Source organism: Aquarana catesbeiana, linkage group LG09, assembly GCF_042186555.1.
Source record: "Aquarana catesbeiana isolate 2022-GZ linkage group LG09, ASM4218655v1, whole genome shotgun sequence".
In the NCBI taxonomy this organism is placed as follows: domain Eukaryota; kingdom Metazoa; phylum Chordata; class Amphibia; order Anura; family Ranidae; genus Aquarana; species Aquarana catesbeiana.
The window spans coordinates 79,188,411-79,329,031 of record NC_133332.1 but is presented as its reverse complement, the minus strand read 5'-3'; the positions used below and the strand labels follow the sequence as shown (position 1 = coordinate 79,329,031).

At 44.7% G+C, this 140,621-nt stretch overlaps 3 protein-coding genes across 20 annotated transcripts; all 3 read left to right on the top strand.

Moving 5' to 3' along the window:
• Positions 1-19,449: 19,449 nt before the first annotated feature.
• LOC141107833 (uncharacterized) lies at positions 19,450-55,999 on the top strand. 8 transcript variants are annotated; one of them, XM_073598843.1, is made up of 14 exons: positions 19,450-19,664; positions 22,032-22,168; positions 25,667-25,861; positions 26,055-26,157; positions 28,169-28,270; positions 35,834-35,979; positions 37,308-37,502; positions 37,705-37,798; positions 39,003-39,101; positions 42,128-42,223; positions 45,012-45,203; positions 45,355-45,543; positions 46,196-46,318; positions 55,240-55,999. In XM_073598843.1, exons 1-14 carry the CDS (start codon positions 19,658-19,660, stop codon positions 55,944-55,946), a joined length of 2,385 nt encoding a protein of 794 aa, XP_073454944.1. In that variant the 5' UTR covers positions 19,450-19,657; the 3' UTR covers positions 55,947-55,999. The 8 variants fall into 8 exon arrangements, with proteins under 8 accessions (XP_073454944.1, XP_073454948.1, XP_073454947.1 ...); XM_073598842.1 differs by having other exon boundaries at positions 19,451-19,705; positions 55,243-55,999; XM_073598841.1 differs by having other exon boundaries at positions 19,451-19,705.
• Positions 56,000-67,797: 11,798 nt separating this feature from the next.
• LOC141107831 (uncharacterized) lies at positions 67,798-97,344 on the top strand. Of its 8 annotated transcripts, none has more exons than XM_073598836.1 (9): positions 67,803-68,074; positions 73,183-73,367; positions 73,570-73,715; positions 77,801-77,995; positions 80,534-80,642; positions 83,238-83,336; positions 84,634-84,732; positions 91,315-91,437; positions 96,026-97,344. In XM_073598836.1, exons 3-9 carry the CDS (start codon positions 73,638-73,640, stop codon positions 96,757-96,759), a joined length of 1,437 nt encoding a protein of 478 aa, XP_073454937.1. In that variant the 5' UTR covers positions 67,803-68,074; positions 73,183-73,367; positions 73,570-73,637; the 3' UTR covers positions 96,760-97,344. The 8 variants fall into 8 exon arrangements, with proteins under 8 accessions (XP_073454935.1, XP_073454933.1, XP_073454938.1 ...); XM_073598835.1 differs by having other exon boundaries at positions 67,803-68,115; XM_073598834.1 differs by lacking the exon at positions 73,183-73,367 and having other exon boundaries at positions 67,798-68,074.
• Positions 97,345-108,455: 11,111 nt separating this feature from the next.
• On the top strand, positions 108,456-137,256 carry LOC141107830 (uncharacterized). 4 transcript variants are annotated; one of them, XM_073598829.1, is made up of 9 exons: positions 108,456-108,663; positions 115,540-115,681; positions 119,579-119,773; positions 123,252-123,360; positions 124,939-125,037; positions 127,767-127,865; positions 129,106-129,204; positions 133,866-134,051; positions 135,577-137,256. In XM_073598829.1, exons 2-9 carry the CDS (start codon positions 115,604-115,606, stop codon positions 136,158-136,160), a joined length of 1,449 nt encoding a protein of 482 aa, XP_073454930.1. In that variant the 5' UTR covers positions 108,456-108,663; positions 115,540-115,603; the 3' UTR covers positions 136,161-137,256. The 4 variants fall into 4 exon arrangements, with proteins under 4 accessions (XP_073454930.1, XP_073454932.1, XP_073454929.1 ...); XM_073598828.1 differs by having other exon boundaries at positions 108,457-108,704; XM_073598830.1 differs by lacking the exon at positions 108,456-108,663 and adding an exon at positions 112,321-112,759.
• Positions 137,257-140,621: the final 3,365 nt, after the last annotated feature.

The following is a 140,621-nucleotide window of genomic DNA, read 5'->3' as shown; positions in this document are numbered from 1 at the left end:
ATCCAACAGATAAAGTTGGAATCCCTGTTAAATCTACTTTTTCCATGGCAGGTGCCATAACTCAGCTTTCAGTCACTGCAATAGGCGTCTGTCAATCCCTAAAGGACCAATTTAACCACTTCAGCCCCGGAAGGATTTACCCCCTTCCTGACCAGAGCACTTTTTACAATTTGGCACTGCGTCACTTTAACTGCTAATTGCGCGATCATGCAGTGCTGCACCCAAACAAAATTTGCGTCCTTTTCTTCCCACAAATAGAGCTTTCTTTTGATGGCATTTGATCACCTCTGCGGTTTTTATTTTTTGCGCTATAAACGGAAAAAGACCGAAAGTTTTGAAAAAAAAATGATATTTTTTGTTATAAAAAAAATCCAATAAACTCAATTTTAGTCATACATTTAGGCCAAAATGTATTCGGCCACATGTCTTTGGTAAAAAGAAATGTCAATAAGCGTATATTTATTGGTTTGCGCAAAAGTTATAGCGTCTACAAGCTAGGGTACATTTTCTGGAATTTACACAGCTTTTAGTTTATGACTGCCTATGTCATTTCTTGAGGTGCTAAAATGGCAGGGCAGTACAAAACCCCCACAAATGACCCCATTTTGGAAAGTAGACACCCCAAGGAAATTGCTGAGAGGCATGTTGAGCCCATTGAATATTAATTTTTTTTGTCCCAAGTGATTGAATAATGACAAAAAAAAAAAAAAAATTACAAAAAGTTGTCACTAAATGATATATTGCTCACACAGGCCATGGGCATATGTGGAATTGCACCCCAAAATACATTCAGCTGCTTCTCCTGTGTACGGGGATACCACATGTGTGGGACTTTTTGGGAGCCTAGCTGTGTACGGGGCCCCGAAAACCAATCACCGCCTTCAGGATTTCTAAGGGCGTAAATTTTTGATTTCACTCCTCACTACCTATCATAGTTTTGAAGGCCATAAAATGCCCAGATGGCACAAAACCCCCCCAAATGACCTCATTTTGGAAAGTAGACACCCCAAGTTATTTGCTGAGAGGCATGTTGAGTCCATGGAATATTTTATATTTTGACACAAGTTGCGGGAAAGTGACAATTTTTTTTTTTTTTTTGCACAAAGTTGTCACTAAATGATATATTGCTCACACAGGCCATGGGCATATGTGGAAATGCACCCCAAAATACATTTAGCTGCTTCTCCTGAGTATGGGGATACCACATGTGTGGGACTTTTTGGGAGCCTAGCCGTGTACGGGGCCCCGAAAACCAATCACCGCTTTCAGGATTTCTAAGGGTGTAAATTTTTGATTTCACTCTTCACTGCCTATCACAGTTTCGGAGGCCATGGAATGCCCAGGTGGCACAAAACCCCCCCAAATGACCCCATTTTGGAAAGTAGACACCCCAAGCTATTTGCTGAGAGGCATGGTGAGTATTTTGCAGCTTTCATTTGTTTTTGAAAATGAAGAAAGACAAGAAAAAACATTTTTTTTTTCTTTTTTCAATTTTCAAAACTTTGTGACAAAAAGTGAGGTCTGCAAAATACTCACTATACCTCTCAGCAAATAGCTTGGGGTGTCTACTTTCCACAATAGGGTCATTTGGGGGGGGGGGGGGGGGTTGTGCCACCTGGGCATTCCATGGCCTCCGAAACTGTGATAGGCAGTGAAGAGTGAAATCAAAAATTTACGCCCTTAGAAAGCCTGAAGGCGGTGATTGGTTTTCGGGGTCCCGTACGCAGCTAGGCTCCCAAAAAGTCTCACACATGTGGTATCCCTGTACTCAGGAGAAGCAACAGAATGTATTTTGAGGTGTAATTTCACATATTCCCATGACATGTTTGAGCAATATATCATCTAGTGACAACTTTGTGCAAAAAAAAAAAGTGTCTCTTTCCCGCAACTTGTGTCACAATATAAAATATTCCATGGACTCGACATGCCTCTCAGCAAATAGCTTGGGGTGTCTACTTTCCAAAATGGGGTCATTTGGGGGGGGGGGTTGAACTGTCCTAGCATTTTATGCACAACATTTAGAAGCTTATGTCACACATCACCCACTCTTCTAACCACTTTGTTTACATGAAAAAATTATTTTTTTTTTGCAAGAAAATTACTTTGAACCCCCAAACATTATATATTTTTTTTAAAGCAAATGCCCTAAAGATTAAAATGGTGGGTGTTTTCATTTTTTTTTTTTCCACACAGTATTTGCGCAGCGATTTTTCAAACACATTTTTGGGGGGAAAAACACACTTTTTTAAATTTAATGCACTAAAACACACTATATTGCCCAAATGTTTGACGAAATTAAAAAGATGATCTTAGGCCGAGTACATGGATACCAAACATGACATGCTTTACAATTGCGCACAAACGTGCAGTGGCAACAAAATAAATACATTTTTAAAAGCCTTTAAAAGCCTTTACAGGTTACTACTTTAGATTTACAGAGGAGGTCTAGTGCTAAAATTACTGCCCTCGATCTGACCTTTGCGGTGATACCTCACATGCATGGTGTAATTGCTGTTTACATTTGACGACAGACCGATGCTTGCGTTCGCCTTAGCGTGAGAGCAGGGGGCGACAGGGGTGCTTTTTTTTTTTTTATTTTAATTTTCTTTCTTATTTTTAAACTGTTCCTTTCATTTTTTTTTTTTTAATCATTTTTATTGTTATCTCAGGGAATGTAAATATCCCCTATGATAGCAATAGGTAGTGACAGGTACTCTTTTTTTGAAAAAATTGGGGTCTATTAGACCCTAGATCTCTCCTCTGCCCTCAAAGCATCTGACCACACCAAGATCGGTGTGATAAAATGCTTTCCCAAATTCCCAATGGCGCTGTTTACATCCGGCGAAATCTAAGTCATGAAATGCTCGTAGCTTCCGGTTTCTTAGGCCATAGAGATGTTTGGAGCCACTCTGGTCTCTGATCAGCTCTATGGTCCAAGGAAGGGAATAATTATTGCGCTACCCTAAAAAATGAGGATGGACAGTGAGTGAGTAAGCTGCTACAAACCATGTGACAAGAATGAATACCATATATTAAATAAATGTAGCGCTAAATCAACTTGTATAAGTAATAAATGTGCACGTGCATATAATGTCCCAAATAATGCCGTGTGGCTGTCAACACAAAAGTCCACAATCAGGGTAAATGAACCATGGGGCAATACATGCAACTTCTCAACGATGTACTCAGAAGTCTTCAAGGTAAGTAGAAGGATGGAATACGCTTACCAGCTGTGTTGGATTCTATTGCCATAAGCATAGAATCAGTAAGACTTTGTGCCACCAATGGTCAGCTGGCTGAATCACCGGCTGCATTCTCAGGTTCCCTGTTGAGACAGGAGAGCCAGAGAAAAACACGGAAGACGGTGGGGGGTGGGGGTGGGGGACATTCCCTCCCACTGCTTGTAAAAGCAGTCTAGAGGCCAATTAGCCACTAGGATTGCTTTTACATGAAAGCCGACCGCTGGCTGAAAAGAATGATACCAAGATGCTACCTAAACCTGCAGGCATCATTCTGGTATAAGCACTCAAAGTCGTGAATGGCGTACCTGAAGACAAAAAAATGGTTAACAATAAAACACAGTAAACGGTAAAGTATAAAAAATTGCATACCTGAAAAGCAAACATGATAAAACATAATAACAATAAAACACTGCAGAATAGAATACAGTAAAAAAGAGCAGAACAATAGAGAGAACAATAAAACGACAACTATTTTTTTTTATTTTATATATATTTTTTTTTTTTACACTTTTTTTTGTAACTGTAACTTTTATAACTGTAACCGGTTCCAGATTCGGGTCTCTCAAAATGCGATGGCATCTTGGGAGACCCTGTGAAAGTGTGCCTAGTCTGTGCAATGCTGTACCCTACGCTAATAACTAGTGAATGGTAGCGTTCAAAACATTCACCAATGCAAAGACCAGGATTGTCAGGACAGGAGGGACAATAATAGCGGGTGTCACGCCTATATCCGCGCTTGCTGCAGACACAACATCTTTTTTGGGGGGGTTCGTTGGGTAGGGGTACTCGGGAGGACATAAAGAAAATGCCTCTCATGCAGCCGACTGTATTTGTTTGGGGATGTGAATGGGGGAAGTACGGGCGCTGCAGAAGTGGTGGGTTCCCAATGGCGAATGCAGCAGGAAGGGCATTATGGGGACGACGGGCCTGTGTTCGTCTTCTTGGTGGCAGCGGGACACTACTTGTGCTTGCCACCTCACCAGCTTGAACTGCACTTATGGGACTCGCCACGTCACCAAGTGTTACTGCAGTGCTGGTTTGACTATGACCGGGGTGTACTAGGCCGCTGGTGCTTGCCAGTTCACCAAAACGCTACCAAAAAAACTGTTAGTGATCGCAGGGATCAGGCCTGACTCTGCGAACGCTGCAGTTATGCGCTTAGTGTTTTGTAAGTGACAGTGATCGATCGATACTGCACTTGAGTGGGCTGGGCTGGGCCGGGCGGAGGGGCAAAACGCAGATGCTAGCAGGTATCTGGGCTGATTCCGCTAACACTGCGTTTCTGGGAACCCTAAACTGCTGGTGACGCTAGTATAGATCTGATTGGATCAGATATTGATCCGTTCAGATACTATACCACTAAGGGAGGCGTATGCTGCGTGCGTGGGTGTTAGCGGTACTGGCGCTAACCTGACGCTGCCTGGGGCGACGCATATCACCGCCAGGCAATCAGGGGGCTAAACCTTTATTCGGTAATAAATGGCGGGTGCCCTGACACTATAAAAGATAAACGAACTAACCAGCGTCACCTGTAACAGTTATACAGTGATCAGTGGTAAAAGGGTTAACTAGGGGGCAATCAAGGGGTTAAAACCTTTATTAGGTAGTATATAGGGGTCCCTGTCCCTATAAAACGCTGACGGCGAACCTAAATATTTACATCCCTAACTAGCGTCACCAGTGTCACTAATACAGCGATCAGAAAAATGATCGCTTAGCGACACTGGTGACAGGGGGTGATCAAGGGGTTAAAACTTTATTAGGGGGATTAGGGGGGTACCCTAGACCTAAAGGGGGCTACCACTAACTGCCCTACCACACTAACTGTCACAAACTGACACCAATGCAGTAATCAGAAAAAAAAAAAAAACTGGTTGGTGTCAGTGTGACGGGGGGGGGGGGGGGGGGGTTGATGGGGGGGAAATCGGGGGTGTTTTGTGTGCCTGGCATGTTCTACTGTGTGTGTGTTTTACATTCACATTGCAGTCTTCTCTCCTCGGCGCCGGAACGGAAAATACCGAGCCGAGGAGAGATGACATAATTTCCTTTGCTGCTGTTTAGCATACAGCAGCAGAGGAATGATTCTATTGGCCTCCCCCTCACCTCCGATCACCGCTGGACAAACGCCGACCGCCTCGGGCACCGGGACCCCCCCACCCGCGGGAGGCAGATCATGTACAGGTACGTGATTCTGCCTGCCCGTGCCATTCTGCTGACGTATATCAGCGTGAGGCGGTCGGCAAGTGGTTAAACAGGCCCTTAGAGCTTCCAGCACAACAAGCTCTGGATTTGACTGAACTACCAAAAGCATTATGCTTTGCCATAGATGTCATTAAAGATTCAATTCGCCAGGCGTCCTGCCTTACACTTATGCTTGTGCATATGCGTAGAATACTGTGGTTAAAAAATTGGTCAGCTGAAGCACCATATAAAAACCTCCTAACTGGGTTGGTGGTTCCCTTTTCATGGGGAGCGACTATTTGGAGAAGACTTGGACAAATATATCCAAACAATTTCTAGTGGGAAAAGTACTCTTTAGCCAGCCAAAAGAAAGTGTAAATGCCCTTCATTTAAATGGGCTCTTTCCCCTGCGCCAGGGGCTTCCGCCTCTAGGCAGTGGCGACGGCCTCCGCCGTCAGACTCTAGAGGAAAATCTCAGGGTTAGACTCAGGCTCAAAAGAAGTCCTGGGGTCGGAAATCTGCAAAACAGAATCCTAAAGCCTCATCATGAAGGGGCAACCCCCCTCACCAAGGTGGGGGGAAAGACTTCTGCAGTTTTCACAAGTCTGGAAAGAGGAAATTCAGGACAGATGGGTCATCTCCACAGTAACGCTGGGGTACAAGCTGAAATTTCGGGAATTTCCACCGTCTCGCTTCCTGAAGTCAAGCGTTCGCAAAGATCCAGAGAAAGGACAATCTCTGTTTCAGGCACTAAACCGATTAATATCTCAAGGGGTGATCATACAGATCCCCACAAAAGAGCAAGGTCTGGGGTTTTATTCAAATCTTTTTATGGTACCAAAACCAAATAGGGATATCAGACCCATTCTAGATCTAGAAAATCGAAATCAGTTCCTGAAGATCTGCTCCTTTCGCATGGAGACGATCAGGTCAGTAGTTTCTATCCTTCAGCAGAACTTCTGGCATCAATATACATCAGGGATGCATATCTGCATGTCCCTATATTTCCCGCTCACCAAAAGTTTCTGTGGTTCGAGTTAGAACAGCAGCATTTTCAGTTTGTAGCCCTGCCCTTCGGGCTAGCCACAGCACCCCGGGTGTTCACAAAAGTGCTGGCTCCACCTCTAGCCAGGTTAAGGGCACAGGGCATAACAGTCGTAGCATACCTAGACGTTCTTTTACTAATAGATCAGTCGGTGGCTCGTTTGGAGCAAAGTGTATGCACTACAACCAACTATCTGAAAAGTTTCGGTTGGATTCTCAACCTATAGAAATCTTCCTTAATACTGCTAAAAAGGCTGGAGTACTTGGGTCTGATCATAGACACAGCCCAGGAAAACGTGTTCTTGCCTCAGGCAAAGATCAACTCCATAAGAGAGCTGGTGCGGATGGTCAGGTCAAATGGCGATTCCTCCATTCGCCTTTGCATGAGGTTGCTAGGAACCATGGCTTCATTCGAAGCAGTTCCCTATGCCCAGTTTCATTCAAGACTGTTTCAAAACAGTATCCTGTCTGCTTGGAACAAAACAATCCAAGCTTTAGACTTGCCAATGCGGCTGTCCCCAAGAGTATCCCAAAGCCTCACTTGGTGGTTACTAACCCAGAATCTGTTGAAAGGAAAATCCTTCAGACCAGTCATCTGGAAAGTGGTAACGACGGATGCCAGCCTTTCAGGCTGGGGAGCAGTACTAGAAAAGACAACTATCCAGGGACAGTGGTCAAGAACCGAAAGAACCTTGCCCTTCAATATCCTAGAGATTCGGGCAGTGCGTCTGGCTCTAAAGGCCTGGACTTTCAGGTTACAGGATTGTCCTGTCAAGATCCAATCCGACAATGCCACAGCTGTGGCCTATATCAATCACCAAGGGGGCACCAAGATTCTCTCAGCGCAGAGAGAGGTGAATCATATTCTAACTTGGGCAGAAAGGAATGTTCCGTGCCTATTGGCAGTCTTCATTCCGGGAGTAGAGAATTGGCAGGCGGACCACTTGAGTTGCCAGCAGTTATTCCCAGGGGAATGGTCTCTTCACCCCGACATATTTCGGGCTGTTTGGCAAAGATGGGGGACTCCGGACGTGGATCTTCTAGCGTCCAGGTTCAACATGAAGTTAGTCAACTTTGTGGCCAGAACAAGGGATCCACTCACATGCGGAACAGATGCATTGGTGACCCCCAATGGGATCAGTTCTCACTGATCTATGCATTCCCCTATTCAGTTGCTGCTTTGACTTCTTTGCAGGATCAAGCTGGAAAGAAAGCCAGTAATCCTGGTGGCACCAGCATGGCCCAGAAGGTCATGGGATGCAGAAATCGTAAAGATGGCAGTGGAGAGCCCATGGTCCCTCCCACTACGGCCAGATCTGCTCTCACAGGGACCGATATTCCATCCTTCCTTACGGTCTCTAAATTTAACGGCTTGGCTATTGAAACCCACATTCTAAAGAAACGTGGGCTTTCCGGGTCAGTTATCTCTACCCTGATTAATGCAAGCTTCCAGAACTATATATTGTAGGGTCTGGAGGGCCTATGTTTCCTGGTGTGAATCCAAGGGTTGGCACCCTCTGAGATTACAATTAGGGGTAGAAATGAAATTGGCCTTGAGTACTATTAAAGGCCAAGCCTCTTTATCGGTCTTATTTCAAAGACCACTTACTACACACATTCTTTAGTCCAGGGATTTATACAAGGGGTAACGCGGCTTAATCCACCCGTCAAACCTCCCTTGAACCCTTGGGACTTGAACTTAGTTTTGTCTGTGTTACAAAAACAGCCATTTGAACCGATACAACATATTCCCTTAGTCCTTTTGACAAGGAAGTTGGCATTTTTGGTTGCTATATCATCAGCAAGGAGGGTTTCGGAATTGGCTGATCTTTCTTGTAAAGAGCCATATTTGATTTTTCATGAGGACAGAGTGGTGTTACGCCCTCGTCCAGACTTTTTGCCAAAAGTAGTTTCAGGTTTTCACCTGAACCAAGATATTGTCCTGCCATCGTTTTTTCCAAAACCATGTTCCAGGGAAGAAAAGTCACTACATTGTCTTGATGTGGTGAGAGCAGTGAAAATCTATTTAAAGGCAACTGCTCAGATTCGTAAGACTGATGTCTTATTTATTCTGCCAGAAGGTCCTAAGAAAGGACAGGCAGCGTTGAAATCCACTGTCGCTAAGTGGATTCGGCAAGTAATAATTCAAACTTATGATTTAAGGGGTAAGATTCCCCCTTTTCAAGTTAAGGCGAACTCTACCAGGGCAGTTAGTGCTTCTTGGGCAGTGCGTCATCAGGCCTCCATGGCTCAGATCTGTAAGGCCGCAACTTGGTCTTCAGTGCATACATTCACAAAATTTTATCAGCTGGATGTAAGGAGGTATGAGGATATCGCCTTCGGGCACAGTGTGCTGCAGGCAGCAGTATAGATCCTCAAGTTTGGGGGTACCCTCCGGGTTGTGTCTCTCTCCCCTCAAGTAGCATTGAGGGGCCGGACTGGCAAAAATATTACTTAGCCGGACAAATGGTTTTTGCTCGTAGGTGGCTAATAGCAGAGGATGGGGATGCAGCCACAGTGTTAGAAGCAGCACGACTGGGATCCTATGAAAGCCTCAGATATGCCCTATTCAGAGGAACTAGATCTGACCTCCCACTGACGACCACAATGAAGGCGACGATAAAGGCCTGGGAGATGGCGGTGAAGCTGGCAAGCCCAAGTTTTGGGGGAGTCTCCCCATCGGCTCCTTTATGGATGAACCCAGCTTTGCCCCATTTCTACAACTTCCAAGACCCCATGGTATGGGCAATAAAGGGTATAAAGACATTAAGAGACATTACACACCTCAGAGAATTACAAACATTCTCTCAACTAAAATCCAGACATGATCTCCCAAATTCATATCTGTTCAGGTTTCTGCAGCTCAGACATGCATTTCAGATGCAGTTTCGAGGGATGAGGGTGGAATCTCTGCCCTCGTCCCTTGAATCAATACTGTCAAGTGAGAATATGGTAAAGACTCTATCACTGACATATAAAGAATTTTTCAAATCCACTCCGAAAGGGATTTCTAGATGTCGGGAAAAATGGGAGGCGGAGATACATGATGTACAGGGGGAGGACTGGGACGATATGTGGACACAACCATTTAAACACCTCGTATCAGCAAGGGATCGTTTGATCCAGTTTAAATTTTTACACAGGTGTTATTACACTCCAGATAGACTAGCAAAGATTTTTCCGAATATCTCAGCGGAATGTTGGAGGTGCTCTCAGTCTCCGGCAGATGCTGATCATGTCTTTTGGTGCTGCTCACAGGTTCAGAGATTCTGGAAAGATATAACAACTTGCATAGCAGACTTACTCTCAACACCCATACCGGTAACAATCAGAGTTTGTCTGCTGGGACTGGTGGAGGAGGTGGTGCCCTCACATGCTATGAGAACCATGCTTAATATCCTATTATTCTATGGTAGAAAAGCCATTCTGTTACACTGGAAAAAACCCGGAGCTCCAACAGTGGAATTCTGGAAGGGTTTGGTTAATGCTATGTTACCATACTACAAACACACATATGAAGCAAGAGGTTGCTTAAAAAAATTTGATAAAGTCTGGCACACATGGTACAACTCTAGTGATACAGTGGGATAGAGTGGATAAGTACAGTCTGATATATGCCATACAGGAGACTCCTGATCATATAGGAAGAGAAAAGAAGGTGTTGCGTGATTTGTGTTAAAGATACAATAAATAAACATATAAATGTCATAGTTATTGCAGTGTACCTGTATTAAATACCAGCAGAATTTAAACCAAATAGATAAAGTAATATGGTGTAATCTACATAGATACAATATGTGGCTGTATAAGAGTAGCATAATGTCTGATTAAGGTTAGTACAATATCCAAAATCCGCTATGATGAGCTGTGACTCAAGTTGGGGTAGTGGGGAGGGAGGTGGGAGGGAAGGGGGATCTGGGGGTTAAATAGGATAGACAGTTGAACTATGTTAGTCAGAATAGGAAGGCCATGTTGGCCATACTTAGAGGGTGTCCATACCGGTCACCTTAAAATACAGTTTTGTTGTATTATTGTCTTGTACTAAATGGAAAATCAATAAAAAGAATTTAAAAAAAAAAAAAGTAGCATTGAGGGGAGGCCCTGTGTCCCATGATGTATGATAAAGAAAATAGGATTTTTATAACAGCTTACCTGTAAAATCCTTTTCTTGGAGTACATCATGGGACACAGAGGTCCCTCCCCTCTTTTTTGGGATTTAAGTATATTGCGTTGCTACAAAAACTGATGTGCTCCTGGAAGGAGGAGGGGTTATATAAGGAATGAACTTCCTGGATTGGGTATAACCAGTGTCCATCACCTGAAGGTGGCCTATAACCCATTAAGTAATTACTTCAGGCTCTGTGTCCCATGATGTACTCCAAGAAAAGGATTTTACAGGTAAGCTGTTATAAAAATCCTATTTTTTTAAACCGATAATTCAGTGGGTTTTGTTCCGCTTTAAAGAAAAACATTTAGGGCTTGTTTACACTTGCTTCAAAATGTGGCATTGGACACTTTTTTTGAAGTGCTCTGAATGCCAATCGAAGACCCTGTCACTAAATAAAATGGTAAGCTTACAGTGCTGTTTACATGTTGCGTTTGCTTTGCTTCAAAAATGATACCTCATGTTGCTTTATTGGTGCTTCATAGCGTTTCCAAAGCCTCCATAGAAGTCTATGACAAAGCTGGCTACCAGCACCTGCAGCTTTTGAGAGTGTTTTATTCAGCTTTAGCTTCGCTTTGTTTAGTAGTTATTGCAGGCATGAGATATCCCAGGATGCACTGGGAAACCAACAAGCGAACCAGAAAGACATCATCAGCAGTCACTTCCAGTTCTTGTGTGTATATATTCTGGAAGTGCCTGGTGCAGACAACACATGTAGTGTGCAGCGTGGAGCAGCAGGAGATTTAGGGAGGTCCGGACCTGAGGAACTAGCAGGTGGCACACACGGTGTGCAACATGGGATCGCTATAGCAGAAGGTGAGCGGGGACCGGAGAGAGAGGACTGAGCGGCAGAGGATCAGCATAGCTGGGGGACTGCAGCAGAAGAAACTAGCAATGTCGCATAGGGTGTGCAGCATGGGAGCAATATAGCAAGAGGTGAGCGGAGACTGGAGAAGGGGAGGATCAGCAAAACAGAGCTGTGAGTTACTACTGAGCAGGGGATCAGCTCAGTGAGGTTACTACTGAGCAGGGGATCAGCTGAGCGAGGTTACTACTGAGCAGGGGATCAGCTGAGCTGGGTGTTATTACTGAGTGGGGGATCAGCCATTGCTGGGGGTTACTACTGAGCCGGAACGCACAGCCTGCAATAGTGTGTACCGAGCCTAAATACAGAGCACAGCAACACTTGAAACCAATCTACAAATTATGTGCCATTTGGCAAACTGAAACTTCATTAGGTTTACCATGATCTAATTAATCTGTAATTTACTGCAGCAAGACTTCAGGGAGAACCTGACATGGTCTCTGGGAGTGTACTTCCTAAAGTCTTTTGTTGAGAAGCTTCTACTTATTAATCACATTCCAGATCCATTCCTAAATCTGGTGGCTTCCTGCATGTGTGTAGCAGCAAAGAGCATGCAGTGGGTGTGTTTTGGGACTTCTCCTTAGCAGTACAGATGGGGCTCTCAGCAGAGGCGTAACTAGAACCTTCTGGCCCCGGTGCAAGAAACCATGAAGGAACCCCGGGCTGAGGCCCTTCCCTCTTTGCCCGAGGCCTTTTACTCCTGACCCATAGCAGGACCCTTTATTGCGGTCCCATAGCAGGACCCTTTCACATGTTCTGCAGTGGGCCTCCTTCCTGCTATCTTGGGGCTGCCCCATGGTGGGTGAACGCCAGGGCCCAGTCGCAAGGATGAACTTTCCTACCCTGGCAGTTCCGCCACTGGGGCCAGTAGTTTTTATATTTTTGTTATTTTATCTAGGGGCAACAGGACCTAGGTCAGTCATAGTAGGTGGTCAGGTGTAATTAATACTTTGTTGACCCTCATGGGCTCCTCTGCCCATCCTCCCTCTTCTGGAACTTGTAGTTCGGCTTTTTCTGGATCCCCTTCCCCCATGACAGGTCCTCTGCCCCCTCCCACTGACTGGTGTATGACTCAGGAACAGGAAGGCAGGGCCGGCTCAGAGATGGGGTTTCCAATCTCTAATCCCTTTTCCAATGACAGGTCTTCTTTACCCCTCCCACTGGCCAGTGAAAAGTTCAGGGACAGGAGGGCGGATCAGACTCAGTGACAGGGGGGCGTGGTTACCAGTCTCTAATCCCCTACCCCATGGCAGCTTCTCTTTACCCCTCCCACTGATTGGTATAAGGCTCAGGGACAGAAGAGCGAATGGGTTCAGTGACAGGGGGCGGGGTTACCAGTCTCCTAATCCCCTTGCCCTCATGACAGGTCCTCTCCCCCCCCCGATTGGTATATGGCTCAGGGACATGGTACGGGGTTACAATTACCATACCAGTCTGGCTCATGTTCTTTCACTGTCCAGGGGGGACGCTGTCTGCTCCTTTCCCGCACTACCACACTGTCATATCTCACTCTCCACCTCCTGCCCCACCTCCTCCGATGCTCCCTTGCACCGTGCTGGGTGCTATGGATTTCGGCACAGGGGAGCTGCATGTGGTCCGGTCACAATTGAGACCCCTGAGACCCTTATAGCTACACCCTTGGTTCTCAGGACACAAGACTACCCACAAACATGACCACAGTGAACCTGGACAAACATCACAATCTTTAGACTCTTTACATTGCATGTATATTAAGGGTTGAAACTGCTGTGAGGTTAAGGCTGCTACCCGGCCAGTAAAAACTGGATTTATTTCCAATATTATTATTAGTAAAATCATCATCGTTATTTATTTTCAGAAAAGGTGGCAACCCTATATGAGGCGCACTAAATATGACTGGTAGGTACAATCAGATTAGGGTGTTTCCAGCAGACATTTCCTTTTGATATATTCAGTCTTGGCACCACCAGCTTGGAGCCTTTATTTCTTTTTTTGTGAAGCTCCCAGTATTGGGAGAACTGGTGTAGATACTGCAGTCACCCTAAACTTAAGTGCTTGTAAACGATCACCTTGTAAAACAACCCATTCATTTTAAAATCGATATATAAGGCAAAACATTTTTGTATATATATAAAAAAAACATTATAAATATCTATTTTCCCTTTTTTTTATAAATGATCCCATTCCCTCTGTTCCCAGCTGTATAAGAGCTGGGGGGGAGGAGAAACAGCAGCACACTGAGCTTCCCAGTAAATGGCTGTGCGGGGGGCCCTTGTCAGGACAAGTCTGATCATTGGAGGAGAGCATACTGAGTTCCCAGCATAGCTAGAGAACTGACCATGCTGTGTTCTCCTGTTTAGTGTGGTCAGTGTTTAATAGGAAAGCAGAGGGACATGCAGGAACACCAGGGATTTCACACAAAGGAAGCAATACAAAGAGAACAGGATACTTTCTCATACAAGTACATGGTACAGCAGCCACATATCAGGAATATGAAATGTTGGGGTAACAAATGCTTTAACTAAGTAAAAAGTACCCCCTAAACAAAAGCCCCCCCAATGAACACTTAATTACTCAACACTAAAGCAGACCATACACTGATCAAAATCAATCAACATGTAACCGTCCCTGCTCGAAAGAAGACGATTGTCTGACATGCCAGAAAACTTTTCATGATCAGCGACTGCAGCTGCTGACCAATATATTCTGACAGCTGAGGGAGCCGCTGTCACGATATAATGTCCTGATGGGAGAGATGCACAGGCAGCCACTAAATGCAAAACCAGCTAGATTCACACCTTGTGTGTTTTCAGAAGCTCAGGAACGCATGACGAAAACACTTTAACATTATTGCCTATGGGCCCCGTTCAAATCTCTGCAGTGTGTTTTTGGAAGAGGTGCAGGGACTTTTTTTGTCTTTACGTGGAATGGTGCGTTTTTGGGCCCATAGAGTTCAATACTGTACATTTTCCTTAAAAAATACATGCGTTTTGGTTTAATGACCAGTCTCCTACAAAAAAATAAAAAGCATGAAGAATGAAAATGCATCAAAAACATGTTGCAAAAATGCACCAATAAAAATGCATGAACGCACATGCACGGGTGTGAACCTGTTGTTACAGAGAGTCCAACTTTTTTAAAGGGCCTTGATATAGGTGGGCTGTGCCCCACTGCCACGAAAACAGAAAAGGTGAACTCCAAATATCCTAACCCCCAGTCCGCCCCATGCTGCTGATGTAGCAACCTATACTCTGCAATACACAGCCCCAAAGTGAGCTTCCATCATTATGCTCCCAATGGCAAGCACTCATTGGTCAGCGTGACCACGTGACTGTGCTGACCAATGAGAAGCTCTTTTCTTCTGGGACACATTACTGGAAAAAGAAGTCTCAGATGTGCTTCTCATCAGTCTGCACAGCCAGGTGACCATGCTGACCAATGAGAAGCACATTGCCATTGTGAGCATTATAATAGATACTCGCTCTGGGGTTGTGGTGTAAGGACCGCTGCGCAGCAGGGGGCATCACGGTCACTATATGCAGAGGGGTCTGGAGGTCACAATTAAATTTTTTTGTGAAAAGATGTGCTTACCCTTTAAAGCGGAGTTCTGCTTAAAAAAAAAAAAAAAAAAAACTCAGCAGCTACAAATACTGCAGCTGCTGACTTTTAATAATCTAATACTTACCTGTCCCAGGATCCAGCAATGCGGGGGAAAGAAGCCCCGATCCTCTCCCCCTCCTCTCCTTGGCGCCGGCATTGTCACTGTGGGCACCCGGCTGCCCATGCGCGAGCTGCACGGCGCGCTGTGACTGGCCAGGCAATCATCTATGACCTGTGACGTGTCCCAGATGATTGCCGAGAGGGAGGGGGGAGAGGTGATCTCCCTTCCGGCTCCGCTGAGCCCTGGGATTAAGTGGGAGCTGGGACCCTCTTTTTAGAGGGTTTCCGCCCCCCCCCCCCCAAAAAAATGACATGCCAAATGTGGCATGTCAGGGGGTCACCTTCCCTTAAAGCGGAAGTTCCATTTTTGGGTGGAACTCCGCTTTAAGTTCTGTGTTTGTCTCTTTTATCAGAGGCATCTACAGTATAGAGCAATATGGGACAAACAGACACAGCAGGAGATAAGGTGATCTACAGACCAAATACTGCAATGAATGTCCACAATGTGAAAAGAAACAAAATTTAGGAGGGTGGACAGCACCAGGAGTAAAAAGCTTTATCTACGTATATAAGCAGGTGTGTCCCCAAAGACACCACCAAAAATTTTTTTTATATATATACACACAGTAATACCTCCGCTTGTGAGTAACATGGTTCACAAGCGCTTCGCAATACAAGCTTTTATTTTTTAAAAATCCTGACTCGGTTTGCGAGCGTTGTTTAGCAAAACTAGCAGGATTCAAGCCCCTGAGGTTCGCAGTACCGCATTTGGCCAGAGGTGCGCGGATGCCGGTGACACTCAGAGCCGCTCGGAAACACTCCGTTCCCCAGTGTCTCCGAGCCTCTCCGAGTGCATCCAAGCGGCTCAGAGTGTTTCCGAATGTCTCTGGCGCCCCCCCCCACCTCTGGTTACATGCGGTACTGCATACACTAGCAGTGCCACTGGAACGGATTATCTGAGTTTCCATTATTTCCTATGGGGAAACTCGCTTTGATATGCGAGTGCTTTGGTTTACAAGCATTACAAGCATTCTTCTGGAACGAATTATGCTCGCAATCCAAGGTACCACTGTGTGTATGTATATATATATATATATATATATATATATATATATATATACACACATACACACACACACACACACACACACACACTAATATATATATATATATATATACATATATACACACACATACACTCACTGGCCACTTTATTAGGTACACCTGTTTAACCACTTCAATACAGGACACTTATACACCTTCCTGCCCAGACAAATTTTCAGCTTTCAGCGCTGTCGCACTAAATTTTTCTAATTTTGTTCCCACAAATAGAGCTTTCTTTTGGTGGTATTTGATTACCTCTTGGATTTTTTTTTTTTGCTAAACAAATAAAAAAAAAAGACCAAAAGTTTTGAAAAAAAAAAATTTTTTTTTTTGTTTCGGTTACAAAACTTTGTAAATAAGTACATTTTCTCCTTCACTAATGGGCACTGATGGGGCTGCACTGACAAGGCGGCACTGATGGGCACCGATAGGCAGCACTGATGGGGCACTAATATGCAGCACTGATGTGTACACATAGGTGGCACTGATGGGCAATGATAGGCAGCATGGATGGGCACTGATAGGTGACACAGATGGGCATGGATGGGCACTGATAGGTGGCACTGATGTACTGTAATGTATGATACTGATGGATGCCAATCAGTACCAAACAATAATGCCTGCCAATCAGTGATGTGATGTGCATTGTGGGCACTGATTGGAATCCATTGTGGGCACTGATTGGCATCCCTGGTGGTGACATCCCTGGTGGTCCAGTGTGGGCATCCATGGGAGGGCTGCACTGATAATTAATCAGCACAGACCCCCCCCCCCCGTCAGAGGAGCAGCCGATCGGCTCTCCTCTACTCGTGTCTGTCAGACGCGAGTGAGGAAAAGCCGATCAATGGCTCTTCCTGTTTACATTGTGATCAGCCGTGATTGGTCACGGCTGTTTACGTGGTAAAGAGTCTCGGTCAGAGACTCTTTACCTAGATCGTAGTTGTGGTGTGTCGGACTGACACACCGCAACAGCGATCGCCGCGATGGGCACCCCCGGGGGCACGCAGCAGCTTAATATCCTGGCGACCTCATATGACGTCTGGTCAGGATATTGAAACCACTTTGCCGCCGTCATTTTGCTACATGGCGGGCGGCAAGTGGTTAACTACTTGGTAACACAAATTGCTAATCAGCCAATCACATGGCAGCAACTCAACGCATTTAGGTATCTAGATGTATTGAAGACGACTTGCTGAAGTTCAAACCGAGCATCAGTATGGGAAAGAAGGGGGATTTAAGTGACTTTGAACGTGGGATGGTTGTTGGTGTCAGACGGGCTGGTCTGAGTATTTAAAAAACTGCTGATCTACTGGGATTTTCACGCACAACCATCTCTAGGGTTTAGAGAGAATGGTGCCAAAAAGAGAAAATGTCCAGTGAGCGGCAGTTGTGTGGACGAAAATGCCTTGTTGATGTCCGAGATCAGAGGAGAATGGGCAGACTGGTATGAGATGATAGAATGATTACATACCCACTTGTTACAACCAAAGTATGCAAAATACCATCTCTAAACACACAACACATTGAAACTTCAAGCAGATGGGCTACAGCAGCAGAAGACCACACCGTGTGCCACTCCTATCAGGTAAGAACAGGAAACTGAGGCTGCAATTTGCACAGGCTCACCAAAATTGGACAATAAAAGTTTGGAAAAATGTTGCCTGGTCTGATGAGTCTCAATTTCAGCTGCGACATTCAGATGGTAGGTCAAAATTTGGCATAAACAACATGAAAGTATGGATCCATCCTGCCTTGTATCAACGGTTCAGGCTGGTGGTGTAATAGTGTGGGAGATATCTTCTTGGCACACTTTGTTGCTCACAATGTCCATCCCTTTATGACTACAGTGTCCCCATCTTCTGATGGCTCCTTCCAGGAGGATAATGCACCATGTCACAAAGATCAAATCATCTCACCACTGGTTTCTTGAACATGACAATGAGATCACTGTACTCCAATGGCCTCCACAGTCACCAGATCTCATCCAATAGATCAGGGGTCTCCAAACTCTTTAAACAAAGGGCCAGTTTACTGTCCTTCAGACTTTAGGGGGGCCAGATGTTAGTGCCAGTGGGAGGAATAGTACGCCATCATTGGTGTCAGTGGAAAGAATAGTGTCCCATCCTTGGTATCAGTAGGAAAAATAGTACCCCATCATTGGAGACCGTAGGAGGTGCGTCCAAGCATGTGCGCTTTTTTGTATGTTCCCAGACGCTGTTTTACAACCCATTTATTAAAAGAAAAACATTATTTTTTTTAAATCCCGTCACACCATAATACATGATACGCCAGATGTGCCATTAGCAAATAACAGCAATAGGGCAGGGTGTTTTTTGTGCGGTGTGAGAAACTTTGGGATTCTGCACATGTTCCCGCACTGCACCGCCCTCCATGTTCTCGTTCTTTCTCAAACCAGTGTAAAATAGATCTGATTAAACTAACTGGAGGGAAGTTCAAAACTAATTTTAGAAAGTGTTATTTTATTGAAAGAGTACTTGATGCTTGGAATAAACTACCAGCAGAGGCAGTGAGACAGTTAAAAGTAAATGGCTTCAAACATGCTTGGGACAAACAGATCTATACTCTAATAAAGTTACTGAAAAAAACAAAACAAAAAAAGAAAGAAAACAAAACAAAAAAGAAAGAAAACAAAACAAAAAATAAATAAATAAAAGAAAATATGGACTATTCTGCCTTTTTCTGCAGTCACTTTTCTATGTTTCTCTATACCAGTGATGGTGAACCTTGGCACCCCACATGTTTTGGAACTACATTTCCCATTATGCTCATGCACTCTGCAGTGTAGTTGAGCATCATGAGAAATGTAAAAAAAAAAAAAAGGGAAATGGGAAAGGTTCGTCTTCACAGCTCTATACTGACTACCAAATAATCCTGAGCTGTCATAAGTCACATCTGTCTGATCATCTATTGTTCTCATAAATAAGATCTGTAATAGAAATAGATGGAGAAATCACCCAATCCCATCACTGTGTGATCATCATAGAGAAGACATAAGATCATCACCAACATCAGCAGAATGATTTCTATTGTCAGGAATGAGGACATTTCATGGAATAATGATGACAGATCCTCTTTCTATCTCCAATGTAATCCTGCACAGATCTCTCACCTTACATGTCACCCCCATCCCCCACTCTCCTCTATGCTCATTGGCTGCTGCACACACAAGGGACCCGCCCCCTAGCCTGTGGGGCTGATGGGAGTTGTAGTCCCAGGATCTCCTCCCTGCAAAGCCAAGCTATCCCAGCATGCCCTGCAATCCATTCGGTGACAAACATCCAATCAGAGCTGGGACTCGGCATTGAGCTGTCTGGACTTGTAGCCAGTAAGAGATTTCTGCTTTGTAAGCACTACAAGTCCCACAATGCCTTTGAGGGGAGCTGAAGAGGTGAGCCAATGAGAGGTGAGAGTCAGCAGCCCCGCCCACTCACATGGTAGAAGCAGGTAAGATCTTTGTTGGGGTAAAAGTTGTGTGTTTGGTGTGTATAGAATCATCCATGTGTGCTGGGGGTGGGGGAGATCCATTTCTATGGAGAGGAGAAGAGATTTCTTCCTGGATCCCCCTTTATCACATCATAGGATGGATGGATGGGGGGGATAGGAAGTGTTACTTTGTGTAGACTTTTCTCATCTCCTATCAGTGGAGGACACAGGTCGTACATATCTGCAGATTTTACATGTTACAAGTCCTTAGAAGAATTGTCTCTGCCTCTCTCCTAGGTAGCCAGTGACAATGGAGACATTACTGGCCATTAAAGGGTTAACATGAGCTCAAAGCTTCATAAGCTTTGGCTTTCCCTGAAGGTAATGATGATGTAACCTCAGCCACACTGATATCACATGAGAAGGTAAAGTCAGCATTGCCTTCAGGGAAATCCCATACCTAAACTGCAAGATCTCACAGTGTTGTCCTACTGCGCACAACGCCATGCACTTCATCTCATGCATGCACTGTACAATACAACAGCCATCTGAAAGTGTTACTAAACCCAGGACTCTGCATTCACTATATCTGCTCTCCCACAGTAGACAGAACATGGAAATGCAATTATTTTAGTAGATATAAACTGCTAAAAAACATTTCTCATCAGCAGTCTTGTGAATTCTATCAGTGTCTGGTTAAAGCTTGTAGGAGGAGTTTTAATTCTCCTCGATTGCCCTATGAGGCTACATGACCCCTGACCCTCAGTCTGGACAGTGCTGATTGGCCCTGTGCTGATCACATACACCCTCCCAAGAAAAAAAAAAAAAACTCTGTCAATACACACCAAACTGAGCATGTGCAGAGTGCCCCCAATGCTCTGTTCTATCAGCAGATAGATTGGGGACAGTGGAAGAAGGCGAGAATCAGAGAAGACAGGATCAAACAGCCTTTTTACACAATGCGGAGGATTAACCCTTTAGGTTCCACAGTTAGTATAACAAGCATGTTTTACTGCATATACAGACTGATTTTACTGTTGTGAGTTTAGTAACACTTTAAGTGCTGTTAAAGTGGAGCTTTATGTAAATGATTAAAATGGGTGAACCGGCGGGATTTTTAATGCAGAAGAGGCGTGCTTTGTCTCTCCTGTGTTAAACTTATCTACCTGCCTACTTCTGTATAGTGATCTGTGCCAAAGTTAACCGAACTTCCACACATATGTGGGAGTGATGTCATATCTGCCCGGCCAATGAAAGTGACTGATGCTCGATACATGGAAGCTGGCTCAAAGATGCCAGGAGCTGGCGGGGAACTCCTGGACATCGCATTGCTGGAGCCAAGGTGCGTATAGTTCCCCTTTAAGCCACCAGCAATTTTGACACCGAGATTCCCAGAAATGCTCCAGAAGAGGTAAATATGGATGTTTAAAGTGTAACTAAAGGCAAAACTTTTTTTTTTATTAGTTTTGGATAGCGTGGAGAGGGATTGGAACATCTGTCAGTTTTTATTGCTGCCTGCATCCCCGTTAGGGAGAGTCACCCTCTGTGTTTGTCCTGATTACCAGTATCATTGAAAGTCCCCAGAAAAGTAACAAAATGTTATAATGGGGACACTAGTTCTGGGGACCTGGGGGTCCCCAATGAATTTCCTTTCACTTCCTGTTTTGGCTATAGGACAGGAAGTGAAGGGGCATCTCCACATTGGGACAAAGAGGGCAACAATAAACCTTACAGGGGTTATAACCTTCCCTTACTATATCCAAAATGAAAAACATTTTTTTGCCTATAGTTCAAAAAAAGTTTATATTGAATTATACCAGTTCTTAGAGGTGGGGGATGCATTAAGTTTCCTAATTCAGGCTTTCCCCCCATCATTTTCACCTGGTGATCCTGCTGGTAGCACAATTCTTTTCTTGGAGTGACAACACTCGCTCCTGCACTGTAATTATGGAGGTGCAGAGTTGTTACCCTAGGCTGCCTCCGTGATTTGGACCACAAATTCCTCTCCTCCTCCACATCCCCATTACGTAGGGAGGATGTGTTCTGCAGTTCACAGATGTTGGCTGACACATTGAGGATTAAGGACACTGGGTTTTTGGCAGGATCCACGGGTATCAACTAACGCAGCCACCGTATCTAAGGACTGGAAAGCTGCAATCTATTACATTTTTGTTGTTGGGTTTAGATATCATTAGACGATGGAAGTAGTTGTCAAGAGATGACTTGCACCTTGTTTAGTACACCATGTCACCAACATAGTTAAAGTCTATAGTTTGGTACAGAGAAGACGTGTGAGTGAATTTTGGAGGAAAGACATTCTAGATAATGGTCTTCTGCCTCATTTTAGGGTGCTATGAAGCTTGTGAGAAATATACATTACCTGTCCAGAGAAAGAACTTATCTAATATGGTGAAGGAGAGAGAACAGTTGGCAGAAGCCATATTAAATCATGCCCTGGAGATCATCTGCTTGTTGACGGTGGAGGTAAGGAGGGTTGGCTGAAGGAGTAACATGGGGAACCAGCACCGGAACTAGACGTCCTCTTTAAGGGCAATATATTGGATACAAATAGAACTACATAGGATGTATCTTGTGTATTAATGGAACTAAGGAAATTTAGTTAGTCTCCTCTGATCTGTACTGCCCCCAACAGCCAATTTAGTTGCAATTTAGCTTAAAAGAGAAGTATGGGAAAACATTTTTTTTTCCCCCCGATTATCATACTTACCTCGGTGGATGCAACATCTGTCCCCCACCGTCTCTGCACTGAGAACCGAGCCACCGAATATTGCCGATGGCTCGTTTCTCTCGGCTCCCACGAGCAGAGAGCTGCTGCCTGTCAATCAGCATCCCTCCTGCTCTGCTCCTCCACGCTCATTGGAGCGCTGAGCTGTGGAAGGTTGGGGAGCGGCCGTCTCAGCGTTTCATTGGGTCGCTGAGATGGCCATCAGTCCAGGCACCTGGCGGATCCAGACTCAGAGTTGGGATGACGCGATGCCTGGACTGATCTGTGTGACGTCAGCAGAGAGCGGACTTCAGACCGCTCTCTGCTAAAAACGGGTCACAGGAGTGCAAAACGGATTGCACTCCTGTGACCCTTAGGAGAAGCCCAGGCTGAACTTCTCTTTTAACCACTTGCCAACCACAATACATATACAGTATATACATTGCAGTTTGGAGGTGGTCTACCAGGATTATGGCTGAAGCTATTGGCCATAACCCCCGGTACTGTATTTTGCACAAGAAACAATCCAACGGTGCGGCCGGCTTTGATACTCTTTGAATGCCTCTATGGCCTTGGAGGACTGGACCGACATTGTGACGTCCCTTCTGGTCCAGGCTGGAAGCAATTTTTTTTTTTTTCCCGATCTTTAGCTTTTAAAGGTAAATGAGAGATTTGGGGTATTTTTAACCCCAGATCTCTCCATAAGGCTGGGTTCGCCCTTTTGTGAGTTAGATTCAGGTTTCCCCGCATCCAATTCGCATGACAGGAGAGTGTGCCCAGGGCTGGTTCACACACTTCCAGGACGGCCACGGACCGCATTTGGAAAGGGTCCTGTGTCCGTCTTTGGTTCCGATTCAGGTGCAAATTCAGGCAAGAAAATGGGACCTGATTTGCACCAGAATCGGTGAACAGGGATGCAGCGGACCCCCTGCTGTGAGCTGTGGCCGCAGCATGTGTGAAACCCAGCTTAAAGAGGACCTTTCATCCTTATTTTTATTACAAGGAATGTTTACATTCCTTGTAATTAGAATAAAAGTGAAAAAAATAAATTAAGGGACAGTGTAAAAAAAAAAAAAAAAAAGTAAAATATATAAGAAAAAGGAAAAAAAAAAGTAAAGCGCTCCCATCCCTCCGTGCTTGCACGCAGAAGCGAATGCATACGAAAGTTGTGCACACACATGTGTAAGCGGTATTTGCACCACACATGTGAGGTATTGCCGTGAACATTAGTGTGAGAGCAATAATTCTAGTGCTAGACTTCCTCTGTAACTCTAAACAGGTAACCTGTAAAGGCTTTTAAAGCGCTGCCTATAGAGATTTTTAAGTACCGTAGTTTGTCGACATTTCATGAGCACGCGCAATTTGAAAGCGTGACTTGTTAGGTATCTATTTACTTGGCGTAACATCATCTTTCACATTATACAAAAAAGTTGGGGTAAATATTGTGTGTTTTTTGTTTTTGTTTTGTTTATTAAAGAAAGTGTATTTTTTTTTTCCCCAGAAAATTGCGTTTGCAAAATGGCTGCGCAAATATCATGTGACATAAAAATATGCAATGATTGCCATTTTCTTCCCTGGGTCTCTGCAAAGGAAAAAATGTATAATGTTTGGGGGTTATTATTCCCTAGGGTCTCTGCTAAGAAAAAAACGTATAAATGTATTTCTAGCAAAAAATAGCAGCGCAGGAAGTGAGGGGAAATCTGTCTAAAAAAAAGCCTCCAGGTGCCAGTAAAAACTTGACGGGTTTTAACCCGCCCCCAATTTTTTTGTACAAAATCCTAAGAAAAAAGTTTTGGCTGAACACGTTTATTGTAGAGGCCAATGTAGACGCACCTTCATTGCATTTTAAGATGACAATGGAACATGCCAGAGGTTTGTCAGACTGGCTCAAACAAAGTATTTACTGCACTAAGAGGGGCACTTGCTGGGCATGCTGTATGAACTGTATATAACCCCTGCTATATACACTATATAGTGCTGTGTTCCAGCAGTGACTTCCCATTCTCCTGGAACAAAATTAAGTTGGGTTGAGCATGGCTCAGCCATTCATGGAAAGCTTTGCATTCTATAAGTGAATACAAAGCTTCCTCTGACTGGCTGAGGCAGAGATTGTGACCTCATCCCCCCTCAGCCAATCAGAGGAAGCTTTGTATTCATTCAAAGAATACATAGCTTCCCATGAATGGCTGAGCGGCACTCAGCCTGACTCTACATTGTTTCGGTAGTGTGACGGGAAGTTTTGGTCCCACTGCCGAACACAGCGCTGTATACTATACCTAGCAGAGGCTACATACAGCTAATACACCTTGCCTGTCAAGCACGCGTTAGTACAGTAAATAGTTTGCTTGAGCCAGCTTGGCCCAAACTATTTAAAGGAACATTAAATGTGGAGTTAAGCCTTAAAACAGAAGACTGTCTGCAGCCAGGTCCATGTCTGCACAGAACATTTGGTCATGTCTAAGGATGAGCTCAGGCGTATTTGCAAGCTGCACATGCCGAGCCCGCCAGGAAGTTGACACTGCACAGCGCTAATCACAGTCAGTGAGACATTGTCCCGATGTATGGCTGCAGAGATCAGGAAATGTCTCGCTGCTTGTGATTAGCGCTGTGCAGTGCCGACTTCCTGGCAGGCTCGGCATGTGCGGCTTGCGAACACGCCTGAGCTCATCCTTAGTTATGTCTCAGTAGATGTCCACATACCTGCTCTTTGGCAGAGGTGTTTAGTAGAATATATTTTTAAGTTATCTGCTTAAAATTAAACTAAGGGATAACATTTTTGCTGGGTTAAAATAAAAAAGATTGTATACTTACGTGTTCTGTGCAACCATATTGCGCAGAAAGGTCCCTTTCCTCCTCTTTTGGCAGTCCCCCCTCTGGTACTTTCTGCTACTCCCCTCCTTTGCAATTCTGCCCACGATTGGCGTAGCAATCAGTGCAAAATGTGCAAAGCATTAAAATGAATGGCACCCCAAACGCGGTGCGAGTTTACCGCAATTGTCGCACAACATAATCATGTTGCCATTTGCGGGAAAACGCGACTTTAAAATCACGTGAAGCTTGTCGTCCAAAGAGCAGGAGCCTCTTCTGGCCAACAAACACATAAAGTGAATGGGCTGCCCCATGCATGACATGCAGAATCATGTTAAAATTCCCCACACAAAATTATGAATAGCAATGCGAGTTCCTGCTACGTAAAGAGTAAATGGGGCCTTAGAAGTGAAGTTACTTTCATAAAGGGTCTCTTTCTCTTTGTGCAGGATTATATTATTGTGAAGAGACCTGATGGGACCCGATGTGCATTCAGCATTCGTGCCGCAGAGGTCAAAAGTAATACGTGTGACTCCACTTCAGGATGTCCGGAGCTCTCGTTTACTCTCCTGGGAATGGAGGACAAGACTCAAAGGATGATTGCGCAGCTAGCCAACAAAATCATTCAGCTGTGGACTAGGAAGGTAGGAAATTCATTAATAATAAAAAATATATATTTTTTTTTTCCTCTGTACCAGACCCTGGTAGAGTGCTTGTAATTATCTGTACAGCTTTGGGTCTTTGCTTCTTCCACGTTTTGTAGCAGTTACCAGATCATTTTTCTCCTTGTACCTGTTCTTCCTATATAAAATGTTTTGTGCTCCCCTTTTATTGTAGGTAACATGTGAGGCTGTTGCTGTTCATTTCGCTAAGGATGAATGTGAATATCTTCAAGGACATGGAGCTCAATCTAAAAACAGCCAGGACACCTTTACCATCGGTGAGAAAACTGATAAAGGGGAAGACACACTATTCGATTTTCTGCAGATTTTTGTCTTCAGATTTACTAAAACCATGTAGGGCAAGGGCCTGCCTGATTGCATACAAATTGAAACTCTTAAGGTTTGACCTCACATTGTATGGTTTTGGTAAATATGAAGACAAAAATCTGCAGAAAATCTAAGTGTGTATGGGGGTCAAAATGTCAAAAATCTCAGGAAAAACATACAGCATCTTTTGTAGTTTATTATCAAGCAGGCTGCCGGCATCTAGAAATGGTAATTGTACCTAACCAGCATCCTGAAAAATTTTACATTTTTGTTTTGATTTCCTCCCCCAAAAAAGTAGCAGTGCCCTTCTTGTACCTAGACACTCCTGTGCCTTCAGTCTCCTAGCTGCATATCTGCATTGCTTGCTTTGCCTGCTAATCAAACCATATTTAGAGTGAGATTTGGTAATTTGCTGTGCTGATCACTATTCTCCTTGCTGTAGAGGAAGCTGTACCTGAGGACCTGCAGAGGAAGTATTTCCCTGCTTCTGCTTCATTCATTCTGTGAACCCGAGCTTCCTCCATTTCTTTTGCTGCTTCCTAATAATTACCCTACCAGTCATCAGGAGGGAAGCTCTAATATGAGAAAGCTAAGCCCTTTCAGTGTTCTGAAATACAAAAATCTGTTTTTGGGGATAAATATAGTGTGACAGCAGGCAGGTAAAATCCTGGTTGGATCCAGGATGGCAAATATGTGTGTCCCAGATTCAGGCTCTATGCCGATTTGTACCATTAGGGGGAAGTGCCGAGAGTCCTGCAGATGAAGAGTTAATGAGCTCAGCTGAATTAAGTTGGCTCATTAAGGCCTCTACAAAAACTCCCATCATGCAAAGGGAGTTTCTCCATCCTGGAACCAGTTTTACCTGTTTAGACTGGGGAGCGTGATACCTGTCTGTGCAGTGAGACAACGCCTGTGTGGCAAGACTCCCAAAAAAAAAAAAAAAAAGCAGTGTATTTCTTGTACAGGGAGATAGGTGCTGGGGACAGCACAAGGCTGCACCTAGCTGATAGCCATGGAACCTGTGTGTGGTAAGTGGCCAAGGATTTATTCATGTTTCTTTTTGTTTTGCTGTTTTTGGACCATTGTAAATAGGGTAATTAAACCGCACCATTTTTGTTTTTTCACCTTCACTGTGCCTAATTTTTGTGTAGTGAACCCATCCAGAGGGTCACACACACCCGCTGCCGAGCCAACCCCCTCCCAATAGTAAAAATAAAAAAAAAAAAAAAATATATATATATATATATATATATATATATATATATATATATATATATATATATATATATATATATATATATATATATATATATATATATATATATATATTTTATTTATTTTTTTTCTTTTATGTTTTGTATTTATGATTTTCCCGTTGTCCTCTTAAGCCTTAAAATCTTTCTATCCAGTTAAAAGTCTGTCGCACTGATTTATTGTTCACCTGCCATTCGAGAAAAATACATGAAGACCACTGAAACTGCTAGTTGTCTGGCCATGTCTGTCTTCAATCAGACCCAACAAGCATGCGAAAGTTAAAAAAAAAAAAAAGTCAAAATGCTTTCTCTCTATAATTGTTATGGGTCAGTGACTTGAAAGATACTGAAGCCAGGCAACTATGATTTTCAAAAGGAGAGGTCAGTGTATGTAGACCCCAACAATCTACTTCTCATATTTGCTTAAATATACCTGTTGAAAGTGTCCTATCTGTTTGAGTGCAAAAAATGGCTGTTGATCCTGCATAAAATCTTGTGAGCAGGTACCTTCCTATGCTTTTTGTCTGTGTTGAGTGATAGGTTAGCATTGTTCCCTGTTGTCTCTTTTTCCTATGAGGGAAGAGGAGAGGGGGATGATCTGTACAGTAGTTGTCAATGCACTCCACTGATTTATTTTTTGGGGGAAAATGGTGTAGAATGTTTATTGAAAATACAACTTAATGTGAAGTTTTATTTGAATCTGTTCTAGAACAGCCAACAGCCCCAGTTCAGCGAAGTACAGAACAAAGTTACCCCATCAGATGTTACATTAAGGAGGAGCCAGAAGAAGAACAACCTCATTCTTCCACTGGTAAGTATTCAATGCAAGGTTTAGAAAGAATTTTGATTAGTAATATACATGGCTTTGTACTTTGGTGATGTGTTGGATTATCTTGAAGCACATTAACATGCTAATGACCTTTTTAATTCAACAGAGTGTATACTGGGAATGTCTTGAGCATGTTTAGGGAGCCCGTACTGGTAACCTTTGGTCAAGCTGATACCGGTGGTTGCAAGGCACAAGCACACTGTAAAATATTATCCTTAAGTGAAGGAGAGAGATTAGCAAATTGAGCTTCCTCCTGGATGCTTTGGTAAGAGATCAGGGCTCACAGACCCCTGACATCTCCCCTTTGAGACAGGGAAAGGGACTGAGGACACAGACTCAGCAGCCTCAGCTGCACTGAAGATGAATGGACAGACAGAGGTTCCTGTTCATTCATACACTGAAGCATCGGAAACATAGTTTCCGATGCTCAGTTATGAATGGACAGAGTCTGTGTGCATTCTGAAAAGAAAAGAGCCGGTAAATGACATTTACCGGTTCCTTTCTCCGCTCTCCATCCTGAGAGATCTGGGATGCGTTGGGGGGGGGGGGGGGGGGACTGGAGGAGGAGGAGCCAGAGAGAGGGAGGACACCCGAAGCCAGAGGAAGACCCAGGGGGCTGGAGCACAGAGGGGACAGTCGGGGGTGATCGGTGCGGTGGTGGGGGCAGTTACAAGCACCAGTCCCCATGTATAGCCTTTCAATAAAGCAAATGACAGCCGCAGGTGGAAGAGGAGGAGACGTGGCTGTCATCTGCTTTATTGAAAGGCTATACAGGGGGATCGGTGCTTGTAACTGCCGCACCAATCACCTATGAGGCTCCACTCCCAGTACAAAGTCATACTGGGGGGTTCACCCTCCCCCATCTGTGCTGATTACCTCTGAGGGGTATAGACTTGGCAATGTGGAAACTAACTGAATTTTTGCACATGCATGAGGGTGATGTCATATCTGCCCAGCCAATGAAAGTCCATTGCATCGCTGGAACCAAGGTGAGTATAATTCCGCTTTAAGCCGCCAGCAATTTTGGCAGAGAGAGATTCCTAGAAACACTCCAGAAGACGTAAACATGAATAGTTGGTGGACTATTCATATCCCATTTGTATTTGAAAGCATATTTTTTCCCCATTCATCTTTCAGGACAGCACCATAGAGAGACACCGGCTCCTCCCCTCTTAGCAAACACCGCCTTCCAATTCAATATTTAAATCTCATCCTCCCACCGGCCCCTCAGTTCAGGTGTTTCCTCCGGTGGGGAGACACTGCTAGGAGCCGTGGCGGATCAGTCGGGGAGGCTGAAGCCAAAAGAATTTTTCTGAGGAAGAGGGGGAGTCGGGTCTCTCTAAACTCTGTTCCTCTACTATCTTTTTATTCAGTCAGGTAAAGGCTGGGGAAGCCATACTTACCTGCTTTTAAAACTGAATTGGCGCGCCTCAGCCTCTCTTGGGGAAAGAGACAGCTGAGAAGGTCTGCGTTTCTTCTGCCCAGGGGGGCGCTGTGGGAAGTGCCTGAGTCTCTCCTGTTTATTAACAGCCAGCGTTTGAAGCTCTATGGCCGGGTCGGATGATGGGTGACGTCAGTTCCGGCGAGGGCGGGCACTTCCGACGATTCCGCGTCTACCGGTTCCGGACGCGGAGAGAGAAAAACGGACCGAGCGTTCGGCTGGTGCGTCCCTCTTGTTCTGCTGTAGAGTCAGCTGTCGGGGGAAGCGTTCGACCACCATCCTCAGTGGACATGTCGGAGACAGAGGTCTCTAGAACTGCTCCAGGAGACAGTAGCACCAGCCATGCTAAGGTAAGTGGAACCCTGGGGTGGTGTTCCTCTACCTAATCCCGATAGCTTCACGGGTGTTCTCCCCTCACTGGTGGTCGGGGGGAAGAGGAGTGTGTCTGGGACCCTGGTGGTGGTTGGTCCTGGGGGGGGCACTCCTGGTGGTCCTCTGTTAGAGCACTGGTAGGATTGGGCATCTCTCTCTCTCTCTCTCTCTCGATCTCTCTCTCGATCTCTCTCTCTCTCTCTCTCTCTCTCTCTCTCGATCTCTCTCTCGATCTCTCTCTCGATCTCTCTCTCGATGAATTAGTCAGGGAACAGGCAGCAGAACAGGGTACAGATCTTGCTGCATCCGTCAAGGAGCTTTCTAGCACCTTTCAGTCCTTTAAAGCACTCTTTTCTAGCTTCCAGTTGCCGCAGTCCTTGCCCAGTGGATACTCCCTCTGTTAATGGAGAGAGACCAGGGGGCTCCAGAGTGGAAATTGAGGAGGAGCCAGATAGCACCGCTTCAGATTCTCAAAAGGAATCGGATGTGGAGGAGGTGGATGGGGAATCCACAAAAACCTCTCGCTATAAGCTTTCCCTGGACGAAGTGGAGGAGCTCTTGGGAGCTATTCACACCACTTTGGGAATTCAGGAAGAAAAGAAGGTGTTATCGCTCCATGACCAAATGTACAAAGGTCTTGGGGAACAAAAAAGGAAGGATTTCCCAGTCCATGATGTATTGGTTGAGGCCATAAAGAATGAATGGAAAGATCCCGAGAGAAAACCTTTCTTTTCAAGGGCTTTGAAGCGAAGGTTTCCTTTATCAGAAGGGGAGTCTCTAGTCTGGAATAAGACCCCTAGGCTGGATGCTGCTTTTTCTCAAGTTTCCAGGCAAACAGATCTGGCCTTCGAGGACATGGGGGTTCTTGCAGACCCCATGGACAGAAGGATGGACTCTCTCTTGAAGAAGTCCTGGGATTCATCACAGGGAAACCTTAAGCCTGCCATGGCGGTCACAGTAGTGGCCCGCAACATGGAATATTGGCTTACTCAGATAAAGGCGCACATTGAGGCAGCAACGCCAAAAGAGACTATTTTGGCTTCCTTCCCCATGCTACTTAAGGGTGTAGCGTATATTGCGGACGCTTCCGCCGAATCAGTGCGCATGTCCGCAAGGTCTTCAGCCTTCACTAATTCGACTCGAAGGGCCCTATGGCTTAAGACGTGGCAAGGAGACAGCGCGTCTAAAGTTAAACTCTGTGGAATTCCTCTCACAGGGGATCTCTTGTTTGGCCCAGGGTTAGAGACCGTTTTGGACCGGACGGCCGATAAGAAAAAGGCCTTTCCCATTAAAAAGAAATTTGGGGAGCAGGCTAAAAAAGTTTCATCCTCAGAGAAAGTTCGAAGCCCCAAAAGGAGAGCGGCAGAAAAAAGCTTGGGGGCAGAAGGGCAAGGGGCGGGGAGGGGCGATTTTTCGCCCTCCTGAACAGCCCAAGAAGACCCAATGACGGGGTAACCATGGTGGGAGGAATATTGGGGGCCTTCCTCCCACAGTGGGAGATGATCACCTCCAACCAGTTTGTGTTAGGGATCATAAGAAGAGGTTACCAGCTAGAGTTCTCGGAACCTCCTCAGCACAGACTTCTGGTCACCGAGCTGCCAAAGTGTGCAGAGAAATCGTCAGCTCTTCTATCCTCCCTACAGGAGTTAGAGGAACAAGAGGTGATAGTGAGGGTTCCTGTAGAGGAGACAGGCAGAGGCTTTTACTCCCACATTTTTGTGGTCCGCAAGCCTTCGGGAAAATTCAGGCTTATCATGAATCTGAAGCCTCTGAATGTCTCAATTACCTACAGGAAATTCCGGATGGATTCTATCTATTCGGTGAAAGCGCTTCTTCCCCCAAATTGCTTCATGGCGTCAATAGACTTAAAGGACGCTTATCTGCACATTCCAGTCGCAGAAAGTTACCAGAGGTTTCTCAGACTGGCGGTGAAAACTGGGGAAGGAACGTTTCATCTACAGTTCAAAGCACTCCCCTTTGGACTATCCTCTTCCCCCCGCATCTTCACCAAAGTGATGGTGGAGGTCCTGGCTTTCTTGCGGCTCAGAGGCATCTCTGTAGTCGCGTACCTGGACGACCTACTCCTGTTTGCTCCTTCCCCGGAGCAGTTGTACCAGGATCTTCAGGTAGCAACAGACAGCTTAGAGAACCTGGGGTGGCTCTTAAACCTGGAAAAATCCAGTTTGGTTCCGGCCCAAAAGGTCACCTTCCTGGGCTATGTATTGGATTCGACAAAACAAAGTGTTCCTTCCAGCAGAAAAAATCCAGAAGGTGGACAGAGCAATATTACTGCTCCAGGGCAGCAGTCAGATCTCAGTAAGGAAAGCAATGTCAGCACTGGGCTTACTGACTTCCACGCTTCCGGCAGTTCAGTGGGCAGGGCTGCACTTTCGCCCCTTACAGCTGTTTATTCTGAGTGTCTGGGACCACAGTCCAGCATCTCTGGACTCCCTTATATCTGTGCCAAGTCAGGTCAAGAGGTCCCTCTGGTGGTGGAGGAAAGGGTCCAATCTCTCACAGGGCCTAGAGTGGGTTCTTCCAGTGTCCAGAACGGTTACGACCGATGCGAGCGGCACAGGGTGGGGAGCACACATAGATTCCAAGATGATGCAAGGCACCTGGGAAAAAGAAGACGCAAAGAAGTCCTCGAACTGGAGGGAACTGAGAGCAATAGAGTTGGCTCTCAGAGCTTTTCAGAGAGAACTCCTGGGGCAGCATGTGAGGGTCCGTTCGGACAACTCATCAGCAGTGGCCTACATCAACAGGCAAGGGGGAACCAGGAGCAGCTCCTTGTGGGGTCTGGCAGAATCCATCCTCAGGTGGGCCGAAGGGAGCATTCTCTCTCTTTCTGCAATACATCTGAAGGGGGAGCAGAACCAGGTGGCAGATTTTCTGAGCAGAAAAATGCTGAAGGAAGGCGACTGGGTCTTGAACCAGGACATCTTCGAGATGATTACTCGGAAGTGGGGGGTCCCCTCTGTAGATCTCTTTGCCTCAAAGGCGAATACAAAAGCTTGTCTGTTCTTTTCCCTAAACAGATGGGATGGAGCAGCCGGGGTGGATGCACTAGCTCAGAGCTGGCGTTTCCCAAAGTGTTATGCCTCCCCCCCCCCCCCCCCCCTCCCGTAATGATTCCAGCAGTTCTGAGAAAATTTCGGTCAGAAGACACAACCCTCATTCTGATAGCACCACACTGGCCAAGGAGGCCGTGGTTCTCCCTCTTGAAGAGTCTGACAGTGGAACCTCCCTGGATTCTGCCTATCCGGGAGGATCTTCTCTCTCAGGGTCCAATCTGTTGCCCTCAGGTGGAGCGATGGAACCTCGCAGCGTGGCTACTGAGGAAGAATTGCTGAAGGGCAAAGGTTTCTCGGATCGGCTAGTGACAACTCTCCTAAATTGCAGGAAAAGAGAGACGCAAGCCATTTACCTAAAGGTGTGGAAACGCTTTAATAGTTGGTGCACAGAAAGCTCCTTCGATGTACGAAGTTCTGTAGCAGTGTTAGAGTTTCTGCAGGCAGGAGCGGACAAAGGATTAGCCCTTAGCACCTTGAAAGGACAGGTATCGGCACTAAGCGTATTCCTGGAAAAGCCGCTAGCTATAGATCCTTGGGTAGCTAGGTTTTTTAGAGCTTTAGGCAGACAGAGGCCAGTTAAAATTTCCCCATTCCCAGTGTGGGATCTTTCCTTAGTTTTACAGTCTCTTACAGGGGATCCTTTTGAGCCATTGGAATCCTGTACCTTGAAGTTGATCACCCTCAAAACAGTGTTTTTGGTGGCGATCACCACAGCAAGGAGAGTAAGTGAACTCGAAGCCCTTTCTATTAGGGCGCCTTTTTTTTCAGGTTTTTCCGGACCGTTTGATTTTTAAAACGGATCCGGCCTTTTTGCCAAAAGTGGCCTCTAGTTTTCATAGGGGGCAAGAAATTATTTTACCTACCTTTTTGTTCGAATCCTGTGAGGGAACAGGAGCATGTTTTTCACAAACTGGACGTTAGAAGGTGCGTCCTTCAGTACTTAGATAGTACAAAACAGTTTAGAAATCCGATTCTTTTTTTGTATTCTTTTCAGGGGCTAGGAAAGGGTCCAAAGCCTCTAAAAGATCAATAGCCAGATGGTTAAGGTTGGCCATTAGCCAGGCCTATGTAATCGGGGGTTTGGAACCCCCGGAGGGTATTAAAGCACATTCCACCAGGGCAGTGGCAACTTCTCAAGCAGAGTGGGCTGGTGCTTCTCCGGAGCAGATCTGTAGAGCACCAACGTGGTCCAGTTTTTCCACGTTTGTGAAGCATTACAGACTGGACCTGCTGTCAGCCAAAGACCAAGCCTTTGGGCGTAAGGTGCTGCAGGCAGTAGTCCCTCCCTAAGGTAAGGTGCTCGCTTATCCTCTCTATGGTGCTGTCCTGAAAGATGAATGGGGAAAAACGGAGTTACTTACCGGTAACATCCTTTTCCAGGAATCTTTCAGGACAGCACTAGTACCCACCCAGGTTATTGATTATCTATGAGAACTCATCGCATGAGAACGTCAGGTAAGATAAAGATTTGTATGACGTATTCTTGTGTCTCCCCAGCTGGCCGGAGGAACTCGTGAAGAACTGAGGGGCCGGTGGGAGGATGAGATTTAAATATTGAATTGGAAGGCGGTGTTTCCTAAGAGGGGAGGAGCCGGTGTCTCTCTATGGTGCTGTCCTGAAAGATTCCTGGAAAAGGATGTTACCGGTAAGTAATTCCGTTTTTTTTTTTTTTAAGATTCAGAAACCAACCCACACAATCTTTTAATCTCAAGCTTGGCAATCCTCCTCCTCACCAAAAAAGTTTATACATTGAATTCTACAAGTTTCTAGTCGTGGTGGCTGCATTAGTTCACCTGGTGATCCTGCCGGTAGTATGATTTTGTCTTGGATTGACAACACTCGCTCCGTGCACTGTATCCATGAAGGAGCAGAGTTGTCACCCTCCTGGTTTGGACTACAAACACCTCCCCTTCCCATCATCCCCATACATAGGGAGGATGTATTCTGCAGCTCACAGAAACGGACTGGAAAAAAACTGAGGGTTCAGTGAAGAGAAAGTTACAAGGACACTGGGGATTTGGTAGGATCAATGGGTATTTTTCTGTAATGGCTGAAAATTTACTTAGCCTGAATAAAAGGACACGATTGCAGCCACCACATCTAAGGAAGGGTAAGCTGCAATCTATTCCATTTTTGTTGTTGGGTTTAGATATCTTTACCTGATGGAAGTAGTTGTCAAGAGACTACTTGCACCTGGTATAAAGTAGAACTATAGGCAAACTTATTTTTTTCATTTTGGGTAGAGTAGAGGATGTTCACAACCCTGTCAGTTTATTTATTTATTTTTTGCATCTGTGTACCCTTGACATTTCCCTTCACTTCCTGTCCCGTGGCCAAACAGAATGAGAGGAAATCCCTGCTAACTAAGGGAATTTGTTGGGGTCCCCTAGGTCACCAGAACTAGTGTCCCCATTGGATGATTTCCCCCCTATTACTTTTCTGGGGACAGCCCAAAATTTGGGATTTTCTTTTACTTCATTGATGGTAAACGGGACAAAGGGAGAGGGTAAATCTTCCTAATGGGGACACATTCTATCCAAAGCAAAAAAAAAGTTTAACGTTTTTTTTGTCTTTAGTTGTACTTTATTACACCATGTGACCAAAGCAGGTCTACAGCTGGAAAGACACTCTAGATAACGGTCTTCTGCCTCTTTTTAGGGCGCTATGACGCTTTTGAGAAATATACATTACCTGTCCAGAGAGAGAACTTGCTGAGCTTATCTAATATGGTGAAGGAGAGAGAGCAGTTGGCAGAAGCCATATTAAATCATGCCCTGGAGATCATCTGCTTGTTGGCGGTGGAGGTAAGGAGGGTTGGCTGAAGGAGTAACGTAGGGGGACCAGCACCTGAAATGGACATCTCCTTTAAGGGCAATATATACGATACAATATATTGGATACAAATAGAACTACATACTACCCTAACAGGTACTGTTGCAATTTAGCTTAACCACTTGCCAACTGCAATACTTTAATAATAATATATACATGCAGGTGGTTTACCGGGATTATGGCTGTATAGCCATAACTTCGGTGTCGTTTTTTGTGGCTGGCTTTCTCAGGAAACTGCTCCAGACGCTTACGGAATCGGCGAGAGGGGACTTCCCATCTCTCTCTCCTGTAACAAAATAAAGTTGAGCTGAGCATTGCTCAGCCATTCACAGAAACCTATGTATTCTGAGTGAATACAAAGCTTCCTCTGATTGGTTGAGAGGGGCGGATGATGTCACAATCTCTGCCTCAGCCAATCATTCATTCATAGGATACATGGCTTATCGTGATTGGCTGAGTAGCGCTCAGCCCAATTCTACTTTGGTCAGGGAGTGTGACAGGAAGTTTTGGTCCCTCTGTTGTATACCTAGCTGTGGCTACATACAGTTATTAAAGCGTTCCCAGAAAGTGCAACTGTTAGTGCACTAAATAGTTTAAGCCAGCTTGGTCCAAATTATTAAAAGGGACATTAAATGTGGAGTTAGACTTGGCATTTGATCATGTCTCAGTTGATGTCAACATACCTGTTCTGTGACAGAGGTGTTATTAGAATATAATATTGAGTTGTCTACCTAAAATGATACTAAAGAATAACATTTTTTCTGGGTAAAAAATAAAAAAGTTGTTATTTACCTGCTCTGTGCAACTATATTTCACAGAAAGGCCCTTTAACCTCCTCTTCTGGCAGTCCCCCGCTGGTGCTTTCCGCTCCTCGCTCCTTAGCAAGCCAGGTGCTATGGAGGGGCCCATGAAACCGTGCTCCCATGCTGGAGTGTGTGCATCCATGGACACACACAGCACCAGTAAGCCATGCCTCCCTCCATCTTCACCAGAGTCTGACTGACAGCAGCAGGAGCCTATGGTTCCTTCTGCTCTCTGTGTCTCCTGTGAAACCAGAAAGTAAAGTAAGAGGTGCTGCAGCCAAGACAGCGATAGAGTGGTGACAGAAGCCAAGTTAGTGTTTTAGGGATGGGGCTGGGTAGAACAAGTAGTGGGATGTTTTTTTTTTTTTTTTTTTTTTTTTGTTTTTTTTTTTTAACTGAACGCAGGGTAAGGTAAAAAACATTTTGACTTTAGAACCACTTTAAGAACTGAAACAAACAAGAAAAAAAATTAAGAAAACCTTTTTCTCTTTGTGCAGGATTTTATTGTTGTGAAGAGGCCCGATGGGACCCGATGTACATTCAACATTCGTGCCACAGAGGTCAAAAGCAGTGCGTGTGACTCCACTTCAGGATATCCGGAGCTCTCCTTTACTCTCCTGGGAATGGAGGACAAGACTCAGAAGATGATTACTGAGCTGGCCAGCAAAATCGTTCAGCTGTTGACTAGGAAAGTAGGAAATTCATTTTTAATAAATTATTTTTATATATATATCTATATCTCTATATATCTCTATATATCTAGATATATATATATATCTCTAAACAACTTTTGGGTCTTTGCTTCCTCCACATTGTTAGCAGTTAACAGATAATTTTGCTCCTTGTACCTGTTCTTCAAATATAAAATGTTTTTTGCTCCCCTTTTTATTTCAGGGGACATGTGAGGGTGTTGCTGTTTATTTCTCTAAGGATGAATGTGAATATCTTGGGAAGCAATCTAAGGACAGCCAGGACACCTGTACCATTGGTGAGAAAACTGATATATCTAAATGTAAATCTCAGTGAAAAACATACAGCATCTTCACAGTCTATAATCAAACAAGATGTTAATTGTGCCAAATCAGCAACCTGAAAGATTTTACATTTTTATTTTGATTTCCTCCTTAAAAAAATAGCAGTGCACTTTTTGTACCTAGACACTCCTGTGTCTTCAGTCTCTTTACTGCATATGTGTATTGTAAGGCATTGCTCCTTCTGACGGTTAGTCTCACCATATTTGGAGTGAGATTTGGTCATTTTATTGTGCTGATCACTATCCTCCTTGCTGGAGAGAAAGCTGTACCTGAGGATCCGCAGTGACAGTATCGCCCTGCTTTTGCTTCATTCATTCTGTGGACCTGTGCCTCCGTTTCTTCTGCTGCTGCTTCTTGATAATTACCCCACCAGTCATCAGGAGGGCAGCTCTAACATAAGAAAGCTAAGTCCTTTCAGTGTTCTGAAATACAAAAAACAGTTTTGGGGGATAAATATAGTAAAAATAAACTTTGGTTTTCTCTAGTGTGTATATATTCTTTTTCCTTTTTGTTTGTATTTATGATTCCCCCAGTTGTCCTCTAGAGCCAAATCTCCTCCATATCCAGTTTAAAGTCTGTCATCCCGATTTAACGGTGACCTGCCATTAGAGAAAAATGGGTGAAGAGCATCTTCTGAAACTGCTGGTTGCTTGGCCATGTCTGGCTTCAATCTGTCTGAGATACAGACCCGACAAGCATGCAAAAGTCAGGAAGCTTTCTCTCTCTATTTTTTACGGGTCAGTGACTTGGAAGATACTGAAGCCAGGCAACTATGATTTTCAGAAGGAGAGGTCAGTGTATGTAAACCCCAACAATCTAATTCCCCTATTTGCTTCCGTTTGGTTAAATAGGACAAAACACTTTCAAAGTTCTTAGTGCAAAAAATGCCTTTTGATCCTGACAGAAATCTTGTGAGTGGGTACCATCCTATGCTTTTTGTCTGTGTTGAGTGATAGGTTAGCATTGTTCCCTGTTCTATTTTTTTACCCACAGTACACCTCCCCTCTATGCTATGGGGAAGAGGAGAGGGGGATGTTCTGTACAGTGGTTGCCAATGCACTCCACTGATTATTTTTTGGGGAAGTGATATTTCTTGAAAATAGAATTTCTAATATGAGATTTACGGTATTTATTTTTTGTCTTTTTAATCTGTTCTAGAACAGCCAACAGCCCCAGTGCAGCGAAGTACAGAACAAAGTTACCCCATCAGATGTTGCATTAAGGAGGAGCCACAAGACGGACCCCATTATTCCACTGGTAAGTATTCAATGCAAGGTTTATAAATAATTCTGGTTAGTAATATACTTGTACTGCTTTGTATTTGGTGATGTGCTGGATTACCTTGAAGCACATGAGTCCTGGTTTCACTTTCGCTGTTTGCTATATCCAGCTGGCCAAAAATATATTGTTATTCTAAAGTTGAAGTTTAATCTGCTTATACTTTGCCATCCCTAAGTCCTCCCTCCCACTCATCAATATGCAAATGACCTTTTTATAAATCAACTTAGTGTAATTGGAATGTCTTTGCTGACCTAATGCGGAGCTCCACTTGTTTGCTTCCTCCCCCTCTGCTGCCACATTTGGCATCTTTCGGGGGGGAGCGTATACCTGTGAAAACCAGGGACACTCTCCCTCTTCCGGGTAAGATGACCTCAATTGTTGTGCAGTGATCTATGTAATTTCCGGTCCCCTCCTCCTTCCCCATCTGCTGTCTTCTGGGAGACACACAGGTCCTAGAAGACAGCGGGACCATTCAGAAGGTGCAGCGTGACTCACGCATGTGCAGTTGGAAGCCGCAAGGCTTCACTTCCTGTTTCCCTTAGTGAAGATGCCGGCTCCTGAACCCGGCTTGGGGTGCCGACCTTGCGAGATCCCCGGACAGGTAAGTGTCCTTATGTTAAAAGTCAGCAGCTACAGAATTTGTAGCTGCTGACTTAAAAAAAATTTTTTTTTTTTTTTTTTTTTTTTTTCCCCTCTAGGTTGGAACACCTCTTTAAGCATGTTTAGGGAGCCCATACTGGTGACCTTTGGTGGAGCTGATACAGGTGGTTGTAAAGCAAGCACAAGCACACTCCTTAAATTTAGATTAGCAGACTGAGCTTCCTCCTGGATGGAATTCTCAGATTCTGATGAGATGTCCTTATCCCTCCTCCTACTGGACTGAAGAAGCCATGAGAAAAAAATCCAAAACAGACTCCAGAGGGGGAGGCTGATGAAGCCTGCTTGTGGCCCCTGCATTCATAGGTATTCAGAAGGGCAGAAAATGTCCCCATAAACTCAGACATGATGGCTGAGAACCTCTCCCTGGACCAGCAGGAGGAGGGAAGTGCAATGGAGGTCTCAGAGGATGGGAGAGACTCACATTGGGGGCAGTGGCCACGGCTGACTAAACTGAGGACTTGGGAAGAGACACAGGACTACCCCTTCCTTCCTCCCAGAGCTGTGAGCTGGCAATGCCCACAGACCTATTTGCTTGTAGTGAGGAAGCCCTCCTAGGGGTATTCAATAAAACTGATGGGTATGAATGGTTGAAGCCCTCAGCACCAAGCACTGTAAGCAGCTATAGCCCATGTTTACATCCATAGATCACTGTACTATGTGCTGTAGCTAGGGGTAGGAGAATTGAGCCACACATGCGCAGTGAGGGTACAGAGCGATTGCCAGTGAGACAAAGAAGGAGCTGAATTTATAAGTGGCTGACTCCTGCTCAAGGCTGCAACAGACTAAATAAAAAGCATTGCAACCCATGCTCCATAGCTATGAAACGCCATTTAAAATGATCAATGACGTTTCGTGGCCCATGCCACGCTGTAGGGATCGTAGTGGAAGCTTTCCTGAGACTAGTTTAAGGAGTAAGGTCCTGAATTGCCATTGCCCGTAGCGTAGCCCCTAAGCCTTTGCCCTTCTGGGGAGCATAACCCAGAAAAAAGGGTCTTCAAATTCCGGGCTGCTCCGGCAAGGGGACCACAGCCCATGTGCCAAGGCGAGCACCTAAGGGCTAATTCACAATGTGTGCGGTGTTCTACCGCAATGTAAAACGCCAGTCACCTCAAGGACACACAGAAAAAAATGTTTTCTATCTGTGTCCTCTTCACGCTGCAATGCAGTCTGGAGCTGTGCTAAGATGCAAACAATCTGCATTTTATCACAGTGCACTGTAGAGGATCGCATGTTGCTGTACAGCAAAATGAATGAAGTGTATGTTTGTTCACATAAAGTTTGTACAAAAGAAGGGGAGCTGTGTGATGCGCTGAATTGTTACACTGCCCACTACCATAGTCAGAATGGACATCTGGAAAGGTAAAGTGGCAACTGTCCATTCCAGTGTGAATTCAGCCTAATGTAGGATCTAGTGCCCAAAACAACATTACAGGCTGTCCTCTTCTTCCTGGTGGGGCCGGGTAGGCTTCCCCAAGGCTCAGCTAAGGAGGAGTCCATAAAGCTGCAATGGGGGAGCCTCAGTGGCTAGGATGCAGCTAGAATTTGATAGAAGAAGCAAATGACAAAAAGTTTAGTTTTCTTCTCTCAGTAGAGAGAAAAGGTCCATGATCTAAGGCAGCCTTTTTCACCCTTTTCAACAATGTGGAACCCTTGAAATAAATTTCCAGGCTCAAGGAACCCTCCTAAAATCTAAAAATATCTACACCTCATGATACTTTAGTGTGGTGGTCAGTGCGAAGAATGTTCCTTACATTTATGGTCATTGGGAAGAATTACAGATAGTTAAAAAGATCAATGATGTCAGTGGAAACGTATCTGAGAGAAACTGCTTGTTGCTCAAGGAACCCCTGGCAAACTCTGGAGGAACCCTAGGGTTCCATGGTACCCTGGTTGAGAAACCCTGATCTAAGGACACTAGGAAAAAACTGAGGCTTGATTAAAGTGGGAGGAATTATACAGTATATTGCTTTTTTTCTGCCAGTGTCCAACCACCTGAAGCTAGTTGCATATAACCCATGATTTAGACCAGTGGTCTTACAACAAAGAGCCATTTTACTACTCTTTTGCAGTTTAGGGGAGCCAGACAGAAAGAATAGTGTCAATATGAAGAATAGTCCCCCATCAATGGTGTCCATGTGAAGAATAGTTCCTCTTCACTGGTGCCAGTGTGGGGAATAGTCTCTGGTCAGGATTTGTCCCTAGTCGTTGGTGGGGGGAACAGGTTATTCAAACAAAGGGCCACATCCAGTCCTCACAGTTTGGAGACCACTGATTCAGACTAAAGATCCTGTACTGTTTTAGAAAATACAGTTTAATCTGGAAGTTTTCTTAATCTATTTCAGAACAGCCAACCTCTCCAGTGCAGCAAAGTACTGAACAAATTCACCACATTAAATGCTGCAAGGTGGAACCGGATGAAGAACCTCTTTATCCTGCTGGCAAGTATTCCATTTGAAATTTACAAAGACTGGTGACCTCAACTATGCATGGCTTTTATTGGCGATATGTTGGATTGCCATGAAGCGCATGGGTTCTGTTATCAATTCTCACAAAGCACACTACTTACACCTGGCTTGTATGTTGTTGGCATGTTTTTATGGGTTTGCCCTGGCTGCATCCCAAAAAATATATACTGTTATAACTTCCTCCTACATAGGTTTACCTGCATGTCTGGTGTGCATATCTGAACCTTAGTTTATCAAAAGCCAAAACTTTTTTGCTTGGAGAGAGCACGGAAGACTTGGAACCCGTCAGTTTTTTTTTTTTTTTGTTTTTTTTTTTAAAAGACAGGGTTGTCATAACATGCCAACATCTTTTGGTCCCTGTGTCAGTGTCCTGAGTTTCTTATAATGAATGTGAATTATGATATTCATGGTGGGTGTAGGTTGGAGCTCCAGACAGATCAGTTGAAGGACATGGAAAGCATTTCAAGATAGAAAGGGAGGACGAAGAACCCCTGTCAGGTTTTTATTGCTTTCTCATGACCCCACTGGGGAGATCCCAACTTTTATTGTTATCACCTGCACAGAAGGTGATGGGGGAAATCTCCTAGTAGGGGCACATGTTTTAGTAACCACTTGCAGACCTTGCTATAATCAAAAGACGACTACAGCGCGGTCGTCCAGTTCTGGGAGGGCATCTATTGATTTTCTCCCAGAATTCTACACTAATGATCAGTGCCCTGATTATCAGTGTAAATGCCCTGTCACAGGATAGCCGCTTATCGGCTTTCCTTTCATCACACAGTGACAGCATCAGATGTGCTCTGTGATTGCTGTGTACATCAGACATAGCTGATCACAGATCGAGATAAAGTGCCATTCACAGCAGCCCTTTACCATGTGATCAGCTGTGTCCAATCACAGCTTATCACATGTACAACAAATTCCAGTTATCAGCATTTCCTTTCCTCAGCTGTTTGCAAAGAATAAAATTTTGAAGAATAAATACCCCTGAAAGAAACTGTCTAAAAAAAAAAAAAAAAAAAAAAAAATTTCCTTTGTACAGTGTTGCATGACTGCGTAATTGTCATTCAAAGGGTGACAGCACTGAAAGCTGAAAATTAGCCTGGGCAGGAAGGGGGTAAAAGTGCCCAATAGTTAACTGTTTAATATGGGGATTTCCCAGCTCTTAGAGAAATGTATTGTTACTTTGTTTTATGTCCTAGACTACAATTGATGTGGTACAGACAGCAGAAAATGTGCAAAAAAAACTTGGCATTGTTTATATACATTACCCAGTTTTTCTACTTCACAACAGTTCCCACTAAAATGCCATATGCTCTTTATCATGTGGAATTTTAAAAGTTGTTTTTAACTCATGCATGGAAGGATGTCATATGACGGCCTCCTGGCAATTAAAGGGATTGTAAAGGTTCAGTTTAAATTAAAAAAACAAAAAACAAACATGTCATACTTGCCTCCGCTGTGCAGTTGGTTATGCACAGAGTGGCCCCTATCCTCCTCTTCTGGGGTCCCTCCGTGGCCCTTTTGTTCTCTTCTCGAGTGCCCTGTCGGAGAAGTGCTCTCCTTCGTGGACACCCATGCGGGCGTTCTCCTGTATACTGCTTCTATCGACACAGAAAGCAGGACTCGGCCTGGCGCCCGCATCATTAGATTTGATTGACAGCAATGGCTGCGCTGCTATCGATCTATCCAATCAGGACACGAGACACCAGCTAGAGCTGGTGTGCTCGTCCACGGGGAGAAGAAAGCCGGGGTTCAGGTAAGTAAAACGGGGGCACTGGGGGGCTGCAGCAGTACAGGAGTGGTTTTTCACCTGAATGCATTCAGGTGAAAAACCACAATGGTTTTTAACCCCTTTAAGGCCCATGCTGTAGCCGTCGTTCAGCTATACAGTAGCGCGGGCAGGAGAAGGTTAAGGAATGTGTAGTGATTAGCACTTTCGCTTCACAGCAAAAGGGTCACTGGTTTGAATCCCAACCATGACACTACCTGCCTAGAGTTTGCATGTTCTCCCTGTGTCTGCGTGGGTTTTCTCCAGTTTCCTCCCAGACTCCAAAGACCTGCTGGTAGGGTAATTAGTTCCTGTCTAAATGTTAAGCTGTGTTGTGAATAGACAAGCTGTCTGCTGAGCTCTCCTCCCCCATCACAAATATATCTCTAGTGTTGGGATAAATTGTCAGATGTGACAACAGAGGAACAAGCACCAGAGAGAAATGACACTTGGAGCTTTAGAGAGAGAGAAGTAAATGTTACAGATAAGTGTGCTTTGTTCAGATTTCATGACTGAAGTTTACTACCACTTTAAATTTCAGATACATGTTCAGGGATTGTCACCTTGATCCTACTTTGCTTGCTGCTTAGTTACAAACCTGGAACAAACATAGCCATATGCATAATCAGGACACCTAATATACACGTTTATTCTAAGTTGGTGATCTACTAAGTAGCGGAGCCAGGATAATGACAGCCCTGGGTGTGAAGCTTCAGAAGCAAACCAGCAATGGCGTCCTCCATATTTTCAACTTGACAGATTCCCTTAAAAGTAAACCTGTCCTGGCTCTGATGGCAAAATGTTCTATAGATCCAACAATGTAGGAAGGTCAAGTATTATAAAAATTGTAAAGGGTATGTCCAACCAATACTTGTTTTAGGATCTCCTTTAGTGAGAACAAAACCATTTTCTTTAATAAGATCTATACAATTACTATGGTAAGGTTGAACCATTTCCACGTAACATGAGAGGTGTACATTCTCTTTTTAGATGGGACGTCGGCTCTTCCTCCAGAGTTCGTTCCAGGAAGCCCAGAAAGAAAACCTCTATCTATTGTAAATGTTCACCTACCTTTTATGGAAGCCCAAAGTACATCTGAATTTAAGTTTATTTCTGCATATAATATCAAACTTGAACCTGGTGGAGATTCCTCAGGTGACACAGAGGACAGTGCGGATGAAGGTAAGTTACTTAAAGTAGAATAAATTAAATATTAATTTTAGGGTCCTTTTTTGAGAAAGTGTTATTTATGTCCAGTAAGATCTGTACAGTTACTATGTTAAAGGTGAACCATTTCCACATAACATGAGAGGTGTACATTCTCTCTTTTTAGATGGGACATCAGCCCGCCCTTCTTCAGCATTTATTCCTGGAAGACCAGAAAGAAAACCCCTATCTACTGTAAATGTTCACCTACCTTTTATGGAAGCCCAAACTACATCTGGATTCAACTTTCCTTCCTCGTGTGATAATGAACCTGGTGGAGAGTCCTCAGATGACACCGAGGACAGTGCGGATGAAGGTAAGTAGTTGCTTAAATTATTTGGATATCTTGACATCTGTCATTTCTGACTTTGTGAAAAGGCTCCTGACAGAGCAGAACATTCACAAAGAACAGTTATTGTCTGTGGTGTGAGCCACTACACCCAGAAGACATACTGTGACTGCAGGTGTCACGGACAACCCATCACCACCACGCCCTATGTTTACCGTGTAATAGTGCTTAGAGTGGGGCAGATGTTGGCACTGCTCTCTGTATCATTGAGGACCATCCAGTCTGTAGAAGAGGTGACGAGGACCCTACGGAATCATGTGACCAGCCTACAGACTTCCAAAAAGGAAGGTGGGGGGAGGAGACAGGAGCTTTAAAGTAAATCTGTCCCTTTGACCATTCATGGAAAAGTGGTGGGTTCTTTGGTGTCTTCCCTCTTCTCCACTGTCAACTGTTGGATCCCCCCCCCGTCAAACCCCTGTATGCAGATTAGGGGGTACACTCGCTTGTATGACTGCAGAAGGCATATTGGTTTATGAGCTGCCCTGAGGCATGGACTGATGAACTCTGTAAAATTCTCTACAGATGGACTGATTCCCCTTAGTTGGAATCATTGTAGTACATAGAAAGGAATTCTTTCTTCACATATTTTAAAGCTGCACTTGTTTTCATGTCACTGCAGAGTCTCCCAAGGTCTCTCGTTCTGGTCGGAAAAAGATTCACGGTATTGTCCATCTCATCGAGGAGGAGCCAAAGGAAAGCCAAGATTCAGATATGTCTGTATCTGAGGACCCATTCGGTCCAAGTAAGCACAATATTCACCTTTTTTGTTAAAATGTATATACAGTTATTTATTTTCTTAGATGTGCATTGCTACGTCTTTCATTTTATGTAATTTCTATGCGCCATTTTGCTCTTGTATTTAAAAAAATGCATAAAACACAGTAATTTACTTCATTTTTAATAGCACCCCAATGCACTAAGGCAGTTCAGTCCATCTGTACAATGTAGTCCATTAAAAATGTGTTGTGGTGCGTTGGTGGCCCATTTAAAGCCGATTTGCAGCTTTACGGTCAGTTACAAAGCATCCTCTAATTGACTGAGATGGAGATTGTGACGTGATCTTTAGCACTTCTTACATGTTGGTCCTTTTTACTATTCCTTATTTTATTTCTATAATTACTGGAGAGGGTTGAGTGCACTGCAAGATTGTTGCTCAAATTTCTGCAACGTTGTCACCCTCTGTCTGCAGCATAGACACTCTGGTGTTGTCACCCTATAGGAAACGCTGACAGTGCCTATACCTTGCAGAGCACTTGCAACTCTTCCCAATCTCATTTTGGCTGCCCACAAATGGATGGAGAGAGTAAGCTGAATTGACATTGATTTGTCTATCAATACATGCCCACAGCTCCTGTCGCATAGAGCAAGGTTGGAGGTTTAGGAGTCACGTGACCACGAAGAAAAAAGTGTTTCATTATATTTTTGCTTAAATGCATGGGTTATATGTGTGTGCCATACACTACATGGACATAAGTTGAGCACGGAGGCTTGCCATGTGGTAGTTCCTTCTTCTTTTTTTTTTTTTTTTTTTTTATGTCCCACTATATTACCGCATTGGTCTAGGAAAGAAAGATTTCAGTAAAGAATACACCAAAGTTCATTTTAGGGCACACAAACGCAATAAATTACCCATTTTTGTGGTAAAATGTCAAAGATGAGGTTGCACTGAGTAAATACATATCAAACCTTAAATTTGCTGCTCCCGTGAAATGGTGACAAACCTCAGTACCCTATATTTTCCATAGGCAACACTTTAAAAGCCCCCTGTGGGTCATCAGTTTAGTGTTACGGAGGAGGTCTGATGCTAGAAATATTGTCTCACTCTGGTATGCTCAGCAATATGTAACGTGTATTGCATCTCTGACGCATGCGTTTACATTCATACGTACATTTGGGTTGGGGGGTATTTTAGGTGCTCTTCCTTTTTTTTTTTTTTTTTTTTTTTTTCCCCTCATTACATAGGGGGCAAAAAGTCCCCTTGGTGATGATTATTTGGTGACAGGTTCTCTTTAATGAGACATCCAGGGTCTAAAAGCTGAAACCGCTGTGCTTTTGAAAAACAGACTTGCTGGCTGGTTCACCAAATGAAAATAGAAGAAACAAAGCATAAAAAAAAAAAGAAAACAAATGCAGCCATCGCATCTAAAATGTGGCAGCTGCAATAGAATAAATGTTTGCTTTTGGCTTTAAAACCACTAGATGTGTTGTGATATGATGAGTCCAAAGCCCTTTGTTGGTGACTCATAGCTTACCTTTGCTCTCAGGAAGGTAAGTCTATGCATCTATGGAGATAAAGATTGGCAAGGCACAAGTTCACTTTAAGGCCTTGTAAGAGGAGGCAGAAAATCTTGCCCATGAAGAGTGATCAAAATAGTTGGCTGATGATTCAACCCACCAGTGCCCACATAAAACTAAACTATCCATTCCCTGTGAGTTGGCCTTTACCAATCAGATCTCCTGCTAAATTCTGGATGGACTTTTAAAACCTGTATGCAGTGCAAATTACTATGGAGATCCTCAACTGTCACTCTTTCTTCTAGCAGACTGTACAGACAAAGATGAAGACTACATACCACTGAGAACTACAAATAAAAGGGCCAGGACACACAAATCAACATCAGGAAAGATGTCTCTTTCCTGCGAAGTGTGTGGGAAAGTATTAGGCAGTAAGAGGACTCTTGAGAAACACCTGCAAATACATACTGGAGAGCGTCCACATGCATGCGATGAGTGCGATAAAAGATTCTCATGTCAGAGTCACTTGGACGCTCACATGAGAACGCATATTGGCGAGAGACCCTATAAATGTAACCAGTGTGACCGGAGGTTCTTCAATCACCAGCACCTCGTCCTCCATCAGGTAGTCCACACTGGTGAAAAGCCATACTCATGTCCAGTGTGTGGGAAAGGCTTCACTCGGCAATCCAGCGTGGTCAAGCACTCCGGCATACATGCAGAACAGAAGCCATTTGTATGCAGCGAATGCGGAAAGAGTTATTGCCAATACGCCAGCCTGGTTGTCCACCAGCGGCAGCACTCAGGGGAGAAACCATTTGTCTGCAAATACTGCGACCAAGCCTTTCCATGTAAAGACACCATGTTGAATCATCAAGGGACTCACACAAGGACTTTCCCCTGTGCCAAGTGTGATAAGTGTTTCATTTCCAGATCTAGACTGTTGAAGCACAAACAAAAAGTACATACCAAGGAGCCTAAACCGGCCTAACGGGCTAAGGATGGAATCTGATTGGTTATCTTTTCTTATATCTGTGTGATCACTTTAAAAAAATACAAAATCAGCAGCAGATATGATGTGTGTTTTATTTACTAGGAAAGTATTGGCAAAACCATTATTTGAGCGCATGGTGGACCAGGAGGGGGGAAGAGAGGCACACTGCTAAATGTACTTGTATATGACTGTAGTATCTTCCTACACCTTCCATGGCCAAATTCCAGACCGTTCTAACAGGTGAAGCCCCAACCTTTCTGGGTAGTGTTGAAGATTATCGCTAAGCTTCTGCTGTGGTTCCTATTGGCCAGTCACCATGATTAGCAGCCTTGCTAGACAATAGGAATGTGCAGGCTATAGGAAGGGGTCAGCTAGCTTCAGCACTATTAGAAAGTCCCATAACTTTGCCTCAGAACCACCGGAGGTTCAGTGATGATGCAAAGGTTTAGAAGTCTACTGAAAGTGTTTGCAGCTCATGCAGCAGTTTGTCCCATGAATACTGAATGACAGTCTCTTTACACCGACTCTGTCGGTTAATACAGATTCACTTTATTTCAATAAAAACAGCATGAATACTGATATCTGTATTAAAAGGAGTGGTCTTTGCTATCCGCCTTTTTTAAAGACACTCTGAGCTTCATCAAAGGGACTGAGTCACTGCCCACTGGAGAGGTAGGTATGAACACTTTTCTTCACACTTTACAGCATCCCTTAAGAAACAGAAACAAAAACAAAAAAAAAACACACCAGTAACAGTGGGGTTTATTTACTAAAGCTAGGGAGTGCAAAATTGGGCTCAGCTCTGCGTAGAAACCAATCGGCTTCCAGGTTTTATTGCAAAAGCTTAACTGAACAGGCTGAGATTAGAAGCCGATTGGTTTCTATGCAGAAGTGAGCCTGATTTTGCACTCTCCAGCATTAGTAAATAAACCCCACTGTTACACGTGTGTGTGTGTGTGTGGTTTTTTTTTTTTTTTTTTTTTTTTTTTTCTTAAGGGATGCTGTAAAGTGTGAAGAAAAGTGTTCATACCTACCTCTCCAGTGGGCAGTGACTCAGTCCCTTTTGATGAAGCTCTATGACTGCTGAAAACTTGAACACTCTTCAATATCTGACACGCTTCTTGGTGTGGGAGGTGTTTATTTTTTTTTTTACAAAGTTATAATTTCTCACACACAGCATTGGCATACTTATGACTACACCTCAAAACGCATTCTTCTATGTCTCCGTAGTATGGGGATACCACATGTGAGACTTGACAGCCTTGATGCATAATGGGGCCCAAAATCCAAGGAGCACCTTTTGGGCTTTCAAGGAGCATACACTTTTGCATCTAATTTCCTGACTACCGAACTCATTCTTGGAGGCCCTAGAACACCAGGACAGTACAAAGACCTAAAAAAAAAAAATTCACTGGTCATATTAGTCAGTAAACCCCGCCCCCCCCCCGTTATCAGTTAGTGTCAAATTACCCACTGCACTGCCATTTTAAGTTGCTGATTACCGCCATTAGTAGTATAAAGAAATAAAAATTCCAGTATACATACCATAGTTTGTAGGCGCTATAACTTTCATGCAAACAAATCAATATACACCTTTTTATTTGGCTTTTTTTAATCAAAGACATGATTTTTTTTTTTCATAGGATATGTTTTATAGCAGAAAGTATTTTTTCCAAAATATTTTCTTTCAAAATTTTTGGTCTTCCTTTTTTTTTTTTTTTTTGTTTGTTTTGTTTTGTTTGTATCGCAGAAAAAACAAGGTATTGTTTAAGAGGCATGATGAGTCTTTTGAAGACTTCATTTTTTTGCCACAAGTTTTTGGAAAACGCAGAAAGAAAATTTAAAATTACTTTTTTTTTTTTAATTTTTACACAAAGTTGTCAATTTAATAAGATATTTCTCTTACAGCATATGCATACTTTAGAATTACACCCCAAAACACATTCTACTTCTGGGTATGGCAATACCACGTGTGAGACTTTGTCACTTTTTGGACTGATTATATACTGGACCTTGTATCTTGTGTTTTACGCAAATCAACCAATTGTATCAAAACCAATGTACTGTAATGTTCGCCTCTATATGAGTGATCAGGGAATATACAGTAGCTTAATGTAGCATCCACTATAGTGATTCCAGTTCCTATAAGCCTACCCTACTGGTACATGGCTGCCCCCAGGAATGTCATGTTTACTGACCAGGAATTACAGGAGGCTGTAGTAAAGTCTGCAGGGGATGGCCAGGACTGGTGTCTTATAGGAACGTAGTCAGATGTGCAGATTGGTCAGTTCAGACTGCAGGCAGAAAGGGGACAATAAACAGGCCAGGGTCAGTACCTGCTGCAGGCTAAGGCAACACTGCACTGGTGTGGCAGTGATCAGGAACATTGATGTTGGCTGCACTGGTCTGGTGATACTGGGGACTATTGTAGTAGAAATCAGAAACACTGGTCAGGTGACACTGGGACTGGTGTGGCAATAATCAGGGACACTGTTGCTGGCTTACACTGGTTTGGCAACACTGTGACTTGTGTGGTGGTGATCAGGGACGCTGTAACTGGTGTGGAGGTGATTGGGGACAATATGCCTGGTTTGTGTGGGGATGATCTGGGACAATATGACTGGTGTGGTGGTGATCAGGGATACTGAATGGTGTGAAGGTGATTAGGGACACTGTGAATGGTGTGGCAGTTATTAAAAACACTGACTGCCAGCACTCGTCTGGTGACATTGTACTCCTGTGGCAGTGATCAGATGATATGGCTGGTGGTACTGACATACAGTGATATCAGAGCAGCCAGCCATTGTACTGCTGTGGCGGTGATCATGTACAATGTCACTATAGTGACACTGCACTTCTGTGGTGACAGTAAGTTTAAAAATATTGTACAGTACTCTGCAAAAATTTTAGACAGGTGTGCAAGAAATGCTGGAAATCATGGGTGTCCAACCTGTGGCCCTCCAGCTGTTGCGTAAGTAAACGTCCCATGAGGCATTGCAAGGCTAACAGTTGCAAGCATGGCTCCCAAAGGCAGAGGCATGATGGGACTTGTAGTTTCGCAACAGCTGGAGGGCCACAGGTTGGACACCAATGCAATGAAGAATGCTTTCAGAAATAGAAGTGTTAATAGTTTACTTTCCATTTTGTTCAGTAATAAAAATAAATAAACAGAAGAAAAATCCAAATCAAATAAATATTTGGTGTGACCACTCTTTGCCTTCAAAACAGCATCAATTCTTCTAGGTACACTTGCACACAGGTTTTGAAGGAACTCGGCAGGTAGGTTGTTTCAAACATCTTGGAGAACTAACCACAGATCTTCCCTCGTTGTAGGCTGCCTCAAATCCTTCTGTCTCTTTATGTAATCCCGAACAGACTTGATGTTGAGATCAGGGCTCTGTGCAGTGGCGGCCCGTGCATTATGGGCGCTGCCCCCCCTAACACCTCCACCGCCCTCCCTATTCATGCACCCGGCCCCTTTCAGGACGCCGGACGCATGAATTCCTATGGTGGAGATAGGTGCGGGGCGTGTATTTTGAAGCACGTGATTAGAGCCAGAGGCTCTAATAGGCTTCAACATGGGGTGGGCTTGGCTAATCAGGAGCCAGGTCGTGATACCTGTTTCCCGATTGGCTAAAGTGTCATGTGATCCTATTGAAAGCCTAGCCCTTTGGAGAACAAAGAGGAGACGACATCGGAGCCACTACCCGCACCCGAGGCGGAGAGGAGACCACAGCCCTAGATCGGGTAGGTGCCTTACTGCTGGCTGCCCGATGGGCGGGGGGCCTTTCTGTGTCACGTGCCAGGGGGAGTTGTCAGTCACGGGCTGGGAGGGGTTTCAGCCGCCACTGGCCAGCATGGCACCCTTCCAGAAGCCCCAGACTTCTACTGAAAAGTGAAAGGGTGGCCGTTTTCTGTTCTGTAATGGTGAGTGTGGAAATATTGGCGGCTTTAATATCCTGATCAGAAATTAGTGGGACATTCCTGCACTCTGATGATAATCCTGTGTATGTATGGGACTGGGGAGGGAAGCCGCAGGGGATCTTATACAGCAGGGATATGCAATTAGCGGACCTCCAGCTGTTGCAAAACTACAAGTCCCATCATGCCTCTGCCTCTGGGTGTCATGCTTGTGGCTGTCAGAGTCTTGCTATGCCTCATGGGACTTGTAGTTCTGCAACAGCTGGAGGTCTGCTAATTGCATGTCCCTGTTGTACAGGTGCCATTTACAAGCACATCGCTCATTGGTGACACAATGGAGACTTAATAGGCGATCACAGCCAGTCACGTCCAGAGGCTTTGTTATACCAAGACTACTACATATTACCTGGGCTGTCAGCGCTGCCTCCTCCACTCCAGTGTAAGTGTCAATGTGTCCCCTTATCTCCGAAGATCCCTATCATTATACTGCATTTTATTTATAATTAGGAATAAACAGGTTGCTGCTAATGTTATCTCTGCACAGCCGATTAGTGGAGGAAGAGATCTGTGGCCCTGTACTGATCACACACTCCGAGGAACTGACAGGAGACTGCCCAGCTGGCTCATTTCTCTGTGCTGCCTGACCAGGTTCCAGCTCTTCCTTCCTCTCACTAAGGGCATTAGGGCTGATCCACTGAAGGCTTAGCTGTATACCCTGAGCTGTGAGGCTGGGCTATATACCCTAAACTGTAATGCTGAGCTATATACCCTGATCTGTAATGCTGAGCTGTATACCCTGATCTGTGAGGCTGAGCTGTATACCCTGATCTGTGAGGCTGAGCTGTATACCCTGATCTGTGAGGCTGAGCTGTATACCCTGATCTGTGAGGCTGAGCTGTATACCCTGATCTGTGAGGCTGAGCTGTATACCCTGATCTGTGAGGCTGAGCTGTAAACCCTGATCTGTAATGCTGAGCTGTATAAGAAAAAGGATGAATACCGCGCTAAGCCTAAAAAACAGACATAGCAGCAACTAATAAGTGGATTACATACACCTATGTAAAAACAAGAAAAGGATAGCTGCGCTCAAAATAGCACAGATATAGTGATAAACAAATATAAAACCAATAAGTGAAATAATGGGTAATAATCAATGGTTATAAGTCCAAAAAAAATTGATAAACGCAAAAACAAAATGTGGAAAAAATGTGACAAATGCAGTATAATCGTTCCACCACCATTGAGTGTTGATCACCATAAGGAATGCATGCTTACCAGAGGCAAGCAAAGAAACAGCTTGCGGCTATAACCCAGCCAAGGCCTTTATGTGGATATCAGGGATGGATCACACAAACTTTGACCAGAGACTCGGTGTGGCTGTCACCCACTAGGATGCATGGGAGTGGGTACCGAGTGTAAGCCGGGAAGACAAAAAGGAAGCTCCCATAGTGTATTACCGTAATAAATTTATTAATAAGGAATGAGATGCACTTACAAAAAAAATGAAGGTTAAAGGCATGTAAAGCCGGCCGGCTTGTGAGCTCCCGTGCCCGAGATGACGTCAATTTATGACGAAACGTACGTCGGGCGGACAGGACGCGCTGACGTCATTGCGGTAGACCTTCCGAGCTGTATACCCTGATCTGTGAGGCTGAGCTGTATACTCTGTCCTGTGATTCTAGGGCTGTATACTCCTGACACTATGGGTGGAAGCAAGTAGAATACAGGGGATGGAGTGGGTGGATTCTATAAGGGGTGGGGCTTATGGGAAGTGGGAGGGGTCAAAAAGAAAGGACAAGGTTTCCAGGACTCCTTGTTCTTTATGCTGAAGATCGTTCTTAAGAACATTGGCTGTGTTTTGGCTTTAATTCTCCACCGCTATGCTGTAGCATATATTTATCTTTCCCGCGCTTCTCTGATTTTCTGGTCAGCATCAAAAGCCAAAGCAAGTACTCCGTACTTCTAGGTCTCTGACTAAGCCCATGAAGGCGAAATATGTCAGGAGGAGATCACTGGGAAGATGTGACCTTTTTAAAATAAACATTTGAGAAAGCGGATTACAGTGCAAGTATTCTGTTTAGTGATGATGGACCTACACTGAGCTGACACCCAGAGGTGGAGAGCATTTAACCAATAAGTATTGTGACATAGGGAGTCCAAAGCCCTGTGTAAGTGGCAACTCGTATAACTTAGGTTTTCTCCCAGGAAGGTAAGTATATGCATCCATGGAGGTAATGTTAAAGTGAACCTGTTTCTCTGCCTTGTGTAGTCAAAGCACAAGTTCACTTTAAGGCCTTGTACGAGGAACAGAAAATATTGTCACTGAAGTCTTAGAAATTAAAATAGATGGCTGATGATTCAACCCACCAGTGCCCACATAAACCTAAAATATCCTTTCCCTGTAAGGTTGGCCTTTAACAATTCGAACTTCTACTAAATTCTGGATGGACTTTTAAAACCTGTATGCAAGGCAAATTACTATGAAAATCCTCAACTGTCACTCTTTCTTCCAGCAGACTGTACAGACAAAGACTACAGCATGCCAAAAACTAAGAATAAAAGGGCCTGGACACACAAGTCAAGATCAGGAAAGACGTCTCCTCCCTGCGACGTATGTGGGAAAGTACTGAGCGATAGGAGGACTCTTAAGAAACACCTACAGATACATACTGGACAGCGTACATATCAGTGCAGTGAGTGCGATAAGAGTTTCTCATATAAGAGTCACTTCAACTCTCACATAAGGATGCATATTGGAGAGCGACCCTTTCCCTGTAACCAGTGTGGCCGGAGGTTCATCAAACACCAGCACCTCGTCCTCCATCAGGTAGTCCACACTGGTGAAAAGCCATACTCCTGTCCAGTGTGTGGGAAAGGCTTCACTCGGCAATCCAGCGTGGTCAAGCACTCCGGCATCCATGCAGAAAAGAAGCCATTTGTGTGCAACGAGTGCGGAAAGAGTTACTGCCAATACGCCAGCCTGGTTGTCCACCAGCGGCAGCACTCAGGGGAGAAACCATTTGTCTGCAAGTACTGTGAGAAAGCTTTCCCTTGTAAAGACACCATGTTGAGGCATCAAAGGGCTCACAAGGGGGAAAAGCCCTTCGCATGTCCTCAGTGTAATGAATTTTTCATTGACAAATCCAGCCTGTCTAAGCACAAGCGTAAAGTACATGCCAAGGAGCCTAAACCGGCCTTACAGGTTAAGGATGGAATTTGATTGGTCATCTTTTTTATTACGTCTGTGTGATCACTTAAACAAAATTGGCAGCAGATATGATGCCTTGTGTGCTTATTGGGTCCATGCACTTTTACAGGAAAGTCTGCCCAAAACTGATATTTGAGTTCATGGTGGACAGTAGGGATGAGCTTCGTGTTCAAGTCGAACCCATGTTCGACTCGAACATCGTCTGTTCGCCGAATTGCGAACGATATGGGCCGCTCACGCCAAATTTGTGTGGCGCGTCATGGCCCATAATTCACTGTGGCATCTCAGTGCATTGCTGACTGATGATTGGCCAAGCATGCACTATGACCCGCATGCTTGGCCAATCACAGCGCCGCCTGAACAGAGAGCCGTAATTGGCCAAAGCCAAGGAGGCTTTGGCCAATTATGGCTCAGGGGATTTAGTACACGCCCCACACTATATAAGGCCGCCTACACGGCGGCCCTGTGTAGTGTGTGTTCCGGCGTTTATTGAGAGAGAGGGAGAGAGACAGACAGTGTCATTTGATTTGAGTTAGATAGATTAGGCAGAACAGTCAGTCAGTTAGCTGCACTTACAGTGTATTGTGTATATATATGCATCCCAGGTGTTGCATATATATATATACACTGTATTCAGTTTAGCTAGATCCGTTCTTGTTATCTTCTTACTGACAGGCAGGCTTGTCTTGTTACAGTATATACAGCTACCTGAAGAAAATTGCTGGTGTTCTTTTGATCCTATTAGTACCACAGTCAGGCAGCTAGACTATTTACAGTTAGTGCAGTGCGTCCTGCTCACAGTGTTCAGCTAAACCTACAAGTTAGTGGGGTACGTCCTGCTCACAGTGTTCAGCTAAACCTACAAGTTAGTGCGGTGCGTCCTGCTCACAGTGTTCAGCTAAACCTACAAGTTAGTGTGGTGGGTCCACCTCACAGTGTTCAGCTAAACCTACAAGTTAGTGTGGTGCGTCCACCTCACAGTGTTCAGCTAAACCTACAAGTTAGTGGGGTGCGTCCTGCTCACAGTGTTCAGCTAGATCCGTTCCTGTTATCTTCTTACTGACAGGCAGGCTTGTCTTGTTACAGTATATACAGTTACCTGAAGAAAATTGCTGGTGTTCTTTTGATCCTATTAGTACCACAGTCAGGCAGCTAGACTATTTACAGTTAGTGCAGTGCGTCCTGCTCACAGTGTTCAGCTAAACCTACAAGTTAGTGGGGTGCGTCCACCTCACAGTGTTCAGCTAAACCTACAAGTTAGTGCAGTGCGTCCTGCTCACAGTGTTCAGCTAGATCCGTTCCTGTTATCTTCTTACTGACAGGCAGGCTTGTCTTGTTACAGTATATACAGCTACCTGAAGAAAATTGCTGGTGTTCTTTTGATCCTATTAGTACCACAGTCAGGCAGCTAGACTATTTACAGTTAGTGCAGTGCGTCTTGCTCACAGTGTTCAGCTAAACCTACAAGTTAGTGGGGTGCGTCCTGCTCACAGTGTTCAGCTAAACCTACAAGTTAGTGTGGTGCATCCTGCTCACAGTGTTCAGCTAGATCCGTTCCTGTTATCTTCTTACTGACAGGCAGGCTTGTCTTGTTACAGTATATACAGCTACCTGAAGAAAATTACTGGTGTTTTTTTGATCCTATTAGTACCACAGTCAGGCAGCTAGCCTATTTACAGTTAGTGCAGTGCGTCCTGCTCACAGTGTTCAGCTAAACCTACAAGTTAGTGGGGTGCGTCCACCTCACAGTGTTCAAGCTAAACCTACAAAAGTTAGTGGGGTGCGTCCTGCTCACAGTGTTCAGCTAAACCTACAAGTTAGTGGGGTGCGTCCTGCTCACAGTGTTCAGCTAGATCAGTTCCTGTTATCTTCTTACTGACAGGCAGGCTTGTCTTGTTACAGTATATACAGCTACCTGAAGAAAATTACTGTTTTTTTTTTATCCTATTAGTACCACAGTCAGGCAGCTAGCCTATTTACAGTTAGTGCAGTGCGTCCTGCTCACAGTGTTCAGCTAAACCTACAAGTTAGTGGGGTGCGTCCACCTCACAGTGTTCAAGCTAAACCTACAAAAGTTAGTGGGGTGCGTCCTGCTCACAGTGTTCAGCTAAACCTACAAGTTAGTGGGGTGCGTCCTGCTCACAGTGTTCAGCTAGATCAATTCCTGTTATCTTCTTACTGACAGGCAGGCTTGTCTTGTTACAGTATATACAGCTACCTGAAGAAAATTACTGGTGTTCTTTTGATCCTATTAGTACCACAGTCAGGCAGCTAGACTATTTACAGTTAGTGCAGTGCGTCCTGCTCACAGTGTTCAGCTAAACCTACAAGTTAGTGGGGTGCGTCCTGTTCACAGTGTTCAGCTAAACCTACAAGTTAGTGGGGTGCGTCCACCTCACAGTGTTCAGCTAAAGCTACCTGTAGAAGGTTGGTGGTGTTCTCATACTACAGGCAGGCAGTTGATTTTGCTAGCTGCAGTATCAGTACATATATATATATATATATATATATATATATATATATATATACATCTATATCCCAGCTTAGTGCAGCTACAGGCCATTAGTATGTCTGGAAGGCCAAGAAGGAGAGGCAGACAGTCACAAGCCAATAAGAGAGGGCAAGCAGGCTCTGTGTCTAGTGCTGGTCGTGGAGACGGTGCATCCTCATCAGCACGTGGCCGTGGGACATGCTTGGCCTTTTTTTCGGCAGCTGGCCGTGTTGAGCCACAACATGCGGAAGACATGGTCGAGTGGATGACCAAGCCGTCCTCATCCTCCTCATCCTCTCTCACCCATGCCCAGGGTACTTTGTCTGGCAAAACAGCGGCCTCTTCCCTCGGCTCAATGTCATCAGTGACTCCTTCCCTAGCCCCACCATGTCCTCCCGAGGAGTCCCTCGACCTGTTTGACCACAGTGTTGGGTACATGCTCCAGGAGGATGCCCAGCGTTTGGAAGGCTCTGATGATGATACTGAGCTCGATGATGGCAGTAACATGAGCACGGACAGAGGGGGTGCCCAAGAAGGACAGCAATCTGGCAGTCATGCTCCCCCTGCTGCAGCATACTGCCAGGTTTGCTCCAGTGATGAGGAGGGAGGGGATGATGAGGTCACTGACTCAACGTGGGTGCCTGATAGGAGAGAGGAGGAGGAGGTGGCACATCATAAGGGCAACACATTGACTGCATCACACCCCAAAGCTCCACATGTGCAGGGCGCTGCAGTCTCTGCGCATTCAAAAAGTTCTTTGGTGTGGGCCTTTTTTGAGACGAGTGCATCAGATCGCACCGCTGCTATTTGCAACATATGTCTCAAGCGAATCTCGCGTGGCCAAAACATCTCCCGCTTGGGTACCACATGCTTGACCAGACATATGTTGACCTGCCATGCAGTTCGTTGGCAAGCGTATCTAAAAGGCCCACACCAAAGAACAAAGAGGACCTCTCCTTGCTCCTCATCAGCTGAGATTTCCAACCCCACTATACCTTCAGTCCTCTCTGAGACCTGCACTGAGAGGAATGAAGGTGTAGAATTAGGTGTGTCACAGCCAAGTACTTGTGGGCAATCTGCTTTTGGTACACCGACGTCAGATTGTACCAGGCAAATTTCCCTGCCCCAGCTGCTGCACCGCCGAAAGAAGTTTGCTCCCAGCCATCCACATGCCCAGCGGTTGAATGCTAGCTAGGCAAAATTGCTAGCACTTCAACTTCTGCCTTTTCAGTTGGTAGACTCTGCCCCCTTCCGTGAGTTTGTGGAATGTGCGGTTCCTCAGTGGCAGGTACCCAAACGCCACTTTTTCTCACGGAAGGCGATTCCGGCTCTCTACCGGCATGTGGAAGGCAATGTCCATGCCTCGCTGGACAGGGCGGTCAGCGGTAAGGTGCATATTACCGCTGACTCATGGTCCAGCAGGCATGGACAGGGACGTTACCTAAGTTTCACGGCGCATTGGGTGACTCTGCTGGCAGCTGGGAAGGATGCAGGACAAGGTGCAGTAGTGTTGGAGGTTGTTCCGCCACCACGCCTCCAAAATGCTAATGATTGTGACACACCTCTCTCTCTCATGGCCTCTTCCTGTGCTTTGTCCTCGGAACCAGCGGTGCTCCGTAGCTGTTCAAGGGGCTACGCAAGTACGCAGGCCAAAAGATGCCATGCGGTGCTTGAGCTGGTGTGCTTGGGGGACAGGAGCCACACTGGGGCAGAGGTTCACGCTGCGTGGAATAATGGACAGGGCACTTGAGGCAGAACAGAGGCAGGAAGAGGAGGACTTCCTTAGCTCTCAAGGCCCCCTTTATGCAGACAGTGTTCCTGCGTGCCCGCCGATCACACAGGAAGAGGAAGAGGAGGAGGAAGATTGTGTCAGTATGGAGGTGGAGCCTGGCACTCAGCATCAGCAGCAGTCTTTAAGGGATCAGTCCCAAGAAACACATGGACTTGTACGTGGCTGGGAGGAGGTGGCTGCGGACCATGTCGTCCTTAGTGACCCAGAGGACTCCGGACCGAATGCCTCAGCAAACCTACGCTGCATGGCCTCCCTGATCCTGCAAAGCCTGCGTAAGGATCCTCGTATTCGTGGTATCAAGGAGAAGGACCAATACTGGCTGGCAACCCTCCTTGATCCACGTTACAAGGGTAAGGTTGCGGACCTTATCTTGCCATCGCAGAGGGAGCAGAGGATGAAACATCTTCGGGAGGCCTTGCAGAAAGGTCTGTGCAATGCGTTCCCAGAGACTGGGAGGTTACAAACTCCTGTTTCTGGACAACGTGTTGCTGAGGCTTCGGTCAGTCAAAGAAGGAGCGGTGGAGAAGGTGGCTGTCTGACCGATGCGTTCAGACAATTTTTTGGTCCGCAGCCCCAAGGTATGATCGGTTCCAGCAACCATCGCCAGCATCTGTTTTACATGGTGCAGGAATACCTAGGGGCAAGATCTGACTTGGACACCTTTCCCACCGAAAATCCTCTGGGTTACTGGGTCTTGAGGATGGATCACTGGCCAGAGCTTGCACAGTATGCAATTGAGTTACTGGCCTGTCCTGCATCCAGCGTTCTTTCGGAACGCACATTCAGTGCTGCTGGAGGCGTGGTAACCAATCACAGGGTGCGTCTGTCCACCGACTCGGTTGATCGACTGACCTTCATAAAAATGAATCAGTCTTGGATCACCACCAGCTACCAAGCACCTGATGCTGATGTAACCGAATATTTTTTTTTGAAATCTCAGATCCCTTCAAAGACTGCCTATGCTGATGCTGAGTGACTATCCCTGAGTAATTATCCTCTTCCTCCTCAATCATCACGCTGATAGCTTGTAAGAACATTTTTGGTTCTGGGCGCCACCACCAGTGCCTAAGGCACAATTTTTCAGCCCCTGTTTAACAGGGGCGTGTAATTACAATTTTTGATGCAATACTTTGCAGCAGGGATCGTTCCTGCGTTCCAACTAGAGTGTCTGTGAGGGGTTGCAGTGTTGTGGCACCAGTGCCTAAGGCCCAATTTTTCTGCCCCTGTTTAACAGGGGCGTGTAATTACAATTTTTGATGCAATACTTTGCAGCAGGGCTTGTTCCTGCGTTCCAACTAGAGTGTCTGTGAGGGGTTGCAGTGTTGTGGCACCAGCACCAGTGCCTAAGGCCCAATTTTTCTGCTGGCGTGTAATTACAATTTTTGATGCAATACTTTGCAGCAGGGCTCGTTCCTGCGTTCCAACTAGAGTGTCTGTGAGGGGTTGCAGTGTTGTGGCACCAGCACCACCACCACCACCAAAGGCCCAATTTTTCTGCCCCTGTTCAACAGGGGCATGTAATTACAATTCTTGATCTAATATTTCACAGCAGGGCCCTGTGAGGGCTTACAGTGTTGTGGCCACAACAACACCTAAGGCCCAAATTTCTGCTGAGTATATAGGGCAGGCCCCTACTTTCAAACATCTAACTTACAAACGACTCCTACTTGCAAACGGAAGGAGACAACAGGAAGTGAGATGAAATCTACCCCTAGGAAGGGAAATTCTCTCCTGTAAGAGTTAATATGGGAAAAACATTTCTCCTTTCCACTGATGCTTTCCAATCCTTGTTCCACAAAAAACCCCAAATTCTCAAAAAACATTTGTCATTGGGACAAAAAGTGAGGTGAAATCTTCTAAAGTGGAGGAAAGACAGCAAATGTCACAGGAGTGATAACCCTTCCCTATGTTTTCCAAAAAGCTTAAAAAAGATATTTTGGCTGGAGCTAAACACGTTAAAAATGTACCCGTTCAAAATGACAGATTCTACTTAACAACAAACCTACAGTCCCTGTCTTGTTTGCACCGCAAGTATACTGCTGTTCAGAGTATATAGGGCCTGGTGGCCCCACACCTTTCCTTATTTTAATTTGGGTGCGGAGTTCCCCTTAATATCCATACAAGACCCAAAGGGCCTGGTAATGGACTGGGGGGTACCGTTTGTCTCACTGATTTTCATCCATATTGCCAGGACCCGACATTACATTAAAGCCGCAAGCAGTTTTAAATGAGATTTTTTCCTTTAAAAATGACATTTGGTGCAGGGACTGTTCTAAACACGGGAAGCACGTGCCACTTTATAGGCATACTATAGACACCCCCCAGGTACGATATTTAAAGGAATATTTCACTTTTTTTTTTTTTTTACTTTAAGCATCATTAAAATCACTGCTCCCGAAAAAACGGCAGTTTTTAAAAGTTTTTTTTGCATTGATACATGTCCCCTGGGGTAGGACCCGGGTCCCCAAACCCTTTTTAGGACAATACCATGCAAATTAGCCTTTAAAATGAGCACTTTTGATTTCGAACGTTCGAGTCCCATAGACATCAATGGGGTTCTAACGTTCGTGCGAACTTTCGGTCCGTTCGCAGGTTCTGGTGCAAACCGAACCGGGGGGTGTTCGGCTCATCCCTAGTGGACAGAGATGGGTAAGGAGGCGTACTGCTGGAAGGTAGTTGTACGTAATTGCTGTGGAGCTGGAGATAGGGGGTGCTGGGGTGGACTGTGCCTCCCCAGATTTTAGTTGTGCTCCCCCAGGTCTCTGAGAATGCATCCATTGATCCATGAGCCAGTCTGATGTAGACCGTTGATGTAAGGAGGAGCTCTGAGGGCAATCCAAGTAGGGGACACTCTGATAGGACAATTAATGTAAGTGGGGACACCTGATGTAAGGGGGAACTCTTGATGGGGACACCTGATGTAAGGGGGAACTCTTGATGGGGACACCTGATGTAAGGGGGAACTCTTGATGGGGACACCTGATGTAAGGGGGAACTCTTGATGGGGACACCTGATGTAAGGGGGAACTCTTGATGGGGACACCTGATGTAAGGGGGAACTCTTGATGGGGACACCTGATGTAAGGGGAAACTCTTGATGGGGACACCTGATGTAAGGGGGAACTCTTGATAGGGACACCTGATGTAAGGGGAAACTCTTGATGGGGACACCTGATGTAAGGAGGCATTCTTGATGGGGACACCTGATGTAAGGGGAAACTCTTGATGGGGACACCTGATGTAAGGAGGCATTCTTGATGGGGATACCTGATGTAAGGATGCACTTTTGATGGCGACACCTGATGTAAAGGGGAACTTCTGTCTGACTTTCCTATTGGCCAATCACTATGATTAGCAGCAGCCCTGCTAGACAATAGCAATGCACAGGATGTAGGAAGAAGTCAGCTGGCTTCAGCACTATTGCAAAGTCTCATAACTTTGCTTCAGAACCATCTGTGGTTCAGCAATGATGGAAAGATTTAGTAGTCTGCTGAAAGTGTGTCCAGTTCATACCTGCAGAGGTTTGTCCCTTTTTCCCCTCAGTGACAGTCTCTTTACACCATAGATTATTGTTGGGCACTCTGCTGGTTAGTACAGATTCACTTTAAAGAGTAACCCCACTTTTGTTGAGAAAAAAAAACATTCCCCTCTGGGTGATCTATGCACATTGCAGGGATTTTAAAGCGGAGTTCCACCGTTTTTTTTTTTTTTTTTTTTTTTTTTTTTAAAGTCAGCAGCTACAAATACTGTAGCTGCTTTTAAAATAAGGACACTTACCTGTCCAGGGAGCCTGCGATGTAGGCACCCAAAGCCAATCTGTCCCTTGGCTGTCGGGTGCTGCCACTGCCATCCTCAGTAAGGGAATCAGGAAGTGAAGCCTTGTGGCTTCACTTCCTGGTTCCCTACTGTGCATGCGCGACTCGCGCTGCGCTATCCCACTGGTCCCTGCTGTTTTCTGGGACCCGTGTGTATCCCAGAATACAGTGGGGGGGGTTGAGTGGCGTAGATACCTGCAGGTGGCTCGGGTATCTATGCCCAGAAGTGGGAGCAAAATACCTGTATTAGACAGGTATCTGCTCCCCCCTGAAAGGTGCCAAATGTGACACCGGAGGGGGGAGGAACTGGAAAAGCGGAAGTTCCATTTTTGGGTGGAACTCCGCATTAACAAATTTTGTAGCAGATTCCTACCTTTTGTTCTAAAGGAATAGCTGTCTGTGTGCAGAGTTTGGGAACGACTTGCACCCTGCTTTACCTGCAGGGCTCTAATGAGGAAAGCCGCACGGTCTGCATCCCTTTAGGCCCCTTTCACACTGGCAGAGTCCGTCAGTTGATCTGCCCGCTGATTCCCGCTGAGCAGGCAGATGACAGGTCCGTGTCCGTTCCGCTGTTCTCTATGGGGTGGTCGCATGGAAACAGGCTGCCTGTCCATTTCCATCCGAATGTCATCCGATTTAACCATGAAAGTGGAGTTACCCTTTAATTACTAAAAAAAATATATGTTTTAGTAAATACAGCATGAATCCTGATATCTGTATTATTATAAGAGGTGGTCTTTGCTGGCCTCCTTTTCAAAGAGTTACTGTTACTTGTATTTGTTTTTTTTGCATTTTTTTTTTAAGGTATGATGTAAAAGAAAAGAGTTCCTATCTACCTCTCTAGTATACTGACACCAGTGGGTCCCTTTGATGAAGCTCTACAACATTCAACACGCTTCCTGATGTGGGAGATACCTGACCCCCTGGTGTCCATTCAAGTTTTTATTTCTAAATCTAAGACCCCTTTCACACTGGGGCGCTTTTCGGGTGTTTTTGCACTAAAAATTGAGCCTCCCAAGCCTCCCCAGTGTGAAAGCTGGAGTGCTTTCACTAACTCCTAAGTGTGCAGTACTGACAGCAGGGGCTGGCGGAGAGAACGAAAGCGCACAGTGGGGGTGCGAGGGGTCTGCTACACCCAGGAATATGTTGGATGAGAGCTTTCAACATCCAGAGATCTGCCCAATTATAACTTCTTATTCTTATTTATGATGATTTAAATATTCCCACTCCACTGACAAATACAGTGCCTTGAAAAAGTATTCATACCCCTTGAAATTTTCCACATTTTGTCATGTTACAACCAAAAACTTAAATGTATTTTTTGGGGATTTTATGTGATAGACCAACACAAAGTTGCACATAATTGTGAAGTGGAAGGAAAATTATAAATTCAAATTTTTTTACAAATAAATACCGTATTTATCAGCGTATAACACGCACCCCAAGTTTAGGAGGGAAGTTTAAGGAAAAAAACGTACATTTTAAATGTCCATCAATGCAGCCTTATCAGTGTCCATCTGCAGCCTTTCCCAAAATTGCAGCATGATCGGTTTTTAAATTGTGCCGCCAAGATAGACAGAGCCGGATGTCCTGTGTACTCGTCTCCTCTCAGCTCGTCTCGCAGTCCCGCCCCTTGGCCCGGCCCCCTATGATTGACACAACACCGGTCCAATGGCAGGGCGTAAATGCTAGGAGGCCGGACTGGGTGTGACTGCGAGCCGAGCCGAGTACACAGTACACTCGGCTCTGTCTATTTCGGCGGCGCTCGTTCCCTCCTTCCCCGCCGAGGCAGTGGTTCGGCATATAACACGCACCCACAATTTTCCCCTGATTTTAAGGGGGAAAAAGTGCGTGTTATATGCCGATAAATACAGTATCTGAAAAGTGCAGCATGCGTTTGTATTGTAAAAATATATATTTATGCCATCATTTGGCAGTATGCACAGTAAATTAGTACATTATGGCAGACTTACCTACCAAACAATCCCCATCAGCATTCTCGGCTGTCATAGGCACTTCCATCTTCTCCCAGTCTGCGTTCGGACACTTCAGCCAATGAACTGGCCAGGCCACAATGACATCACTCTTGTGCATGCCAGTGACATCACCATTGCACAAAGCTGTGCTGTAAGTGTATGCTGAGCTGTATATCTTAGATTGTAAGCTTGCAGGAGCAGGGCCCTTCTAACCCTCTTGTTTTGAATTGTACTGTTGGTGTAATGTCTCCCTTTACATTGTAAAGTGCTGCGCAAACTGTTGGCACTATATAAATCCTATATAATATGTGAGGCTCGGTGTATATTAATAAAAAAGACATATCCGCGCTAAATATAAGTGAAACACGTGAAGCAATCTCAAAGACTTCCGTGAGGAAGTACATATATAAATACAAAAATGTTGAAAAATATTAAAAATTAAATTATGAAAAGTACATGGGTCAACACATGTATGTATGAATCAAACATGAGTGTCCATATGTAATATTTGTGAATAAAAATAAGTGTCCATATATAGTAACAGAAAATAAAAATGTGAAGTGATGATCTGAAAACAGTCCAAGAAAGACCCCTTGGGTGAATCCAACCAGAGTCAATGGTGTAAAAAATATGAGTGACAACCCATACAGTATCCGCAAATACCCAATAATTGCGCTTACCGCAAGGCAAGCGAACACACCAGCCTGTATCACGTCTTGGTGTGGAGAATCCAGATGGTGCCCTTAGACTGTATACATCGTAGCTGAAAGGATGTAATGAGGACACCAAACTTCCATCTCATGGACATGTAAATAAAAGGAAACTGGCCATAATGTAATACTGCCAAACTGATTAAAGTTTAGAAAAGGTAGAAAAAATCGGGTGCTTCAAAAATACACCCCCACCGCTGGAATTCAGGCGCCCGAAAAGGGGCCGGACGCTTGAATAGGGGGTGGCGGCAGCGGCCATGAACAGATTCATGCTCCATTCTACATAGCGCGGGGTGGCTGGAGAGAGGGGGCGGCGCCCTTAAAGGACAGGCTGTCCCTGTGGCTGATTGGTGTTTAGTGCCAATAAGAGGCAAACAGACACAGCTAGAGATGAGATGAGCTATAGACCAAAATCCACCAATGTGTGTCCACAATGGGAAAACACAAAGTGTTGGAGGGTGGACAGCACCAGCAGTAAATACGGTTATCTATATAACCAGGTGTGTCCCCATAGAGATCACCAAAATCAATACATTATATTATACAATACGAGGGGGTTACAGTACAGTGATCATTTATGTATTACTTTAAACAATTATACTGTGTGTATATATATATATAATCAAATCACGATTTCTCTGTAATAGAAATAGATGGAGAAATCACCCAATCCCATCACTGTGTGATCATCATAGAGAAGACATAAGATCATCACCAACATCAGCAGAATGATTTCTATTGTCAGGAATGAGGACATTTCATGGAATAATGATGACAGATCCTCTTTCTATCTCCAATGTAATGAGAAGTCTGTGTCACGGTTTTGATGTTGAATTTTAAATGCAGCTGCAAGCCTGATTTGTTTTACAATTCAACATCAAACCAGTGCCACAGACTTCTACATGCTGTATGTCACGATATAAGCTGAGTTCACTGGTACAAATAAGTGTGACGTTCAAGACTTTGGTCACCCCGCACTAGGCTTAGTGAGGCCGAGTGCGGGGTGTACCAAGATGGCCGTGACAGAACGTCACTTCCGGTACAAAATTTGACGGGACGCTTAACAGATCTCTCGCTTTACATGTCCTCTCCTCCATGCTCATTGGCTGCTGCACACACAAGGGGTCCCTCCCCCTAGCCTGTGGGACTGATGGGAGTTGTAGTCCTAGAATCTCCTCCCTGCAAAGCCAAGCTATCCCAGCATGCCCTGCAATCCATTCGGTGACAAACATCCAATCAGAGCTGGGACTCGGCATTGAGCTGTCTGGACTTGTAGCCCGAAAGAGATTTCTGCTTTGTAAGCACTACAAGTCCCACAATGCCTTTGGGGGAGCTGGAGAGGTGAGCCAATGAGAGGTGAGAGTCAGCAGCCCCGCCCACTCACATGGTAGAAGCAGGTAAGATCTTTGTTGGGGTAAAAGTTGTGTGTTTGGTGTGTATAGAATCATCCATGTGTGCTGGGGGTGGGGGAGATCCATTTCTATGGAGAGGAGAAGAGATTTCTTCCTGGATCCCCCTTTATCACATCATAGGATGGATGGATGGGGGGGATAGGAAGTGTTACTTTGTGTAGACTTTTCTCATCTCCTATCAGTGGAGGACACAGCCCCTCCCCCACCCCTCTCCTCCCCCTAAATACTGACTCCTCCATTCCCCCCATTTCTATCACCTCTCATGCAGCTCCTATCACTGTCCATAGGAGGCGCTGTGTCCTCCCTGATCCTGTACACTGGGGGGGTCCGTCCCATCCAGGACACAGTCTGGAGGTGTTTGTATGGATCTCCTCTCCCAGTACAAAGATATACTGGGGGGGGGTCACCCTCCTCCATCTCCACTCATCACCTCTGGGGGGGTCACCCTCCTCCATCTCCACTCATCACCTCTGGGGGGGGGTCACCCTCCTCCATCTTCACTCATCACCTCTGGGGGGGGGGGGGTCACCCTCCTCCATCTTCACTCATCACCTCTGGGGGGGTCATCCTCCTCCATCTCCACTCATCACCTCTGGGGGGGGGGGTCACCCTCCTCCATCTTCACTCATCACCTCTGGGGGGGGTCATCCTCCTCCATCTCCACTCATCACCTCTGGGGGAGTCACCCTCCTCCATCTCCACTCATCATCTCTGGGGGGGGTCATCCTCCTCCATCTCCACTCATCACCTCTGGGGGGGGTCACCCTCCTCCATCTTCACTCATCACCTCTGGGGGGGGGGGGGTCACCCTCCTCCATCTCCACTTATCTCTGGGGGGGGGGGGGGGGGTCATCCTCCTCCATCTCCACTCATCACCTCTGGGGGGGGTCACCCTCCTCCATCTCCACTCATCACCTCTGGGGGGGTGTCACCCTCCTCCATCTCCACTCATCACCTCTGGGGGGGGTCACCCTCCTCCATCTCCACTCATCACCTCTGGGGGGGGGTCACCCTCCTCCATCTTCACTCATCACCTCTGGGGGGGGTCACCCTCCTCCATCTCCACTCATCACCTCTGGGGGGGGGTCACCCTCCTCCATCTTCACTCATCACCTCTGGGGGGGGGGGGGTCATCCTCCTCCATCTTCACTCATCACCTCTGGGGGGGGTCACCCTCCTCCATCTCCACTCATCACCTCTGGGGGGGTCACCCTCCTCCATCTCCACTCATCACCTCTGGGGGGGGGTCACCCTCCTCCATCTTCACTCATCACCTCTGGGGGGGGGGGGGTCACCCTCCTCCATCTTCACTCATCACCTCTGGGGGGGTCATCCTCCTCCATCTCCACTCATCACCTCTGGGGGGGGGGGTCACCCTCCTCCATCTTCACTCATCACCTCTGGGGGGGGTCATCCTCCTCCATCTCCACTCATCACCTCTGGGGGAGTCACCCTCCTCCATCTCCACTCATCATCTCTGGGGGGGGTCATCCTCCTCCATCTCCACTCATCACCTCTGGGGGGGGTCACCCTCCTCCATCTTCACTCATCACCTCTGGGGGGGGGGGGGTCACCCTCCTCCATCTCCACTTATCTCTGGGGGGGGGGGGGGGGTCATCCTCCTCCATCTCCACTCATCACCTCTGGGGGGGGTCACCCTCCTCCATCTCCACTCATCACCTCTGGGGGGGTGTCACCCTCCTCCATCTCCACTCATCACCTCTGGGGGGGGTCACCCTCCTCCATCTCCACTCATCACCTCTGGGGGGGGGTCACCCTCCTCCATCTTCACTCATCACCTCTGGGGGGGGTCACCCTCCTCCATCTCCACTCATCACCTCTGGGGGGGGGTCACCCTCCTCCATCTTCACTCATCACCTCTGGGGGGGGGGGGGTCATCCTCCTCCATCTTCACTCATCACCTCTGGGGGGGGTCACCCTCCTCCATCTCCACTCATCACCTCTGGGGGGGGTCACCCTCCTCCATCTTCACTCATCACCTCTGGGGGGGGGTCACCCTCCTCCATCTCCACTCATCACCTCTGGGGGGGGGGGTCATCCTCCTCCATCTTCACTCATCACCTCTGGGGGGGGTGAATGGAGAGGAGATTGGATCGGGGGGGGGACTGGTGTAAACAATGCTGTGCTGTCTGGAATATATCAGAGAAGTGGGAGGCTCATTCACATCTGTGCAGCTGTGGTTGATGCATTTTCCAGGCACATTTTGCAGGTGGTGGGGGGCTTATCAGAATCTGGAAGCCCCCTTTAACAAGGTGATGCCCAGATCCCCCCCCTCCTACTTATTCTACAAAAAAGTGTCACATAGAAGGAAAAAAAAACATACGCTTTTTGACAATTTCTTTATTAAAAATCCAAAAATAATGTCCCCCAATGTAGATCTATCATCAATCACACCGAACCCAGGAAAAAGAAAAAAAAATCCCCACTTATCATCAAAGGCTAACCACCAACTGCCTGCTTCTCCATTGAAATGTTCTTAAATAGGTAAGGGGCGGGGCCACCAAGTGACATCACTGGGTGGTCCTCCCCCTTACCTATTTAAAGGGATAGTCCGCCTTTACCACAAAACTGCCTATGCAGATAAGGGGCATCTGTAGATAAAGACAAACTGCAGCTCTGACTAAAGTTGAATAAAGCGCTTGCTATAGGTGTAGGCCATTTACATATCTTATGAAGCCTGACTGGAATATTCCCAGGACGTTGCTAAGTGAGGCCTAGTCATCACTCATCTTCACTATCATGGGAGTGAGTTCTCAAATGCTGAGCTCAGAACTACTACATCAGGGGGAGAAAGAGTATGTGAGGGGGTTTGAATTAGAGAAGGAGCTCACTCCTGTGATGGTGGAGGTGATTTTTCAATAAAGGAATCGTCAAAAACTCAGTTTGTTTTTTTTTCTATGTGACACTTTTTTTGGTGACTGAGTAGGGGTACAATGTATCCTATACTCATTCACATAGGGGGGCAAGATCTGGGGACCCCCTTGTTAAAGGGGGCTTCCAGATTTTAATAAGCCCCCTGCCCACAGACCCCAATAGCCCAGGGTTGCGGGGAAGAGCCCCCTGCCCCAAAGCACCCCCCCCTTGTATGTTGAGGGCATGTGGCCTGCTATGATTCAGGAGGGAGGGGGCCGCCTGCTTGTCCCCCCTCTTTCCTGACCTGCTGGGCTGCATGCTCGGATAAGGGACTGGTATGGATTAGGGAGGGGACCCCCATACCATTTTTTATTTATTTATATTTTGGCGTGGGGTTCCCCTCTAAATCCATACCAGACCCGATTTTGAATTTTTGCAAGCAATTCTTTTTTTTTTTTTACATTCAGCCTTCAGCAGGGAACCCCCGTTGACAGCTTATGACTCATCAGTTGTTAAGGACGTGGCAGCCGGCTTCCCAGTCCGCTCCTTAGCAACCAGTTGTATACAGTGTTTTTAAAGCCAAAAAAAAAAACACACAAAAAAAAAAAACAGTTGCGTTTCTGGTGTGCCTCCATTGAAGTCTATTACACGCAAAGCGGAATCTGCTGCAGGAAAGAAAAGGTCCCTGGCCCTTTGCAAAAACGCACTGGCTGAAAATTACATAGGTGTGAACGCGTACCATAGGAAACCATGTTCGATGGACTGTAGTGCGTTTCTGCAAAATGGGAAACGCACCAAAAAGCGCATAGGTGTGAGCGTAGGGTTAAACACAGCACTAGAAGAATCAATGGAGCCCGACATACACCCCACATCCCTATTAGAATACACTGATCATCACTGCAGTGGCTGCTTTTCCGGCTGGACTAATGACCGGATTGTGTTGAACAGAGAGGGGTACACATAGGCACAGACTGAATTTCAATACCCAGCTTTTAGGACAGTCTCTGTGCTGCAAATTAAAGTGGTAGTAAAGTCATGTGTTTGCTTTTTACCTATAAGTAAACCTATAATAAGGCTTGCATATAAGTACAGCAAATATCTCCTAAAGGGGCATTGTTTAAGAGATATTTACTTTAGCAGCAGCCGGTGATGTCACCTGCGCATGCGCACTGGGCTCTGAATAGACTGTGCCGTCCATTCAGAACTCCGCTGCGGCCATAACTCCCACACGCATGTGTAGGAGTGACATCATCACGGCTAAGCCATTTATACGGCCGAAGCCCGCAAACCCGGGAAGGAAGACCAGGTGAAGATGGAAGCAGCTACAGCGGTGACACAGTGCCGCTGGAGGGATTCGTTTTCAGGTGAGTCTGTCATAATGTGCTAGTATGCAGTGTATAATATAGTAGCACATTATGACTTAAAAGAGAAGTATGTTTTTGGGTTGTTTTTTGCAGAATCATACTTAGGCAGATGCAGCATCGGTCCCCACGCTGGCTCTAACACTGAGAACCGAGCGATCAAACACCACTGATCGCTCGGTTCTTAGAGCTCCCTGAGCAGAGTGCTGGTGGCTATCAGTAACAGTTCTCTTCTCTGCCCTGCACTCACTGGAGCTCTGGGTTGTGGAGTGGCCGGCTCAGGCTCTTAGCGGCTCACTGAGAGGCTGAGCTGGATGCCGGTCCAGGCATGTGGGCGGATCCCGACTTCGTTGCCAAGACTTTGCCCGAGCCTGGACCGGCTCTGTGATGTCAGCTGACAGCTTCAACCAGCTGTCTGCTGAAAACGGGTCACAGGAGAACAGAACAAACGTTGGCTGTACTTCTCCTTTAAAGCGTTTGTTACCCCAACACTTCATATTCCTGATATGTGGCTGCTGTACCATGTACTAGTATGAGAAAGTATCCTGTTCTCTTTGTATTGCTTCCTTTGTGTGATATCCTTGGTGTTCTTGCCAGTCCCTCTGCTTTCCTATTAAAAACTGCATTAGTTGCCCTTATTCAGGCTTTTTCCCAGTTATTTTCACCTGGTGATCCTGCCAGTAACAGGATTCTTGTCTTGAAGTGACAATGCTTGCTTCCTGCACTGTATCTATACGGGGAGCATTGTTGTCACCCTAGGCTGCTGCCCTGATCTATACTACAAATGCCTCCCCTTCATCTCACCCCCATTACATAGGGAGGATGTGTTCTGCAGTTCACAGAAGAGTGCTGAAAAATCTGAAAGAATGGGATTTCAGTTCAGTGCACAGAAAGTTAGACACTGGAATTTTGGCAGGATCAACAGTCACTTTTCTATAATAGAAGAAAATTGAATTCGTCTGAAAAAAGGAAAACAAACGCAGCCACCACATCTAAGAACGGGTAAGCTGCAATCTATCCTATTTTTGTTGTTGGGTTTAGATATTATCAGACGATGGAATTAGTTTTCAAGGGACGACTTGCACCTTGTTTAGTACACCATGTGACCCAAGCAATCAAAGTCTACAATTGGCTACAGAGACTATTTTATGAGTAGATTTTGGAGGAAAGACTTTTTAGATAACAGTCTTCTGCCTCTTTTTAGGGTGTTATGAAGGTTGTGAGAAATATACATTACCTGTCCAGAGAGAGAACTTGCTGAGCTTATCTAATATGGTGAAGGAGAGAGAACAGTTGGCAGAAGCCATATTAAATCATGCCCTGGAGATCATCTGCTTGTTGACGGTGGAGGTAAGGAGGGTTGGCTGAAGGAGTAACAGAACCAGCATCTGAACTAGATGTCCCCTTTAAGTGAAATACAGTGTATTAGAAACAAATAGAACAGCTTTTATATAAATGGGACATAGACAATGTACTTAAAGTGGTTGTAAACCTCAGACATGAAATATGAACAAAACATATCCCTCTATACTGTGTACTTGTCTCAATCCAGAGCACTAAGTCTAATTTCTGTCTGCTGCTTCATTGCTCGATCCGCATGAATCACTTCTGACAAGTTTTCCTGACACCAAGAGAAATATAGTGTCTGGGGAGGGATCTCCAGCTGGTTGACGGCCTCGGCTCTGTCCCTGTATGCTGTATTTAAGGGGGTGTGTCCCTCTCCTCCAATCAGCTATTAGAGCTCTCCTCACTGAGCTCGGATGTGTGTAATTTCAAGAGCATGAAATGTAGTACTTTCAATGGATGTCGAGAAGAGAAGACTGCAGATAAACAAATGCAACTGAGTCCAGTCACTTCACTGGATATACAGGTGCATCCCAAAAAAATTGAATACCATCAAAAAGTTAATTTATTTCAGTAATTCAATTCAAAAAGTGAAACTCATATATTTTATATAGATTCATTACACAGAATGATATATTTCCAGCATTTCTTTCCTTTCATTTTAATGATTATGGCTTACAGCTAGTGAAAACCCAAAATTCAGTATCTCAGAAAATTAGAACATTACATAAGATCAATAAAAAAGTATGCCCATGTACAGTATAGTATGCACTCAATGGTTGGAGTTCCTTTTGCATGAATTACTGCATCAATGCGGTGTGGTATGGAGGGGATCAGCCTGTGGCACTGCTGAGGTGTTATGGAAGCCCAGGTTGCTTTGATAACGGCCTTCAGCTTGTCTGCATTGTTGGGTCTGGTGTCTCTTATCTTCCTCTTGACAATACCTCACAGATTCTCTATGGGGTTTAGGTCAGGCGAGTTTGCTGGCCAATCAAGCACAGTAATACCATGATCATTAAACCATGTATTGGTACTTTTGGCAGTGTGGGCAGGTGCCAAGTCCTGCTGGAAATCAGCATCTCCATAGGGCTGGTCATCAGAGGGAACCATGAAGTGCTCTAGAATTTCCCGGTAGAGGGCTGTGCTGACTTTGAACTTGATAAAACACAGTGGACCAACACCAGAAGATGACATGGCTCCCCAAATCACCACTGACTGTGGAAACTTCACACTGGACCTCATGCAACTTGGATTCTGTGCCTCTCCACTCTTCCTCCAGACTCTGGGACCTTGATTTCTAATGAAATGCAAAATGTACTTTTATCCTAAAAGAGAACTTTGAACCACTGAGCATCAGTCCAGTCCTTTTTTCTCCTTAGCACAGGTAAGACGCTTCTTACGTTGTCTTTGGTTCATGAGTGGCTTGACACAAGTAATGTGACAGTTGTAGGCCATGTCCTGAATATGTCTGTGTGTGGTGGCTCTTGAAGCCCTGACACAAGCCGTAGTCCACTCCTTGTCAATCTTCCCCAAATTCTTGAATGGCTTTTGCTTTACAATCCTCTCAAGGCTGCGGTTATCCCTGTTGCTTGTGCACCTTTTTCTACCACACTTTTTCCTTCCACTCAACTTTCCATTAACCGCTTCCCACCCATCATATGACGTCTTCGAGTTTGAGCAGTGATATCTGAATGATGCCTGTAGTTACAGGCATCATTCAGATCTCTTCTTTTAGAGCCGGTGATTCCCTACACCATAAGAATAATCATAGTGACTGTTCAGCTGCTTGATTGTTCTTACAGGCAGCGGGAAGGGACGTCCACCCCCATCCTGCCACCCTCCGGTGCTTCTCCCGGCTCACCCCTGCAATTGGCAAACCAGAGAGGGAACTGACCGCGCCGGATGCTTACCATAGAGATTTCTGGTGGGCCAGATGGTCCCTGGAGTCTCTATGATCGTTCGGAGGCTGGGTGCAATGTTATGACGTCTTCCCTGGCCTCTGCATTTGAAAAAATGCCGCCACCTTGGCTGGGAAGCCAGGATCTTTATTTTTTTTTTTTTTATTTCAGGCTTCCCAGCCTAGAGGTGAGATCTGGGGACTTATTGACCCCAGATCTCACTGTAAAGAGGACCTGTCATGCCATATTCCTATTACAAGGGATGTTTACAATAGGGGATCTAAGTCGGATCCCTGGTCATTGAAAGTCGGACGCATGTCGGCTTCAAGTCGCAGGGCAAAGTTGGATCCAAAGTAGGACGGCTGTCGTGTCACACCAGTGTGAACCCGGCCTGCGTCTACAATATTGAACTTTTTCACAATATCCTAATTTTCTGAGATACTGCATTTTGGGTTTTCACTAGCTGTAAGCCATAATCATCAAAATTTAAAGGAAAGAAAAGCTTGAAATATATCACTCTGTGTGTAATGAATCTATACAATATATATATATGTTTTTCCCTTTTTTAACTAAATTCTTTTTGATGATATTCAAATTTTTGGAGACGCACCTGTATGTAAGGGTTTACAACCACTTTAATAGTCTCCTCTAATCTGTGAAGTCCCTTAAAGAGAACCTGCCATAGTACATAAAAATCACTTTAGATCGAGTGGAGAAGGATTATAACCCTTGTCAGGTCTTTATTGTTATCCGGCATTCTATTAGAGAGATTTGCCTTTTCCTCCTATCCAGCTGGCAATGGTTTCACCAGATAGGAAGTGAGAAAAAAATCTGGAACAGGGATGCAGACGAGAATAAAACCCTGACGGGTTCTATCCTCCCCCACTTTACTAAAGAAAAGCATTTTTATGTCTTTCTGTGTTGCTGTTGGAGAGTTCTCCTCACTTCCTGTCTGATGAAACGGCAGCAGGACAGGAGGTGAGGGGAAATCTGTTTAAAGAAGCCTCAGGTGGCAGTAAAAATCTTACAGGGTTTCTAACCCTTCCCCAATCTTCGACAACCCTAAGAAAAACTGTTTTAGCTTTACATTTTATTTATTGCTGCAGAGGCCACTATAGAGGCACCTTCGTTGTATTTGGAGATGGCAATAGGACATGCTAGAAGGCTAACTGGGACCAGGTCCATAGCTGTACTTATCATTTGGTCTAGTCTCAATATACACTATATTATCAAAAGTATTGGGACACCTGCCTTTACACGCACATGAACTTTAATGGCATCCCAGTCTTAGTCCATAGGGTTCAATATTGCGTTGGCCCACCCTTTGCAGCTATAATAGCTTTAACTCATCTGGGAAGGCTGACCACAAGGTTTAGGAGTGTGTCTATGGGAATGTTTGACCATTCTTCCAGAAGCACATTTGTGAGGTCAGGCACTGATGTTAGACAAGAAGGCCTGGCTCGCAGTCTCCCCTCTAATTCATTGCAAAAGCGTTCTATTGGGTTGAGGTCAGGACTTTGCTTTGTGCACTGGTGCACAGTCATGTTGGAACAGAAAGAGGCCATCCCCAAACTGTTCCCAGAAAAGTAGGGAGCATGAAACTGTCCAAAATGTCTTGGTATGCTGACGCCTTAAGAGTTCCCTTCACTGGAACGAAGGAGCCAAGCCCAGCCCCTGAAAAACAACCCCACACCATAATCCCCCTCCACCAAATTTATTTGGACCAGTGCACAAAGCAAGGTCCATAAAGATATGGATGAGCAAGTTTGGGGTGGAGGAACTTGACTGGCCTGCACAGAGTTCTGACCTCAACCCGACAGAACACCTTTGGGATGAATTAGAGAGGAGACTGTGAGACAGGCCTTCTTGTCCACATCAGTACCTGACCTCACAAATGTGCTTCTGGAAGAATGGTCAAACATTCCTATAGACACTCCTAAACCTTGTGGACAGCCTTCCCAGAAGACTTGAAGCTGTTATAGCTGTAAAGGGTGGGCAAACTCAATATTGAACTCTACGGACTAAGACTGGTATGCCATTAAAGTTCATGTGCGTGTAAAGGCAGGTGTCCCAATACTTTTGGTAATATAGTGTACATCCACATGCCTTCTCTTTGGCACAGGGGTTTGTAGAATACATTATTGAGATATCTGCTAAACAGCTGAAGTTACTTTCACTTCTTCCTTTCTGCAGGATTTTATTGTTGTGAAGAGACCGGATGGGACCCGATGTTCATACAGTATTTGTGCCACAGACATCGAAAGCAATGGGTGTGACTCCCCTTCAGGATGTCCGGAGCTCTCCTTTACTCTCCTGGGAATGGAGGACAAGACTCAGAAGATGATTGTGGAGCTGGCCAACAAAGTTGTCCGGCTGTTGGCTAGGGAGGTGGGAAATTCATGAATATACTTCTTTTTTTCCTCTACTGGACTCTGGTAGAGCAGCGGTCATCAACCCTGTCCTCAGGGCCCACTAACAGGCCAGGTTTTATGTATTACCTTGGGGAGATGCAGACTAGAATACTGCAATCACTGAGCAGCAAATGATATCACCTGTGATGTATTTCCGTTATCTTGTAAACCTGGCCTGTTAGTGGGCCCTGAGGACAGGGTTGGTGACCACTGTAGTAGAGAACTTGTAAATATCTTTACAACATGGGGCTTTGCCTCATCCACCTTACTACCAGTTAAAGTGTTACTAAACCCAGGTAACAGTTGGCGATGTGACAAAGTACTCACCATTTGGAGGGTAAGCAGGACCGCCATCTCCTGTATGCTGTAAAGCGCCTCCCGCCTCCCATCTCACTCACTCAGCTGACTAGCCCAATGACAGCGGGGCTTGCGTGGGTGGCGTCACGTGATACTGGTGACGTCAACGCGTTTTGTGTTTGTTTGGTTTCCACACCTTAACCACTTCAGGACTGCCGGACACCGATATACCTCCTAACTTTGAAGAGGGATATCTTTGTTATGGCAGCAGCTAGCTGCCATAACCCTGGTATCCTCTTCTTCGGCCGGCGGTCCAGTTTCGCCGCAAGATCACTTTTATCGGCAGTGGGAGAGGGCCTGCCGCCCTCCAGTGCCCTCCACCGCTTACCGGAGCCATCGGTAGCGGCAGAGGCGATCGGATGCTTGTCCTTCCTGGGTATGGAGACGAGTGAGGGGAAGATGGCCCCCACCCGTCTCCATACCATTGCAGGGCGGAAGCGACGTGAAAATGTCACTTCCGCCTAAAGCTCTTAAAGGGCCATTTTTTTTTTTTTTTTTTTTTATTGCATTTAAGTGTAAATATGAGATCTGAGGTCTTTTTGACCCCAGATCTCATATTTAAGAGGTCCTGTCATACTTTTTCTCTAGTACGGGATGTTTACATTCCTTGTAATAGGAATAAAAGTGACACCATTTTTTTTAAAAGAACAGTGTAAAAATAAAAGGTAAAATAAATAAGAAAAAAAAAAATTTTTAACGCGCCCCGTCCCGACGAGCTCACGTGCAGAAGCGAACGCATACGTGAGTAGCGCCCGCATATGAAAACGGTGTTCAAACCACACATGTGAGGTATCGCCGCGATCGGTAGAGCGAGAGCAATCATTCTAGCCCTAGACCTCCTCTGTAACTCAAAACATGCAACCTGTAGAATTTTTTAAACGTTGCCTATGGAGATTTTTAAGGGTAAAAGTTTGTCGCCATTCCACGAGCAGGCACAATTTTGAAGCGTGACATGTTGGGCATCAATTTACTCGGCGTAACATTATCTTTCACAATAAAAAAAAAAAAAAAACTAGGCTAACTTTACTGTTGTCTTATTTTTTAATTCAAAAAAGTGTATTTTTTCCCAAAAAAGTGCGCTTGTAAGACCGCTGCGCAAATACGGTGTGACAGAAAGTATTGCAACGACCGCCATTTTATTCTCTAGGGTGTTATATAAAAAAAAAAGTATAAAGTTTGGTAGTTCTAAGTAATTTTCTAGCAAAAAAACTGTTTTTAACTTGTAAACAACAAATCTCAGAAAGAGGCTCAGGGCTGAAGTGGTTAAGTACCCATCGTAGTCTAGGTGTAGAAGCCTGTGTCATTGTGAAGCTGTGATACCATCTTGGTTTAAAATATTACATTTTGCCATATCTTGCCAAAATTAATAAATTCTATTTTTTAGATTACACTCTATTATGATCCATTTGTTACCATAGTAACCCCTATTTAATCCTGGTGCTCTATACCAGGATTTGTTTTTTTGCATTATGTTTTAGTTACAGTAACAACGCCTGATCTGGTGAGTGATCTATGAGTGGTTACTATATTATAGTGGACATTTTCTGATATACCCGTTCCTTTGTTTAGTTTTGATACTAAACCCAGGACCCTGCGTTTACTATATCTGGTCTCCCACAGTACACAGAACACGGAAATGCAATCGTTTTAGTAAATTTAAACTGCTAAATACCTTTTCTCATCAGCAGTATATAGCAGTCTTGTGACTTTTTATCAGTGTCTGGTTAAAGCTTGTAGGAGGAGTTTTCATTCTCCTCTGACTGTCCTATGAGGCTGCATGACCCCTGACCCTCTGTCTAGAGAGTGCTGATTGGCCCTGTGCTGATCACATGCACTCTCCGAACAAAAAAAACTCTCTAGCAATACACACCAAACTGAGCAGGTGCAGCTTGCCCCCAAGGCTCTGTGCTAGCAGGAGATGGATTGGGGACAGTGGAAGAAGGGGAGGATCAGAGAAGACCAGATAAAACAGCCTTTTTACACAATGCAGAGGATTAACCCCTTAGGTTCCACAGTGAGTATAACAGGCACGTTTTACTGCATATACAGACTGATTTTACTGTTGTAACACTTTAAGAGATCATTTTGCTCCTTCAACCTGTTCGTCCAAAGTTGTCTTATCCTATATAAAATGTTTGCTGCTCCCCTTTTATTTCAGGTGCCTTTAAAGTGTGAGGATGTTGCAATTTATTTCTCTAACGATGAAAAGGAATATCTTAAAGGACATGGGGAGCAATCTAAGAACAACCTGGACACCTGTATCGTTGGTGAGAAAACTGATAAATCTAACTTCATAAACCTCAGGGCACTTCCTATGTCTAGACACTCCGGTGCCTTCAGTCTCCTAGCTGCATATCAGCATTGTAAGGCATTGCTGCTTCTGTTAATCTGTGAGATAAGTTAATGCCATTACTGTTCTCCTTGCTGGAGAGGAAGCTGTATTTGAGGAACTGCCGTGCAAGTATCTCCCTGCTTCTGCTTCATTCTATAGATCTGTGCTTCTTCCATTTCTCCTATTGCTTCTTGATAATGACTCCACCAGTCATCAGGTGAAGTTCTTACATGAGAAAGCAAAGCCCTGCCTCTATCAAGATGACCACCTCCACACAGAGAGACAGTTCACAACAAAGCATGGGAAATGAATATTGGAGAAAAGATCAGCTGCAGGGAGACCCCAGGCAGTACTGGTGACTAGTCCTCTGCCCTCTATCTGCCTTCTTTTAATTTTTGTTGGCACAGTTTCCTCAGTTCAGGGCCTACTTAACCACTTCAGCTCCGGAAGATTTACCCCCTCTTCTTAACCAGGCCATTTGTTGCGATACAGCACTGCGTTACTTTAACTGACAATTGCGTCATCTTGCAACACTGTACCCAAATAAAATGTATATAGTTTTTTTCTTCTTTCTTTTGGTGGCATTTGATCACCTCTGCGGTTTTTATTTTTTGCGCTATAAACAAAAAAAAAAACAATTAAAAAAAAAAATGTATATAGATTGTTTACTTTCTGCTATAAAACATATCCAATAAAAAAAGGAAAAAAAATCTAATTTCTTCATCAATTTAGGTCAATATGTATTCTGCTGCATATTTTTGGTAAAAAAAAATCCCAATAAGCGTATATTGATTGGTTTGTGCAAAAGTTATCACTTCTACAAACTATGGGATATATTTTTGGAATTTTTAATTATTTATTTTTTTACTAGTAATGGCGGCGGTCAAAGACTTATATAGAGCTATAGTGGGACTTTGATATTGCGGCGGACAAATCAGACATTTAACTGACACTTTTGGCACTTTTTGGGGACCAGTGACACTAATACAGTGATCAGTGCTAAAAAATATGCACTGTCACTGTACTAATGACACTGGCAGGGAAGGGGTTAACATCAGGGGTGATCAAAGGGTTAAATGTGTCCCTAGGGAGTGCTTGCTAACTGGGGGGGTGCTTGTACTGTGAGAAGGCAGAGATCTGTGTTCCTGCTTAGCAGAAACGCAGGATCACAACCTTCCCTCATCACAGAAGGCAATCTGCCTTGTTTACATAGGCAGATCGCTGTTCTGCCTGTCTCCCGAACTATCGCGGGTCCCGGCAGACATCGCATCTGCTGGACCGGCTGAACGGCGACCGGCATGCACACCCCAGACCTGATACTGAAAGGGAGAGAGGGCCAGTTGAGGAGAGAGAGAGAAAGGTATGGGAAGAGGAAAGGGGGGGTGGTGGTAGAGGGAGAGAGGGCCAGGTGGGGGGACAAGTGGGGAGAGGGGATGGGTAGCAGACCAGGGAGAGAGATAGGCAGAGTTTGGGGGGGTGGGCAGAAAAAAAAATTGAGGAGTGAGGAGGGAATGAAATAGCAGGAGGAGGGCAAAAGGGTCAGGTGGGAAGGAGAGGGGATGAGAAACAGAGGGGGGAGAGAGAGGAGGGGGGGGATAGGGGCAGTGAGTCCGGGGTGAGAGGCAAGGGGGGGGGGGGGGGGAGATGGGGAGGCAAGAGAGGGAAGTGAAGGAGGAGATGAGGGAGAGGAAGAGATAGAGGGGATGTCCAGTGTCCAGAATACTACCTCCCATACTGCACACAATGACATCAATGCTTCTCCATTCTCTGGCAGGTGCTCTCACAAATACACACTTGTTGCACCACAATCTATTTTTCTCTAATAGTATATTGAAGGGGTTGCTTACATATGGTGCCACACATACTCTTTATTCCTTTTGCTGCTTCTCATCTTCTCGCTGGCCCATTCCTCCCTCCCAGACTCCTCAGCCTTGTTTTTACCTGAAATGGGAGAGGCACTGAGCTGCAAACCACCTCCATGCTTCACAGTCAGGCTTCATCTTTTTCAGCTTCTTTCTTTAAATGTAGGGGCGGGGAGAAGAGAAACAAGTCAGAATTATAGCTGGGGGGGGGGGGTGACTGGCAGCATAGGTAGTACTACTGCTTCACACCATTCTCTTGCTGGCCTTGCTAGCTTTGAGTTGCTGGAAAGTGTTGTTGGCTGAGGCTTGGCTCTGTCCCTACAAATGGACAATTGGCAGCCCAAATCCTTAGTGTGAGTAGTAAGTTCATAGTGGGCCCTTAAATTTCAGAGCACATGTACCATGCACACACTAACGATATACCACTGGATCCTACTTTAAATCTAGTGAGCTGATAACTTCCTGTGATAACTTAGCATTGTTCCCAGATGTCTGTGTGACCTACAGAACACCTTCCCCTATGTTATGGTGAAGAGGAGAGGGAGGTAATCTGTACAGTAGCTGCAAACCAACACCACTGATTTTTTTTTTTTTTTTGCAGAGAAAGTGGTTGAGAATATTTATTGAAAATACAGTTAAATGTGGCTTTTTTTTTTAATCCATTTCAGACCAACCAACAGCCCCATTGCAGCAAAGTACAGAAAAAAATGACCCCATCAATCTCTGCATTAAAGAGGAGCGGGAAGAAGAACCTCATCATTCCGCTGGCAAGTATTCAATTAAAGTTTGCTACGAAATAGAGATCGGTATTATGCATGGCTTTGTACTCGGTGATGTTTTGGATTGCCCTGAAGCACGGGGTCCTGGTTTCAATTCCCATCAAGCACAATACTTACACCCATCTTGTATGTTTTATGGGTTTGCTCTTCTGCTTGAGTTGTATGCTACAGCCCAAAAATATACTGTTAATTCTAAGGCCTCCTGCACACTGAGCATCAAAAACACCACTTTTAAGGGTGTTTGACTCTTTGGTTGGGCAAGCTTGGAGATGGCAGGTCCAGTGCTGAAGGTGCCAAATTGCCAGTTCCAGGAAGTTCATGGAATGCTGATGGGAAGCCAAGCTTCCTCCAATGATCAAGTACCCTGAGAATATACTCGGTCCCCAATCCCCCCCCGTCCGAGAAGCTGGCATCTTCTGTGAGAACTGCCCAGTTTATTAGGGGAAAAAAAAATTCCTGACTCCATCGTCAAAGTGGAAAACCACCACATCATTCTCACTCATGGCTGCAACAGACTCAATGGCTCGATGGATGCAACACAGCATTTAAAGTGTCACAGTCTGCTCCTTAAGGCTGTGATACATTATAAAAGTGCTGCACCCTTTGCTCCCCTGTATCCGGAGGGGATCAGAGTGACAGCACCCCTGGGACCAGTTTAAAGGGCAACTTACACTGCCAGTTGTTATGGCCCCAAACAAGGGGTCAGGATGCCGGGGAAAAGCCCCATCCAGGTTTTCACCAACCCTGGTGGGCATACTCCAGAAGGAGTCTTCAGGGTTAGGGCTCCACTGGTGGGCAGACCACAGTCCTGGACCTGTGTAGTGCCCTCCGGCTAATTTATGTATTGCACCTTGTGCTAAGGTAGGTGCCTTTAGGATCCAGTACTTGCAGAAGCTTTATAAGCCGGCCCCACATCTTCTTTCTGATGGGTTCCAGGTACAGTTCCTCAAGGCTCAGCCCAGGAAATAACTGAAAAGCTGAAATGAGACGGTCACAGTGGCTTTGAGGCAGCTAAAGCTTGATAGAGGAATCTTGGGAAGAAGCAATAGGCTCAAAAAATAATGGTTTGCTTCTATTGGAGAGAAGACCTCAATCAGCTAAGGAAAGTAGCAAAAGCTGAGGCTGATTGGGAAGGGTTATATAGGCACTGTCCCTGTAGCTTCTTTTTTGCCAGTATTCAGTAACCTGAAGGCATATAACTTTGGTTAAGACCGAAGATCTGTTTCCTGTGCTTTACAATTAAGAAATGCAGTATAATGTGGAGTTTTTGTTTAATCTATTTCAGAACAGCCAACAGCCCCAGTGCAGCAAAGTACAGAACAAATTCACCCCATCAAATGTCGCATTAAAGAGGAACCAGATGTAGAACCTCATCGTGTCACTGGCAAGTATTCATTTTATAGTTTATTAAGAATAAAGTTCAACAGTATGCATGGCTTTGTGATTGGTGATGTGTTGGATTGCCTTTCCTTGAGTTCTGGTTTAAATTCACACCAAGCGGCTGCTTATACCTTATATGTTCCTCCCCGTGTTTTTATTGGTTTGCTCCAGCTGCTTCTGCTTTATCCTGCACCCTAAAATTACGCTGTTATCCTCTTCTTTAAAGTGATTGTAAACCCTCAACTTGCAAAACAACCTATTCAGTAAACAGTTGTGTATAGATTTAAAAAAAAAAAAGTTATAAATAAATTGTCTTCACTTTTTTTTTGTGAGCACATTCCCTCTGTTCTCAGCTGCATGACAGCTAGAGGAGGATAAACAGCAGCACACTGAGCTTCTCAGTGAAAGACTGTGCAGGAAGCAGAGGGGAGGGGGGGTTCAGGACAAGACTGATCACTGGAGGAGAGAAGGCTGAGTTCTCAGCACAGCTAAATAACTGACCACGGTGTGTCCTCTGCTTAGCTGGTTAGTTATTAATAGGAAAGTAGACAGACTTGCAGGAACACCAGGGATTTCACACAAAGGAGAGCAATACAAAGAGAACAGGATACTTTTTCATACGAGTACATGCTACAGCAGGCACATATCAAGAATTCAATATGAAATGCGGGTTTTACATATTCTTTAACTGGCGTTACTTCATGTTGGACAGCTGTAGGCACCTCTAAACCTTCTATAAATATAGAGCCATAAAATTTTTTTTTGTTTTGGATGGAGCATGGAAGGCTTTAACCACTTACAGACCGGAAGATTTTCTCTCTTAATGACCAGGCCATTTTTTGAGATACGGCACTGTGTTACTTTAACTGACAATTGTGCGGTCGTGCAACGCTGTACCCAAACAAAATTGACGTCCTTTTTTCTCCACAAATAGAGCTTTCTTTTGGTGGTATTTAATCACCTCTGTGGTTTTTATTTTTTGCGCTATAAACAAAAAAAGCGACAATTTAAAAAAAACAAACAATATTTTTTACTTTATGCTATAATAAATATCCTCCCCCAAAAAAAAACAAAAACAAATTTCTTCATCAGTTTAGGCCAATATATATTCTTCTACGTATTTTTGTTAAAAAAAAAATAGCAATAAGCGTATATTGATTGTTTTGCGCAAAAGTTATTGCGTCTACAAAATAGGGGATATATTTATGGCATTTTTATTATTTTTATTTTTTTTTTTTACTAATAATGGCGGTGATCTGCATTTTTTAGCGGGACTGCAGTGGACAGATCGGACACTTTTGACACTTTTTTGGGACCATTGACATATAAACAGCAATCGGTGCCAAAAATAGCCACTGATTACTGTATAAATTTCACTGGCAGGGTAAGGGTTAACACTAGGAGGTGATCAAAGGGTTAAGTGTGTTCCCTGGGAGTGTTTCTAACTGTATGGGGGCTGGGCTGACTGGAGGAGGAGAGAGATCACTGTTCCTAATCACTAGGAACAGCAGATCTCTCTCTTAACTCCCCTGTCCGAATGGGGATCTGTTTACATTGACTGATCTCCGTTTTGGCTCTCATTCCCACGATAGCGCGTGGCCGGCAGACTTCGCAGTCACCGGCCACGTGCATCGGGTCCCCCTCTGCGCTGCTATGGCTCTTATAGGAGCCAACGTACATCTACGGCAATTTGAGGGAACGTGCCGACTTGCCGCTGTATAATGGTGGCGGCTGGTCGGCAAGTGGTTAACCGGTTCCTGACCAGCCGCTGCAGTTATGCTGCGGCAGAATGGCTCCCCTGACGAGCCGTCGTAGCTCGCAGCGTGTGCATTGAGCCGATGACCGCCGGGCACCCGCGATCACTCGTGACAGAGCGAGAATCGGGATCTGTGTGTGTAAATTCACAAATCCCAGTTGATTCAAGGGAGAGGAGAGACAGATCGTGTGTTCATACTAAGTATGAACACCGATCTCTCTCCTCTCCTAGTCAGTCCCATCCCCCCTTCAGTTAGAACACATACATAGGAAACACAGTTAACCCCTTGATCGCCCCCTAGTGTTAACCCCTTCCCTGCCAGTGACATTTATACAGTAATCAGTGCATTTTTATAGCACCGATCGCTGTATAATTGTCAATGGTCGCAAAAATGTGTCAAAAGCGTCCAATTTGTCCACCGCAATATCGCAGTCCAGATAAAACTCGCAGATCACCGCCATTACTAGTAAAAAAAAAAAAAAATGATAATATTAAAAATGCCATAAATATATCCCCTATTTGGAGACCTTTTAACTTTTGTGCAAACCAATCAATAAACGCTTATTGCGATTATTTTTTTATTTATTTTTTTACCAAAAATATGTAGAAGAATACATATTGGCCTAAACTGAGGACACAATGTGTTTTTTCTTTTTCAAAATTGTTGCTCTTCTTTTCTTTTGTTTATAGCGCAAAAAATAAAAAACGCAGAGCTGATCAAATACCACCAAAATAAAGCTCTATTTGTGGGGAAAAAAGGACGTCAATTTTGTTTGGGTGCAGCGTCGCATGACCACGCAATTGTCAGTTAAAGCGACACAGTGCCGTATCGCAAAAAATGGCCTGGTCATTGAGCAGCCAAACCTTCCAGGGCTGAAGTGGTTAAAGGATAAGTTCACCTTTTTTTTAACTTTTTTTTTTTTCTAAATTCCAGCTCCTCCATGTACAAATATAGCATTAATGTCCTTCTTTTGCAAAAATAAAACAGCTTTCCATTAATTCTACACACACATCACTGTCTTCATGGATGTTTCCAAACACATATCCATGACTTCTGCCTTATTTCCTGGGCAGACTTTAGGTCATGACACAGGAAGGAGTTGGCCAGCTGACCTCATTAGCACACACCCTGCATTATCCACCCTCCTACTTTTTTTTTTTTCCTACCTTAACTTTAGACCCCTTTCACACTGGGGCGCTTTGCAGGCGCTACAGCGCTAAAAATAGCGCCTGCAAAGTGCCCTGAAAGAGCCGCTGCTGTGTCTCCAATGTGAAACACCCGAGGGCTTTCACACTGGAGCGGTGCGCTGGCAGGACGCTAAAAAAAGTCCTGCTAGCAGCATCTTTGGTGTATACGCTCCTTCACCCCTCCTGTCCATTGAAATCAGTGGGGCAACTCGGCTATACCGCCGGCAAAGCGCTGCTGCAGTAGCACTTTGCGGTGGTTTTAACCCTTTCTCAGCCCCTAGCGGGGGGGGGGGGGGGGTTAAAAGCGCCCCGCTAGCGGCTGAATAGCGCTGTAAAATTGGTGGTAAAGCGCTGCTAAAAATATATATATATATTATACACATACACATGCACAAACATATATACACACACACACACTCATCGGCCACTTTATTAGGTACACCTGTTCAATTGCTCGGTAACACAAATTGTTAATCAGCCAATCACATGGCAGCAACCTAATGCTTTTAGGTATCTAGATGTGGTAAAGATGACTTGCTGAAGTTCACCAAGCATCAGAATGGGGACGAAAGGGGATTTAAGTGACTTTGAACGTGGCATGCTTGTTGGTGCCAGACGGGCTGGTCTGAGTATTTCAAAAACTGAGCAGCAGTTGTGTGGACAAAAATGCCTTGTTGATGTCAGAGGAGAATGGGCAGAATGGTTCAAGATTATAGAAAGGCAACAGTAACTTAAATAACCACTAGTTACAACCAAGGTATGCAGAATACCATCTCTGAATGCACAACACATTGAACCTTGAAGCAGATGGGCTACAGCAGCAGAAGTCCACACCTGGTGTTACTCCTGTCAGCTAAGAACAGGAAACTGAGGCTACAATTCACACAGGCTCACCAAAATTGGACAATGAAGGATTGGAAAAATGTTGCCTGGTGTGATGAGTCTCGATTTTGTGTGTATGATCGTGTGACATGACAAAATGTGGAAAATTTTCAAGGGGTATGAATACTTTTTAAAGGCACTGTATCTGTAGTAAAGAAAGAAATAATACAGCGATATTAGTGGAAAGTAATGTATACAAATTTTAGGGGTTGAGTAAGAATGCTGCTGCTGACCTGTCAGTGATACACTGATAATGATATTACAAAGAAAGGAGAAACCGCAATCTTATACTGTCTAAACCAAACCTATTGAACCCACTGCTAAACCTGATAATAAAAACTGGTATGTAAACTGTGCAGTGTATAAGCAATATTATAAATACATATCCAATGTGTCTAAAACTGAAACACCTACGTGCAACAAATTATTAAATAGAACAATCAATAAAGTACAGATCTAAAAAGGTACATTTGAGTGCAAAAATTACAATAGAACAGTCAATAAAGTGCAAATCTTAAAAAGTGCAAATAATCAGTGCTGAAAAAGTGATCAGTACAAGGATGAGTATCTGATATGCATCCATAAAGTGCTAAACCATTAAATGCATATATAATCAAAAAAAGTCCATTCAAAAAAAATCACATAAAACAATCCAAAAGTGGATCCAAAATGAATATTCTATCCACATGAAATAACACCAAATGTGCTCCTTCACCATTTGCTCCGAGATCATTCACCAGAAACAATGGCTGGTCAGGTTATAAACCAGCAAAAGCGCTCTGTCCAAAACATTGCAACTGATGAGATCCTCTGTTGCTTCCGACTCCTCTCAAATATGACTCAATCATGCGTGGGGTTTGTATGGGGGAGAGGAAGGAAAAACTCCATAGCGTAAAACCATTTAAAATTGCTTGTTTATTAAAAACATCTTGGAAAACTCACATGTTAGAAGTGTCAACCCAACACTAGGGAATAAGTGCTTTGTAATGTGTGTCAGTAGCCTCCAGCTGCAATGAACAAGCCGTGAGTGCAGACCCAGAAAGCGTTATGATACCAGCGTCCTAGCCCCGCTCTACAAGTTTCGTCATTCAACGTCCTCACGGAGCGGTAGGAGGGGTGAGTTTTCCTAGATGTTTTTAATAAACAAGCAATTTTAAATGGTTTTACGCTATGGAGTTTTTCCTTCCTCTCCCCCATACAGTTCACATGGATAGAATATTAATTTCTGATCACCTTTTGGATTGTTTTATGTGTTTTTTTTTCTTAATGGACTTTTATTGATTATATATGCATTTAATGGTTTAGCACTTTATGGACACATATCAGATACTCATCCTTGTATTTGCACTTTATTGACTGTTTTTTTATTGTAATTTTTGCACTCAAATGTACCTTTTTAGGTTTGTAGTTTATTGATTGTTCTATTTAATAATTCATTGCACGTAGGTGTTTCATTTTTAGACACATTGATTATGTATTTTTAATATTGCTTATACACTGCACAGTTTACATACCCATTTTTATTATCAGGTTTAGCAGTGGGTTCAATAGGTTTGGTTGAGACAGTATAAGTTTGCATTGTTTCTCCTTTCTTTGTACTGTATCTGTAGTGTTTACTTATCTCTCTCCAAAGCCCTAAGTCCCGTGTCTTTCTGCTGCTCCGTTCTTCTGTTATCAGCATGATAACTCCTGACAAGCTCTCTGATACAGGAGATAAAAGCAGTTAGAAATTTGTGTCGGGGAGGGAACTTGGAGATGGATAAGCAGAGAGCTGGTCTATTTATGGTACAGCTCTGCAAGTTTCTTCATTCCTCTGCCTATGTGGAGGGGGGCTTTCCTCCAATCGGTTTACACACAGTGTATGCCCAGACTCCTGTCCCACTGCTGAAACAGGAAGAAAAATTTCTAACACAATGTGCATTTTCTAAAGAATGTAGAAAGCTGAAGACAGCAGATATACATGTAAAACTTATATAGGTAGATTTGTTTAATCTCTGTGTATCATCTGAGACTCTTCACTTCACTGGGTGTATATGAGGGTTTACATCCACTTTAAGTTATGTGGGCATCTTTAAATCTGTCACTTCTGACTTTGGCATAAGGGAAAGGCTACTGACAGAGCAGAACGTTCATGGAGAACAGCAAATGCCTATGCTGCTATTCTCTACTACACCTAGAAGACTGAGGACTTACTGTGAGTGTAGGTTGTCATGAGATCCTCCATCACCAAAACACCCCATAGTTTACTATGTAATGGTGCAGAGAGGGGGGATGACATCATGCCAGCACTGCTCTCTGCATCATTGAGGACCACCCAGCCTGGAGTAGAGGTGAAGAGGACCATAAGCCATCACATGACCAGCCTGAAGACTTTGGAAAAGAATTGGTGGGCAGGAGCCAAGAGGTCAGATTTGGGCTTTTAAGCAAATCTGTCCCTTTTTACCATTCATGGAAAAGTGACAGGTTCTCCTAAAAACCCATCCTAAGCACTGATGCACATCTTCCCTGTGCTCCTCCATGGTCATCTATTGGTGTCCTCAGTCAAACCCCTGTATGCACATTAGGGGGTACATTTGTATGACTGCAGAAGGAATACTGGATTTGAGTTGGATCAGGGACTGAAGAACGCTCTATAAAATGTTATTTGCATAGGATATCCCTTTTACAGACAGTCTGATTAACCCTTAATAGAATTGTTTTAGTACATAGAGAAAAAAATCTTTCTTCACATATTTAATGCACTTTTTCTTGTCCCTCCAGAATCTCCCCAGTTCGTTCCTTCTCCTGATCAGGAACATGTTTATATTACCGATCACATCAAGGAGGAGGCAGAGGAGAGCCAAGATTTGTATATGTCTGTATCTGAGGACCCAGTCAGTCCAGGTCAGCACATTGTTCACCTTTTTGTTAAAAGGCATGTCCAGGGATTTATTTATTTTTATATAATTTTTGCATTGCTCAGTATTGCATTTGATGTAATTGTTATGGGGCATTTATGCTATGGTTTTAATCATTTTAATGGCATCCCAATGCACTAAGTCAGCACAGAGCACTTGGAAACCATCTGTACGATATAGTGCCATGTCCATTATAGATGTGATGTGGTGTGTTGGCAGCCCATTAAAATTGGTAAAGTAATGTATTGAAAAAGTCTAAATTGGCCCTTATGTCTGCCTCTTACAATAATAGCAGTACTTTTACCTGTTGATAGAAAAAAGAGTAGTGGCGTCGCCCAAGTGTCGTATTAATGTACAGGCTTTATTATCACAGGGTTAAATATTGGGGTGCAACTAATGATTATTTTCATATTCGATTAGTTGGTCGATTTATTGTTTTGATTAATCGGTTAATAACCTTAAAAAAAAAGTGTGGTGTATAATTTAGTTAATATGTAAAGTTTTCAAAAAAAAAAAAAACAATTTATTTTTAAATATCTCTATGGAGTGGTAAATATAAACAACCAACTACATGGTCAGGGAGCAAAATATTGAATCCACTCTGAGAATAACAGACAGAAGAGATATACTGTATATACACTATTAGAGGAGATATACTGTATACACTATTAGAAGGGAAATACAGTTTTTTGGCCAATTTGTTGGGCAGATTTAAAAATACAAATTGCTGCAAAAACGCATTACATGCTTTTCTGCAGCTTCTCCATTGAAGTATATTGAACCAAAAAAAACACTGTTTTGCGTTAAAAAAAAAAAAAAAAAAGTCCTTGACCCTTTCCAAATACGCAGCGGCTGAAAAAAAGCATAGATGTGAACGTGTCCCATAGAAAACCATGTTAAATGAACTGTAGTGTGTTTCTGCAAAAAGCACCAAAAAACACAAAGAAGTGAACCGGGTCTAAGACGTTTAGTAACATAATGGGGTTAAAAAAACCCTTTATAATACAAAAAAAGCAAATAATCGCTACTGTAAGGGGTTAATTTTTTTACTGTAGAACTGTGAAAGTAATATTTACAGTAGCGATTATTTGCCCTTTTTGTACTATAAAGTACTAATTTTATTTTAACCCCATTATGTTACTGGCCGATTAATCGATTATGAAAATAGTAATTGATTAATTTCATAATCGATTAGTTGTCGATTAATCGATTAGTTGTTTCAGCCCTAGTTAAATACACTCACAAGACATAATTGATAAAAGTGCTCATCAATGGTTCTCAGCCCTGGGGGGTCCCGCCATCCTGGAGGCTCCCCAGGTGTCATCCACTCTGCTGGAAGGAGATGGTAGGAGACACGGAGGTCCCTGTAGGTCCAGGAAGTTTCACGCATGACCAGCGTAGAATGCACAGGCAGAAGTGACATCAGTGGAAGGGATGCAAGTCCCTACAGGGACCTCCGCGCCCCCTACCATCTCCTTCCAGTAGTGTGGATGACACCAGCGGAGCCTGCAGGACCCCTCAGGGCTGAGTACCATTGATAAACACTTTATCAATTATGTCTTGTAAGTGTTTTTAACCCTGTGATAATAAAGTCTGTACATTAATACTACACTTAGGTGGCGCCTTCCCCTCTCTCTCTTCTCTTCCATTTTTCAGAGTTGGACACACTCTTAGGATGGCTGCCACCACTAGCTATTTAAGACCAATGGACTTATAGACTGAGCCTGTCTCTCTTTTTTTTTTAATTGATTGTTTTAGAGACTCGTTCTAATTTGGGCATATGCCCTCGGTGCACTGGATCTATCCTTTTTGTATTGTACGTGTCTTTTACCTGTTGATCCTGCCACTATTTTCATTTTTACTATTATTACTCCCTGGAGAGAGTTGACAGTGCTGCAAGATTGTTGCTCAGTTTCCAGAAGTGTTGTCACCCTCTCCCTGCAGCATAGACACTCCGGTGTTGTCCCCCCTGTAGGAAGCGTGGATAATGCCTACCCTGGGGGAGCGCTTAAATCTCCTCCCAGTCTTCTTTTGTCTGCCTGGAAATGGATGGAAGAAGTGAGATGCGGTGACAGTCATCAGTCCATGCCCACAGCTCCCATAGAACAGAGGAAGATTGGAGGCTGAGTGGTCATGCAACCACTAAGTAAAGAAGGCCATTTTCTTGCTCCTAGCAAGTTTGAATTCCATTGAAGCCTCTGGCTCATTTCTGGCATCTGTAAGAGACCAAGAATGGAGCCGTGTGTTCGGACAAAACATCTCCAGTGAAGGAATATTGCAAAAAGTTTCAGTGCAGAACAGGCAGCGCTCACAGGAAATTACAAGCCAAGTAGATTTCTGGCAGGATGAACAGGAATTTTCTTGCACTTAATGGACAGATATGATGAACTTTTATATAAAAATTGTATTTTTAACAGACCAAAATGGAGAAAATAGGAGCATACTCACTTGACTTATGTCAATGCAATATATGGATAGCACACAATAGAATACATGCATTTAAAATAATATAAAAGTCAATTTTTTGTAAAATAACAAACATATCAATACTGGTTTTGCCACAGAGCAACCCCAATCTTCCTCTTCTCAGGTCCCAAGCCGGCGCTTCTGGCCCCTCCCTCCTGCCAGTTGCCCCCAGAGCAAGCAGCTTGCAATGGGGGCACTCAAGCAGGCTCACTCCTGAGCCGTGGCTCTGCATGTGCATTCACACACACAGCCCCATCTCAGCCCTGCCCCCCCTTCTCCTCATTGGCTCACTGGGTGTCTTAGCCAATGAGGAAGGAGAGTCCCCAGAGATCCGAGGCACTTGTGCACATAGTTGGGGGGAAGATCCAGGCTCAGGTAAGTATTGGAGGGGGGGGCTGCTACACATAGAAAGTTTTTTTTTTTTTTTTTACCTTCTTGTATAGAATGAAACCTTCAGCCTCTACAAACACTTTGAAGGCGAAGTAAAGCCAAAGCTTTTTTTGGCCCTAAGTCTCCTATGGGTCACAGTAGTGCAGTCCGTTTTGCAATCTTGTGACCTGTATTCAGCTGACAACGGGCTGAAGCCCACTGTCAGCTGACACAACTTTACAGTCAGGATCCACCAAGATGCCTGGACCGGCAGCTGGCTCAGCCTCTTAGCAAGCCGCCAAGAGCCTGAGACAGCCGTTCCTGCCCCCTCCACAGCCTGAGAGATCAGTTATCTTGGATTGCTCAGTTCTCAGCCTTAGAGGCAGCGGGGGACAGATGCAGCCTTGGATTTTTTTTTTAAGAACCCCATACTTCTTTTAAGCAAAACTGTTATGAAAAATTTTTTTTTTTTTTTTTTTTTTTTGGGCAGAAGAGTCTTTAGTTTTGCGCTAACGTGCCTTGTCTGGTCAGGACAAAGTGTCATCTTTACTTTGATCCCTCACCATGCCCTAGCATATATTTCTTTGCTTAGCTTCCCTAACTATGTGTACAGCATCAGGAGCCAAAGCAAATACTCAGTACTTCTGGCTTTCTATGGCTAAGCCCAATACCGAAATAAGTCCGAGGGAGGAGATCACTTGGGTGATGTGACTGCTTTGAAATAAATATTTAGGTGGAGGATATCTGAACATGGTGAATATATCTTTTTGAAGTATTTTCTTTGGTGAGGATGGACCTGTACAGAGCCAGCACCCAGAGGTGGAGAGTAGTAAGGGATGATGTGTATTCTTCAGAATATGGAGGAACATGTAGCCAGTATATGTTGTTACATGGGGAGCCCAAAGGTCTGTGTAAGCCCCAGTTCAGGCGACTCAAATAACTTAATTTTGCTCCAATGAAACTAAGAATATCTATGGAGGTAAGCATTATACTGAACTTTGCCTTGCATGGGTAAGACACAGGTTTGCTTTAAGGCCTTGCTAGAGGAGGCAGAAATTGGTGCCAATGAAGTCTCTGAGAGAGAAGAGCAGTTGGCTTGTGGTTTAAACCATTCGTGCCCACATAAAATATAAAGTGGTTGTAAACCTCAGACATGAAATACGAACAAAGCATATCCCTCTATAGTGTGTACTTGCCTCAGTTAAGAGCGCAAAGAGTCATTTCTGTCCACTGCTTCATTCCTCCACTATCAGCATGAGTCACTTCTGACAAGTTTTCCTGACACCAAGAGAAAAAAAGGTGACGGGAGGAAACTCCAGTAGATTGACAGCCTCAACTCTGTTCCTGTGTGATTGGAAGGTATGCCCCTTCCCTCCAATCAGCTCTTGGAGCTCTCCTTACTGTGCTCTGAAGTGTGTAATTTCAGCTCCCCACCCCCTTATCTGACATCTCAAACAAGCTTTATAATTTTAGCACTTTGACTGTAGAAAAGAGTGTAGATAAACATGTACAACTTGTGTAGGAGGATTTGTTTAATCTCCGTGTATCACCCGAGGCCATTCACTTCACTGGGTATACAGTATGTAAGGGTTTACAACCATTTTAAATAACAATTTTCTGAGGTTGATCTTTAACAAATATAACTGAATGGTATTCCAAAGCCTGTATGTAATAAATGTTACACTGGAGATCTTCATCTGTCACTGTGTTTTTTTTTTTTTGTTTTTTTGTTTTTCTAGCAGAATGCACGTTCAAAGACGAAGAGTATTTACCACCAAAAACTAACAAGAAAAGGTCCAGGACACACAAGTCAAGATTGGGAAAGACCTCTTTTTCCTGCAAAGTGTGTGGGAAAGTATTAGGAAGTAAGTGGACCCTTGATAAACACCTACTGATACATACTGGACAGCGGCCATTTCCATGCAATGAGTGCGAAAAAAGTTTCTCATGTAAGAACCACCTGGACGCTCACAAGAGAAGTCATACTGGAGAGCGACCCTTTCCCTGTAACCAGTGTGACCGGAGGTTCTTCAATCAACAGCACCTCGTCCTCCATCAGGTAGTCCACACTGGTGAAAAGCCATACTCCTGTCCAGTGTGTGGGAAAGGCTTCACTCGGCAATCCAGCGTGGTCAAGCACTCCGGCATGCATGCAGAACAGAAGCCATTCGTGTGCAACGAGTGCGGAAAGAGTTACTGCCAATACGCCAGCCTGGTTGTCCACCAGCGGCAGCACTCAGGGGAGAAACCATTTGTCTGCAAGTACTGTGAGAAAGCTTTTCCATGTAAAGACACCATGTTGAAGCATCAAAGGGCTCACACGGGGGAAAAGCCCTTTGCATGTCCTCAGTGTAATAAACGTTTCATTGATAAATCCAGCATGACTAAGCATAAGCGTAAAGTACATGCCAAGGAGCCTAAACCGGCCAACTGGCTAGGGATGGAATCCGATCAAATTTTAGTGACTGTGTGATCACCTTTCAAAAAACAAAATATTAAATCGCCAGCAGATATGCTACTTAACATGCTTATTGTATCCCTGCATTTTTACAGGAAAGTATGCGCACAACTGATATTTGAGTTCATGGTAGACTGGGATGGGGTAAGGAGGTGGTTGTACATAACTGCAGTATCTTCCTACACTTTGCCGTCATGGCCACAAGGTAGGTGGTTCTAACAGGTGAAGTCCCAACATTTGTGGCTAGTGTCAGGGGTTGTTACTGAGCTTCTGCCTGACATTCCTATTGGCCAATTACTATGATTAGTAGCCATGTTAGACAATAGGACTGTGCAGGATGTAGGAAGGAGCTGGATTTAGCCCTATTGGAAAGTCCCATAACTTTGCCTCTCGGAACCCCCAGAGGTTCAGCCATGATGGAAAGATTTAGAAAGCTACTAAAAGTGTGTGCAGTTCATACCTGCAGAAGTTTGTCCCTTTTCCCCTCAGTGATAGACTCTTTAAAGCATAGATTCTTATCGGGGACTCTTGTGTTGGTTAGTACAGATTCACTTTAATGCAATAAAAATAATTTTAATAAAAACAGCATAAATCCTGAAATCTGTATTATTTAAAGGGGTGATCTTTGCTGGCCTCCTTTTAAAGAGGCCCTGTTACTGGTATTTGTTGTGTGTGTGTTTTTTATTTTATTTTTATTTTTGGATAAAGTGGAGAGGGATTAGAAACGCTGGTAGATTTTATTGCTGTCTGTGGCCTTATTAGGGAGATTCACCCTCATTATATGTCCTGTTTACCATTATCATTAAAAGTGAAAGTAAAAAAATCCCAAATATTGGGGTGTCCCCAGAAAAGTAATAGGAGGAGAAATCCTCAAATGGGGAGACTCTTTCTAGTTACCTGGGGGTCACCAAGGGATTCCCTTAATTTTCAAGGATTTCTTCTCACTTCCTGTTTGGCTATGGGGCAGGAACTGAAGAGAAATCTCTCCAATGGGTATAGCTGTGTAAAACATTACAAATAAGTGTATATACTGTTTAAAATCCAGTAATACACTGTCTCACCCTGCTCTGCACATGCTCAGTAGCGCTCCATTCTTAGGCACTGCCGAGTGTGTTTTTTTTTGTCCTTTTTTTTTTACACAAATAGAGCTTTCTTTTAGTGGTATTTAATCACCGCTGGGTTCTTTATTTTTTGCGCTATAAAAGAAAAAAGACCGAAAATTCTGTAAAAAAAAAAAATGCATTTTTCTTCGTTTCTGTTATAAAATTTTGCAAATTAGTAATTTTTTCTTCATATATTTTGGCCAAAATTTATACCGCTACATATCTTTGGTAAAAATAACCCAAATCGGTGTATATTATTTGGTCTTTGTGAAAGTTATAGAGTCCACAAGCTATGGTGCCAATCTCTGAAAATTGATCACACCTGAAGTACTGACGGCCTATCTCATTTCTTGAGACCCTGACATGCCAGAAAAGTACAAATACCCCCCAAATGACCCCTTTTTGGAAAGAAGACATTCCAAGGTATTTAGAAAGATGCATGGTGAGTTTTTTGAAGTTGTAATTTTTTCCCACAATTCTTTGCAAAATCAAGATTTTTTTTTTTTTCACAAAATTGTCATATTAGCAGGTTATTTCTCACACACAGCATATGCATACCACAAATTACACCCCAAAACACATTCTGCTATTACTCCCGAGTATGGCGATACCACATGTGTGAGACTTTTACACAGCGTGGCCACATACAGAGGCCCAACATGCACGGAGCACCTTCAGGCGTTCTGGAGCACCCAGGCCAATTCTGAAATTTCTCTCTCTCCTACATGTAAAAATCATAATTTATTTGCTAGAAAATTACATAGAACCCCAAAACATTATATATGTTTTTTTAGCAAAGACCCTAGAGCAGTGGTCATCAACCCTGTCCTCAGGGCCCACTAACAGGCCAGGTTTACAAGATAACTGAAATACATCATAGGTGATATCATTTGCTGCTCAGTGATTGCAGTATTCTAGTCTGCATTCCCCCTAGGTAATACATAAAACCTGGCCTGTTAGTGAGCCCTGAGGACAGGGTTGATGGCCACTGCCCTACAGAATACAATGGCGGTCGTTGCAACTTTTTGTCTTGCACGGTATTTGCGCAGCAATTTTTCAAACGCGTTTTAAAAAAAAAAAAAGTTTTGTGCTTTAAAAAAAAAAAAAAACAGTAAAGTTATCCCAATATTTTTGCATAATGTGAAAGATGAAGTTATGCTGAGTAAATAGATACTAACATGTCACCCTTCAAAATTGCACACCCTCGTGGAATGGCGCCAAACTTCGCTACTTAAAAATCCCCATAGGAGACGCTTTAAAATTTTTTACTGGTTGCATGTTTTGAGTTACAGAGGAGGTCTAGGGCCACAATTATTGCTCTCGCTCTACCGATCGCAGCGATACCTCACATGTGTGGTTTGAACACCATTTTCATATGTGGGCGGGACTTACGTATGCGTTCGCTTCTGCATGCGAGCACACGGAGAAAAAAAATTTTTTTTTTTTTGTTGTTCATTTTACTTTATTTATTTTAGTTTGATGCTTTTTTCCCAAAAAAAAATTTTTTGATCACTTTTATTCCTATTACAAGGAATGTAAACATCCCTTGTAATAGAAATATGGCATGACAGGTCCTCTTTACAGTGAGATATGGGGTCAAAAAGACCCCACATCTCACCTCTAGGCTGGGAAGCCTGAAATAAAAAAAAAATAAAAAAACGATCCTGGCTTCGATCGTAGCGGTGAGTCGGTAGAAGCACTTGAGGGCGGCGGGAGGGGGGGACGTCCCCTCTCGCCTCCCGTAAGAACGATCAAGCAGTGGAACAGCCGCTATGATTGTTCTCATGGTGTAGGAATTCGCCGGCTGAAAAAGCTGATATCTGAATGATGCCTGTAGCTGCACCCATTATTCAGATATCCCCGCACAAAGTCAAGGACGTCGTATGACGGCCGGCGGGCGGGAAGTGGTTAAAACACATTTTTTTAACACAAAGTTGTCCATTTATACAATATTTCTAACACATAGCATGTATATACCAAAAATAGATTCTCCTACTCCTCCTGAGTACGGTGATATCACATGTGTGAGACTTCCACAGCCTGGCCACATACAGAGGCCGAGTATGGCTGAGCATGGCAAAGTATGGCTGGGTATCACCGAGTATTGCAGGGTATGGCGGGGCATTGCAGAGTATTGCGGGGCATTGCAGAGTATTGCGGGGCATTGCAGAGTATTGCGGGGCATTGCAGAGTATTGCGGGGCATTGCAGAGTATTGCGGGGCATTGCAGAGTATTGCGGGGCATTGCAGAGTATTGTACAGGAAATTGCAGAGTATTGCACAGGGAATTGCAGGGTACTGCAGAGTAGTGCTGGGTATTGCTGAGCAAGGGTGGATGGCTGAGCATGGATGGATGGCTGAGCATGGATGGATGGATGGATGTGACTGCACATGTCACTGAGCAGCGGTGTGGGCACTACACATCCAGCCCACAGCACTGCTCCCATCCGATCCCTCCGGATGGAACCGGAGTCATGACATGATGCCGGTTTGTTTACATGTGATCGCTCCGTCATTTGCGGCCAATTACCGTGATCCGTGATGCGCCGGGTCCTCTGGACCCGGGGGGTCACGGATGTTCCCGTGTGCGTGCGGGAGCTGTTTTCTGGAATCACGTCATATGACAGGATCCCAGAGTTATCCAACCGCCCTGCAGCCGTCATTTGGCTATGGCCGGTTGGCAACGGGTTAATATTTATGCCACCAAAATTAGGGTCCTTTCACACGGACGGTCTGCCCGGCGGACTCCGCTTTGCTCAGCGGGGGATCGGTCTGCTGATCCCCACTGAGCAGGCGGATGACAGGTCGTCTCCAGTTAGTGTGCTGAGATGGGCCGCTCAGAGCCCCGCTCTCCCCTATGGGAGATCTCTTGAAAACGGTCCGCCTGTCCATTTTCATCCGATCCCATCCAATTCGCCAGATGGATGGAAAAAAGGGTCTCCATCTGTCTGGATTTCATGGACAGGATCAGATGGATATCGGCGGGTGTAAGCGGACATGTCACCGCTGACATCCGCCGCGTATCCGATCAGGTCTGCCTGAAAAACTGACAGGCGGACCTAATCGGAAAGCCCGTCTGAAAGGGGCATTAGTTTGTGCTCTAAATTGCCTCCAGCATTGTTCCTGTTTCTTCTTGCTGGAAGCAGCCATTTTGCTGAAGCCCAGAGCCCCTGAACAGCAGTAAATCATAAAGCGAACTTAAACCCATTGATTTAATGGTTTCAAAAAACAGTTTCATTCCTGGAACGCTGGGATTGCTAACTGTCACATTTACTTGTGTCCTCGACCAAACTGTCAAATGGCTGGTGTCATAACTGAGCGCATGTGAGGCACCATGGCAGTTACAGATCAAACAGAAGCAGCTTTGTTGGCTGTAAAGCATAGGAGGGTTTAATTGCACTTAAGGGCCAGTTTACACCACATGCAGTCCAGCGCGTTTTTTTTCTGCATCAGAAAGGCATGGATAGTAGGTTTCACACCAGTGCTTGTAGTTCCAGTGCATTCCAGTTCCAGAAAAAAAAAGTAGAGCATGCTGCTTTTTATTCTGCACTGAACTGTACTGGAACACACTGGAATGCACCAAAAACGCACATGTCCCCATTTAAGGGGAAGAAAGAAAGGAGGAAAAAATGCACTGGAAAGTATCAAACACAGCGGTCTTCAGCAGCGGATGCTCTGTGCAGGAGACAGCGGACAACAGTTAGGAAGTGATGTTAACCCATAGACTTACTAAGGGGATTCCGTTGTCGGCTACCTCTCATGCACATGCCTACACAGAGAAGCCGCGCTAACCGCGCAGTGTGGGACCGGACCAGATTGGCTGCAGAAAGGGTATGTATAGTGATTTTTGCTTTACAGGTTTAGATTAGTCTTACAATTTCTCTGCCAATAGATTTAGGCCTACACATTTTTTAGTGCGTTTTCAGTTTTGCAGAAACACATTGCAGTCCATTTAACATGGTTTCCTATGGATGTAGTTCACATATGTGCATTTTATGGAAAGGGCCAGAGTTTTTTTCTGTTTTTTGGTTCCTCAGACTTCAATGGATGAAAAACGCAAAATGCACCTGGAATATGCAAACTGCAACCTGCATTGGTGTGAACCCGGCCTTAGCGTTAGTTTTTGGTTGAACTTCTACTTTTTTTTTTTGCTGGTTCTGATAGAAAGATGTCAGATCACACAGTGCATCACAGTTTGTTGTGTATGGGGCTGCATAGATGCAGACTCGTCAGGGTGCCCATACTGACCCGTGTACATAGCCAAGAGCATCTACAATGGGCTTGTGAGTATCCAAACTGGACCATGGAGCAATGGAAGAAGGTGGCCTGGTCTGATGAATTCAAGAATGGTTTGAAGTACATGCGTTTGAGATGTTGACATGTTCTTCAAATTCTCCAGCTCTCAATCCAATTGAGTATCTGTGGGATGTGCTGTAAAAATAAGGCCAATCCATGAAGGCCTTGTCTCACAGTTTACAGGATTTTAGCCACTTGATATCCGTGCTATAGCCGAATGACGGCTACAGCGCGGACCTGAATTCCCGGGAGGCCGTCATATGATGGCCTCCCCTGTGCAGATCCAAGTAAGGGGCCAGTCCCGGCCCCTTACCATGTGATCAGCTGTCAGCCAATGACAGCTGATCACATGTTCAAAAGAAAAGCTCTGTGATCGTTTTTTTTTTTCTCCTCGCGCTGACAGCGCGAGGAGAAAAAAAAGCCGATCACCGGCTCACCAGCAAGGGACATCGGTCCCGGAGAGGAGGAGGCAATAATGCCTCAATTGTGCCAACAGTACCCCCTGCCAGTGCCACCTGACATTGCCACATCACAGTGCCCACCAGTGCCACGTATCAATGCCTACAAGTGCCACCTAACAATGCCCACCAGTGGTGCCAATCAGTGCCACCTAGCAGTGTTGCAGATCAATGTACCAGATCAGTGCCCATCATTGCCACCAATCAGTGCCCATCACTGCCACCTATCAATGCCCATTTGTGCCGCCTCATCAGCGTACATCAATGAAGGAGAAAAATTTTTAAAAATTCGGTCTTTTTAAATTTTTTTTTTAACAAAAAATAAAAACCCCAGAGGTGATCAAATACCACCAAAAGAAAGCTCTATTTGTGGGGAAAAAAATGATAAAAATGTCATTTGGGTACAGTGTTGTATGACCGAGCAATTGTCATTTAAAGTGCGTCAGTGCAGAAAGCTGAAAATCGGTCTGGATAGGAGGGAGGTTTAAGTGCCCAGTAAGCAAGTGGTTAAAGAATCTGCTACTGTGGGTTGGTGTCAGATACCCCAGCATACCTTCCCAGGTCTAGTGGAGTCCATGCCTTAACGGGTTATGGTGGGTGATCATAATGTTATGGCTAATATATAAAACATAGTACAATACACAGGTTAATATACAGTATTGGGTTTATTTACTAAAGCTGGAGAGTACAAAATCAGTCTCGCTTCTGCATAGAAACAGATCAGCTTCCAGGTTTTATTGCCAAACCTTAATTAAACTTCACAGGAAAGAGTTAACAGTGGACAGTGCAGTCTCCATGGAGTCTTTTAGCTTGGAGGAGGGAGGAGGAGCAGTGGAGTGCTTTTCCCTCCTGGGCTATGGGGCTGTGTGTTTCTATTGGTGCACACAGTGTAGAGAAACACAATCCTAGTCCCTGCATGCAAGGGTGGCTCCATAGGATGCTGCAAGTGAAGAGGAGCCACCCTAAAACTGGAAACCTGGGGCAGCGGTCAAGGATTACAAGATAAAAAGCCAATAAAGTACTGCTGCGAGTACTAAGAAAACTGCAGTTTTAAAATCACTTAGGCCTGGGTTCACATATGTGCGGCCGCGGTTCCCGGCATGGGATCTGGTGAGTCCCTGCTCACCGGTTCTGGTGCGAATCAGGTCCGAATTTTTGCCTGAATTCACACCTGAACCGGACCCAAAGAGGCACAGGACCCTTTTGGGATGTGGACTGCGGCCGCCCCGGACCTGTGTGAACCGGCTCTATTGCGAGTCGGGCACACTCTATAGGTCGACCGATATATCAGCCGATATTTGGCTTTTTTTACTTAATCGGCATTAGCGGATTGTGCTGATAAAAAAAGCTGATTATAACTTCAGCGGGACTTGCAAATGACTTCTGTAATAGAAGTCAATTGCAAGTTGTCTGAAGGTTTCTTCTCTCCTCCTCTGGGCAGCCTGCCAAGTCTGATAAGAAGATACATTTGTATCTCTTCGGGTTCTTTTATCAATAGACTGAACTCCGTGTGTAGAATTTCTCAGTTTAACCATTTAAAGACTAAATCTTTTTTGACATTTGTTGCTTACAAGTAAAAATTCTGTATTTTCTGCTAGAAAATCACTTGGAACCCCCAAACATTATATATATATTTTTTTTTTTGCAGAGACCCTAGGGAATAAAATAGCAGTTGTTGCAATATTTTATGTCACACGGTATTTACGCAGCGGTCTTTCAAACGCAATTTTTTAAAATAAAATACACTAATTAAAAAAAAAAAAAAAATAAGCAGTAAAGTTAGCCCATTTTTTTTCGTCCAAAAGTTTTGGTTACCTGTTTTTGTGTATTTAATATTTAAGATATAGTTATTTTTTTTTAATCTAAATTATACATACAAGTGAACTGATTGGAGGTTTGTTTTGTTCAATAAATGTTTAAATGTAAAAAATTTTCTGTATCACTTATTACTTAAGGTTGCTCTCACACTGGAGTGGGCATGCGTTGACGGTAAAACGCTGTTAGTTGTAGCGGCGCTTTACCGTCATTTTAGCGGCGCTATTCGGCTGCTAGCGGGGCGCTTATAACCCAGCTAGCGGCCGAGGAAGGAGTTAAATGCGCCTCTGAAGTGCTGCTGCCGAAACGCTTTGCAGCCGCTTCGGCAGCGGTGCGCATTCATTTCAATGGGCAGGAGTGGTGGAGGAGTGGTATACACCGCTCCAAAGACATCCTGCCAGCGCATCGCCTCAGTGTGAAAGCACTCGGGATATCACACTGAGACTGTAGGGAAGCCGTTTTACAGGTACTTTACAGGGGCTATTTTTAGCCCAAAAGCGCCTGAAAAACGCCCCAGTGTGAAAGGGGTCTAACTGTTAGATTTTATGAGATGAAGGGGGAAAAATAATAAAAAAAAAAAAAAATCGGCCTAATATATCGGCCCCAAAAAATCGGCATCACATATCGGCCATCGGCCACCGCGATTTCTAAATATCGGCATCGGCCAGAGAAAAACCCATATCGGTCGACCTCTACACTCACATGTCATGCGAATTGGATGCTGGGAAAACCGCATCGAAATTGCACATATGTTAACCCAGCCTTAAACAGTTGTCATGTTTGTTTACTTTATTAAAGGGGTTGTAAAAGTATTTTTTTTTTTTTTTTTAAATAACAAACATGTTATACTTACCTTCACTGTGCAGCTCGTTTTGCACAGAGTGGCCCCGAACCTGGTCTTCTGGGGTCCCTCGGCGGCTGTTTCAGCTCCTCCCCGCAAGGACTCAACACCTTAATGCGAGCTCCCTCGCATGGTGGTTAGTTCTTGCGGGCGCGCTCCCGTGATACAGCTGGCGGCTATAGCCGCTCACTGTATCACTCGGCACCGCCCCCCCGCGTCATTGGACGTGATTGACAGCAGCGCGAGCCAATGGCTATGCTGCTTTCAATCCATCCACTGTAGCCAATCAGCGGCCAGGCTGAGCGGCGAAAAGGATGTCAGGAGCGAGCGCGGGACTTTCGCGGGGTCAGGTAAGTAAAACGGGGGGGCTGGGGGCAGCGGTATTGTCAGAAGTTTTTTCACCTTAATGCATTAAGGTGAAAAAAACATTTACCTTTACAACCCCTTTAATACCTATTTTCACCCTTTCTTCATTCATTGTTGTATCTCAGTGCTGCTGACCCCTTGCAGCCTCTTTGCTGATACTTCCTGCCGCCTGACTACATGGCATTTCTTAGGGTGAGCTTCCTTATGGTGACAACAGTGGACCATGCTTGTTTAATGTGTACAAATGGGAGACGGGGACAAAGAGATATCACCCTATAACAAGAAGTGCCTGAACAAATATAAACATATCAGGATCACCAGGGATTAGTAATGAAAGCTGCAGATTTACAAATATTGAAAATCACTTTTAAAGTGACATTCACATGTTAGAGCTTATATGAGATTTTATTGACTTGGTTTACTGTAGTAGGAAATATATTACAAAAAAAAATTATATATATATATATATATATATATATATATATATATATATATATATATATTACGCTAATATATATATATATATATATATGGTATTAAAAAAAAATCACCCCCTTAAAATCCCATTTTGTTGCTTTGCAGCCTGTAATGAATACACACACAGTTTTTGTTTTATCCAGCTATATTTACTCACTGCAATACATCTGCAGTAGTGGAGTCCAAGCCACACCCCCCACCGCTGAAATGGTGTCATTGTCCTGTAAATTGGCCCTCTGGTGTCACATGTCTAGACATAATACTTCATGGGGGTCCCCGCTGCAGAGAATTCCCCTCACTTCCTGTCCTGACAGGAAATAGATATCTCCTTAATGGGGGAACAAATCAGTCTCTGACCATCTCCTGTATTATGTCTGCAGCCCCTGACCTTCTCCCATCTTATATCTGCAGTCTCTGACCTTCTCCTGTAGTATGTATGCAGTCTCTGACCATCTCTTGTCTCATGTCTGCACTGTCTCTGACCATCGCTTATATCATGTCTGCAGTCTCTGACCCTCTCTTGTATCATGTCCGCAGTCTCTGACCCTCTCTTGTATCATGTCCGCAGTCTCTGACCATCCCTTGTATCATGCCTGCAGTCTCTGACCATCTCTTGTCTCATGTCTGCACTGTCTCTGACCATCGCTTATATCATGTCTGCAGTCTCTGACCCTCTCTTGTATCATGTCCGCAGTCTCTGACCCTCTCTTGTATCATGTCCGCAGTCTCTGACCCTCTCTTGTATCATGTCCGCAGTCTCTGACCCTCTCTTGTATCATGTCCGCAGTCTCTGACCATCCCTTGTATCATGCCTGCAGTCTCTGACCATCTCTTGTCTCATGTCTGCACTGTCTCTGACCATCGCTTATATCATGTCTGCAGTCTCTGACCCTCTCTTGTATCATGTCCGCAGTCTCTGACCCTCTCTTGTATCATGTCCGCAGTCTCTGACCCTCTCTTGTATCATGTCCGCAGTCTCTGACCCTCTCTTGTATCATGTCCGCAGTCTCTGACCCTCTCTTGTATCATGTCCGCAGTCTCTGACCCTCTCTTGTATCATGTCCGCAGTCTCTGACCCTCTCTTGTATCATGTCCGCAGTCTCTGACCATCGCTTATATCATGTCTGCAGTCTCTGACCATCTCTTGTATCATGTCTGCATTCTCTGAACATCTCCTGTACCATGTCCATACAGTCTTTGACCATCTCTCATATCCTGTACACACAGTCTCTGATCTCCGGCCAGGACATAGGAAGGTATCACATGGCCCCTATGGGAGGTTCATAGTAATCCAAGACCAGGAAATTCCAAAAAAAAACAACAAAACGTGCAAGATAAAGGCATAATGAGCTAGTATGCATAGCATACTAGCTCATTATGAATTACTTCCCTTAGATCAAAGCCCTCGCAGCGGTCCTCGTTCACCGCTCCGATGGCCGACATCTCTCCCGGGGGTTACTTCTGGGTGAGCTGTGATTGGCCAGAGCTGCAATGACGTCACTCCCGCTGGTAACGGCACAGTACTACTGAAGCAACAGCACGTATGTGCCATAGCTTCAGTTTGCTTAAGTGTGCATGTGCCGATGACGTCAGCATCCGCAAATACAGGGGATATCTCCTGAACCGTGCAGGTTTAGGAGATATCCAGTGTAACTACAGGTAAGACTTATTATAGGCTTGCCTGTAGTATAAAGCGGTTGTACAGGGTTTACAATTACTTTAAAGGGATGAGGTGGCAACTCTAGTTTGACAGGCGTTAAAAACGCCCCTCAAACGCCTTTGCACAAGATATAATAGACAGCACATTGTTCACACTAAGCATTAGCGTTGCTTCAAAATTGAAGCCTCCTGGTCAGGAGGCAATTAAAGCCTTTCAACGCCTCCCATTCAAGTCTATGGTAACGCTCCACAAACGCTCTGGCGGTTGCGGTGCGTTCCAATTAGTTTATTTCTGTCACTTTCCATTGTGGAGCAGTCTTAATGCTTATCAAACGCTATGAAAACACACATAGGGCATTTAGGGAGTGTTTTTAACACTTGTAAAACGCCAGATTCTAAAGATCATTGCTGCCCATGCTAATGCCATACAAAACGCTGTAGAAGCATTTGGTGAGCGTCAGAAATGTAGTCAAGTGTGAACAAGCCCTAAGATAATCATCAGCAGAATGATTTCTATTGTCAGGAATGAGGACATTTCATGGAATAATGATGACAGATCCTCTTTCTATCTCCAATGTATTAATCCTGCACAGATCTCTCACCTTACATGTCACCCCCATCCCCCACTCTCCTCCTCTCCTCCATGCTCATTGGCTGCTGCACACACAAGGGGTCCCGCCCCCTAGCCTCTGGGGCTGACGGGAGTTGTAGTCCCAGGATCTCCTCCCTGCAAAGCCAAGCTATCCCAGCATGCCCTGCAATCCATTCGGCGACAAACATCCAATCAGAGCTGGGACTCGGCATTGAGCTGTCTGGACTTGTAGCCAGTAAGAGATTTCTGCTTTATAAGCACTACAAGTCCCACAATGCCTTTGGGGGAGCTGAAGAGGTGAGCCAATGAGAGGTGAGAGTCAGCAGCCCCGCCCACTCACATGGTAGAAGCAGGTAAGATCTTTGTTGAGGTAAAAGTTGTGTGTTTGGTGTGTATAGAATCATCCATGTGTGCTGGGGGTGGGGGAGATCCATTTCTATGGAGAGGAGAAGAGATTTCTTCCTGGATCCCCCTTTATCACATCATAGGATGGATGGATGGGGGGGATAGGAAGTGTTACTTTGTGTAGACTTTTCTCATCTCCTATCAGTGGAGGACACAGCCCCTCCCCCACCCCTCTCCTCCCCCTAAATACTGACTCCTCCATTCCCCCCATTTCTATCACCTCTCATGCAGCTCCTATCACTGTCCATAGGAGGCGCCGTGTCCTCCCTGATCCTGTACACTGGGGGGGTCCGTCCCATCCAGGACACAGTCTGGAGGTGTTTGTATGGATCTCCTCTCCCAGTACAAAGATATACTGGGGGGGTCACCCTCCTCCATCTCCACTCATCACCTCTGGGGGGGGGGGGGTCATCCTCCTCCATCTCCACTCATCACCTCTGGGGGGGGGGGGGGTCATCCTCCTCCATCTCCACTCATCACCTCTGAGGGGGGGGTCACCCTCCTCCATCTCCACTCATCACCTCTGGGGGGGTCATCCTCCTCCATCTCCTCTCATCACCTCTGGGGGGGGTCATCCTCCTCCATCTCCACTCATCACCTCTGGGGGGTCACCCTCCTCCATCTCCACTCATCATCTCTGGGGGGGGTCACCCTCCTCCATCTCCACTCATCACCTCTGGGGGGGTCACCCTCCTCCATCTCCACTCATCACCTCTGGGGGGGGTCACCCTCCTCCATCTCCACTCATCACCTCTGGGGGGGGGGTCACCCTCCTCCATCTCCACTCATCACCTCTGGGGGGGGTCACCCTCCTCCATCTCCACTCATCACCTCTGGGGGGGGTCACCCTCCTCCATCTCCACTCATCACCTCTGGGGGGGGTCACCCTCCTCCATCTCCACTCATCACCTCTGGGGGGGGTCACCCTCCTCCATCTCCACTCATCACCTCTGGGGGGGGTCACCCTCCTCCACTCATCACCTCTGGGGGGGGGTCACCCTCCTCCACTCATCACCTCTGGGGGGGGGTCACCCTCCTCCATCTCCACTCATCACCTCTGGGGGGGGGGGTCACCCTCCTCCATCTCCACTCATCACCTCTGGGGGGGGGTCATCCTCCTCCATCTCCACTCATCACCTCTGGGGGGGGGGGTCACCCTCCTCCATCTCCACTCATCACCTCTGGGGGGGGTCACCCTCCTCCATCTCCACTCATCACCTCTGGGGGGGGTCACCCTCCTCCATCTCCACTCATCACCTCTGGGGGGGGTCACCCTCCTCCATCTCCACTCATCACCTCTGGGGGGGGGGTCACCCTCCTCCATCTCCACTCATCACCTCTGGGGGGGTCACCCTCCTCCATCTCCACTCATCACCTCTGGGGGGGGGTCACCCTCCTCCATCTCCACTCATCACCTCTGGGGGGGGGGGTCACCCTCCTCCATCTCCACTCATCACCTCTGGGGGGGGGGGTCATCCTCCTCCATCTCCACTCATCACCTCTGGGGGGTCATCCTCCTCCATCTCCACTCATCACCTCTGGGGGGGGTCATCCTCCTCCATCTCCACTCATCACCTCTGGGGGGGGTCACCCTCCTCCATCTCCACTCATCACCTCTGGGGGGGGGGTCACCCTCCTCCATCTCCACTCATCACCTCTGGGGGGGGGTCACCCTCCTCCATCTCCACTCATCACCTCTGGGGGGTCATCCTCCTCTATCTCCACTCATCACCTCTGGGGGGGTCACCCTCCTCCATCTCCACTCATCACCTCTGGGGGGGTCACCCTCCTCCATCTCCACTCATCACCTCTGGGGGGGGGTCACCCTCCTCCATCTCCACTCATCACCTCTGGGGGGGGGGTCACCCTCCTCCATCTCCACTCATCACCTCTGGGGGGGGGGGTCATCCTCCTCCATCTCCACTCATCACCTCTGGGGGGTCATCCTCCTCCATCTCCACTCATCACCTCTGGGGGGGGTCACCCTCCTCCATCTCCACTCATCACCTCTGGGGGGGGGGTCACCCTCCTCCATCTCCACTCATCACCTCTGGGGGGGGGTCACCCTCCTCCATCTCCACTCATCACCTCTGGGGGGTCATCCTCCTCTATCTCCACTCATCACCTCTGGGGGGGTCACCCTCCTCCATCTCCACTCATCACCTCTGGGGGGGGGTCACCCTCCTCCATCTCCACTCATCACCTCTGGGGGGGGGTCACCCTCCTCCATCTCCACTCATCACCTCTGGGGGGGGGTCACCCTCCTCCATCTCCACTCATCACCTCTGGGGGGGGGTCACCCTCCTCCATCTCCACTCATCACCTCTGGGGGGGGGTCACCCTCCTCCATCTCCACTCATCACCTCTGGGGGGGGGTCACCCTCCTCCATCTCCACTCATCACCTCTGGGGGGGGGTCACCCTCCTCCATCTCCACTCATCACCTCTGGGGGGTCATCCTCCTCTATCTCCACTCATCACCTCTGGGGGGGTCACCCTCCTCCATCTCCACTCATCACCTCTGGGGGGGGGTCACCCTCCTCCATCTCCACTCATCACCTCTGGGGGGGGGTCACCCTCCTCCATCTCCACTCATCACCTCTGGGGGGGGTCACCCTCCTCCATCTCCACTCATCACCTCTGGGGGGGGGTCACCCTCCTCCATCTCCACTCATCACCTCTGGGGGGGGGTCACCCTCCTCCATCTCCACTCATCACCTCTGGGGGGGGGGTCACCCTCCTCCATCTCCACTCATCACCTCTGGGGGGGGGTTACCCTCCTCCATCTCCACTCATCACCTCTGGGGGGGGGGTCACCCTCCTCCATCTCCACTCATCACCTCTGGGGGGGGGTCACCCTCCTCCATCTCCACTCATCACCTCTGGGGGGGGGGGGTGGAGATGGAGATTTATCAGGGTAGGAATGATAATGTAAAATGTATAAATAATATCAAACCAGAAGTGTAACCCTTTGGTTGCCAGTGATGTATCCCTGGAGTAGTGGCTGCCTCTCCTCCTCTATATCCAGGAATGATGGAGACATGTTGTGGCCATCAAAGGGTTAAAATGAGCTCAGATCTGCAGAAGCTTCTTATCAGAGTTCAGGGCCTTTTCACACTGGTGGATTCCCTTCCTATCAGCTGGGGGTCTGTGATTGGAGGATGATCGGTATGATAACGGACCGCACTCTGCTCTGAGTGGCCGGGTGTAAGCAGACTCTTCTGTCTGGTTATTTCTGGCTACATCAGATCTGGTCAAAAAGCAGCCAAGGATGCAGTCCTCTTCTGTCATTTTATTGGACACGGTGGTAGGTAGGTAGGTAGGTAGGTAGGTGGGTGGGTGTAAAGTTACTCCATGTATACCTGTCTGTCCATAGGGATGTCTGGACCTTCTGATCAGAAGGGGGGGGGGGGACTGATGACAATTCCCGTCTGACATTCTCTGCTACAGATAAAGATTTGGGTGCCCCTCCCATCTCATGGTGACAGATGATAATTATCACTTCCTCTCCTATTCCAGCACACAGGCTACACTCACTATAGGCTCTTAGTTCCGGTATTCATTAACCTAGCAGTGTGTTTGGTCTGTGAGATGACCGTGGAGGACGCTCACACCGAGAACAAACTCCACGCATTTCAACAGTTGTCCACATTAAAGCGATAGTAAAGTCTTTTTTGGCACTTGTACCTACAGGTAGTCCTATAGTAAGGCCTATAATAAGTCTTACCTGTAGGTACTGTGAATATCTCCTAAACTTGCACTATTTAGTCGATATTCGGAGTGCATGCAGCTGATGACATCACTGGCACTTGTACTCTGAAGGATCCGGTTTACAGTGCTGGACCTTCAGAGCCCGTACCGGACACATTGGCTCCTGCGCGGGAGTGACATCATTGTGGCTCCAGCCAATTGCATAGTCCGAGCTCGCAAACCCGGAAGACAGACGGAGAACACATCAGCCGTCTCAGCAGGGACTTCACAGCCCTCGAGGGCTTTGTTCCAAGGTGAGTATTTCATAATGTGCTAGTATACAATGCATACTAGCACATTGTGCCATTTGCCTTATGGAGTTTATTTTATTTTTTTGTTTTTTATTTGAACATTGGTGGTTCACAATTTGCTTTAAGTCAGGGGTAGACAACCTTGGCCCTCCAGCTGTGGTGAAACTACAAATCCCATCATGCCTCTACCTGTAGGAGTCATGCCTGTGATTGTCAGGGTCTTGCAATGTCTCATGGGACTTGTAGTTTTAAAACAGCTGGAGGGCCGAGGTTGCCTACCCCTGCCTAAAGTGACCATAGACTGTACAATCTCCTTTACATCTACCAGAAAACATGTGGCATAAGAGCCTGTCTAATTTCATACAGATTCAATGGAATGCTCAGGTGTGTCCTCCTATTACATACATTAGTTTGGTAACTCAAAAGAAGATTGTACAATCAGATTGTACAGTGTATGGCCAGCTCTAGATCCCTGTCAAGTACTGACAGATTTTTTATTTTTTTTTGAGTTGCAAAGACAGAAGGTTTTATTTTATCTTAATGCATTCTGTGCATTAAAATAAAAAGTCTTCTGTGTGTAGCAGCCGCCCCAGCACCCCCTAATGCCTACCTGAGCCCCATCTCTATCCAGCGATGTCCACGAGTCCCTCAGCCATCCAGGACTCTCCTCCTGATTGTCTGAGACACAGCAGCGGGACCATTGGCTCTCGCTGCTGTCATTCAAAGTCAGTTAGCCAATCAGGAGAGAGAGAGAAGATGGGGCTGGATCAAGGCTCTGTGTCTGAATGGACCCAGGGAGCTGTGACTCGGCTCAGGTGTCCCCATAGCAAGCTGCTGACTGTGGGGGCACTCTGCAGGAGGGAGGGGCCAGGATCACAGAAGAGGGACCCGAGAAGAGGAGGATCTAGGCTGCTCTGTGCAAATCCACTGCAACAGAGCAGGTAAATATAACATGTTTGTTGTTATTTATTTTTTTTAAACGAGACTTTACAATCATTTAGAGTTTTTTGTCAAAATATTTTTACTTTGGTAAAATTAAAGTGATATCAGGCTGGGTTCACATTGGTGTGCTGTGCGACATTGTATGTGATTCACACCGCACTGCTGTACTAATCACATGCGATTTCTGTGCGATGCAAATTCAGCTATAGAGATTGTATGGCTGAATTTACATGGCATTCAGATCAAAGTCATACAGGACCCTCTTTTTGGTCCGCACCAGAATCGGATTGCATGAGTGTTCACACCCATGTGATCCGATTCCTGTCCGAATTGACAGTTCGCACTGCGATATGCAAACCGATGTGGGGGTGTCATTAACTTTCTATTGACACTCCCAGCGGTTTGCCTATGGCAGTGTGAACTGCCTGTGAGTCAGGTGCAATGCGGGAACCCACAGTGGATTCGCAGGGTTTCCCACATCGCACCAATGTGAATCCGAGCCTTAAAGTCATGTTTTGTTTTTTTTTTTTTTTTTTTCTATAAAAATAACAAACATATACTTAAACTTACCTTATACTTACCTGCCCTGTGTAGTGGTTTTGCACAGAGCAGCCTGGATCCTTCTCTTCTTGGGCCTCCCTCCTGCCGAGTGCCCCCACAGCAAGCAGCTTGCTATGGGGGCACCTGAGCCGCTGCCCTCTGTGTCCATTCAGACACAGAGCCACGGTTTGACCCTGTACCCTCTCTCTCCTCATTGGCTCACTGACTTTGATAGCAGTGAGAGCCAATGGTGCCCCGCTGCTGTCTCAGCCAATGAGGGAGAGTCATGGACAGCCGAGTTTTTTTGTTTGCTAGTTTAAATCAGCATTTTTTTGCTAGAAAATTACTTATAGCCCCAAAACATTATATTATTTTTTTTTTTTTTTTAGCAGAGACCCTAAGGAATAAAATGGCAGCAATTTTTTTATGTCACGACATCGCTTCCAGGTTATTAAATCCGAGACCCGAACAAAGCCGATCTGCTTTGTCTGGGTCTTCAGCCAGCCAGCTGGTCGCTCGGGCCTCCCGCTTGGATGGCAAACCCGGGCGGAGAGGCGGGAGGGGGGGCGATGTCCCCTCCCGCTGCTTATAATAACAGCCGAGCCGCTGCTTAGCCACATCGGTTGTTATTACAAGAAAGCCGACCATCCGCTCTAAAGAACGGTACCGGGGAGATAGCTGCAGGCATCACCCCAGTACAACCCTTTGAAGCACAATTGGTAACATCAGTAAGTTCACACTGCATGCAACCGGTGACATCATTGGCGCGCACGTGCTCTGAAGGGATGGCGTACCTGTGCCATCTCTTCAGAGCTCTGTGCCACGGTCTTTGACTCCCAGATGACCAGAGGACGCAAACCCGGAAGGAAGACCAGGTGAAGATGGAAGCGCCCGTCAGCGGTGACGGTGTGGAGGGCTTTGTTCTAAGGTAAGTATTTCATGATGTGCTAGTATGCGATGCATACTAGCACATTATGCCTTTACCTTGCAGTTTACTACTGCTTTATTACCCACAGGATGTTTTTCTGATTATTGACTTCGATAGTTGTATACTGTAATTGAAAAGAGAGGATGAAGTCTCACTGTATGTTGATGGAATATGTTATTATGTACAATGTTATAACATGCCTCTTGCTGCATTTAGATATACATGCATGTGTTGTATGCTCTGTATCTTTTGAACTGTTTTTAAATTAAAAAGGGTACAGAGACTATTTTGTGAGTGGATTTTGACGGAAAGACATTCTACTTCTACTTCTGCCTCCTTCCTTTTTAATTTTATTTATTCTTTTTTTATTTAGGGTGCTATGAAGCTTTTCAAAATATACCTTATCTATCCAGAGAGAGAACTTTCTGAGCTCTAATATGGTGAAGGAGAGAGAACAGTTGGCAGAAGCCATATTAAATCATGCCCTGGAGATCATCTGCTTGTTGACGGTGGAGGTAAGGAGGGTTGGCTGAAGGAGTAACATAGGGAACCAGCCCTCAGTGAGGAGAGAGAAAGGGGTGGACCGAGCCACGGCTGTGTGTGAGACTGGACATGCAGAACAGTGGCTCAGGAGCGAGCCTGCTTGGGTGCCCCCATTGCAAGCTGCTTGCTGTGGGGGCAGGAGGAAGGGGCTAGGAGCGTTGGCGGGGGGAGCCGATAAGAGGAGGATTGGGGCTGCTTTGTGCAAAACCACTACACAAGAGCAGGTGGGTGTGACGTGTTTTATTTTTATTTATTTATTTTTTTTTAACCTTGTCTTAATATCCCTTTAAATTTGTAGCACATTAGAATTCACACAATGTACCTTTGATTGTGACTTACTTCCCCAACAATATCAAGAGAAGAACTACAGGCTACAAAGAGGATGTGCCAGTCTATCAGTTTGGTATTTTTAAGTTACAAATGCCTTTAATATCACTTTAACCTGTCCCCGACCGGCTCACGCACATATACTGCAGCAGAATGGCTCTCCTAGGTGAAATCCCGTATATACACGGCTTTGCAGGAGAGCCACCAGAGGGCGTGCGTGCCGGCGGGCGCAATCGCCGCCGGCCTGCGCGATCGCATGTACGAGAGCCAGCATGAGGATTTGTGTGTGTAAACTTACAAATCCCTGTGCTGTCAGATGTGAGAAGACAGATCGTGTGTTCCTACAAATTAGGGACAGCAATCTGTCATCTCTCCTTGTTAGTCCCATCCCCACACAGTAAAGGAACACACAGTTAACCCCTTGATCGCCCCCTAGTGTTAACCGCTTCCCTGCCAGTGACATTTTATACAGTAATCAGTGCATTTGTATAGCACTGATCACTCTATAAATGTCAATGGTCCCAAAAATGTGTCAAAAGTCTCCAATCTGTCCGTCGCAATACCACTAAAAATTGCAGATCACGGCCATTACTAGTAATAAATAAAAATGCCAGAAATCTTTCCCCTATTTTGTAGACACTATAACTTTTGCGCAAACCAATCAATATATGCTTATTGCGATTTTTTTTTCATTTTTTTTTATTTTGTTTGGGTACAGCATTGCATGACCGCGCAATTGTCAGTTAAAGCAATGCAGTGTCAAATTGTAAAAAGTGCTCTGGTCAGGAAGAAGGTAAAATCTTCTGGCGCTGAAGGGGCTAAAGTGTCCTTTTTTTATTAAATAAATAAGTAAATAAAAAGGTGAACCAACACCATACACCCACCTCACCCCCCTGGTCCCTGCTGTTCTTATCTCACACTGTGGGAGATGAGCTGTTGTGCCCACACTGCCGAGGTAGTGGTGCAGGGATTTCAAATTCCTGCGCTCCTCTCCCTCTTCTTTCTTCAGGGCCTCTAGGAGGAATCAGAACGATGCTCTGTTTCGGCACTGACCAATCAGAATCGCTCTGATCCATCCCAGAAGTTCTGAAGAAAGAAGAGCTGGCATTTTAAATCGCTGAACTGCTGCACTAGCTGTGTGGGCACAACAACTCATCACCCACAGAGGTAAGTAGAGTTGGGGGGTAGAGAGGGTGTAGTTTGTTAGTTCACCTTTTCAGAAAAAAATTAAAAGATAAACTAACCCTTTAAAGTCTTCTCTGATCTGTGTTTTCCCAACGAAGCACTTTTGTGATTTAACTTAAAGAGAACCTAATTCTATCTGGAAAGTAGTTTGACATGGCAGCAAACACGCACTCAGTGTAGATCCGCCATCTGTTGTGGGAAAGGCTGTTCAGCAACTCGCACCATCCAGATGTAGCTATGTTAAATAAAGCTCACCGGGAGCCAGATAATTCTCCATAGTATAGTATTTATTGGATTTATATGTTAAAAGTCATTATAAAATAAATTGGGGTTGCACCGATACCGATACTAGTATTGGTATCGGTGCCGATACCAAGCATTTGCAGGAGTACTTGTATTCCTGCAAATGCTCCCGATGCTTTATCCGATATCTGGGAGTGAAGAGGCGCTCTCGGAAGTCAGTGGGCGGAGCAGAGTGGAGAGCGAGTCCTCATCAGGCTGACAGCAGTGGACGGTAAGCTGGCCAGAGCAGGAGTGCTGGGCTCAGCCGCATGTTCCGTCAGAATCGGCGACCCGGCCGTTGCATTCGGTAACACGGAAGTGACGTTCCATGTCTCCATCAGATGCTAAACACCGCAATGCCCATCTTGGTACACCCTGCGCTCAGCCGCAGTGAGCTTAACTATATGGGCTGGGTGTAACAAGATGTCTGCTGCTGCCTTCTGACTGTAGGCTTACTGCGGCTAAGTGCAGGGTGTACTAAGATGGGTGTCGTAGCATTTGTACTAGGCTACTACTAGCATTGCAAAAATCATTCCTTTCCAAGTTGTTTGAATTGTTATTGTCTCACTCTCATCTGATCATTTATTATGCCAGCAATTGCCCACCAGTGCGTTCCCATTAGTGCCACCTATCAGTGCCCATAAGTGATGCCTATCAGTGCCACATATCAGTGCCCATAAGCACCGCCTATCAGTACCAAATCAATGCCAGCCATCGGTGCCCAGTCAGTGCCACCTATCAGTGCCCATCAGTGAGGCATATTAGTGCAGCCCCATCAGCAAACATCAGTGAAGGAGAAAGATTTACTTGTGAAAATTGTGCTTTGAAAACTGTCACATGACATAAAAAAAAAATATATTGGTATCGGAGAGTACTTGGTCTTAAAAAAGTGGTATTGATACAACCCTAAAATAAATGATAAAAAAACATGACAGTGGGTGCCACTGCCGACCTAGGTATCGGACAGTGGCCTGACGTCAGCACTAGTGTCTCCTCACTGACGTGTTTCGTCCAATATACTTTTTTTTTTTTTTTAGTTAGTGCTCTCCCTTTTAAAGTTTAAAAGCACAATCTGTCTGCTTTTTTGATCCCATATCTCCATCGTATTTGGCATTGGAGTATTACATCTGAAGCCATGTTCGGCAGCGGTCCTGTTTGGATTTTCCAAGTAGGAGAATGGTTTTCACGACTTTCCTGTTTGGTTCAGGGATCATGATTATCAAGTGAGCTGCTGGTTTGCCCTTTGGTGGCGGGATCAAGCACACTTGTCAGTTTGATGTGGAATTCACCATTCACACTAATTGGTGACATCTGATTCATACTGGAGATTATCTTGGACTTTCCATCTATTAAATTTATTTTGTTGTGATATATGCGCTGCACTTTATTTGTATGTTTATTCTCTGAGAGGTATTGTGAAAATTACCTGTAGTGTTCAGCTTGCATATAATTTGGGTAATTGTGCCGACTGGTCTAATTTGAACCTGCCTTACTAAGAAAAAATATGCTCACCTAACACTTGACTGGGCCTGGGAGAACTTCCTTCCTTCCTTCCTTCCTTCCTTCCTTCCTTCCTGCCTTCCTTCCTTCCTTCCTTCCTTCCTTCCTTCCTTCCTCAGAAATAAACCTGCCAAGGGTTTTGGCCTTCCCGACTTGACTAAAGAAAAGTATTTATAATTCTGTGTTGCTTTTGGGAGGGTTCATCTCACTGTCTGGTAAAAGTTGTGGGCAGTATAGGAAATGAGGAGTCTCTAACAAAGGCCTGGATGGCAGGGATTCCAACCCTTACCCATTGTATTCAAACTAAGAAAATATTGGATTTGCATGTTAATGAATAAATTACTATTCATTGCATTTGAGATGGCAATGGGACATGCCAGAGGTCTGTCTGGTTATGGTAGAAGGTTACCTGGTAGGTGCACCTAGGTCTGTCCATGGTTGCACCTGACATTTGGTCACATCTCCTCAATATAGGTCCAGACTTCTGCTCTTTGGCCCAGGTCTTAGTGGAATATATTACTAAGTTGTCTGCTTAAGAACCAAAGTCATGTTTCTTTCTTGCTCTCTTTGTGCAGGATTTTATTGTTGTGAAGAGACCCGATGGGACCCGATGTACGTTCAGCATTCGTGCCACGGAGGTCAACAGAAATGTGTGTTTTTCCCCTTCAGGATGTCCAGAACTCTTGTTTACTCTCCTGGGAATGGAGGACAAGACTGAGAAGATGATTGCGGAGTTGGCCAGCAAAATTGTCCGGCTGTTGACTAGGGAGGTGGGAAAGAAATGCATAAGAGAAAATAAAACAAAAAAACTGGGTGAACAATCTGCCTAGTTCGCCCGCCTGAACCCCCTGCAGATGGTAGTTTACAAACTTGAGCTGTAAGTCTAAATTTACAGCAGTATTGTTATCGCCACAAAATGACAGATCCACGGCTAGCTTTAGTTTGTAAAGAAATCGGCTGAGGATCTGTCATCTATTGGGAAATAATTGGCCAACCCATTTGTTTACAGTCAGAAGCCAGCTAAGGATCTGTCATTTGCCACAGTATTAGCAGCAGGACAACATCATCGGGCGGAAGGTCGTTGTGGCGGAGGTTAATTGTGCTGGACTATGGATTTACATGGCAAACGTGGGTCAGACCACTGTCCTTTTCACCAACTTGTGACAAATGACTGTTCAACCTCGCACCACGCTGTCACTGATTCGTAACAATGAAACTCTCCACCTCACCCTGCACAAAGATTTTCCACCCTGCGGGACCACAGTCTAAGTGTCACCAGTGACCGCTTAAGGACCAGCCGCCGCAGTTATACTGGCTCGATCCCACAAATCGGCGTAGGTGTACACCGGCTCGTACACATCGATTTTGTGGGCACGCAGTGGGAGCCAATCAGCGGGTGGGGCCACTACTCATGTCAGAAATGACAGATCCCTGGCTGGCTTCTGTATGTAAACAAATGGGCCTGGGATCCTGGGTGATATTGCTTGCTTGGTGACATTACTCGGAACCCCTGGCTGGTTTGTTTACAAGCAGAAACCGCCAGTACTGCTACCAATGGTAAATGACAGATCCCCAGCCATTGTTTATAAGCAATGGAATTTTTAAACGCACACTTCATACTACTGTGCAACTTCACATGCAGGTTTAAGGTACCCCAAAGTATGTTGTTTTGTGTATTTTTAACCCCTTTCGCACCGACATAACACATATGTGCGGCCTTTTTTCAGTGGGGCCTCATATATGCGTATCTCCCTTTGTGCTGGGAGCGCTCCGCACAGAGACCGGGCTCTCGCCCTAACTATCGGGACCCAGGACTGTTGTTTCTGGGTCACCTGATCGCTGTGATAGCCTCTGATTGGCTATCACAATGATCAGTCACTGTGAGCTTGCCTCTGTGTTTATCTCCTCTTCTGAATGAAGAGGAAGATGCATTGTATCTTCCTCTCCTTGCAGGAGAGGAAAATGTAAACAAACCAAAGTGTGTAAAAAAAAAAATACAAATAAAATTAAAATAAAAATAAACAAAGAAAACAAGATCAAGGTTTGCCAGGGTTAGGCTCGATTCACACAGGGGCAACACCACTTCAGCGCGACTTTGCACGGCGACTTCAACGCGACTTCAGCGCGACTTTAGCAAATTACAACGCGACTTCAAGTCGCCTCCAGGACAGGCGACTTCTGCTGTGGCCAAGCACAGGACAATCAGCTCTCTGGGAGGGAGGGGTTTGCCTGGGCAAACGAAATTTTTTGCCTGCAAAGTCGCTTGACATTAGAGAGAGATCCGACTTGGAGGCGACTTCCATTGATTTCTATGGTACAGGTTGCCTACCAAGTCGGATCCAAGTAGTACAGGGAGTACGCTCTGAAGTCGGAGCGACTTCAGTAGTGTCTATTAAGACGCTCCCATTCACTGTCATGTGAATCTCTTTCTGGGGCGACTTGGGGCGACTTGAGGGGCGACAAGTCGGATCCCAAGTCGTCCCAGTGTGAACCGAGCCTTAGTGTTTAGGGCAGAAGAATTTATTTTAGGTTATGCTCCATGCACACAGGATGTTCAAAAAAGTATTTCTGGATGTCGGATTGCTGGCAGGATAACGCTGCTTTAAAAATGCGCTTTTTTTTTAAATTACACCCAGCTTACATTCAGCTCTGCATTGTAAAAAATGCTGATAAAAGCGTGTTTATGAGCGTTTTTCAGTGTTCAGCGTTTTTTGTGGTCAGGAGAACTGCTCTTGAACATGATTTTAGGTCGTTTAAGCAACAGCCTATAAACTTCAAAAAACGTCCATGTGTGCATGGACACATAGGATAGCATAGAGGGGAGTTTAAGGGAGTTTAAAAAAAAAAAACTCCCAAAAATGTCAGTTTATCAGCTTCAGTGTACATGAGGCCTTATTCTTTGATGGTAAATTATGATAATAGTAAGAAATATACAGGTAAATTAAAATAAAAAAAATCTATTTTGGGATGGTTTTTCTTTGATAAAAATTAAAATAAAAAGAAAATCTGAAGATATTCATTACCATTTACCACCAAAAGAAAGCCCAATTTGACCTGAAAAAAACGTGTAATCCACATGGATACACTAAGTAGTTGTGACGATATGTTTTACTAACACGTGTCAAAGTTGCGAAACTGTGCTTAGGGATTTAGATTTGTTTTACAATTATGGTGTGAAGTGGTTAATGTTGTCCTTTAAAGCGGGGTTTCACCCAAATTTTGAACATTATCTGTATGTATTCTCTTCCTTGCCTAGATGCTGACATGCCGTTTAAAAAAATTTAAATCGCCGTAATTACCTTTTATTTTTCTATTCTTCTTTGCACTTCCTGGTTCTCCTCCCGTGGGAGTAGGCGTGTTTCTAGCCTCTCCCAGACTCCTGGGAGCTAGTCTCAGGCTTCCCAGGATGCCACTGAGCATGTGCGGGAACGAGCGGTGAATGCTGGGAGCACAGCATTCACCACATCCAGGAAATAAATGCTTGTGGGCTTCAAATGCCCACAATGAAGATGGAAACCGCCTGCAGTGAATAATATAAGTTATTCTTTCCAACGAAATCTGACACAGGCGGACATATTACACACAATATGTGAGTATGTAATGCTGAGAAGAAAAGTTTGTGAATGAACTAAAAAAAAAAAACGATAGATAAGTGGACCCCCGCTTTAAGCCCATTAAAAAAAAAAAAAGATAAAACTCTCTCCCAGCTGAATGTTAATTTTAAAACATTCTTTTGCATTGTCACAGATTCCCCCATGGCAAGTTCTAGCTATCAAAAGGCCTTTTTTAATTAAAGCTTGCAAATTAGCCTTGAAAGGCCAAAAAATATATAAATGACTATAGAGTTCAGTGGTGCTCGCCACTATGTTTGGGGTTTGCAGACTTCCCTATGGGTTCGGTGAACCTCCCGCGAACTGACTTCTGCTCAATTCGCTCATCTCTTATAACTTTTACTGCTGCTCATTGCTGTCAAATGTGTAACACGTTTTTAATAGATCATTTCCAGTAGGTTGGAAGGTTGTAATGACTGTTGTAAGGAATGATTAGTGCGTAAACATTTCTGCTCATGTTGGCCAAGCATGTATGTTAATGCAGCTGTGGTGGCGACATAATCTCTGGGGAACAGTAGAGGGGATTCTGGAAGCTATTTAGGTTTACTCGTGTTATTTCATTTTGCTCCTTCTACTTGTTCTTCCAAAGGTGTTTTATCCTATATAAAATGCTATGGTGCTCCATCTTTTATTTCAGGTACCTGTAACGTGTGGGGATGTTGCTCTCCATTTTTCGAAGGATAAATGGGAACATATAGCAGGACCTTGGGAACAATATAAGAACAAACAGGACACCTGGACCATTGGTGAGAAAACTGATAAATCTAGCTTTTATAAATGTGATTATAGACTGTTATCTTTGCATTCTATTATTGAGCAAGTTGTATACATCCTGAAATGTTAAATGCGCATACCAGAACCCAGCAGCTATTGGTAAATTTCAAACGTAAAAATAGATACCAATAAAATTACATTAATTGAGACATCAGCCTACCAATGCCCATCAGATGCAGCCTACCAGTGCCCATCGGGTTCAGCCTACCAGTGCCCATCGGGTTCAGCCTACCAGTGCCCATCGGGTTCAGCCTACCAGTGCCCATCGGGTTCAGCCTACCAGTGCCCATCGGGTTCAGCCTACCAGTGCCCGGTAATGTGATGTCATGCTGTGTGTCAGAGCTGGATCTGAATCGCCCTGCAGCCGCTGTAACGATGTCCCACCTCCTATTGCACAATGATTCCTAGCATTGAATCAGTGTGCCGTCTATCACAAGAGGCGGTCTAGGAGGCGGGACATTGTTACAGCGGCTGCACAGTGATTCATATCTGACACACAGCATGAGATCACACTACCGGGCACTGGGGAGGCTGCACATGACAATGGTGAGAAGAGCAGAAGGGAGGGGAAACTGACAGGGGCGCACCGGGATGATAGTGGGACCCTCACTCAAGTATAAGCCAAGGGGGGCCTTTTTAGCATAAAAAATGTGCTGAAAAACTCGGCTTATACACGAGTATATATGGTATCTTTTTGTCTTGATTTCTTCCTGAAAAAGAGCAGTGTGTTTCCTATGCCCAGATGCTTCAGTTCTGTTTGTGTTTGGGGAAATACGCTGTACATGCATTGATAGACTCCAAGAAGCGATTGTTGTTTATGCGAGTACGGCTGTGTACAGCCAATTACTTGAATTAGTGGCCGCTGAATAGATTTAGGTGCTGCAGAATATATAAACTTCTGCAGCTTATGAATGTTTGCATGCAGAGAGACTTCTCTTCCTCTTACAGTGGAGAAAGGTTCCCACGAGGAGAAAGAGGAACTTAATGAATGAAAGATCATTAAAGTGATTGTAAAGTCTTGGTTTTTTTTTTTTTGTTATACTTACCGGCTCTGTTTCAGTGGATTTGCACAGAGCAGCCTGGATCCTCCTCTTCTCGGGTCCCTCGTCTGTGCTCCTGGCCCCTCCCTCTCATTGAGTTCCCCCGTAGCATGCAGCTTGCTCTGGGGGCACCTGAGCCAAGTAACGGCTCCCTGTGTCCATTCAGACATAGAGCTGTGGCCCGGCCTCTCCCTCCTGATTGGCTAGCTGACTTTGACAGCAGCGGAAGCCAGTGGCACCGCTGTAATGTCTCAGGCTATCAGGAAGGAGAGTCTCGGACTGCTGAGACACTCGTGAACATCGCTATATAGAGATGGGGCTCAGGTAAATATTAGTGGGCTGCTGCACACAGGTTTTTTTATCCTAATGCATAGAATGCGTTAAGATAAAAAAAAAAAAAACCTTCTGAGTTTACAACTCCCTTAATTCCTGAGTAAAAGAAGTAGCAGAATAAGGTAGGAGGCTGGTAATAAAGTGAATAATGCAGAGTTTTCTTTTACTCTATTTTAGAACAGCCAACAGCCCCAGTGCAGCTCAGTACAGAAAACAATTACCCCATCAAATTCTGCTTTAAGAGGGAGCTGGAAGAAGAACCTCATCATTCTGCTGGTAAGCATTTAATCTAAAGGTCATAAAGAATAGAGATCAGTAGTATGCATAGCTTTGTACTTGTTGATGTGTTGGATTGCCTTGAGGCAGATGGGTCCTGGTATCAATTGCCATCTTGTATGTTCTTCCCATGTTTTATGGATTGGCTCTGCTGCTTTCATTTCCACCCGCAACCCAAAAATATTCTGTTAGTCTAAAGCTGAAATGTAACCACTTGAAGACCAGGTCTATTCTGACATATTTTATTTACCTGTAAAAATCAGTATGGCCCTAGGGAATAAAATGGTATTCGTTGCAATTTGTTATGTCACATGGTATTTGTACAGCACCATTTTTTTTTAACTCGGTTGTTTTGGAAAAAATACACAGTAATGAATTTTAATGCAAAAAAACAAAATGTATAACTCAATTTTTTTGGTAAGCATTAAAAGATGATCCGCCAAGTAAATGGATACCTAACATGTTACACTTTAAAGTTGTTTACAGGTTACCAGTTTAGAGTTACAGTGGAGGACCAGCACTAGAATTATTTATATTATCTATAACATTTGCAGTGATACATCACATGTGTGATGGGAACACAGTTTTTATGTGTATGCAACCTATGTATGCATTCGTCTCTTCGCGTGAACACAGGGGCGGGGAACAGAGGCACTTTAATGTTTTTCTATTAGTATTTAGTTTATTAAAAAAAAATATGTATTTTTACACTGTCCCTTTCAACCACTTGCCTACTGGGCACTTTCACCCCCTTTTTGCCCAGGCCAATTTTCAGCTTTCAGTGCTGTTGCACTTTGACAATTGCGCAGTCATGCAACACTGTACCCAAATGAAATTTTTTAATTTTTTTCACACAAATCGAGTTTTCTTTTCGTGATATTTGATCACCGCTGGGTTTTTATTTTTTGGTAAACAAAAAAAGACCGACAAAGAACAACAATTTTTTTTTTTTTTTTTTTTTTTTTTTTTTTATAGTTTGTTATAAAAATTTGCAAACAGGTAAATTTTCTCCTTCGCTGAAGTGTGCTGATGAGGCTGCACTGAAGTGCACTAATAGGGGGCGCTGATGAGACTGCACTGATGGGCGCTTATAGGGTACACTGATAGGTGGCACTGTTGGGACTGCACTGATAATCAGTGTCCTGATTATGGCTGCTGATATCCCCTATAACACAATCCGGTTATTGGCTCTCTTTTTCTCTCTTCCTGTCAGCGCAGAGAAAGAAAAGCCGATAACCGGCTTGTGTGGACATCTGTGAGCAGTTGTCATTGGCTGACAGCTGATCACGTAGTAAAGGGCCGCTGTGATTGGCCCTTTACCGCAATCTGCGATCAGCTGAGTCTAAAGGACTTGGCGATCACAGAGCGCGCCGCAGAGGGCACGGGGGAAGCCTGATCATGGATGAACGTCCATGTACGCCCTCCCGGCAAAGTAAGCCCTTGCTGTAGCCGTCATTCGGCTACAGCGGGGTGCAGGAAGGGGTTAATTTTTTATTTTTGTTACCACTTTTAATCCGATCACAAGAAATGTGAGCATCCCTTGTGATTGAAATAAAGCATGACAGGTCCTCTTTACGGGGACATCTGGGGTCTATAAGACCCAAGATCTCTCCTCTACCCTTTGAAAGCATGAGATAAAAAAAAAAAAATTAATCTAATGCCTTCCAGGAAAAAAAATGTTTCTGTTTACACCTGCCCTCACCAGAAGTGATGAAAATGCTCATCACTATCAGTCTCCTAGACCATAGAGGTGTTCGGGGCAACCCGGTCTCCAGTCACCTCTATTGTAAACCGGCACAACAGCTGGATCGGATGCACTGGACGTGGGGGGGGGGGACCCACCAGGAACTGGCGGCCCTCCAGCTGTTGCAGAACTACAAATCCCACGAGGCATTGCAAAGCTTACAGTTACAGATGGGACTTGTAGTTCCGCAACAGCTGGAGGGCCCCCCAGTTTGACACCTCTGCGTGCTAGGATTGGTTTTACTTGTTAGAGAATTGGCAGCTGCAAATTTTGCTTCTGCAGCCATAACCCCGGTATAAACACTTGCAGTCAATCACGTACATGAATGTGATTTCGCAGAAAGTAGGTAATCTGCTTATATTTTGCTTTCCCTAGATTCAGAGTATGTATTTTCAGGAGAGGAGCCTGTACAATTGTACATGACTGAGTGTGAAACTGCAGTTCAGCTGTAAATATAACTTTGAAAGAATTTAGTTAGATCTGTTTAATAAGTACAGAAAATTATCTGTTGATCCTGCCAGAAATCTTATGAGCTGATTACTTCCTTTGCTGAGTGATACATTAGCATTGTTCCCAGTTCTCTTTTACCTAAAGTGCACCTCCCCTCTGTGTTATGTGGAAAGGAGAGGGGGAGGTCAATAGCTGCAAACCCATTCCATTGATTTATTTTTTTATTTATCTGGGAAAGTGATGGAGAATGTTTATGGAAAATACTTTTTTTTTTTTTTTTTTTTAAACACTTTTTTGGTTTTTCCAACAAGAACAGGACAATGTAGCAGACAAAATTAATATGTTCAGGTCCTGAAGTGTGTAGTAGGACCAAGACCTGGTAAACCTCTGTTCCGCACACAGTCGGAGTACTGGAGAAGTTCAACAAATGTCAATACAGAGAATGTGTATCTATATACAGTATAGGGTGGAGTAACAGAGGAGCTAAAGTGAAAATACAGTTTTTAATGTGAAGTTTTCTATTAATCTATTTCAGACCAACCAACATCCCCAGTGCAGCAAAGTACAGAATCAAGTTACCCCATCAATCTCTGCATTAAGAAGGAGCTGAAAGAAGAATCTCGATATGTCACTGGTAAGTATTTAATATGAAGATTACAAAGAATAGAGATCAGTATTATACATGGCTTTGTATTCGGTGATGTGTTGGATTGCCTTGAAGTGCAGGATCCTGGTTTTAAATCCCTCCAAGCACATTGCTTACACCCATCTTGTATATTTTTATATGCGTATTTGCTCTCTTGCTTCATTTCATCCTGCAAACCAAAAATTTACTGTTCATTTAAATCTAAAGTTTAATCTGCTTGTATTTTTCCTTTCATTTTTTTTTTGGTTTAAAAAATATAATTTATTTTATATAAAATACATAAAAAAAACGAAATATTTAAAATCTTACAACTTAATTAACATGCTAATGAATGTTCTAATAAAACCTTTCAATTTTCACCACATACTTTTATTTTCTCTGTGATGTCATGACTTGGTCTGTTCTTCTCTATGTAAGTCAGGCAGATCATGGCTGGTAGGAGGAGCCAGCAATATGCTGACTTAGCTTCCTAAAAACATCACAACACCCTTCCTTAGTACTCCTCTCGGGAGTGTTCAGCTCTGGTGCAATCAGTGGGCTGGCTCCTAAAGGAATCAATGCAAATATCAAGATACCTTGATAGGCGGGTGTCAGTCTGGAGGAGTGAGTGTTTCTAGGCAGACTGTATTAGCATGTAGATGGCCACATGTGATGATGAGCCTCCACGATGGAAAGAACTGAAATCCAATGAATGAAAGGGGTGGGTCAGAGACTAAAGCTGGGGAGGAAAGGGCTAGGATGTTGAATACCCTTGAGCCAGGAAATGAGGCACGCTTGATCTGATTTGCTGCAACTTCTATTTCACATTGAGACATGCTCACAGTGTGCAGAGAAATTGGATGCAATTTCAGTACAGGAGAGAAACCTTATACTGGTAAACTGAGGAGTTCAGGGTGTCTATGGACGTCCTCCCGTGAGCGCGGTGCCCGTGAGGAGTGAAGCAGAGAGCCGATAACTGGCTTGTGTTCAAGGGGCATCGGCACTGATTCTCAGTGTCCTCATTATCAGTGCAGTCCCAACAGTGCCCCTCCAGTGCTGCCAATCGGTGCCCCCTCATCAGTGTCCCCTATCGGTGCTGCCATCAATGCAGCCTCATCGGCAAAGGAGACCAATTACCTGTGTGCAAAATTTTTATAACAAACTATGAAAAAAATGTTTTGGGGAAAGTGAGGGAGGATGTTAATGGAAAATACAGTTAAATGTGCAGTTTTCTTTTAATCCATTTCAGACCAACCTATAGCCCCAGTGCAGGAAAATACAGAACAAAGTTATCCCACCAAATTCTGCATTAAGGAGGAGCTGGAAGAAGAACCTCATTATGTCACTGGTAAGTATTTTTAATATGATGGTTACAAGGAGTAGAGATCAGTAGTATACATGGCTTTGTACTCGCTGATTTGTTGGATCGCCTTGAAGCACGGGGTCCTGGTTTTAATTTTCACCAAGCACACTACTTACACCCATTTGTATGTTCTTGCCATGTTTTTATTTGCTTGCTCTGCTTCTTCATTTTCATCATGTAGCCAAAAATAAGCTGCTGTTTTAAAGCACATACTTTTGCACTTCCGACCTATGCAGCCTGTGTTGTTTACACCTGACCTTCGTGCTCTCCTGTACTTCCGACCAATGCAATTTGTGTTACTTACTCCTGACCTCCGCAGTCTCCGGTACTTCTGACCAATGCAGCCTGTGTTACTTCTGACCTCTGCAGTCTCCGGTACTTCTGACCAATGCAGCCTGTGTTACTTACTCCTGACCTCCGCAGTCTCCGGTACTTCTGACCAATGCAGCCTGTGTTACTTCTGACCTCCGCAGTCTCCGGTACTTCTGACCAATGCAGCCTGTGTTACTTACTCCTTGACCTCCGCAGTCTCCGGTACTTCTGATCAGCGCAGCCTGTGTTACTTACTCCTGACCTCCGCAGTCTCCGGTACTTCTGACCAATGCAGCCTGTGTTACTTACTCCTGACCTCCGCAGTCTCCGGTACTTCTGATCAGCGCAGCCTGTGTTACTTACTCCTGACCTCCGCAGTCTCCGGTACTTCTGACCAGCGCAGCCTGTGTTACTTACTCCTGACCTCCGCAGTCTCCGGTACTTCTGACCAATGCAGCCTGTGTTAAATACTCCTGACCTCCACAACCTGTTTGTTTTGCTTACTTCTGACCACCAATTCTGCCTGTGCTACTTACTCCTGCTTCCCCTGTACTGTGGGTTACTTACTCATGACCTGTGCATTCTAAAATACTTACTGCTTACCAATGCAATCTGCATTACTTCTGATCCATACACTTTGCGTTTTTTTTACTCTGGAACATTGTGTTACATACTACTGACCTGTGTGTGTAGGTGAGCTGTACAGGGCCCCATGTTTTCTAATAAGGGGCCTGCTGTCACAGAGACAGAAAGTGATGGTGAATTCAAACTTTGATTGCTTCTAGCACAGAGGGTGAGGGGGGAAATCTTCTAGTAGGGGCCCCTGTTCTAGTCCATAGTCTATGTGGGGATTTCCCAATTGTTAAAGAAATTTTCCCTTTTCTGTTTTGTGTCCTAGACAAGAACCAACGAGACAGCCAAAAAGGAAAACTGTGTCATGGTTTATACCAATTCCCCAATCTATTGTCTTCAGAATAGCTCTAAACTCAGTCTGCAAAATTGTTTTCATCATACAGAACACTGGTCTCCAAACTGCGGCCTTTAGCTTGTATCTATGTGCCTCGTGGGGCATGAGTTCTCCCACTAATATGAGGCACTATTCCACCCATTGAAAGCAAAGATGGGACATAAAGCCTTCCACTGACACCAATGATGGGGCAGTTTTCTTCCCGCTGATGCAACATGGGTCACTTTTCCTTCCACTTATACCAATGAGGGGTCCTTGTTTACTCCAACTGACACTGGGGCATTTTCTTCTTCCACTGGCCACAGCCCAGCCCCCCTAAAGTCTGAAAGACTTTAAATCCTCAAAAAAATTGTGCGCTGTCCCTTCTAAATATTAAATCTTTCGCTATAATCAATACATGAAGTGCAAACAAAAACAATGTGCAAAATAACAGTGATATGGACCTTAAATGTCCCACATGCAGGGTTCTGGGCAGTGATATGCAAACAATATATCCAAAAGTACAATAACAATGTGCAGTATGCTCTCAAAGTGCAGAAGTGCTCCTTTAATGAAGATGGCCGTTTGGCAAACGATGTGGATCCCTAATTACAGGGATCATAAAGACATGATATCTATCCACCGGTTGGTAATACCCATATCAGAACCACATCTTGGAAAATTGCTCCATAAAGGATTGGATCATACAGGATCTGTTCTCATAACATCCTTGAATCGCTCACCAGTAGAATCGCATATGGGAAGGAAACAGGGAGAGACTCAAAGCGCAATACAACAGGAAATAGTTTATTAAAAATGGTTAAATCCGCTTACATTTACGTGAATATCGGCTTCACCATTAAAAACACTCCGGTTGCAATATCTCCTAACCCGCTGGCATGCGGTGACGTCACACACGCTCTCCGCCCGACGCGTTTCCCCAAAACCGACATCCTCTGGGATTGAAGAGTGACCCTCCTGAATCTCTCCCTGCTTGTTTCTCATATGTGAATTTATTGGTGAGCGATTCAAGGATGTTATGAGAACAGATCCTGTATGATCCAATCCTTTATAGAGCAATTTTTCAAGATGTGGTTCTGATATGGGTATTACCAACCAGTGCATGGATATTATGTCTTTATGGTCCCTGTAATTCGGGATCCACATAATTTGGTAAGCAACCATTTTCTCTAAGGGAGCACCTTTAGCACTTTGAAAGCATACTGCATATCGAGCACTTTTCGCATATTTGGACTATTATTTGATTTAATTTACTATTTATTATTGTACTTTTGGATATATTGTTTGCATATCACTGCCCAGAACCCTGCATGTGGGACACTCCATATCACTGTTAATTTGCACATTTGTTTTTGTTTGCGCTTCATGTATTGATTATAGTGAAAGATTTAATATTTAAGGGGACAGCGCACAATTTTTTTGAGGACTTTCTATTTTGCCCAGTGTCTGGAATATATAGGCTGCAGCATTTCCATTAGGTTTATTTAAATAATTTATTGGGTTGCACCGAGCACAAGAGTTTCTTTTATCTTTCTGCTCTGAAAGACTTTAAACTGCCTCTTTTTGTTAAAGAGGAATTAAAGTCTTCCCTTTTAATTGTACCTACAGGTAAGCCTAGAATAAGGCTTACCTGTACGTACTGTAAATATCTCCTAAACTTGCACCATTTAGGACAGTGATGGCGAACCTTGGCACCCCAGATGTTTTGGAACTACATATCCCATGATGCTCACGCACTCTGCAGTGTAGTTGAGCATCATGGGAAATGTAGTGCCAAGGTTCGCCATCACTGATTTAGGAGATATTTACTATATACGCTGCCGCCAATGTCATCAGCGCGTATGAACTGAAAGCAGAGTTCCAACGTCTAATCAATTTTTTTTTTCCTAAATTCCGAAGTTATTATAATGTAAGTGTGCAACTCACTTGTTTTTTCCAAATTACCCTGTGATGTCCGGTTTCATATATAAAAATAACTTGTATAATCTGTTCCTGGAAGTTGTCATCTTGCCTGTGGGCATGTGAAGCCTACAGGCAGACATTTCTGGGATACGGTGCATACTGAGCTACCAGCATGCACCGCCCGTTCCCACGCATGCGCATTATGTACACGTCGCAGCGCCGTAAGCTTCTGACGTTGCGATGACAACAGGCGTCGTCGTCGGAAGTGCCCGCCCTGTTGTGATGACAACGTAGATAAACAAAAGCACACAGATAATATCTCATGGAGGTTTTAGAAACTCCTCCAAGACGTCCTGGCGTCATTGTGTCACTTCTGGTTTCGGAAGATCGCTAGCCATACTGACTCCTGGGAAGATTGATTCATAGCTCCCAGGAGACAGTGCGCCGCTCCAGGAGACAATGCGCCGCCGGATATGACCTCGATACCTGCGGGTGGCTCACACAGGAAACGCCACATAAATAAAGCCTAAAAAGGTAACCCTTAGGTAAAAAAAATAATTTATTGCCATTTGACAATGCATGTTACGCCTGCTTGGTAATAAGGTGATTTTCGAAAATTGTGTGGAACTCCTCTTGAAGGAACGGCCCGCTTGTGCTGTTTCTTCAGGGCCCGTGCCGTGACCGGCGGCTCCCATGCGCATGCGTGGGAGTAACGTCATCACGGCTCCGGCCAATCACAGCGCCGGAGCCTGTAAACCCAGAAGATGTTGGCCCTGTCAGCGGTGGGCCAGCACTCATTCACGGCATTCTAAGGTATTTCATAATGAGCTAGTATGCGATGCATACTAGCTCATTATGCCTTTTGCCTTGCAGGTTTTTTGGATTTTTTTTTTTTGGAGGTTTACAATCTCTTTAAGAATAATTGGGGAGCTGAGCCCCCGCACATATGCCTCCATGGAAAAGGGCTTTCTGTGCTCAGAGCACAATGACTAACCTGTCACAGGCAGCTCCTGGCCACATGACTGCTGTGACAATCCTACTTTGCTTGCTGCTGAGTCACTAACCTGTAACAAGCATAGACATATCTGGTATCAGGACACCTGATATATTCATGTTTATTCTGAGTTTGGGATTAACAATGTAGGGAAGCCAGGATAATGATGGCAGCCTTGAAGTGAAGCAATTTCAGATGCAAGACAGCAATGGCGGCCTCCATATTTACATCTTCGAAGAAAACCTGTCCTATATCTAAACATTTCAAAACGCTATATAGATCCAATGATATAGGCAGGTCCAATTTTATACAAATCCTAATGTACTGCATGTCCAGCCATTATTTTTGTTAGATGTAGGTGTCTCCTTTACGGAGACCCTAACTATTCTGTCTGATAAGATCTGTACAGTTACTATGGTAAAGGTGAACTATTTCCACGTAATCTGAGTGGGCTACATCCTCTCTTTTCAGATGGGACATCAGACCTTCCTTCCTCATCAGAGTATATTTCAAGAAACCTAGAAAGAAAACCTCTATCTACTGTAAATATTCACCTACCTTTTATGGAAGCCCAAAGTGCATCTGGATTTGAATTTGAAATTAAGCTTGAACCCAGTGGAGAGTCCTCAGATGACACTGAGGACAGTGCGGATGCAGGTAAGCAGTTAAGTTATGTGGACATCTTTACATCTTTCACTTGTGACTTTGAGTGAGGAAAAGGCTCCTCACAGAGCAGATTATTCATGGAGAACAGCCTTGGTCTATGCTGTAGTCCACTGCTTCACCCAGAAACCCGAGGACATACTGTGAGTGCAGGGTGTCGTAGACGCCCTATTACCACAGAGCCCTATATTTACTATGTAATGATGCCGAGCATGGGACTGATGTAATCATTTCAGCACTGCTCTCTGAATCACTGAAGACCACCCAGCCTGGAACAGAGGTTTAGAGGATCATACGATATTGCACTACTGATCCATTACCACACCCAGAAGACTGAGATCATAACTTGAGTGGAGGGAATTATGTACCCCCTGTCACCACAGCACCCTACATTTAATGGAACAGAAGTACATGGCTGATATAATCATTTCAGCACTGCTCTCTGAATAACTGAAGATCACCCAGTCCAATGTAGAGGTGAAGGAGACCCTACAGCATCAGATGACCAATCCGATTCTTATCTTTTCCAAGATATGACCTTATCTTGGAAAAGATAAGAAAAAAAAATCAGCATAACCTATAGCAGGGGGCCTCCAGGGGAGAGAGAATGGACTTAAGGATGGGGAAGAGGGAACCAGGAGCCCAGAGTTAGGCTTTGCAGTGCATCTCTCTTTGCTTATTCATGGAGATGTGACAAGTTCTCTTAAAAACCTATCCCAACCACTGATGTGTGCTGTCCTTGCACTCCTCCACTGTCCTATTTGCCTTTTGTAAAACCCCTGTATGACAATAGAAGGAATATTGGTTCATGAGCTGCTCTATAGGGGACACTAAAGAATTGCTTGCATTCTAGCTAATCACATGTGTCCTTCCAGTATGGAGGAACAAGTAGAAAATAAGTGTTGTAACATGGGGAACCCATAGCCCTGTGTAAGGTACTACTTCAACAACTCATATAGCCTACTTTCACTCTTAGTGGTTAAAGGGTTGTGGGAGAGCAACACTTAGGTAAATGTATGCATCTATGGAGGCACACCTCAAAGTGAACCTGTTACCTAGAAAACCTTGAAGTGCCTCTATGACTAAGTCCCTGTGGGCGGGGTGAAATGCGTAAGAGCAGGGCCTGATTCAAAATACTGTAATAATTCCAAAGAGAGATTTAGTGGAGCAGCTCTGGATGAGGTCTCTTAACACTTCACATGGGTCAGGTTGGAAGAGCGGTGTCCCAGATGCTTAATAGATACCTCTGAAAGTGAACCTGTTGCTTTGCGTTGTGTGGACAAGGCACAGGTTCAATGTAAAGCCTTGTAAGAGGAGGCAGGAAATAGTCCATTGAAGTCTCAGAAAGATTTAGGAAGTTGGCTGGTACATTAATCTGCAACTGCCCACATAAAACAGAAATATGTGTTTTCTGTGGGCTTTTAACAATTTTAACTCCCACCGCCCATTTTAAATGGACCTCTAAAGCCTGCATGTAGTGCACATTACTTTGACCCTCAAGTGTCCTTCTTTTCTCTAGCGGATTACAGAGACGAGGACTATTTACCGCAAGAATCCAACCATAAAATGATCACAACGTGCAATTCAAGTTCAACAAAGACGTCTCCTTCCTGTGAGGTGTGTGGAAAAGTATTGGGCAGCAAGTCGACTCTTGAGAAACACCTACAGATACATACTGGACAGCGTCCATATCCATGCAGTGAGTGTGAGAAAAGTTTTTCGTGTAGGAACCACTTAAAAACTCACCAGAGAACTCATACTGGAGAGCGACCCTTTGCCTGTAACCAGTGTGACCGGAGGTTCATCAAACACCAGCACCTCGTCCTCCATCAGGTAGTCCACACTGGTGAAAAGCCATACTCCTGTCCAGTGTGTGGGAAAGGCTTCACTCGGCAATCCAGCGTGGTCAAGCACTCCAGCATGCACGCAGAAAAGAAACCATTTGTGTGCAATGTGTGCGGCAAGAATTACTGCCAGTACGCCAGCCTGGTTGTCCACCAGCGGATGCACTCAGGGGAGAAACCATTTGTCTGCAAGTACTGTGAGAAAGCCTTCGCATGCAAAGCCACCATGTTGAAGCACGAAAAGTCTCATACTGAGTAAAAGCCCTTCCCATGTCCTCAGTGTAATGTGCTAAGTGTTTAACTGACAATTCCACCCTGTCTAAGCACGCGCGTTAGGCCATTCCAAGGAGCCTAAATTGGTAGCAGATTTGATACCTAGCTAGGAATACCAAGTCCCAATCTGCCCAAAACTAATATTAGAGTTCATAGTGGATGGAAAGGCAGCAGCAACATAACTGCAGTATCCTCCCAAACCTTCCTATCATGGCCAAATACCAGGCCGCTCTGACACTTCTGGGTAGAGCTGGAGATGGTCGCTAAGCTCCTGCCTTATGTTTCTATTGGCCAATCACTGTGATTATTAGTCATGCTGTTCAGACTGCATGGTGTAGAAAAGGGTCCACTAGCTTCAGAAGCATTGCCTCTCGTAACAGCTTAGAGGGCTGCAGAAAGGGTGTGTAGTTCATACAGGCAGCAGATTGTACCTTTTCCCTTCAGTGACTGTCTTTTCAAAGTAAAATTGAAGGCACAACTTTTTTTTTTTTTTTTATGTTTGGATTTCCATTTTTTGAGTGCTGTTTTGGTGATTTCCCTTCACTTCCTGCCCCATAGCCAAAACAGGAAGTCAAAGGAAATCTCTTCGAAGTGAAAGGATTGTCACCAGAACTAGTGTCCCTATTGGAAGATTTTCATTTATTTATTGTTCTTGTGGAGAAGATACAAATTTGGGGATTCTGTATTACTCTTGGTGATGGTGGTAAACAGAGTTAATTTCCCGGAATGAAAAAAAAGATGTCAGGTTAATATTGCTATGTGTTCTGTTCCGTCTTCACTGTAAAGAAAACAAAAAATATTTTTTTTTTCTTTCCTTTTTAGTTCTAGTTTAACCTGCATACCCCTACGGACCAGAGCAATTTTTCATATCCACCATGAGCTTATTTAGTTGGCGATAACCAACTTTGTCATTACTAAAGATAAAGTAATACAAACCATGATTTTTTTTATTTTTTTTGACGAAAACCAGGCTTTCTTTTGTCAATGTTAATTTCTATGGAATCTATAGACAAAAATACTTTTTTTTTCTGTTAAGTGTTGGTTTAAAAAGAAATACTGTAAATAAAAAAATATAAATTTTATTCTATGTGTCCTGTTATAAATTACACTAAAATTATGTTTTTGGTACAAAGCATGGCGAGTTTTTGCAAATGGTGTAAAAAATAAATAAATAAAAATTTTAAAATTGGTGATGCACCTAAAGCACTAATAACAAAAAAACAGCAAGCGGCGCTATTTTGTAATCCTTATACCAACGCTTTAGGCTGATCAATATATAGTCAAGAAATATGCTACTTCTATGTACAATTATAAACCTTAACGTGCTAAGTTCAAAAAACAGTAATAATATAAATGCAATGATCTATATGACCATATAAATCAGAAGTGACATCACTGTGAAAAACATCAAACACTGCAATACAATAATATCACAGCTCAACGTGCAAAGTTTTAACATTACACATAAAGTGGCACTACTGCATACACATAGAGTGCAATTATTGCAAAAAAAAAAAAAAAAAAGTCCAGTTCTGTGGGAGAAAAAAGTGCAACGTGCAGTAAATTAGTCCACTCAGAAAAATCGCCGCTGGGGCTAGGACGCTGATGTCGCCGCACATGTTTGGATTGGCTTGGCAGCTAACAGCCGGAGACGATCAGCAACACAATAGAGCATTTATACCGTAGTGTCGGGGAGACACTTGATACATGTGAGTGGATCTAATTTCTTTTAAAGGGGTTGTAAAACCCCAATGTTTTTCTGCATTAAGGTGAAAAACCTTTAGTGCAGCTGCCCCCCAGAGCCCCCCTTTTACTTACCTGAACGCAGTCTTTCTAGTGATGGGGACGAGCCCAGCATCTCCAGCCGCTGTCTCGGGTCTTCATTGGATAGATTGATAGCAGCAGGAGCCATTGGCTCCTGCTGCTGTCAATCAAATCCAGTGATGCTGGGGGAGGGGCCGAGTCCTGCTGTTTGTGTCAATAGAAGCAGCAGCAGGACTCGGGAGCGGGCCCACACGAGTGCCCCCATGGAAAGCGTTTCTCCAACGGGGCACTCGAGAAGAGGAGGAGCCAGGAGCACCACTGGGGGACCCCAGAAGAGGGGGATCGGGGCCACTCTGTGCAAAACCCATACACAGAGGTACGAATAACATGTTTGTGGTTTTTTTTTTTTGTTTTGTTTTTTTTTTTTTTTAAACCTTTTAGACCTCCTGTATGCTGCTGCTGGTAAACGGATGTTTAGGAGCAGTTGGGCATTTTTTTCAGCTGCCCCTCTGTTATCTTATCAGTACAAGTACATGTACACAGGGTCATTTATAGTAGTTTCTAGGCAGTTGAGTTAAGAAGCATTTTTGGAACGCAAAAAAAGGGTTCAGATGGATGTTCGGAGGAATTTGAAACGCCAAATGCGTGTAACAGCTTGTAAACGCTGCTAAACACGATAACTCGCGTTTAGCAGCGTCTCGTTTACAGACGTTTTTCATTTTAACATAAAAAAAATGAAACGCGGCTAAACAGACGTTTTTATACGCCGGTTTCTAGCTGTCAAGTTAAATAGTTCAGAAGAGGTTAAACAACGTCCCGTGTGCATGAAGCCTTCCAACCCCTTTAATAAAGCCTGTTTTAGAAACGTTATTGCGCTCTGGAAGCCTTCCTGCCTCTGTCTTTTATGGGTGGCCGTGACCTGCATCAGAGGTGTTTGATTGAGAGAGACGATATTGGGAATCGGTACCTGGGAGAAAAGAAAGAAAAACCATTATGAAAGTGCAGTAGCTGGTTTATAATTTGACCAGCCATTAATTCTGGTGAGTCATTATAGTTTGGATGGTGAAGGATCACATCGGGCGTCACCTTTTAATGATTCAAACACACTTTAAAAGGATCCATTCAGCATTAGGTTGAACTGGATTTTCTGGAATACCTGTCTCTGGGACACTTGTGGATTTTTCTGAGTGGCCTAATTTACTGCACGTTGCACTTTGTTTCCTACAGCACTGGACTTGTATTTTCTGTAGCATTTCTTATTTTATTTTTTTTCTTTCTTGCAATAATTGCACTATAAGTATTTGCAGCATTGACAGTTTGTTTTGCACATTGAGCTGTGATATCATTGTATTGCAGTGTTTGATGTTTTGCACAGCGATGTCACTTCTGATATATATTGTCAAATAGATCATTGCACTTTATATTATTATTACTGTTTTTTTGAACTAAGCATGGGTTTATAGCTGCACATATCAGTAGCATATTTTTTGAAAAAAATAAAAAATATATATAAATATATCAGCCTAAGGCATTGGGATACTAAGGAGTACAAACTAGCACGACTTGCTTTTTTCTTTTAATTCAAGTACGATTAAAATTGTAAATACAATGAATCTGCAAGTGTCATTTTACTCGAGCGGCTGCATTTTGACAGCTGCTTCTGCTGTGTAATACAAATAAATTACCGGCTGTCATTTTAAAAGCAGAGATGCATCCTAATAACTTTTTAGGATGCATCTCTTGCGTTCAAAATCTTCAAGCAGTTAGTACCGCTCACTTTAATTTAACAAACAAAATAATTTTTAATACCCTGTTTCCCCGAAAATAAGACCTAGCGTGATTGTCAGTGATGGCTGCAATATTAGCCATACCCCCCAAATAAGCCCTACCCTGTGTCCCAGAAAATAAGCCCTACCCTGAAAATAAGACCTGCAAGGACTTTAACTAGGCCTTATTTGGGGGGTAGGGCTTATATTGCAGCCATCACCGACAATCACGCTAGGACTTATTTTTGGGGAAACAGGGTAAGTCTGTACTGTAATAATGGGTGGTCATTGCAGACCTTCTTGAGACCCTAAATAAATAAAAAGGAGATCTACAATGTAAGTGCACAAAATATAACAGATGCTGCAATAAATCCTATGAATAAAAATTTAAAAATATCACTATTGCAACAAATTTAACATATTTATAGCACTGAAACTATTTGTTAGAAAGTTATGTTTAAAAAAGAATTTCATGGAAAATGCAGAAGCATTCTATGCTTTGAGGGATGATAAACGTACTCCATTAAAGCCTACATTTAAGTTTTTCAGTACATTCGATGACTTGACGAACGCCGTATGAAAGTACTTAAAAAGCACGGCTACACCAGTGATCTCTACTAGCTTCCGGGTCCTGTGCTGAGTAGCTGCCCTGCTGAATTCCGGGCACAAGAGGGTGGCTGCTCAGCACAGGCGCCATCCATACAAAGCTTTACATTTTCTGGATAAATGCAAAGCATTTTCTAATTGGATGAAATAGTGTGATGTCATCACCCAACCTCTCCACCTCATCCAATGAGAGAAGGCTTTACAATAATTCAGAAAATGAGTGCTAGGCAGCCAACCGATGAAACACATTTGATGTGGATGGGAGAATCCTTCCCGCTGAGCTTCTGTATTCTGTCGGCGGAGAGCCTTCC

What these genes read in the sequence shown, in the direction of transcription:
- LOC141107833 (XM_073598841.1), top strand. An exon ending in TTCAGCTGTGGACTAGGAAG is followed by an intron (nt 25,862 to 26,054) that starts GTAGGAAATTCA and finishes CTTTTATTGTAG; the next exon opens with GTAACATGTGAGGCTGTTGC. An exon ending in CCAGGACACCTTTACCATCG is followed by an intron (nt 26,158 to 28,168) that starts GTGAGAAAACTG and finishes AATCTGTTCTAG; the next exon opens with AACAGCCAACAGCCCCAGTT.
- LOC141107831 (XM_073598832.1), top strand. An exon ending in TCCGGCTGTTGGCTAGGGAG is followed by an intron (nt 77,996 to 80,533) that starts GTGGGAAATTCA and finishes CTTTTATTTCAG; the next exon opens with GTGCCTTTAAAGTGTGAGGA. An exon ending in CCTGGACACCTGTATCGTTG is followed by an intron (nt 80,643 to 83,237) that starts GTGAGAAAACTG and finishes AATCCATTTCAG; the next exon opens with ACCAACCAACAGCCCCATTG.
- LOC141107830 (XM_073598829.1), top strand. Translation starts at nt 115,604, where the DNA reads ATGGTGAAGGAGAGAGAACAGTTGGCAGAAGCCATATTAAATCATGCC. An exon ending in ACAGGACACCTGGACCATTG is followed by an intron (nt 123,361 to 124,938) that starts GTGAGAAAACTG and finishes ACTCTATTTTAG; the next exon opens with AACAGCCAACAGCCCCAGTG. An exon ending in AGAACCTCATTATGTCACTG is followed by an intron (nt 129,205 to 133,865) that starts GTAAGTATTTTT and finishes CTCTCTTTTCAG; the next exon opens with ATGGGACATCAGACCTTCCT.